This window comes from Argiope bruennichi, chromosome 7 (genome assembly GCF_947563725.1).
Source record: "Argiope bruennichi chromosome 7, qqArgBrue1.1, whole genome shotgun sequence".
NCBI classification, from domain to species: Eukaryota; Metazoa; Arthropoda; class Arachnida; order Araneae; family Araneidae; genus Argiope; species Argiope bruennichi.
In genome coordinates, this window is record NC_079157.1 from 42,034,397 (window position 1) to 42,178,575 (window position 144,179).

The following is a 144,179-nucleotide window of genomic DNA, read 5'->3' on the forward strand; positions in this document are numbered from 1 at the left end:
TTTTATGCTCCGAGTAATTTTAATGGAACTGAGGACTGGCCAGTGAATAAATTACTAAAAATATGTCCTTCTGGGGTGAATTGCTCTGCTTTATGATTACCAGAAGGCTTTAACGCCAAGCAATTGACTGATGGCTTACGGCTGATATTTTTGATCACCAATAGGATCAAGATCATCAGCGGCAAACCCTAGTTTTGACGAAGCAGTTTCCAGCGGTCTTGCATATATTTGACCGCCAATAGGAAACTGATTATCAAGAACATCAGCAGCAAACCCTAGTTTTGGCGATGCAGTTTCCATGGGTCTTGCATATTTTTGACCGCCTATAGGAAACTGATTATCAAAAACATCAGCCGCAAACCTTTGTTTTGGCGACGCGGTTTGCAGGGGCCTTGCATATTTTTGACTGCCAATAGGATACTGATGATCAAGAACATTAGCCGCAAACCTTAGTTTTGGCGACGCAGTTTCCAGGGGTCTTGCAAATTTTTAACCGCCAATAGGAAACTGATGATCAAGAACATCAGCCGCAAACCTTAGTTTTGGCGACGCAGTTTCCATAGGCCTTGAATTGGTGTTCGCATACCTTCGGCTAAAATGGAACAAGACTCTGCATGCTCCAGTTTGGGTATGTTTTCCGAATTCCTTAGAGATATGAAACTAGCTGCAAAAAATTTGTCTCCGATACTATGTATTTCACATACATTATCTTCTCCAAATTCGTAATTCAGAATATTTTCCTTTTAAAATTCATTTTAATAAGAAGAGTAGCGTATGTCTTAATTGAAATTATAGTCAGCGATGTACTTTTGGCATCCATTTATCAAATTAATCAAAATAACACAAAGAAGAAAAATGAAAAATATCCTGTTTTATTTTCAAAACGCTGTAATTAAAAAAAAAAAAAAACAGAGGTCTCAAAACTGTAGCAAGATAGAAGTAGGTTCAGATTTTTGTATTTGAATACATATGTAATTATAGTAAACTTATAAAACTAAAAGAAAATGTTATTAATTATCAATGAAAAGGGACGCCAACTCTGTAAAACACCTAATTAATACTTATAATAATATATACATAAAATCTTCAAAATGAATCTTTGAAACGAGTTTTAAAAATGTACATGTTTTCTTTCTTAATACAATCTATCTTACTTACAAAAACTTACTTAACAAACTTAACTTAACAAACTTACTTAAATTTACTTAACAAAATAAAAATTGATTATAAAACAAAGATAAATGAAAATGATAATGTATTAGGTACCAAAGATGGTAATTTGTATATATAGTAATTTTCTTTTGAAGGAGTCCCCCCCCCTTTTTTTTTGTTATTGACGCCATCTTTATAAGTAGGCCAGAACTTTTAAACATAGCATTGTTTTCGTCTCAGTAATAGAAATGAAAAGTTATTTCTTTTAGTCTCTCATCAGAACGTACTATTAAATTTTAAAAAAATATAAATAAATTGCTTGTATAATAAAAACACTATTACGATAATAGAAAAAAATGGAAAAAAATCCTCTACAAGTAAATATTTACTTACTTTTTTAATACAAAACAAATCTTTATAAACTGTTCTCGACATTTTAGAGGAGGATTTAAAATCAGAAATCTTTATATTATTAATTTTTTTCCAGAGGAAAAAAGTGTCAAAATCACATGTTTCTTTGAATTTCCCTTTAAATAATGACATATTTGGGTTTAAGGTTTTGGTGTTTTCTAAGCCTTTATTGAACCCTTTAATCCTTGATTCTATCAAACTGAATAGGAATTTCGAAGAATTATGATATCTATCTTTATAAAGTCGTTAATTCATGATATTTCTAAATATTTTTGGAAACGATAAAAAAAAAAATTACAAATTATTCGGATGCGGAAATACATATAAATATTTAGAAAAAACTTCCGATATCTTATATTTTTCTATAAAAATTACATTAATGAGAATATTGATTTAATTGTAAACTAAAATAATAAAAGGGAATTTTTAATACTTTTATAGAATATGTTCTGACTGAACTTATTCACTATTCACATGAATAAACAATTCCGACCATTATTGATGTAATAAGAAAAAAATATATATATAGTGAAATAAAAAACAAAAATTATACTTAATCGTGACTGGAATTCAAATTTAAAATAACTGTATTATCTAGAAAAGTCATGCCATTTTTCATTAAAATCTCTGAGATTATAAAAATAAATCTTTTTTCCCATGTTCATTCCAAATACATTCAGTCAGGATAAAAAAAGTGACGTGATTCAGCCAAAAACTTTAACTAAATCCATGAATTCAACTCCTGTTTTTATCTAAAAAATAAATCTAAACATATATGTCATAAATTTTTCTTAATGGCACATAAATCTAAAAGATCTGAAACACAAAATGCTAGATGTTTCTAAAGAAAATATTTTGTTTATCCAGAATTCAGACTTTCTGCCTTAAACTTTTAACAGCATAAAGTTGAGAATGTTTGAGGAAGAGTTGGATTTTTATCGAATAATGCAAAATATTTTATCTGATTTATTGTATGACTCTTTTTTGTAGATGTTAATATGTTTTTCCCTTGAAATAAATGCGATGAATACAGTTATTGTTAAATAACTGTATTCATATTTGTATACGAACAATACAATTATTAGATCAAGTTTATTATATTGCAAAAACTACTTTTCTAATTGAATCGAAAGAATATGTTTCGTGAATATGTTTCTGAATTAAAAATGCAGGATTTGATCATCATTATTCTTTAATATTATTTTAGTGTTGGTACAATGACTATTCCTTCAAGTTTTGCTGCTTAATTGTTCTGTAGTGTTACATAGTTCCGATATTATCACTTGCTTTATTACTATCCGGTGACCCAAGCCACAATTGAAGGCTAAGAAAAACTAGAGCATTTGAAAAATACCTTTCACTTAATAAGAATTTTGATCTGAAATTTGTAATTAAATCCTTACTTATTGAGAAATAAATCATAGTATATATTTTTAAAAATTTTGTTCCATCTTTCTTCCATTTTCTCGTTTTTTATAGATAATTATATATTTTAATATTAGATTGTGGGCATACATTAAGTTGTTAAGATGTTAGGAAAGCATTCCAATATTAATCGAATTTAACCCTTCCACTAACCACCCGACCCAACCCAACCAGACAGTGTAAATTCTATACTGGTGGGCCAATTTCTTTCTAACGAGGGATGCAGTATGTAAAGCAAGTACATCCTTGATATAGTTTTATGTTCTAGACCCATCGTTTGAAACAGGCTTGCCAAGATAGAATTAGCATGACCAGATGGGCCAAATCAGTAATAAAAGCAGTAATGTTTCTATGTTTGATGTTCTTCTAGCTGGAGACTGTACATGATAATAAAACATTTGAGAAGGAATTTTATCTCATTACAGAACAAACATATTTTTATTCTTTCAAAAAAAGTCTGCATTTAATCTGCCATCAATATTATCAGAAAGAAATCTGCATTTATTCTGCCATCGATATGATCAGGAAAAAATCTGCACTTATTCTGCCATCAATACGACCAGAAAAAAAAAACTAGACTGACCAAATAGACAATGTTTTCTCACTCATTAAATACATAATATCGATCATTTTTAACCCTATATGATTATCGAATATTTCGGGTTTGAGTTGAAATTAAAAGATATCTTTTCATAGTTTGTCATAAAATTCGTCAAGTAGAAAGCAAAGAACATTATTTTTGATATTTATTAGTCATATTAAAGATTGATGAGTTTCAGTTGCTATTTTATTGCATAAAATGAGATTCAGTCATTTATCACCCCATTAAATCAGAATTGATTTTGAAAGTATTTTCTCGTTGCCACTCGAAGTTTTCGAAGATTGGTGACTCTATTGTATGAGAAAAACGAAAGAGATTTATAAATTGAGAATCGCAATTCAAGTTACTATAACCCCACCAAGTTCAAATTTCACTCGAATATTTTACTATATACATGAACAGGCGAATTTAAACGTTAATTGCTGTCTATCATGGGAAACATCTTTATATTATTGATCTATTTTATAGTACCAACTTACATATAGATATAATAGAAGTTTGAGTGAATGATCTTGCATATTTGTAAGTTCAAGCACCAAATGATTTATCATACATTTTGAATAAATAAAAATGTATTTCTTCATTATATTTCCTCTATGCTTTGTTTTTTTAAGTTTTATTTTGAATGTGTATGATGGGCTACTAAACCAATAGGTTTCAATTATAGCATGGATTCCTCAATACCTGCTAGCAGTTTGCTTCCTAATAGAATCTAACCGTTTACCTAATTTTACAACCTCATCTCTTCTGCAACTAAAATATAGCAAAGTAGAGGGAATATAATTTGACAGTTAATATGAATCACATGTGTTTTCCTCAGAATTAAAAAAATATATATATTTTCATCACTAAAAAGTGCAGAAAATTCTTTTCATAATGATATTAGATTCATAATGTTTCAACTGGCTTTCTTTTTAAAGTTTGCACTAATTCAAATTACCGATAAAATTAATCTCCCAGCAAAACTAATTAAGAGCTGCTAAAGAAACTAAAGCATTATTTAATCATTTTAAGAAATATTTTAATCCCTTAACATAATATAAATCTTTAATGAATCTACGATAAGCTGTGAATTCTGAATTTTATGATTGTAGCACTGTTTTTTTAACACTTTCTTTCCTAAGATCATTCAAGTTCAGGTGCCTCAGAATACAACATTTTTATTTCTTTTAAAGATAAGAATCCTCTACATTCTATATTTATTCCCCTATATATATCTTCTACATCCTATATTTATTCCCCCTATATATATCTTCTACATCCTATATTTATTCCCCCTATATATATCTTCTACATCCTATATTTATTCCCCCTATATATATCTTCTACATCCTATATTTATTCCCCCTATATATATCTTCTACATCCTATAATGTATATCCCCAGAAATCTCAATGGCAATCATGTTTTTAAGGAGCTGATATGCAAAAGGGGATCCCGATGAATTGATAAGTATTGTAGTAAATGTATGCTGGGACATTGTTTATGAATTTTCTTGGAACATCTCTGCCTCCAAAACCCATCGGGGTGTACATCTCTAAAATTAAATACGCACCCAGGGTATTTAATTAACTACATTTATAGTAAGGGAAAGAAATTTTATAATGACATGAAGGCTATTCCGGGGCTCTCTGTACTTTTGCAGGATTGGTGTTTGGAATCTTTCATTAATGATAGAGTTAATCATGTGTCTACTATTGATTCCGATAATACGGATAAAATTACTTTTCATGTTCTGAACAATTACTTTTTATTTTCTACCATATTTGACTAAAAATTATAAATTATATGCATGAAAATCCTTTCTGTAACGGTATAAGATTGTCATAATTACGTTGTTTACTGTATGCTTTTTTTAAAAATTCTCCTTATATAATTATCTTCTTCCAATTGTTCCATTTGAAAAACACTGAGGTGTAACAGACTATTGATTATATAAAGAAATGTGATAATTTCTTTTAAAATTTTCCACTGAAATATGCTTATTGCTCATAAATATTAACAAAAGTTCAATTAAACAGAATCCCTACTTAGAAGCCATTCGACAAGCCGAATATGCAAAAAGAAGAAATTATTTTATTACATTCGCCTAAAGAATATCAGTGTACTAAAAATAAATTTACAAATGATTCTTAAGAAAAATGTTTTTGGAGATAATTAAATTTCTATTATCTTTTAATCACTAGAAATATTTCATAATTACCAAAAAATATTCTAATTCAAAACCAATTACTTAGAAAAAAATTTTTTAAAATATTCGATTAGCAACGAAATTTTGGAAAATCTGGCAGATCAAAACTTACAGATAATCAATTATTTTAGTGGAGCATAAAAATATTATTATTTCAAAGCATAGTGAAGCTTCCATAATTGATGGAAGTTTATTTTTCTAATAAAAATACACATTTGTTTTTCAAATGTAACAACTTAAATCTTCATTATTGAGCCTTGTTATGCAGGAAATAATATTTTAAAGTAATAATCTTATGTTGCAAATGAAGTTAATTTTTACTCTGAAAGTAATTTTTTTTCTAGAATCTCAACATAATTAGACATAAAGTAAAAGGAAGATATAAATTATATAATAATATTGATTTTGCTTATCTTTTATCATTACACAAGGGGAATCTTACTGTGTTTGCAACACAAACACTGTATCTTAATGCGAAGAAAGTTGATTGTGGCTATGAATTGAAATAAATATCAAAATGCAAACAGGAGCATATTCAACCAGACTTTGCATACTTATAAAAGAATAAAGATTACTGTACTATACTACCTTTTTTTTAATTTTCCCTACTTTAATACATGTTTTGACATTACTTTTATCGCTAACTTAAACAACACGAAAATTTAAAGTGTAAACAAGCAAATGAAATATATATTCATCGAATACAGTTTTAAACTATGAAGGACTGTGCCTACGAAGTAATCAAAAGACTAATGTAAATATGATTGACAATAGATGTGAAATCCTTTTTAATGGAATCTAAATAAGTTATGTGAGATTTTTATTAATACCTCCATTTTTTATAAATAATTAAATAGCAATAGAAAATTTTGGAATAAGAAAATTTATACCTATACTTTTGATGAACAGAAGGGATATTTTGAATAATCTTTTCATTAATTTTTCTATATCTCCGCTTTATTTTTTTAAAAATTATGATTATAATTTTTTATTTAAACCGATTTAAATTAAATTTTTATTTGAATTAGTGAAAATATTTGACAATGCGCAGGCTTGAAAAGTATTTATAAGTTCATTAATTAGAAATGAAAATTATTGCTGCTAAAATCAACTTCAGATTTTAAATTCTTCATAATAAAATAATACATTAAGGGTGTGTCATAAATTCATACAAATTTAAAAAAAAACATTCATTAAAAAAAAGAAGTAAAACTCGGAAAAAAATTTGGTTTGCTCGCATATAGTCAGAGACATTGCTTTTATTTTTTTCACGAATAAAAAAATCATTCCAAAAGTAATCAGAAGAAGGCGCATGTACGTCATACTGAGATATTTTATGTTAATCAGGTAAACACAAAGGGATGTTAAAACACAAATTTCACATTGTCTTCATTCAAATGATAAAAAGTTATGTCTTATTAACTTATGCAAGATGTGCTTCCTTACTTTGCTTATGTAGCTATAAATTAAAAAAAAACTTTAACTATAACTTTATTTAAAATAGTTCATTGTATTAAGTTTTTAATGAAATTATGTTTTAAAGTAATGTGACTTTAAGATATTACTTCAGATACTTGTGCCATCATGAGCTGTCAAATCTTCAAAATACACCTTTTGCAATAGGCTTCCACAATTATGGTTGTTATTTCACATCCTTTTGATTGGTATCTTGTAAATAATTTACGTTCTTGTAAATTGTTAATGTTGAGTGTCACCTTGGATTATTGGTAATATCTATTTTCCCTAAGCAGAGATAATATAGTTTTTGGGATGAATTAGATATTCTCAATTCATTTCAGAAATTCAATACACGCTGTTTTATTATTTTCTACACCTCATAAATTGTCCTCACTAGTTATTTGGGTAACGGAGAAGATTACTTAGCCAACAGATCAAATAACGTTTTCCACTCAAGAAATATGTAATGTCATTGCTTTTCTAATCACAGTTTCTTTTTCAATTTTGCAGTAATTTCAAAAATCCCTTGTTTTCCCTTCTAAACAATTCGTTGCACAACCTCTTCAAGAAACCGTAAACATGATTTACGATGATTCTTAGTTTTATTTTTTATGATTTAATGTGTTGCATTTTATATGATTCTGTATTCAAAAAATTGTACAATTTCATTCACAAGCAGTTTCTCCCTGCTTTCCACTCGAAATTATTTCGCTCCTCGGCCTACAATCTTTGAATATTAGAGTCGGATGTATAATGAAAAAACATAAGAGAGTCCGCTTATTGCCGTGTAGAATCCGTGTGTCCGTTAAAAAATACTCCACTTGGTACAAAACTTTTTTGGGAAATTTTTTAAAAAATGAATAAATTACTACAAAACATTCTCTGCAGAAACAGTCCAGATGTTTCTGGAGAGATCTATTGCTGCAACAAAAGTGCTTCAGGAATTCTGAAAGTTTGCATAGCTGGATGGTACAACTTAGCATAAACGTGCCAATAAGCATGACAAACCAAAGATCTATATCCATAGAAAAATCTGTATAATGCTTTTGAGGGCATTAAAGAACTATAAATTTTATTTATTGTAAATCTAATATTGACTCGTCTGTTACTGTGTAGAAGCCACGATTGAATTTTCAATACATGGATGAAAAGGATGAATATGATATTAAATTTGTTTATCATCTTACGCATCTGAAATTAATAAAAGGATATATTTGAAATTCTTCATTATCTGCATTTAAAAACAACACATTTATTGGAATTAATTCGCTTTCTGTCTAAATTCTTAATAACTGTCACTTCAATTGCTTATGAAAATTTTCAGGAGAAAAAAAACTAAATTGAGAATTTTTTTAATTGATAAATGATCATTTTAATGTTAAAACCTAAATGGCAGAGATAAATTTTAAAATATAAATATCATTTTGAAATCGAAAACATTTATTTCTATTCTGTTTGGTTTGATATAATGTTCATTTCAGTTCATTTTAGTAAATAAAATATGTTTTACGTTAATAAGCAGATAAAATTTAAGGAATCCATTTTAATGACAGAGTTATATGAATTTCATTTGAAAATAACAGGTAATTTCTTTAAGGAGTTTATTAGAAATTAAAACAAATATATAAATTTTTAAACAAACAAAAATTGTGCAATCAAATGAGAACTAAATTTTATTAATGAGGAAAAATTAATAAAAATCTTATATCATTCATATCTCCAAGCATTTTAATAGTGTATCATGATAAATTAATATTAACATTTAAAACATGATAAATTATCTATAAAAATCGTCATTCAATACAATTCAGTGAATAATTCAAATACAATTCTATTGATAATGATGTTATATCTCATTTTCAAATTTTTTTATTAATTTTTTCAGAAATAGTAAATTTTGTTTCTAGAATCTAAACACAATATTTTTATATCATTTATAAAATATTTAGGCACCTCATAAACATTTTGATTATAAAAACTTGAAATCAATTTTCATTAATTGAAAATTAACTTGCTATATGTTCTAATTTAATGATTCCTTGTACCATGGCAATAATGCCATTTTACAATACATTATATTACACAAATTTCTCAGTTAGTAATGTAAACCAAAGGATTAACCACAGGGACAATCTATATTTGCACAAATACAGTAACCCCAGATACCCACATGTTTATCTAATGGGGCATACCGATTGCAGTGTTTAAACAGGATCGGTTTGCCCACCTTCCCACTGAATAAATATAATTACTGCTCTCTATAGTTCCAACAGACTGCATTAGTAATTTCCCCTTTTAATTATTTTAATACAATAATTGTTATTTTAAGACGGTAGTTTAATTTATGGAATATATATTGAAAACTTATATGAATCATATTGAGAAATTGCTTTACCCTCTATTTATAGCATTTTCTAATTGATACAAAATGCATTATGGATATCAATCTATAATTGTTTCAAGAAATAACATGTCGATAATGATTACATAATTTCGATGGCAAATTGCCGGTATCTAATAGATATAATTAGCAAACTAAAATTTTTTTCAAGCAATAACTCTTCGAGTATGATTACATAATTTCGATGGCAAATTGCCGGTATCTAATAGGTATAATTAGCAAACTAAAATTTTTTTCAAGCAATAACTCTTCGAGTATGATTACATAATTTCGATGGCAAATTGCCGGTATCTAATAGGCATGATTAACAAGCTAAAATTTTTTTCAAGCAATAACTCGTCGAGTATGATTACATAATTTCGATGGCAAATTGCCGGTATCTAATAGGTATAATTAGCAAACTAAAATTTTTTTCAAGCAATAACTCGTCGAGTATGATTACATAATTTCGATGGCAAATTACCGATATCTAATAGGTATGATTAGCAAATTAAAATTTTTTTGAAGCAATAATTTGCCAAATGAGATATATTTGCATGATTTCAGTAACAACTTGAAACTATCCAAGATGACTATCGTTTAGTGAACATTATCATGATTGGTATTGACTACCATTACGGTACTACTACCACACTACCGTAAACGAATACTTAGCTACTGATTGAAATTAATGGAGGAATAAAAATTATTATTAGCTAACATTGAATTTAGTTTGAAAATTATGAAACAGTTTTTATAGAGAGTCATCTCAGTATTAAATTTTTGATAATATTTGAATTGAATTGTGTTATTCCTATATTTTATCTTTTATTACATGTGGTACTTTATTTAAAGTAATATTTTTCTATACAATATCGAAAAATGAAATCGAGAAAGAGAAATTGAATCACTAGGAGTTTTTCAAATTATTAATTTCCTTCAATAGGATAAAATAGGATAATTTTTTAGAATTAACCCTGTCTGTGATTAGAAAAATGTCAAGCAAGCTGTCAACTAAAAATTGAAATTTGATTTGCTGTCTTTGCATCAACATTGTAGGTTTCTGTAACATTTCGATGAAATCTTTGAACGTGAAAATTTTAGGTCTCTCCCTGATATTGGGATCAAAATTATTCAAAAATTAAACAAGAGGTATGAATGAGAGTTTACATATGATTCCTTCATAAGCAATAAATATGTATATCACACATTAAAAAAGTCCACCGAAGACTTCAATGTTTGTTCCTTTATCTATTTATTTGCAGATGAATGCGTTAATTGAAAAACGTTATCAGACAAATAAAAATATATTACACTCATGTCCAAAATTAAGGTCACAAACATAAAATCTGCGAAAAATGAAAAACTATTCACTGTGTTGCCACGAAATTTGGTATAGAGGTACACTACAATGGAAGAAAGAACATAGACACATAACTACACGGAACAGTTTTTAATTGGGAATTAAGAAACAGGGTATATCAAAAAGTGTTACATTATGAATCAGAGATAAAGCCTTTATCTCGGGAAAAGCTTGTCTAATATGGAGTGTGACCACCATACACTGCTATACAGGCTTCACAACGAGCTTTCATACTGTTTATGAAGGTTTCAATAAATGTTTGGGGCAACAGAGCCCATTCTTCCAAAAGCGCTGCTTTTACCTCTTGGAGGGTATTAGGAGGGGAGTTACACAGTGCAATAGCCCTTCCGAGACCATCCCATACACATTCAATAGGAATGTGATCCGGAGTCCTAGAGGGCCAGTCCATACTTCGAATATCCTCTTCCTCAAGAAAATCATCAACGATCTGGGCTCTGTGTGGAAGCGCATTTTCATCCATAAACATGAAGTCTGGGACAAAAGCACCCCGGGACAACCTCACATAGACTTGAAGGATCTCATCCCTATAGCGATGTGCATTGAAAGTACCCGCATCGAAGACGTGCAGTGGTGTACGACTGCCCAACATTATGCCACCCCAGATAAGGATTCCTCTGCCACCAAATCTGTCGATTTCTTTTACGTAGGAGGGATTATAGTGAGCTCCTCGCTCTCTCCAGATGAAGATTCGACGAGTGTCACTCTGTGTGGTAACTCTCGACTCATCACTGAAAAGAAAACGCCCCCATTCTTGCTGTGCCCAAGACTGATATGTTAGGCACCACAACAGCCGGTCTTTTCTGTTGGATGCAGTCAAAGGGACGCACTCAACTGTTTGCCAGGCATAAAGAGCACTCTCTGCTAGACGTCTGTATACTTTTTGTCTGGAAATTCTTATTTCATAAGCATCAGCAAGGTCACGAGCAAGTTGAGGAGCCGTTGTCAGTCTATGCCGTCGTGCGCTTAATGCCAAATAGTGATCCTGTGCAGGCCTCGTTGTTCTGTGACGGCCTTGGGTGGCCTTCCTGGTTACAGTACCGATTGTTTGGAATTGATTCCACAACCTGGATACCACTTTAGGTGCCACTTGTAACCATCGAGCCACTTCCGCTTGAGACTGCCCAGCTTCAAGCCTGGCAACGTCTCTCTGTCTCAAGGCAACGTCTAAACGATTATGAGAACTCATTCTCACTGGAAACAGGTTACATTTTTTTTTTTTTTTGTTCTAATGTAATATTCACCAAATTGCAAGCAAAAATCCCAAATGACTAAATGGTCTAATTTCAGTAGTTCCCCCAAAACTAATGCTAAACATTTTTTCCCACAACAAAGGTTAATATCGTGTTAGCGGTCCTTCACAATATATAAAATATAAGTTGTTTAAATTTTACTGGAAGCCATTTAGAATTACTTTGAAAAACATTTTTGTGACCTTAATTTTGGACATGAGTGTACTATTGCTTGACAGCGGATTCTAAAACCCTCCGCGCTTTTACGCATGCGTTAAGATGGGTTTGCTTAGTCAAAATAGGGGAGAGAGAAAGATGAAAGGAGTAGATTTTTACCTGTAACAATAAAATAAACTCGGATTATTCGCGGACAGAATTGAAATAATACGGTCAGAAACAACACGATACTCATATATATGTGAAAAAATTGAACAAAAACGTGTCTAATTGGGCGAAAATAGAGGTCAAAGAATGACGAAGAATTCCGGAAATGAGCTCGTCCTTCCGCATCTCAGCCCTTACTGAGATAGAATCGTCGAAAAGTGGTTGTGTCAGAATACTGAAACGAACGGTATGTACTTTTTGACATATTCATTAGAATTTACTGATTTCGAATAAATTTTTACAAAATTTCATTCAGGAATATATTTCATTTATGTTTATATATTGTCAACGGTCCTTTTTGTCTCACAACTTCTGATTTAAATAAACGGAATTTCACAAGTGGATTTTTAATGAAAATGCAGGATCATTATCAAATAAAGTCAGAAGAAATTGATACAAAATCAACAGAGAATATTCTTTCATATAGACTCGAACTAAATAAAGAAACGCAATAGAATACTTGCAAAGTAAAATATTTTTAAAAATTATCTTTGCTTTATCTTATTATCATGTGAAAACATGATGTTGTTTTGGCATGAGGGTTTTGAAGCGATTTGAAGGCAACAAATTGTTGAAGCCTCAAAATGCGTAGGCAAAAAATTAGCGATTTATCCCTTTTTTATTTTGGAATCGGCTTTCACAGTATAGCTTTTGAAATATCTATCGTCTGCTAATGGAGTTTTATTTTGGAGTCGGCTTCCACAGTATAAATTTTCATTTCCTATCGTCTGATAATAAAGTTTTATTTATTTATTTATTTGATTTGAGTAAAGTTTGAATTTGTAGGATACAAATTTGATTCCATCAAACTATTTATAAATGTACAACAATATTTCATTCAATAAGGCTTAAAAAGTAAATTTATGCTCCTTTATTTAGATAAAGCACAACGTTATATGTTGGAGATGTTCTCAAATATAAAATAAATACCTTTTAAAAAATGAGGCCAAAGATATTCATTTTAAGACTTTATAAATCATTAAATAGCATTATTATAATTATTTGCTGTTTTCTGGCCTTTTTGGAGACCTAAAGTTTTTGTGTTTATTTTTTTTCTTCCCAAATCAATTATTTGAAATTAAAAAAAACAAACTACATAGCGATCATCTGTTATGATTTAAATCTAAACACGGGATTTCAAGGAGCCCCAGATATCCTAAGGGATAAGATAAGAAATTGGGAAATTGAAAGTTGTTTGGAAGTATAGCATTCTGTTCTCGAGTGATAAGCAACATGAAATACCGCTTGAGAATAACTAAGAGTCGACTTAACCTCACCGAACACGAAACATTTTGAAGTAAGAAAACATACTTTTATTTGAAGTACAAATAATATAAATAATAACGGAATAAAAACCCAAAAATCACGATAACTATAAAAAATATTTATTAAATATAAGAAAGACAGTTTTCCTTAATACTAGCAGTAAAACATGTGAAAACAACCACAGTTTACAAAATAAATGGCAGATAAATGCAGTTTGTTTTGCAATGTTTTATGGTACAAAATATTTTCTGTATTTTAGTAATATATAAGATTATAAAAGACAAAGCATTGCTTTTTAAGAGACTTACCTTTCATTTAAAAAAATAAAGGTTGAATTTCGAGTTCAAATTTTGAGGGAGCAATAGGGAATGTTGAAAGAAATAGACCATCCAAATCCTTTCCAATAATTGAGCTAATATTCCACTTATGTATTCGAGGTATGTAATTGAAGTGATTTTATTCTGAGGTGATATAAATTTATATTTCTTTAAAATTAATATATTCTTATTTTTATAATATTATTAATATAGTATTGTTATTAAATTAATCGAAATATATATTTCTCATAGTTGAAAAGCATTTTGTTACAATATATACATGCCAAAGATTAAATGCATTTAGAAAAATTTGTTTCATATATTTTGGCAGTGTGTAATTAGAAAATCAGATTTATAAAAGAATCAAAGATATCGCTTGCAAAACATGAAACATATTAACGGAAGTCTTAATTAATAATAATCAAATGTTGAGTTAAAACAAATTAGTGTATCATGTTTTAATATATAAAAAGTGCTTTAATTAATAACAGTAAATACCTTGATGCTTCTAATTTTAGCTTCAATTAAAACAGGATTATTTTTCAATAAACACAACATTACAATGCAAAAAAAATCATTTCAATGTCTTAAATTTAAAGGGGAATCACGCGAATAAAGATATTAAGATTTATTCTTAACAAAAGCTGTAAGAATACCATGAATAAATCCTTAATAATGTAGTGTTTCCAAATAATGCTCTTTTAATTAAGCCAGATATCTGCCGGAGTAATTCATTCTTATGGTGTAAACTTGATTTAATTAAATTATTTTTGACTTTGCCAAATTAGTTTAAGGAATGAGTCTTGAAATTAGATTTTAATCGCTTCTGTGTAAATAATAGAATACAGATGACTTTTAAAATCAAATTCAAATAAGACAAAGGTTATAAAAAATTGTTTCTTTATTTGTAAATTTAAACCGATTTTAAACATAAATGTACGGTTGTAACCTAATTTTAATTTTTTTAGTTTTTTAATTGTAATTCATTATCATAAATATTATAAAACTTTTAGGGCAGTGGTGGTCTGGTGGTAAGGTCTCGGCTGCGGAGGCGGAAGGGTCCAGGTTCGAGACCCGATTCCACCAAAGAACCGCCGTGTAAGCTGACATGGTGCACGTTAAAATCCGTCCTTGCCAAAAATCTCACACTGGGGTGGCGGGGTGTGGAGCGAGTAAGTTAATAATTATATATATATATATATATATATATATATATAAAACTGGATATAATAGATTGAAATAGTTTTAACTGCTAAAGTAGGCTTAACTTATTAGATTAAATGAATAAGTAACATGAACGAAAACAGCAATCGTGATTAAAAGAATTTCTTACTATGTATATTCATTAGAAAAATAATATATGTGTATACTTATTTCATATTGGAATTTGAAATACGTTTAAATTTTTCTTAAATTCTGCAAAGTTATAAAAGAATTAAAAAGAATTTTTTTTTAAATGTGAAAATGATATCTTGCATGTAGTCACCCTTTTAAAATCATTTATAAATGTGTGCATGCTATCCCCATCTATTCATCAAGTATCTACCATTGATTAATTCATCTAAATATTACGAAAAATATATTCTAAAACCATCCATTCTTCAAATGGATACATTTTACACCTCATTATATGACAAAAATATTAGCTATATCGTCACTGTGGGGCAAACAATAGTGTCTAAATACCACATATTGGTGTAAATTTTAGCATTTTTACTGAATATACCACATGCTCCTTGACGAGAAATTCGGCGATGAATCTTTGGCATACAGGAACTAATTCTAGAACATCTAATTTGCGTTTTAAACGCAATTTTATTGTCCCATTGGAACCAAAATTTGACATAGAACATAACTTGTAGTTACAAAATTACATACCAAATTTAATAGCTTTAAATCTTTCCGTTTTTAGGTATACCATTCATTATTTTAGGTATACCATTCATTTATATGCTTGTGAAACTACTGACCGACAGATGATCCACCCATTGTTCGATTTGGCTCAACTGTGCATCGAAATTTATCCATCTGGCTCTCTTCGTTTCATAGTTATCCAGTTAACGTATATTCGATACAGCAGGAGAGACAGACTTCCTTTGAATGCATTTTGTTCAACCTAAAAGAAATCTACAAATTTGGCGTAAAGATCATATAAAAATTTTATTCGTCTAGCCCAAAACGTTTTGAGGTATCTTTGTCACAGACAGACAGACACTTTCCAAAAGTATGTTTTACGAATTCAGGAATGTCTAAAATGTGAAGATTTGTCAAAATCTCGAGTTTGAATTTTTTGACGAATACAATATTTATTTTATACTTTGCATACAACACGAAAAAGGGAAAAAAAGTTTTATAAAAAGTGCACTCCTGTAGCAATGGAAACAAATGGGAAAAATTCCAAAACAAGAATGTTTGCGTGCTAAAAATAAATTGATTATGCAATTCCCTGTTGAAGCAATTTCAAGTAAATCTTTTTTCGAAATTGAAAGTTAAAGTACATCACATGAATCCTATTCTGAACGAGGTCAATTCATTTCAAGATAAAGGACCTTGATTTTACCGAGCTGTTCCAATAACGAATGGTTGTCTGTCTTGAATACCGCGAAAATATATTTCCTTGATTAAAACTGCATCCATTTCAGATAAAATGGCTACAATTTGTTCAATTTTGATAGTTTCTGTAAAATATTGCGAAGTGTTCTAGATTAGAATAAGAAAATCTCTCTGTCTCTAAGTTTAGAATATAAAGTCTGATATATTCCCTTATATGCCTGTTGCATAGAGTGAAATGTTTGGGAAATCAGGTGCTGTTTTGCTGATACTTTGAATATATACTTTTAGTTGTTCATAGAACTTTATAGTTTTAAAATATATTCTTACAAATCTCTGATACTGTTTTTTTTTGCTACGTTAATATCATAGGTGGATAGAGAAATTACAAAAATAATGATCTTTTGGCAAAAATATTCTTAAAAATTGAGGAGTTTAAGAAATACAGGAGTTACATTGATTCTTTTAGAAAATTCATCTTTAACCCTTAACTGGGGACGTGCGGTCTGTGAAACCGCTAACGATGGATTTTCTGTCACCCCTATTCTATTTTTAGCTTAATTGAATGAATTGGCCCTGTAACTTCCTGTTTTGTGACTTTCAATAGACGTGCACTTTTTCAACCGATTTCAGCAGATGCATTTTAAAATAATTCAGTTATTTCTTCGAGCGCAGTCTCTAAGACCGCATCTCCCTGTTAGTGTCCCAGTGATAAACAAGGCTTAGCAGATGGCGCTAAAACGTGGGCCCGAAATATCATTCAGTTTGCTGATTCTATTATGAAGCAGTGCTCCAGACACTTTTAAATGAAGCAGAAAGTCGTTTAAGTGATAAGGATAATTGTACAGAAGAGTTTTTCGATGAAAGCTCGCATTCAACTGATTTTGGTATTATGTTGAAACTTAATTAATTTTTAAGTGATAATGTATTTTGAAAAATTTATAAAATATATTAATATACCAAGATATATATATATACAGATTTTATAGGTTGATTTTTATAGTAGTTCTTAACCTGTACGTTTAAAATGTCTTAGAAAACCGTGCTATGAAAGTCACACAAGTCAATAAAAAAAGGGCCAATTTTACCCATTGTCATTTTTTTTATTTTTCATATAATTGTTGAATTTTACATTATATTGTCTTCTATATACCTTCATATACTGTAGAAATAAATATGATTTAAAAAGTTAAAAGTAATAAACTTTTCCAAGAATATTATATATTGTAACATGTAATTTGGAAAGAAAATGTATGTTCCAACGCATTTACTTTTTTCAATGGTAATATATTTTTAAAAATTTCTAAAACATATCTATATATCAAGAAAAATATCTGCAAAATATATTGGCAATTTTTCATACTAATACATTCATTAGAAAATTTAATTTGAGTGTAAATGAAATGCGGTCTCGTAGGAGGTCCTAGAATTTGACCTCCCCAGTTAAGGGTTAATACTAAAATCGTGAACTTAGTCATCAGTTTACTAAAGAGCCGCCACGTTTTGTGTTCAAGATCAAGGTCATTGACCTGCTCTATTTCTATCATTCTTCGTCTCACTTTCTTCATCATTTTGTACTTTTCTCTGAGTCTCGCTTCGCAGATTCGATGTATAAAGATGTATATTTGTCTGCATGTCTTTTATGACAATAAATAATTTGTGTATGATCTTAAAGAAATTTACTATATGAGTTCTTCGAAAAGAAAAACGAAAGTCACTATTGACTTTCCGGAGTTCAAAACGAATTTAAAACATATGTCAAATGCAAAATCATGTAGTTGGTGTTTTTGATCTATACCTGTCGAAAATAATGTCTCACAAACATGTTTTTTATATTGGCGTAATATTCAAATTAGTATTTCTACTTCCTCGAAATTCTAATAAATTTCAAAAATTCATTTTAATTTGCATTCTTTAACAAAGCGTTTATTGCTATAGTGCAATAGAAATTATTTTTCAATGTGTTATCAAATCAATCAATCGCGAGCGTTTGCCAGAACTAAAATTATAATAAATGTTTATTTTCTGTGAAAAATATCTCCAATGAAATATTTTCTATCCAAAATCAAACAATATTATGAATAAATTAAAACAAAATGTAATCATATGATGAGCATATATTCAATGAAATTTGGTACCTCTAACAGAAAAAAAAATAACCACTAAATCTGTAATGCAAGTAACTGTTAAAAATATTTGCGTCACTTGTTCTGCAACATTATCGGAAGCCTACAACTCAAAATCCATTCTGGATTAAGTAAATTAAACATTTAGCTACAATTGGCTGACATATCTATTTAGCTAAGAGTATGTCAACGTCTTTCATGTATACATTAAATATATTACATGACAAATACAATAGTAAATTAAATATTGCAAGTTTTAAGACATACACATAAAAAAGTAATGCATGTGTGAAAAAAAGTAATAAATTCGTTACCAAGTCACCAAATGGTCACCATGTTTGTCTCCAATCTCTGGGATCACTGATTCGGCACCCAATCAGCATCCGACAGAGCTGATCGTAAAACAGTCTTTCAAGTGGTTGACGTAACCTTGCTGGGAAGCAACATTATAGATTTGTAACAATGCTATTAATACAATCTGAAAGTGTATAAAGTGATGGCATTATTTTCAAACATTAATTGACACAGTAATGCAGAATCTAATTTGCTATGTTTACTCTTTGCATTAACTTTTGACATTGCATTTTAAGTTAACTGTATTCTGACATCAAAAGAAACTGATAATTACAAATATATGTATTTTTATATAATTTTGTTTACGAATTAGAATGTTACTGGTTAGCAAAAGCTTTAAACACTCGGAGCATTATAATGTGGTCAGATAATAGTTTTTATTTCAACTTACATACCATAATAAAAGTATTAGTAATCGAATTTTGATCAGCTTACATTTTTAAAGTCTGTATGCACTGAGCAGTTTTTAAATGAGTATTTCTAAAGCTTTCAGAAACTATCTAAACCTATTTTTATTACACGATAAGTCTTTTTACATTTTAGAAACTTTGCAATTAATTTGCAGTTCCTTTATGAGTCATTAGAGACTGTTTCACCTTATTTCAAAGCTAAATCCATCTAACTTAGTTTAGGAGAAGGAAAAGAAAAAAAAACTAAAAATAACAATTAGAATTTTAACTGCAAGACATTTGCAGTTAATGTGCCATAAAACTGTAAGTAAAAGGAAAATAAATTTAATTATCTGGCTTTACTTAATACATTTGTTTTTGAAGGAATGAGTTTTAAAGAAGTTTAGTATAGAATTCGTTTATTGCAATTAGAATCTAATCCTAGATTTTATCGAAAAAGCTCAAAAACCATTAGTTCTTAGGCTAGCAGATGAAATCTAATTTCCTTAACTGTCACTGAAATAGTAAGATGGAGTGAAAGAAAGAAATTTGTAATATCCGTTAAAGTAGTGAATTTCTAAGTGTGTTTATCTGTCCGATTCGTTCTGTAATTAAAATAAAAATATGTAAGATTAAGTTGAATTGCATTTTCAATCTCAGGATTAATTCTCATGCCAGGTAATGCTTTAGATTGACATATTTTAATTATTGGAAGATAAAGAGAAGAAGAACGTTTAGTAATAGCTCAATAGTAGCTCCAAGTAGCTCAAACATAATACTTTGACATTTTCTTTTCTCATCTTCACATATGTAAGTATATGTAAAGTATATGTAAGTATATGTATGTATATGTAAAGTATATGTAAGTATATGTATGTATATGTATGTATATGTAAAGTATATGTAAGTATATGTATGTATATGTAAAGTATATGTAAGTATATGTATGTATATGTAAAGTATATGTAAGTATATGTATGTATATGTAAAGCTCATCTTCACCTACGATGTCACATACGACTTCACAAATGAACTTATCAGTACAATTATGCAGGGAATTCCAAAAAATTTGTTTCCTTAAATATTGCTCTTAGATATACATTTCCAATAACTAAGTTTAATTAGTTAAGATGAATAATTATATGAAAACAGTTTCCTTTCAGTGGAAATTAAAAATCAAGATCTTTAAAAAATGAAATTTTTATATAGCCTCTACAGTATCAAGAGGTTTTTTGTCTTCTGCATTTTTCTATGGATAGACAACGTTTTACACTTTTATATGCAGAATTAGAAGATATATATCCATATGTATTCATATTTAGATTATTTAATCATTAAATTCAGTTCATCCATTGTCGAACTAGAAAGATATTCGCTAATCATGTGAGGTTTTATTTACTTTTATCAATCGACACTTAAAATTTAAATTTAAAAAAAACAGATTTAAAGTTTTAAATTCACATATTTTAGAGAAATAGTGGCATTCAGAAGAAACAAAATTAAAATTTTTGGAAATTATGCTTTCAAAAAAACTATATATTTCAGTCATGAGGAATACAAAGTATAGATGATTTAGGGGAAAGAGGCATTAATGCAAATTGAGCAATTTGGCCGGCGACCTATCATAGGGATAGCGCGTTTTCCCCATGATCTGGGCGTCCTGAGTTCGAGTCTCGGTTCGGGCTTAGTTTTTTTTATCAGTTCTATTATCAATATTAGACACATTTTAAAGTTATGAAGATTTGGGAGTATCTATTTTAGGCACATTTTAAAGTTATGAAAATTTGAAAGTATCGATTTTAGACACATTTTACATATAATTTCAGGGATTCTGGAGAAATTTTATGAAAACATTTGCAAATTGAAATTGAATGTTGTGTTTGTTTTCAAATTATTCTTTGCCAATTGTGTTAAATGGCAATTGTGTTAATGGCAATAATTCGTTCAGTTCTAATTACAAAATGATGGCACTTTTTATCCTGTATATCCTGTACTGCAAACAATTCGGAAAAAATCATAAATACAACAGATCGAATGCTTTTTTATGTACTGAACATTTTGGTACTCATTAGTTGAACTGAGAGAGCTTATATATATATATATATATATATATATATATATATATATATATATATATATATAGAGAGAGAGAGAGAGAGAGAGAGAGAGAGAGAGACGGAAATAAAAATCATTAATTTGCAAACTATAATGTATATATCATTAATAATAATTTAGTAATTAAAGTTGTCCCTATGTTCTAATAATCTTTAATCTATTATATTCTCTTGACTTTTACAAATTTTGTTTCATAAATTTTGAATTTTAACATGAAAATAATAAATTTTTAAATTTATGAATTATGTAAACCTTTTTGCAACTTTTAATAAATCTTTCTTCGTTCATTAGATATGAAATAAATCAATGCGCACCACTTAAGGAATAAATACATATATCCTAATTATAATTCATTTATGGGTTAATAAGGTACTAAAACTGAAAAATTTATAAAACATCTTCAGAGTTATTTTACTAACTTTGCAGGTTATAGATGTAAATTTTTAATAATTCGTGCAAAATGTTATAATTCGAAGTCCTTTTCATTTATAATACATTCATATATTTTATACATTTATAATAGATTCAAAAGTTTTTAAAATAAATTATTGAAATATTCAAAATTGTTTGGAGTCATGCCTTTAAACTGTATGTAATAAATAATAGAAAATACATATTTCATTCCTTCCATTAATTATTAACAATAAATTTATGATTTCAAGTAAAGATTATCGACGGAGTAAAGTTTTGAAATTAATCGTATAATTTAATGTTAAAATTGATTCTATAATTCATCTAAATGTCCTATGATTCAATAAAATACTTTGTGCATTTATTATTGTAATTTGGTCGTAAAATGTTTTAAGAAACGTTTCCATTTTACCTTAAATGAATGAAATAAGCGTGGAAAAAATAAAGAACATTTAAAATAACTATTTATTTTATATAACTTTCTTTTGTTTCACTTAGGATATTTCATTTTAAAACTGCCGAAAAACTGAAAATTGAAATCCAGAATTCCATGAAATCGAAAAGAGGAGGAATAATTCTTAGTAGTAGCTATGAATTCATTTATTTATGATTTATCTCAAAGTCGATATAAAGTTATTGCTACGGATCGAAAAAACAAATGTGCTACTCTTTATTAATTGAAGTAGAAAAGGGGAATTTACCCAGGAAGCCTAAGGGGAAAAGAAGGACCTAAACAAAGGGTGACCTCGAACCTTGGCAAAATATTTGGCAATAATTTTCCTACGAAATGAGTGACGAAAGTGAAGATTCTGGTAAACACAAGAATTAATGTCCTGTTTCTGTCAGGAGATGGATTTTTCTATCTGGAGACAATTGTGGAAAATTTTATGTATATTATACTTTATCGAGTGACTATAAAAGGCAAAGTAAATGCATGAGAATTAAATATATCTTTGGAATATTGAATATTTATGAATTTCATTCATCAAATTTATAGAGAAATTTCATCAAATTATATAGATGAAATTTCTCTATCATCTGATGGCAGAGAAATTTCTTTAGTTACTTTTCTCTAAGGTATAAGACTGTTTTTTTTTATTTAGCAATTTGCATGTTGTCTGTATTGCTATAGTCAGTAAATTCTATCATTTGCGCAAATCTAGTATATGTTTTTGTTACTTGCGCTTCGTTTTATTTCCTAGAATATTTTTGGAACAAAGCGCCATTTTCCATCATCCACCTTGATGTGTTTTTCTCACTACACATCCAACAGACAGTTTCCATAAAAAATGTGTGCTCTTCTTTTAAGATCAAGAAGCCGTCCTATACTCATTCTTCTATATTGAGAAGGATAATATTTCTTGATCAAGAGAAGATTTTATAGAAAAGAAAAGCACAAAAAGTCTCTAGATGAATTCAGATTTCGAGAACACTATACGATCAAAGTGACTACCGACATTTTTTGTTGTTCTTCTGTTTAACCAGTCAGGTAATGTTAATATAAAATCAAAAGTAATAGCCTTTTTATTAACACGGATATAATACAATATTTCTAACATAAAAAAAATGGTGTTATTTTAGATATAGTTCTTTATTTCTATTAAAATCCAGTTTATTTATGAGAATAAACTATATGTATTTGAAATAATTGTCAATGCAAATGAAACAATTGCTCAGCACAGCAATTGTTTGGATTTCGCTATTTTTATTCTGAATAAGAAATTATGGTCAATATAAATGTTACATCACTATTGTTCTTTCCAAGGAAATTCTGATAAACTGTATATCACTGTTCATTATTCAAGAGAAAAAAATGACAGAGCCACTTTTCCTCTCCCACAAAGAGACACTTTACTGTTTTAACCAATTTTTATTTCTTATATACGATTATGTGTCTTGGACACTTTTGAACAGTCACGTGCCCTCCAATGTCTTTCTACATTACCTGTTTCGACAGAAACTTCAAAAGGTTTATTACAATCTACACTCATCTAGGAAAAAAACTTGAATAAGTTCTCCGAGCATAACCACTGCTCCAATTTCGCAAATTTCTATTTCACACAAAAGTTCATAACTCCTAGATACATCAAAATGAGTTATCTTTGTTCCACCTCTGCTTCATTTCGATAAATATCAGAAAATAGAATCTTGGCACTGCTCTTGACCTACACAATTGGACCGATCTTGTTAATTTTATTTGTCAAATAATTACGAAATTTTGAAGTCATAGTTAACCAATCAAAATATTCTTTGTTTATGTTGAAAGTGAAGTTTAAATTTATAATTTCATTTGGAAATATACATTTAGCTATAAGATGCAGCTCAGTAAAATAGACTTTCTATGACATAATTCATAATTTATATTAACAATATTATTTATTTATTCATTTAGATATTCGGAAACATGCAAATTGTAGGTAAAAAGAAAGATATATTATAATTGTAATAATCTTATGACACGTAATTACAGAGTTAGTGTAAACAATTTAAAATATTTAAAATTATACTTGTTTCAGATAGTTTTACCATCTTGATATTCAATATAGAAATCATGCCCTTTTTTCAATACTGTAATTAAATTTCACGTAATTTTATTCGAAATTTATTTCTTCTTTGGGAATAGCAACGCAGAATCATAAATATTTATTTTAAGCCAAAGCCGCCAATATGGGTAAAACTTCAACTTTGATTTAAATATATATATATATATATATATATATATATATATATATATATATATATATATATAATCGTATCTAAGCATTTGTATATATTTTATATTCACAAACCAATTTAATTGAAAATAGATATAAATTGGCTTATGACACCTCATAAATCTAGTTTCAAAATTTTTTTTCTATCGATATTCTCAAAAATTGCTTGATGTGAATGGAGATTTTCAAACATAGTATCACTTTATTCTCTGTTGAATGGTTGAAAACGAATTTCTTACCTACCCACATTGCAGAACTTTCTATTGATGTGAAAGACTGCATAGAAGATTCAATCACCTATGGGATACAAGAGGTACCAGATAGGAAACGAACTAAGAAATGCTCCAACGGAATAGTTTTTTTTTCACACGTAGTCAGGAAAGGAAAGACAACATAGCAAAGTCTACTGATATTTTCTTGAAGTATTTACAGTCAGGAACTTCGATCTTTCATTTGCTGCTACAAAACGGAGGATCAGTAATTTTTATTCTTTTCATTCATTCTTTTTTTACTTAATTGTTTTTAAGAAGTTGTTAGTTTCTAAGCTTTTTTCGGAAGTTTTAAGTGCAAATGATGCTAAGGATGTTGAAAATAAGTTTTTAGGAGGATTGTGTTGTCTTTTGTATTTAATGTTGAGAAGCGTAGTGACTGGGGAACAACTATACTCTATATTTCACGGGAACCATGAGGATAAAGCATTAATATGTCATTTCTATAAAGTATAAAATCTCAAAAGGGGACGAAAAAATATTGGCATATATTGATGCTTTGCTAAACTATTAATGATAATTAAGTATAGAAAAGTCTTATAATGCTCAGGTGCCTTATACATTCGCTATACTTTGAAAGTCAACACTCATAGACAACTGTTTATTTTGTATTATGAAAAATAACTGTTTATAAAAGGATATGATACTTTCATGATCGATACGATTTGGGTGATATAGTAGAAAATAATATTTACTTTCATTAAAATGGAATTTATTTATTAGAAAATTTACCATTGCCTTTACACTTTAAATCAGTGTTGACGACTAGAGAGAAGAAAACATATATAAAACCACAAGCGTCGACTCTTACTAAGGTTAGTTGTCATCAAGTCGTCTACAAAGATTTGCTTAATGTCTTGAAGAGCAACTTTTGTAAAGAGAGACAATATGCATAAGAAATATATAGGTTTCAAAGTTTTACATTTAAAAATAATTATTTTTAAATGTAAAACTTTAAATATAATAAAATTTAGCAATAAAAAATAATCAATAAAATCCAGCAATAAAAGAAAATTAAGAAAATATTTATGATGAATTTGAAACTCTTTGAAAAGTTTTGTTATAAATAGTGCCAAAAAATTAATAAATAAAGCTCATCAAAGTTAGAAGAATATTAAGAGAAAATTAAATTAGCATTATTAAAAATAAAATTCTGAATTTTAAAAGAACCTAAAAATAATTTCTATGCTATAACAGATTTTTTGGAAATATGATGAAAAAATTCATAGTCTCTCTAAATTTTTCATTTATTTATACATTACTAATTGAAACTTCAAAGATTTCCGCCAAGGTGGGCACACCCACGATGCTAATTTGTTGTGCTATAATAAATATTCTTGAAATATATGAAGGGAAAATATCATGACTTCTATTAATTAGATTCGATTAATAATTTTAAAATGCTTCAAGGCACAGATGTTTACTAGTTAAGAAGATTTGCGAAAAATTCTGAATTTTAAATAAAACATTCTGGCCTTCTGGCAGAAGAGACATACATACATACACACAACTGCGCACGCGGATATACACAGACAAATATTATTTTTTATTATTAATTGAAAAGAAAAATCTCAACATTTCATTTTTAAAATAGCGCTCTTTTGAGAAAAAAAAAGTTTTCAATATTTACTTTACAGGAAATAGATTAACTTAAGTGCCATTATTTATTGATTTAATATGTATCAAAAGTGTAATTTAGTTGATTTATATGATGCTACAGTTATTTTCTTTTAGCATGTAGTCACACGTCCACTACAGGATAAAAGTTGAAAAAAAAAAGAATAGGAAGAAAAAATAACTTGTTGCACAAAAGATACATTCATACAATCAGAAAATAGATTACAATAAAAATCGCTGGGTTGTGATGATGAAATACATATTTTTCCTGATATGTATGATTAGGTAATTTTCATTTTTTTGCTACAAATGGTTGGAATACTAACAGTGGGGTGGTCACACAGAGTTTCGGTTTGAGAGTCATTTAAAAATAAATATTTTTGAGAACCTTTCATAAGTTTTTAAACCATTTCCCTTATCAAAAAAATAAAGATTATTCACTTATAATTAAGAATAAAACCAAAGAAGTTTCAACCAGTGATAGTTAACAATGTTTAAGTCGAATTATTAAATTTGATGTATTCAGTTTCAACTTCATGTCATACTGTGGGTAAAATAAGTATTGGCAATTGCCTTAATTTATTCATATTGACAAATAAATAAAATGTTATGCAATTTTAACTGTCGTAATTAAATACAAGACATCTTAGATATATAAAAATAGTAAAACTTTTATTTTAATTTGCATTTTCTACGATTTTTTCTTTTAAACTCGAAAATTTGCACGTCAAAAAAATATTGGCAAAGTTTTAATTGCTATGCAAATTTTGTTACATTGAAGTCACGTGTTTCGATTGATAAAAAACTCTACCAGTATAAAGTCTGCAAAACTACTCCAAAAGTGCCTACGCATTATTTTGCTATTACTGCAGTAAAATGGCCTCGAAATAGAAAGAGTTGGTCGTTAGTGTTAAAATCATGATTATTAGGCTCAGAAATGATGGTTTAACATCGTGCTATAGGAGTGCAGTTGAATATAAGTTTATTTACTGTCAGAAGTGTTGTAAAAAAGTTCAAGGAAACAGGATCAACGGAAAATAAGACTAGAAGTGGACGACCTGGAATATTTTCTACAAGAGAAAAACGTGCCATTATTAACAAGGTTAAGAAAAACCCTAAAATAAGTCCACCCCAGATAGCTAGAGATGTTGCTTTCACTTCGCAAAAGACTTTCAGCGTACAGACTGTACGGAATGTTTTACACTAGGTACGTTATTATTGAAGGGCAGTTAGAAAGAAACCATTCATCTCGCAAATAAATAGGAGAAAGAGGTTAGATTTCGCAAAATCCCACGTTGATTTATCCGAAGAGTTTTGGAACACAGTTATTTTTTCCGACAAATCAAAGTTTAACATTTTCGGCAGTGATGGACGACGATATGTGTGGAGGAGGCCAAATACTGAATTGGAAGAGCAACATTTAACTGCTACTGTAAAACATGGTGGAGGCAGTGCCTTAGTTTGGGGCTGTAGGGCAGCTAATGGAGTTAGTAACCTGTATTTTATTGATAGTATTATGACAGCACGTATATACATTGACATTTTGCGCCATAACTTAAAAATCAGTGCCCAAAATCTTGGCTTGGGAACATCATTCGTTTTTCAACAAGACAATGACCCCAAGCATACAGCGAATCTCACCCGTGAATGGCTACTCTACAATGCTCCTCTCCAGTTAAAAACCCCACCTCAATCGCCTGACATCAATCCAATTGAAAATTTATGGCACCTGCTGATCTAGAAATCAGGAAACATAAAATTTCAAGTAAAAACGACCTCAAACATTTACTTTTGCAAGAGTGGCACAAAATTCCCAACAGTACAACAAAGACCTTATTTTCCTCTATGAGAAATATATTACAAGCTGTTATAGATGCAGAAGGTATGCATACAAAGTACTAAACATATACTGATTTTGTTTTCGCTCATAATTTTGTCAATTTCATAATAATTTTGGATTTTCTCGTAGATTTTGACTAAAAATATATATAAATGAAAATTTTGTTATATTTGTTTGTCTTTTCTCCTTCTGTAATCGCTATGTTAAAATAAAATTTGTAAACATACTTTGTTAGCAAATATGATCATTTATAGGCAATTGCCAATACTTTTTTTATCCACTGTACATTTAAAAATAAATGTTTTCAGGACACCTGCTATAAATTTTCAATCCATTTCTATAATCAAAAAATAAAGATTATACATTTGTAAATTAGAATAATATTAAAGAATTTTAAACCACTTACAGTTAAGAGAGCACAGGAGGCGTTCTGGCATAGGGGTAACGCGTCTTCTCCGTGATCTGGGTGTATTGGATTCGAGTCCCGGTTCGGGCATGGTTGTTCTTCATCTTCTAACTGTGAGATGTCTGAATATACCCCCCCCCCCTATAAAAAGGGGTTTGTGCAAGCGAATCAGATGCGTGAGTAGCTAAGTCGTACTCTTCGCCCTAGTTGGCGCTACTAAAAAACAAGAGACGCTCCCCCCCCGCTTAAATCGTTGTCTTCGTAACAGCGGGCTTGCCCATGGCAAATGCCATAAGAAATAACAACAAGAGAGCATAACATATTGAATTTATTTAGTCGTGTTCAACTTCCGACTCATATCTGAGTTTAAATCGGATTATATATATACTTATCTAAAGCTTCTACTGTACATTCTGTAAGCTTCTACTGTACACTTTGTAAAATATTTTTTCACTATATTCAAAACCATTGATACTTTTTAATCATCTGATAAACTCAATATATTTTCAATGAATTATTTCTTTAATTATAACCAAGTCTATTTTTATTACAAAATCTCCAAGATAGTTTAAAATGTAAATAATAATTACAAAATGAAGACTATCTCATTTTGAAAATTCATTGATGCGATATGTACTTTATTTTTGCTTTAGAATCAGAAATTAAATTAAATAATTTCATTTAACGCGGTTAGAGGTTTCGATGAAAATGTAAACTACTGAATTGATAAGTTATATATTTACTTCAATATATCAGTACATGCGGGCCGCGGTGGCCTGGTGGTAAGGTCTCGGCTTCGGAACCGGAGGGTTTCAGGTTCTAGACCCGATTCCGCCGAAGAAACGTCGTGTAAGGGGGTCTGTCGCACATTAAATCCATCCTGACCAAACGCCCTCCCGCTGGTGTTTTGTGGTGTGGAGATTAGGGTGCCAGTTCAGGTGTCGTCTTCGTCATCTGACCGCGGTTCAAAATTACGAGGTCCGTCCCAAAATAGCCCTAGTGTTGCTTCAAACGGAACGTTAATATAACTAAATCTCAGTACATGCATATAACAAAAATTAATTATTTCATGATCATCAAAACTTTAAAATATTTTTTTCTAAGAAAAAATCTCGTCTATTATAGAATTTTATTTTATGTAGTCTGCTGGATTGTAAATCTTATGAGTAAGAAAATATTGTTTTCATGTAAGGTGAAATTTTCGGATGAGCAAGTATCTTAATGCATTCAGACAGAAAACTAATCTTTTCATCAAAAATCATTTTCGAATAACTGTTTTCAAGGAAATATTGCTATTTTTTCAATTCTCGCTCTCTTCCTTTTGCAGAAACTTATTGCAAAATGTTGAAAATAGTTTATCATTGAAAACACCTTTCGATCCATAACAATAGACTGTGAAAATAAGATGAAATATAGGATTCGAAAATAGAAAAAGTGGAAAGAAAATATCATCCTTTTTTCAAATTACATATGGGAATATCCAAAAGATTCTCCAGCAATTTTATAATTTTTGTGAATATTTTATTAAACCTTATTAGAAAAGTTTCATTCATTTATAATTTTATAAAAAATTACCTCCGGCGTCCTGGTACAGGGGTAGCGCGTCTTCCCCGTGACCTGGGTTCGAGTCCCGGTTCGGGCATAGTTGTTCTTCATCTGTTCTATCTGTGAGATGTGTGAATGTTCCCCCCTGTAAAAAGGGGTTATGCAAGCGAATGTGATGCGTGAGTAGCAAAGACGTACTCTTGACACTAATTGGCGCTACTAAAACAAAAGACGCTCCCTTGGCTTAAAGTCGCTGACTTAGTCAGCGATCTTGTCCATGGCAAGTGCCATTATAAACAACAACAACAACATAAAAAGATTACCAGTTTTACTTTAATAATCTGTATAAGATTATAAACTTACACATTTTGCACAAATTTCAAACGAAAGCCTAAAGATTCGTTCACTGCTTTATAATTTAAAGCTGATAAATATGAACCTAAATAATTTAAATAATTTTATAATATGCAATGTTAGAAAATTAATTTATTTCCCATTTTGGAGGCATTTGTGGATAGAATTAATAAAGAAATGAACCCAAATTTCGTAATGAATGTAGAAGGAAAAGGATACATTGTATTTTCTGAAAAATAATTTAAAAATAATAAAGATAAAAATAACTGTACTATGTTACTGTTCGTTTCAGGATTCCGAAACTAAAACACTTTTCGACGCTTGCACTTCGCTAAGGGTTGGTATGCAGCAAGATGGACAATTATTACGTCTCCTTATTCCGCGAATAATCGGAGGTTACCCCTTTTGCTAAATATAAATATCTACTTCTTTCCTCATTTTTTTGATGAAATAAACTCCTTCTGACTAATGCGCGAAAGCACGGAGGGTTTCAGAATCTGAGAACGAACAGAACTAATGTTAACTTATATACCTGGAAGGTCAATTCCAGGTATATAAGGAAGGTCAATTCCACGGAGCCTTCCAGGTTCCTGGAAGGCTCCGTGGCCAGGAAATCCTAAAATTTATTTTTTAAAAATTCACGTTTATGTCATTATGTGCATTTTGTTATTCTAATATGATAAATTCCGCCTTTTGAGGGATCTCATATTAAATTAATTTGTACTTGTAGATTCACTCTTCCTGAAACACAAGTTTCTACGTATATTATAATATTGAAGTTGGCAAAATATGAAATTTATTTTCATATCAAAGGATTTTAATTTAATACGAATTTTGCATTCTTATAAAACAATTAATGAGTTTTTCTCTTCCTGAATAAAAATAATAAAACCTAAAATACAATTTTACTGCGAGCCGATTGTTTGCATGAATGTATAATTAGTTTTTATTCTTTATCAGCGCTTCTTCTTTGCAAGTGAATGAAACAGAAATTTAAAGTAATATATACCATTTCGTGCTATTTAGTAGTTAATTAATCCATTGAGTACCGTGATCACGCATACGTGATCACGCAATTCTCCCTTCAGCCCCTACGGTATCATATATGTGATGAGCCTTTCCCACTACAGGAGCCAATGATCGCATTAATGCGATTTCAACTTGCAACGTTTTATTTAAATTTTTTAAATGGCACTAGATTTCGGTTATAATTTCGAATACTGTTTTACAGAACATTGACCTTCAATATGCTCATTTGTTTCAGAGTTTTTTTATACGAATATTTAAATATATAAGCAATTACACTTTTTCGACTCTCTTGAGAGGATTGGGCATTTAAAGGACCTTGACTGACTGAGTTCTGGGTTTATATTTATATTTTGACTAAGATGGATAAAATATTACTTATTGGTTTATGTGGAAGTATATTTATCGTTTGCATTTGTGGTTTGCTAGATACGGTTTATTTTGTATATTTTGTGTCAGTTTTATTTTAGTCACTATGGCGAAAAGAGCAAAATATTTAAGTGAGGTGAGATTTCAAAATTTATGAATGAATCAGATAGTGAAAGGGAGGAAATTGATTAGAATATAAGCTGTAGTGAATCTGACTTTTTAGATGACACTAAAATAATTGATTATGGGGATAATAGTGCGTATAATTTCAATACGAATGGTTGGCAAAAATACATCAAAGAAATGCTATCCCTGGAGTTTTCTGGAAATAGTCGTATCAATCAATATAAATAGTCCAGAGTCACTTGAAGAAGAACTAGATTTTTTTTAATTAGTTTTTCACAGATGAAATTATAGAAATTATAGTTGATGAAATAAGTTGACAAACCTTTACGATTAACTGGAAGTCATTTTCCGAAATTATATGTAGTATATGTATAGTAAAAAGTCAAGAAGACAATGTGTAGTATGAAAAAAAAAGTTATTTAAGAAAAAAGATATTTTATTGTAAATGCAAAGCTTTTAACGTAGTGCTTTGTCCCGAAAAATGTTTTGAAATGTATCATACATTTCAAACATTTTAGATATATTTAAATAATTTTTTTATATATATTTTTTAATATTTTCCATGGTTTGAATATTAATAAGCAAATGTATGCCATTTTCTGAAAGCACATATTACACATAACTTTATTTATTAAAATGTTACTCTAATAAAAATGTTTCTTTATTTTATTTCATTTTCGTTAAATTTCGCAATTGGTTTTTTAAATATCACCACAATTTTATTACAGTATAATCAGATACTATCAATCATAATAAACTGTAAATATTAGATTATTTAATTGCAGTAATGATTTTATATGAATTTTTAAATAAAATTAGGTTTAGCAGGAAAAATCGCTCTGACCTGTGGGTGCGTACACTTTCGGGCTTGGGGGAATGCTTCTTCTCCTTTTGCCGGTCCTGAAGGGGTTAATACTAAAACAATGAAAGTAATTAGAACTAATCACATATTTACTTTATTTACTCATATTTACTTACTTTAAACTTCGTGTTAAGTGCCATTTCATAAATTTCTTTGATTAGGTAAATGATATTTTCAGAGTATCCGTAAGACGATTCCTTAAGATTTACAAATTATTTTCCTCTTTGCAGATGCGTTTGTGTAAAAACATAATTTTGGGCCTCAAATTTGAAGAATCGTTATAAAATAATGTGTCAAGTTCAATTCTTTTTGTATTTGTTCGTCTTGACTACATAATACATTGCATAATAGAAAAAATGATCATCACTCTGTATTCTTACATTCTTTTACATTATTATTCCAACGTTGTCACAATAAATAGATTTCACATGCCTCATCGCTCAATTCATAGATAGTGCACCTGACAATGAATATTAATATGTTTAAATAGACAGGACTTAAAAGCGGCATGTAGTCTATCGAAAAATTTCAGTTAACTCGCGATTATAAATTCCACAATTTTTTTTGCTTATGATTCCAATGTATGCTTCGTTCTGAATATACAATGGGATATACTTTTTAATTCCCATCTCTTCGATTAATCAAATTTAAAATTCCAGTGAATAAGGTGAATGATCTGTAATTCATTATCTCATTTAGACTAATAGAACAATTTCATCAATTTTCTAAAGTGATAAACTTTGTCCTTGCTAACCGTGTGGATGCTAAGTGGATTTCAACCATCAAAGTGTTGATTAAAACTGGAAACCTAAACGAGGAATTTGGCAACTTCGAAAGAAAAATTGAGGTTCTGGAAAATACAGGAATTAAATCGATACCCACATTAGTATGATTCAGAAAGCATATGGAAAAAAAATAAGAAATAAATTATAAGAAACATAGTTACATATTTTAAAAGAATCTTGAGAGATACGCTAGATACACTAATATAAAGGAAGAATATACTGAAAACCGATTAAAATGAAAAAATGTAATTTTCCTGATATATATACTTAAAGACAATATATTCTCATATTTATTTAAGAACTACCTATAAAAGCACTATATTGCAAAACAAATATTTTTGTCAATGAAAATGCTCAATAACTATCTTCAATATATACACATCATAAAAAACGGTAGAGAAAAAATTGGCATCTAATATTATTATTTTCTAAAGATACAAATTTGTAAAATTTTGATAACCTTGAAACTTTGCTTATTTTACTTACAGGTTTCAAACACATCGCTTTTTTCCCCAATGTGCGGCTAGAAAGTAATTTTTCATGGAGCCTCCATTAAGAACATACAATTGATTTCAAAAGCGCCATGGATGGTTCAAGTACCTGCCGGATACAGGTAATACCGTGAAAGGAGAGGGAAGTGAAAAATGTCTCCTGCAAGTCAATATTTCTTTGCTTTTCAATAGAAAAAAAATGTGTCGCTGCGTGATAAAAAGCTACTGACATTTTCATGGAGAATTTACAGTTGGAATATTGATCTTTTTATGTATTTTCCGAAGGGAAAGGTATCATAGTTAGTTTTCATTCATTTCATCCATTTTTTTTATTATGTCGTAACTACTTTTAAGAAAATGGTAGCAAGGAAAATCTGTTAAAATCTTTAAGCAGCGAATGACATTTGAAAATTAGCATTGGGAAATTTAGGAATATTCGGTTTTGTGTTCTCTGGGAAGAAACATTTTATCGATTTCTTAATAATAATTCAGAAGAAATAAAAAAATTGCTATTCAAATAAATAACATTACTGTGGTAACATATATTTACACGTCATTTTAATAATTAACTACTCACTAATTTTATACTAGCTTTACTTCCTTTCATTTAGATTTACGTCCTTTATTTATTTTTAAGTTTCAGTCTGACTAGAATAGATAATATTCAATACCTGTTTCTACTTTATGATTCACTTTGAACAAGCTGAATGTGAAAGTACCAGAATGAGGCAGATAATGTAAAACGAGAAGAGGAAAGACGGAGCTAACCGTATTAGTGTAGTTACGTTTTGACCTTTCAAATACATGATAGCGTGTATCTGATAGAATCAAGCTATGAGAAAATCTTGTGTATATATGTGTGTTTGTACTAAATTGCGAAACTGTGTGTGCACTTAAAATCATTTAGTTGTTTGGCAATAACAAAACAAAGAATAGCGCAATTTAAAAACAAGCAACTCCTATCGAATATCAAGGAATAAATGAAAAGAATTAGCTTTTTAACTTATGGATCACAAATACAAAAGACCGGATTTTACACACTATACATCAGTCACGTTTTCCATTAATTCAAACTGCGGTCTCGCTTAAAGTCATGACATGATTTGATAGCCTTAGACCCACCCACTTAAGTAGAAACTTCTCTTCATTATAAATCCTTAATTCATTTCGCGCAAGCCCTAATTTCGAATATGTACATTGTCTTTTGTATGAACATTTATTATATTTCAAAAGAAATGTAAACCTTACCACCTTTATTTCATAATAAATACTTTCGACTCTCAAAAGCTACTCTTTTGCATTTAAAATCACTTTCGTATAGAACATGTATTTTTAATCTTTTGAAAATGAGACAAAATGGTGATGAAGTGAATCAGTCGGTTTCATTATTTAAAATTTCGGAAAATCTGATGGAATTAATTCACTTAAAGATAATACTTAATCTCTGAAACTTTTAGGATGTAGCTCTATTTTCTTAAAACTTTTTTGGTCTAAGTTTATGCTTCCCAAATGTAATTTCTTTTCTAATTAAAATATTCCAATAACATTTCAGCTTATTTGGGGAATATAAAATTCCATATCATTGCTTTTCTGATGACAAAATTCATACAGAATTCAAACGCTTTCATTTTTCAAGATTTATTCTTTAACCAAAATGCATTATATAGAGAGAGAAATTTGCAGAATATTCTTTTATATTAAAAAAAAACTAAAAGGTTCAATTACTGATATAACAAATAAAAGTAATTATGCGTCACGATCGAAAAAAAACTATTTTAGTAATACACCATTATTAACTGTCGAAAAAAAAATACTTTCTTTTTTTCTCTTTTAAATTTACGAAAGCAATCCCAAAGGTAGTTTGAATATTTCGATGGATAATTCCAAAATGGAATAGCTCCAAAAATGGCAGATGTTCTAATTTTCTTTTAGATTCATCAATCGATGAAAGAAAAAGCAAACCGAACAAAACTGTTTCTTTTAGAAACAAATCGATTTTCTTTCATCGGTAAATTCTCAAGAGAAACTATCCATCATTTAGTAATACGATTTTTTCCCTGTATCAAATTAATGACTTCGATTAGTGATGAAAACTGGTTTCTTAGTAAGATTATTACGTCATTCGGTAGTTTCTTCAGGAAATATCAAAGTACATCATTGTTCTTCGGAAGTAAAATGATCGATTCCTTGGCACACTTTTATTTCTGGAATTAGTTTATAAAAATGATCTTTGTAGAAATTCAAAGAATATATTGAGTTTTATTAATTTTTAATAATTATAATTCGTGCTATGTATTAAAATTTAATGTTTCGTAGAAAAAGAACAAGGTAAAAGTATTGTTTTATTTTAAATATTAATTTTAATAAAATTATTATTTAATACGTTTATCATAATAGATTTATTTAAAACAGATATGTTGCAAGCTATTGAATATGATGAAATTATATATCATCCAGTTCTTCATAATATCAATATGGATCTGTCATACAGCTTTCTTGCCGTGTTAGTCTTAATAAGATGGATAGATCTAATGAATCTCGTGTTGTATGCTGAATGCATCATAGGGTAATGATTCTAGGCACTGGTCAAGAGCTTGGCGGCTTTGGCGAAAAAGTAGAAGTCCTAGAAAATGTAAAGATTGTACCGGTCTCTGTCAGGCATCGAGAGCCGGAGACACTTCTGTGACGAAAAACCGTCGTCTCTTTTTTATTAAGTTGATCTTTCTATTTTTTATTAATGGTCTCTATTTAAATTTTATTTTAGGTATTTATTGTCTGATTTATAGCAGGTGTCAACAATTGCTATTATTTCTGTACATTTTGAATGAGTTTTTGTTTCTTATGCTATAAGTTTTCTGGAAAATCCATAGCATAACGCGTAATTTTCCCTTACGTATTTTGCTGAGACCCCCGGGGATCACCTCTAAATGAGGATGAGATGCTTTCGGCATGGTGGTTGGATCTCGCCACCCTGGAGGGTACACTAATAGGTGGGGGATTTGACTCCTCCTATCGATGACGGGACGTACTTCCTTCGGGGAGGGTTGTACCGTGGCCGGTGACGGCCCTTAGGACTCCATTACAGTTCCCGCCAATGTTGCTGTTGCAGCGGTCCGGTCATTCAGTTTTATGGTTTAAATCCGAGTGCCTTCGTGGCGGGTCGGAGGGGTAGATGGTATTTTGCTGTAGTTATATTCAGTACACTCATTGGACGATTTCTATATCAATATTATGATTTTAAAATAGATCCATATCTTAACTAGGAACTATATATATATTTCAAAATATTGACTGAATACTATATAGTAAGGCAAGTTGACTTGAATGAAATGTAAATGCTTGATAGTTAAAAATCCAATGGACGAATATGATTATTTCGAATTTAATTATCGTAAAGTAAATTCATTTAACAATATGGGAGCTTTCCAAGATCGTACAGGTACATCGCTACATAATATCAAAAACAATAATTATATTATAAAATTTAGATTCATTCAAAAAAAAGGGGAAAATTAGGTATGTTAGTATGCAATGGTAAGAATTATTTTCTACTTATTTGAAGTTAAATTATAATAACATTGAGAATTAAATTAAGAAAAGGTTTATAGAGATAAAGGTTTATAGAGATTCTTTATAAATATATCTATGAACTGTATACATGTCGGCGTTTTGTGACAAATTTGATTTCAGTTTAGTGATTTTGGACTACAATAATGAAAATAAAAAAAAAAAAATAGTTTTTGTCACTATCAGCTTATGGTTTTTCTAGAAACATCCATAATCTATCGGGAAATTACAGAAGTCGAAGCTCTCATAAACAATTAATTCAGTGACAAACTTGACATCAGTTTAAAGATTTTGGCTACAAGAATAAAAAATGAACAGAAAAATTAGTTTCTATCACTATTTCCTCACGATTTTTCTGGAAACTTCGTAATCTATCGCGAAATTATATAAAGTGAAATGCTCACGGACAATTAATTCTCACTTTGGGATGTTGTACTCAAACAGAGTTATTGATTTATGTGTGATTTTCCTGTTTTCGAATTAACTATTTTCTATTTACTTGAGTTCTCAATCTCTACAAGTGGTGTTTTTTTTAGTGCATACTTTGGTTTTTCATTTGACGTGTTCCCTGACATTGATAGGAAAATGTTAGAGACTACAATGTGCAGAATGTTAGAGACTACAATGAAATACCTTAAGCATAGGAACCAAGCACCAAAGTTTTAATGGGCATATTTATACATTTGCCACAATTAATGTAAATGACTACATGCTAAAGACATTTGTTTGAATAAATACTTATTTCTGCTTCAATATTCTTCATTTCTGAATATTTTTCCTTATAAATCGTTTTAAATTTATTTTGAATCTAATTTCTATGAAAAGTTACATTGCTTTTTATCTTTGCATAGTTTATGTTTAAATGGTATTTTAAATCTTTCAAATACTATCATGAAAATTATAACTTTTGGGAAAGTCATCTTAGGAAAAATCTCATAAATTCAAATATAATTCATATTTTTTGTTCACATAAGCAATCTTTTCAATTGAGAAGGTTTTAGAATTATTTCAATATTTCGTAAAACGAATAGAAAGAAAAATGTCATTTTATTTATTAGTCGAACCCCAGTGTTTGCAGATTGATAAATAATAGAGCTTATTTTTGAATTTAGGATCAGGGTAATATATTTCTGAAATTATCTACAAAATTTTAAACATTTTTTTCATTAAAAGTGTAAATTAGTAAATATTTATTTAATAAGTCATTTCAAATTAGTAAATATTTATTTAATAAGTCATTTCAAATTAGTAAATATTTACTTAATAACAAATTTCTGATTAATGTAATAATATTTCTTCCAATAATAAAAGTCCTTCTAATTTTCATCTGATATATATTATTCTTCATTTTTAGCTATTTTGTGCAAAAATTTAAAAATATGAATATTTTATAATATTTTGTTCCATGAAAGTCATTCAAATTGTAGTCAGGTATCTTCAATCACCATTCTAACAAGTTCAGATATTCGAGAGACCTTACACAAAACAAGATCTTTTGAAAAGTTGAATAGATTTCAAAGAAATTAGTTAGAGAAAACATTTCCTTTTGGTTACATTATTTTTCTCCAAAACATCATTTTTGAAAATGCAATTTCTTCAAATGTAAATTTAAACTCCTTCAAAATTTATTCTTTGAAGTTATTTTTGGTTATATACTATATATTTCTTATAAAATCAGTCGTACAAGAGTTGTTTCCAAATACGAAACAGAAATTACTTAGAAGTTGGCCTGATTAGCATATAAATGCATTGAGGCACACAGTCTAGTATAACAAAGACAGTGCATGCAAATTCAGTATGAGTGCAGAATAAGTAATTTTTTTCAAGAACATTGTATATATAGTTATAAAATACATGTTTATCATTATTTCATATGTGCATACCATTATATAATTCGATAGTGAACCATCATTTCATTCTATAGTATATCATTATTTCATGAGAAAAAAATGAAAAGAAATTTTTATTATATATCACCAAGTCGACTTTGTAGGAGCGAACTCAATTTCAAACTTTTGAAGTTCAGATCACGATTCATGAAAAAGAATACGGTGTAAAAGTTACGAAAAGTCTACATTTGAAATCTAAAATAATAGATTTGGAGTAAGTTACAGATATTTTTCGCAGTGAGATTACTAGAATATTTATTTCCAATCCAGTTCTTTAATTTTGTTTTTCAAACAATATTTTATTTTATTTCTTCAAGATTAGCGATTCTTTCATTCAATGTCTAGTGATATAAATATTTTTCTTCTAAGAATTTAATTGAATCTGAAAAATTTAGTAAATCTTCTTAATAAGACTGGAAGTTAATTGCAAAACTTATTTTTTTGTCCGAACTATTAGGACAAAACTTTGAACCTTTAGTTTAAAAAGAATTCCACTGTTAAATTTATAGATTTGTGCTTTTATGTTTTCAACGATTCATTCGACAAAACAAGGAAAGGTCCGGATTTTTGATTCAATAGAACTATCAAATCAAGTTTATAAATCTTCGAAACTTTAGAACCATCTTCGAGGGTCCCGCTCATCCCTGTTTTCCATTTAACAATCCCGTGTTCAGTTTTAGACTTCAGACTTAAAAATTAAAAAAAAAATAATAAAAAAAAGGCTTTGCATTTTGAAGAAATCGGTTAGTTAAGTTATATTAACGTCTCTTTGGAAAACAACACTAGGACTACTTTTGGGACGGACCTCGCAATTTCGAACCGCTATCAGATGACGAGGACGAAACCTGAGCTGGCACCCCCTCTCCACGCCACACCACACCAGCAGGAGGACGTTCGGCATGGCGGATTTAACGTGCAACAGACCCCCTTACATAACGATTCTTCGATGGAATCGGGGCTCAAACCTGAAGCCCTGCAGCTCACAAGCCGAGACCTTACCACAAGGCCACCGCCGCCTTGAAGAAATCGGAGGGTGCTTCTCTCTTCACGAAATGATTTTGAAGGAAATCTGGGCTGGTTTCGATGATTATAGTGTGATTTTCATTATGATTATAAGGTTACTTTCCACTTTTTTGCACTTTGAAAAAACTGGATGCTTATGGGAGTTTAATGGAAATCTTGATTTTTGACATCCGAAACATCTACGTTTGTTTTTCTTTACTGCTGTGGATGTAAACAAATAAAGTTTAAAGAGTTATTTATTTCTATTAACTTTCCGATATGAGCACAATTTTAATATGTAATTTTCTTTTCAAACTATATTTTGAAGAAATCAGCATCCATTTACTTATTTTGTAACTAAGCATATTCAATTTTAATCGATTTGCTTTATTATATTTTCATTTATTTCTCTTTTTAATTTATTTTTAAATTTTTCTAAAGTATACCACGTTGTAATGAAGAGTTTAAAAGTTCATGTCATTTCATGTTTGAGCCAAACACATTGCCAGACATTATTTTAGCTATCCATATGGCGCTTCTTGACAAGAAAATCAAATATGGAATTGCCAATATTCAAATAATAATTCTTTTTTCATTATCAATGTTCAGAATTTTAATGCACATAATTTCTAAGTAATTTCACACTTAAAAGTGGAAATTATTTTTTAAAAATTCTGTTGGAATTTAAAATATGCCTGTAATTTTTTGTTCATTCAGAGGCAGATTATGCATTAATGACTTAAAATTATTATAGATAAGGAATTATAATAAGATAAATATAGATAATAATATAGATAATATAGATAATAATATAGATAATATAGATAATATAGATAATAATATAGATAATAATATAGATAATATAATATAGATAATATAGATAATAATATAGATAATAATATAGATAATATAGATAAATATAGATAAGAATAAAATTATAGATAAGAAATATTTTGTAAAAAAATAATAATAATAAAATTTACAAAAAAAAACTGTATTAATTATATAAATTAGGAAGCAATTATACAAATGAACAACAAAACGGAATCAGAAATTTCTATTAGCGTCAGTGGAAAATTAACTGAGGTGAAAAATATATTCTGGAAATATCTATAACTTGCATATAGAAACGATTTTCAATATCTGTAGTGGATTTTTTATAGTTCATACTGGGCATCATATGCAAATGTGCCATTTGAAACCTGTTAAGCCGTTACGACCACTTTATAGTCTAATGAATTGACATTTCAAATTAGCATTTTGAGATGATTAAAGAATTTTCTGTATTCTCTATTTTTGATGTGTCAAGAGTTGGAAGAATTGGAGGTTTGGTAAAGGTATGGATATTTCGGTGCAGTTTAAAAATTTAATTAAAGAATTTAGGTTTAAATGGAAATTTCATTTTCCAGCAGGACAACGATCCCAAACAGAATGTACGTAATGTCAAAATATGGTTTATTTTTCATTGTAAACATCAGTTACACACACCACCACAGTATCCCGATATCAATACCATTGAATATATGTGGGACACACTCGAAGCAATGGTCGAAAAACACAAAATTAGAATCAAAACCCATATAAAACGAGTGTTGCATAAAGAATGGGGTAAAATATCTTCAGATACCATCAAAAAGTGGTCGAATCGGTACCACGACGTTTAGAAGCCATTATAAGAGCTAAAAGACATGCAACTTAATAATGACACTTTGTTTCTATGCGCGATATTACAAAAATTTCGTTGGTGTATTCTCAATTTCTTGAGGCAAAATTCTGCGTATGTTTATTTAAAATGCTTCTGAAACTTTTCAATTTAGACGTTTTTCGTCTATTTTTCTTTATTTTTACTCCAAATTAAACCATTTGTTATGTGTAAAAATAAAAACATGTTTGCACTTCCCGGTAATGTATTATTTATATTGAAAGTCAAATTTATCAAGTAAAAGTAAGGTGTACTCTCAATTTTTTGAGTCACTGTATAGGTGGACTGTTATTGAATCAATCAATATACAGAGAGCAGAAACAGTCATGTCGAATCATGAAATTGTTTTTAATCTATGAATGTTATAAAATAAGAGCCATGCAGTAAAGAAATTATATTTTTATTATATAAATTACTCACTTATGTCGCCTTTTAAAAATAAATAATAAAAAAAAGAAAATAATAAATAAATAATAATAATATTGAAGGTGTGTCTGTACTTTGGCAATAGACCTAAACGGAGCAATTTTGTAATTGAATTGCATCAAATTTTTCCGGGAAATATATATGATCGATAATAAAACTTATATAAATAAATAGTTCTACGATTCTCAAAAAGAGAAGAATAAATATAAAAGATTGAATTTTTCTTTTAACAGAAAATTCGTTAGTTAAAAAAAAATATTTTTGAACTCAGAATGTCTTTTAAAAACTCAACAAGTTCTCTAGCCCTTGATATAGAATGAGCTTTTCAGAATTCTAACATTGTTTTAAATTTTAAAAATACTCACCTCAAGTCGCAACACACTTTAACAAGGAACAAGAAAGCCGAGAAAAAATAATATTAACCAAAACAAAATAAAGAGTTTTCTAAATCTTTGTAGCTCTATGCTATATATGAGGTTTTTTTTTTTTTTTGTTTTATTTGTTTAGGCAGTTGAATCAATATTACAGAAAGGAAAATCGGTTATTGCGAAACTGAAAATTAATATATGTATTTGTAAATAATATGTTATTAAATCTCAATTTAAATAATGCGCCATTTCTAAGAGTGCCAAACGATTTTTTTTTTTTATATTGAGAATGAATAAAAAAAGTAATTTTCTTTCCAAATTGGAATTTTTATATGTTGTTTATGATTTCTGATCAGAAATATAATTGTAGCTTTTCATTTATTAGAAATTTCAACAAAAAAGTGCAAATAAACTCATTTTCAAAGTACAATTAAATATTAGAAGAAGCAAATGAGGAGACAGATTGCTTTGCAATTATGTCGCATATATAAAACTTCTGAATCAATGCATATGTTTTTTTTAAACATAAATATTTAGTTTTAAATGAATGAATGATATCCTAATTTGTATAATTTATTATAAAAATAATTTTAACAATGGAATATAAAATGCAATTTTTATATAACCATTTTTATTATCAATCAATGTAATCATTTTTTTATATTTTATATATATCTTATTGTAATAATATAATATTTTATTATATTAATGATATTTTTCAAACAATGTTATTTAATCCTAAATAGTTGAATTACTTTATAATTGATGTAAACAACAGTAGTCTTGTATCTATATATATTTTGCTAATCTCATTTGAATATATAATTTCATAACATTTAATTGATTCAAAAATTATAGCCATTGCTCTTAATTTATTTATTAAAATTTAAATGCGTTTCTTGTTCTTTTTAAAATGTATTTTTATTGCAACAACTGAATTCCTGTTATTGAGTTGTGACCTATAGCACTTTACAAACCCGCTGACAACTGAATTCCTCTCAACATATTAGGTTAAGTCAATAAATAATAAGGTGATTTTAACTTCAATTATATAAACAAAATCAGGAAATTAAGTAATTATTTAGGCATTTATTAAAATATGACACTAGTCAACGTTCGTATCAATGATAATTCAACAGTTCAGATCAATGGACTCATCAACTATCGTCAACGATAACATAGGTAAGAAAAAGTTAGTCCTTATCCTCTGCGATATCTTCTGCCACAAAATTGATTAACGCAAATTATTATCTAAACTAATCAATCACATTTGTCTTAGAATTATACTATAAGAATTTATAGAATAAGAATTTATTGTTCGTATTATATTTAGATAAGAATTATTTGTGACATCTTTCTTGTGTTTAGATTTAGCTCTACAAGCAAATTTAATTTTTGTCATCATGTATTTATTTTTAATGTAAACTAGCTTTTTCAAACAATTTGTATGTCCACATGTTAATAAAATAAATTTTAACAAGAACTACCGCTTATGTCAATAAATAAGACAAAATATTATTTAATTTTTTCTTGCACAGTTACAGTAATGTATATTGAGAATTTATTTTGGCTTGCAAAGCTCTAAATAAACAATATTTGAGAAAGCGGTCCAATTGCCAATACTGTAGACACGATGAAAGAAAAATTTCTGGAGCCTCCTGATAACCGAACGCATATGGGGATGATTGTCGATAAGGTATTTAAATGTCATGCACAAGTATATGCAATAAAAATTGATAAATTGTCCTAGTAGTTCAGACTAACAAATTGTTTTTCCCATAGAAAATGTATAGAAAGACATTGATTTATGATTTCTTTTGAAAATGGATGATGAGGCTGGGGATAATTGTAGCATATCTAGATTTGGCGAGTTTTTGTATATAATTAAAACTGGTTAATTCAAATCTATTTTTGATAAGGCAAACTATTTCTTTTGTTTTACCAACTGTTTTAAATACGTAGGTAAGCTAAATAATTCATTTATAAAATTCTCAATAAAATGATTGAATAATCACTTAAGAAGTTTACAATCTGTTCGGCATTTCATTGAAGTGAGGTCACCTTCAGATGATGCTACTAACTTAACGGTTTAATTCCGACTTTTAATTTAGTACCTTCAAATAGCGCTACTAATTTATAGTTTGGTTTCTTACTTTTAATTAATTAATCTCGTGCCTCCTTAATTTCCTTAATCTTTTGCCTCCATAATTGTCACCAAATAACGAAATAGTCACTAAGTTTTTTTTTTTTTTTGAAAGCCCGATGTAATTGTTTCCGTCATTTCTTCTACATCCGTTAAAAATTATCTATAAGACCTTCTTTCTTATGATGAAAGTAATTGAAAATGTAAAGAATTAAAATTCTTGAAAATTAGCCAAATTCATATGTGATCATTTGGTCGGTAATTACATGATTCGGAATAAAAATAGAATTTTATTATGTGATTAGTTTTTACGTTTAATAGTTTATTGAAATGCTAAGCATTTTTTGGAGCTATGGATTTTTATTATAAGTCACACTAAAATTTATAAAAAAAAATAATTTTTATTTAAGCTTATTGCGATAATGAATTAAAATTTGAACTGCAGTTTTACGTAGTAGCATTTTGTATGATTTTTCATCCCCAAAAGAATGCAAATAATATTCTCATATACAGGCTAATTAAATAGAAAAGTTCTGAAAATACATCTTATAAACAGCTTTTATAAGCGGCATACAGTGGCTCTAAATTTTACTGCAGCATTCAAATTTTCACATACAATAAGCAAAATGTTATCCACATACTCACAAAAAAATTTAAAATCACTAATATCTAATAATATTATTCCTTTCATTTGCAAATGCATAATCAATCGAACGATTTCTACTTACTCTTGTTTGTCTGAAAGCTGCTTTCTCACTAAGTAAGAAAAAAAGAATATTACAAGAATACCGTTTACTCAAGGGGACATTTGGTGAGGGATTCTTAAATGAAGAACAAATAAATTGCATGGAGATGGAAAGAAACATTTTCTAACTTAAAATTCATTTTGTACTTTGATTGAAATTGACTTTTTGTAATTGATTGAAAAGCAAAGGTGATGTGTATTGTAAGCAAAGACGATTGAATGCGTCATTCATTTCAGAACATCCCGTTTTTACTACACAATCCATTCGTAAAATGAAACAGCAGGAGTGGTTTACCCGAATCTTTCCTCGCGTACTCAGTAACAAATATGTTATCATCCACCCCACCACCCCCACAAAAAATCGAAGACAGTGGGAAAGGCATAGAATACATGGCATGGCATTAGAATTTAATAGTTACGAAACACTAACCTTTGGCGTGAAATTGGATTTTTATTGTACTTTTCGTGTAATTCTTGCGAATTTCAAGGCGTTTAATCCTTGGCATGCGGTTAATAGTATCTGGAAATCGAATTTGTGCTTTCGACGCGTTTTTCCTATCTAGTTCAATCTGAAATTTAACTCAGAATTATAAATTCAGTCACACACTTACTTGATATATTTAAGTCATTGCGTTTTTCAGCTAAGGAATTTGCATGCTTCTGAAAGTACATTCGACATTTCGTTTAATCCTTTGTTCGATTTGACACAAAATTTAATAGGTACCTACAATATGGAGGTAAAGTCTGTGCAGTGAATTTAAAATTCCTTTAGCTCCCTTCGTTTTGTAGTTTTCATGTAAACTTAAATTCGACAGGTTTCCTCTGAATAGATTTTGTTCAACAATTGCCATCTTGGTAAAAAAGACTGTATATTAAACTTCATCTGACTAGTCCAAAGCATTTTTCAGGAAGCTTTGTCAATAAGAAAGATACTTTCGAAGATTTTTTTAGATTTCCCTGAGTTTTTTCAAACTCAGGGAAATCTAAAAAAATGATTCGTCAAAATCTCGAATTTGAATTTTTTGATGAATACATTAATTTATCTGTATTTCGTATACGAAAAGTAAAAAATGTCTCTTTTATGGAGAAAACAAAACTCGTATTCATTCATTACTTGAAAGTTTCTGAGAGAAAATAATGTAAATAAACAACTAGATTGCTTCTGAAGAAACAAAATGTCCACTGAAGCAATGCTTCATTTACTTTGGTTGACTACATGCCACTGGCATTAACACTCAGTTACTTACAGATGATCACACCGGCCCCTTTGGTATGTTTTATTCAGTTCGGTTGGTTTCGTTCCTCTCTAACTATCTATATAGGACTATATATATGGCAAGCTATCTATATAGTAAACTATCTATATAGCAAAGATTAATGAAGTTTTTACTTTCCAACTTCAAAACGTTAGAAACCATTACTCCGATTAATCAAGTAGCGGTATCGAAAATTCTTCTACTATTTGCTTTATTATTTTGGGTAGAAATTACATTTTCAAGCTCACTTAAGAAGTTTTATATTAATTAGATTTTATAAATTAAATCAATTCCTATTATAAATTGTTCTTAGTTATGTAAAACAGGTGCCATGATTATTTATAAGCATTTATTTTCTGCATTCAGTCTTTTTGTTGAGAACAGGGTCGCGGTGCCTGGTGGTAATGTCTTGGTTTCGGAGCCATAGGTTTTCAGGTTCGGTACCCGATTCCAAAGAAGGTCTGTCGTGTAAGTGGGTCTGGTGCACGTTAAATTATTCGGGTCCAAACGGTCTCCAGATGGTGTGGTGTGGAAGTTTGCAGATTCGGTGTCAGCTCAGGTCCTCGTCACCTTACAGTGGTTCAAAATTGCGAGCATCGTTCCAAATAGTTCTAGTGTTGCTTTAAAACGGGAAGTTAATATAATTAAACTAAACAAAACTGCTGTTGAGGACAATTTTCGAAGTACCATTTTTAATAAAATAATGCGTGACAAAAGCCATTTTAGACTTAGAGTGAAACTTTTTAACTCTTCGGACAATGTTCCTTAACAATATGTGATCTAAAATAATAGAACTATAATTTGAGGAAAATTCTGGTGTATTAGAGATATATAACAGCCGAAACTAACAAAGAATGAATCCATGGAGAATACTATTATGGTCTTGATATTGTCGACAAATTATTCTTGAACTTATGTTCCAGACCATTTTCATTAACACTCACATTTCTCACACTGTATTACTGTATATGTTGCACATGACAGTAAAATAAATTTAATAATCATATATCACTAGATTAAGAAAAACGTTGACGCAATGACTTTCCGCGCGCGAATTGAAATCCAAACTCAAAATAAAAGTTAATACCTCTAGTTAGATATATAGCAGTAAAATATGTTATTCAAAAATATTTGAAAGTTTATCTGTGTTTTTTAAAATTTTAATTTTGATAAATATTAAGATGGTCTTAAAAGGTGGTGTATTAACAATTAACAATTATCTGCGTGATATGATTCGCAAAATGAAACAACCACTTGTTTTCGATGTAGTTATTGCTACTTTGGGGGTATTGATAGAATAGCTAGATCTGGTCATGTTCCACCAATCATATAATTGGAAACAAGATAAAATGGTAAAATTCAAAATGCTAAAACTATTTGCCAATGTGTATTAAATTATGAACAAAGTGAAATTTAAATAAAAGGTTAAAAACCAATTGACTTCAAGTAACTAAAAAGGTAAGTATGAGGAAAGCAATTCTTCAATAAGAATTATATTTCATAACTGTTACGAGCGCCTTTGGCTAAAAACTAGTTTCAATTTTAATCATAATAGAGCTGTAACTTGCTTTTAGAACTCAAAAGTCAGAATTAATTGTGCGCGAAACCAATTTAAGTTTTTGTAAATGGCAACTATACAAAGCAAGCAACTAACTATATATATAGCATGTAAATAGAATTGTAGAAAAAGAGAGAGAATAAAATGGAATCAGATTAACAACGAGTGAATTATTTCACATCACGAACCCACATCTTTCAATCTTATTAGCGGAGAAACGACTCAATGAAATGAAATTCAGGTAGAGTCTCAATAATAATATTGAGACTTGTGCTACTAGTTTTGCCACACAGATATATGTCGGATAGAAAATGAATATAAGGAAAGATTTTCCAAAGTTTTATTTAAAAATTTAATAACTTTAATGTTAACCCTTAACTGGGGACGTGCGGTCTGTGAGACCGCTAGCAATGGATTTTCTATCACCCATATTCTATTTTTAGCTCAATTGAATGGATTGACCCTGTAGCTTCCTGTTTTGTGACCTTCAATACACATGCACTTTTTCAACTGATTCCAGCAGATGCTTTTTAAAATAATTCAGTTATTTCTTCGAGCGCGGTCTCTAAGACCGCATCTCCCTATAAGTGTCCCAGTGATAAACAAGGCTTAGCTGATGGCGCTAAAACTTGGGGCCCGAAATATCATCCAGTTTACTCATCTTATTCTGAAGCAATGCTCCAGACACTTTTAAATGAAGCAGAAAGCGATTTTAGTGAACATAATTGTACAGAAGAGTTTTTCGACGGAAGTTCACATTGAACTGAATTTGATATGTATGTTCAAACATAATCAATTTTTCTAGTGATAATGTATTTTGAAAAATTTATAAAATATATTAATATACCAAGAGATATATATACAGAATTTATAGGTTGATTTTTATACTAGTTCTTAATCTGTATGTTTAAAATGCCCTAGTAAACCATGCTATGAAAGTCACACAAGCCGATAAAAAAAGGGCCAATTTTACCCATTGTCATTTTTTTTCTTTTTCATATAATTGTTGAATTTTGCATTATATTGTCTTCTATATACCTTTATATACTGTAAAAAAAATATTATTTAAAAAGTAAAAAGTAATATGCTTTTTTAAGAATATTATTTATTGTACCATGTAATTTGAGAAGAAAATGTATGTTCCAACGCATTTACTTTTTTCAATGACAATATATTTTGAAAAATTTCTAAAACATATCTATATATGAAGAAAAATATCTGCAAAATATATTGGCAGTTTTTCATACTAATACATTCATTAGAAAATTTAATTTGAGTCTAAATGAAATGAGGTCTTGTAAACCGCACCTCCCCAGTTAAGTCCTAAAATTTCACCTCCCATTTACGGGTTAAAGTTTTTCCTCAACAACTTTGGACACCATTATGCCAGCCCCTTCATTCTCATTATAAAATTAAAAAAAATAACCCTTTTTATACAAATCAGTTTATATTTACGCATGATATATTTCTTTAATTTTAATATGTTTTGAAAAAAATATCTTAAGACTACATTATATATTAATTAATATTATATATTAATTATATATACTAATTTTAATAATATTATTAATATATACTAATTATATATTAATAATATATTAAGATATATATATATATATATATATATATATATATTAATTTTGCAATATGCAACAAAAATATTCATCACATATAAAATAATACAAATCTTAATAAAACACAATCAAAATAAACTAATTATGCAAATTTTTAAAAAGTTCTAATTGTAAGGTATGCAGTTGTACCTATGAGACAAATTTCCTTGGAATAAAGAACTAATGCCTCAAACATGTTAAATTTTACAATCATTAAACATTTTCTTTCAGAGCCAATAACAAGATATGAGTAAAATAATAAGATATATTTTCTCATTTGTTTCTGTTTCTTTAAGCTAAACATTGTCCCGAACGAATATACAATAATATTCAAAAATGATTTTACTTTGCATACAATTTAAAATATGTTTTATTCCCAATTCACGAAAAATAAATTCTATGAACTGCGAATATTCTTTTTAAAAAGTCTGTAAAATCGTGATAAGGAAACAAAAGTTTTTATCTGCCCGGAATCTTTATTCGTTACCTTACAGTTAAGTTTTCTTAGAATCAAAATCCTTTGTAATGCAACTCACATTTCGAATACCAAAGTAATCTTTTGATCTGCGAATGATTTAAAATATTTTTAGAATGAAAATAGAATTATATCTCTGATATTTCCATCACTTCCATCCTTGGAATGATATCCTAAGAAAAATCGTTTGATAGCAAGCGTAAGTATTATTAATACTTCATTCAATGAAATAAACGATCACTATGATGTTCAATACAATAAATTAATTTAAGGAAATTCTTTTTTGAAGTTGCAGCAATTTACATAAATTAAATAATTTTCAATGGTGTTTAAGAATATCAACAAGATTGACGTTACTTATTTAAAAACTGAAATAAAAATATTTTAATTTTAATAGTTTATAAACATATAAACATATAATCCTAATTATTGAATTTAATTTAAAAGTAAAAGCTTTAAATATTAAATTCGAAAATTATTTCCCCGAAACCGATAAATATTTTTAAATGCAAAAAAGGAGGTACTTTTTTAAAAATTAATTTTGTGAATTCTATCATATAAAATCTACAGAATTCAATTTTATAAGTGATTTATTTAATAATTTAAAATGAAGAATTTCAATACAAATAAAAATAAAATTGGAAGAAGATCAAGAACAACTCATTCGCCCATACTCTGCGTTGTTATCATGTGAGAACATGATGTTATTTCGGTTTGGTGGTTTTGAAACTCAAAATCGAGGAGGCAATCAATGAAGCGTAAATGGTAATTTTTATCATCTTTTAAACGCATATAATTTTTTTACCTGCTTTTATTATTACGTATGCTTCTTTGACATCAGATGCGTTTTTAAAAGGTTGAAGTAGAACTATGACATCATAGATGTTATTTCATCTCAAAGTCGGTCGGGCTACAAAATTTTGTTTGCCAGGTAGAAAAATTGAAAATAAAAGTTTAAAAAAATTACACACACACAAATATATATATATATATATATATATATATATATATATATATATATATATATATATATATATATATATATATATATATATATATATATATATATATATATATATATATATATATATATATATATATATATATACAGAGAGAGAGAGACCGATAGAGAAGTCTCGTGATTGCTTCAAACCGGTTTAAACTGGTTAATGATAAATTTATTAAGACAAATAATGACTTAAAAATAATAATATTCTCATATGATTACTTGAAATTTGCGATCGTAGATTGTTTATCTTGATTTCCGAAATTTTATCATCTGAAACGCGTTTTTCTTTTAAATACCTAAACATAGCAGAAAAATTATTCATCCAAAAACACTTTTTGATATAAATAACTATGTCAGGAATTTTGTACTTTTTTTTTGCTTATTTAATGCTGTAATAATTGTTAAAAAGAGCAATAAAAAATTAAACAATCTTTATTAAATGAAAAGTTTCATTTCCCTTTAAAAGACTTCTGATTCTCTGATAAATAAATAAATAAATAGATTATAGCTTGTTGAATTAGAATTACAAATATCAGCACAATTTTTGAGCAAAATCTTTTAATGAAATTCTTGATTATAAATAATTGACATTGCATTAGAAATATTTAAATACTGTTTCTAATATTCAAACAATACGAACATAAACGAAAGCATTTTAGATTTGTATGAGTTTCAAAATAATTGAATTTGCTCTAGGTACTTCATAGTGCTTTTCTTGAACTTCATAAGTAAAATTTAATAAATTTGACTAAAAAAAATTAAAAAATGCACTTTTTATAATGTACCAAAATTTTTATATACAGTGACTCAAAAAATTGAGAGTACACCTTACTTTTACTTCATAAATCCGACTTTCAATATAAATAACACATAACCGGGAAGTGCAAACAGGATTTTATTTTTACACATAACAACTGGTTTAATTTAGAGTAGAAATGAAGAAAAATGGACGAAAAATTTCTAAATTGAAAATTTTCAGAAGGCTTTCAAATAAACATACACAGAATTTTGCCTCAAAAAATAGAGAATACACCAATGAAGTTTTTGCAATATGACGCATAGAAATAAAGTGCCACTATTAAATTGCATGTCTTTTGGCTCTTATAATGGCCTCTAAACGTCATGGTACCGATTTGACTAATTTTTGGTGGTATTTGAAGATATTTTATCCCATTCTTCTTGCACCACTTGTTTTAAATGAGTTTTGTTTCTAATTTTGTGTCTTTGAACCCCTTTTTTTGGGGGGTATGGCCCACGAATATTCATTGGCATTGATGTCGGGGTACTGTGGTGGTGTGTATAACTGCTATTTACAATGAAAAAGACATCGCATTTTGAAGTTACGTGTATTCTGTTTGGGGTCGTTGTCTTACTGGAAAATGAAATTTCCACCTAAACCCAAATTTTTAGCACTTTCCTTTAGATTGCTGTGAAGTATATTCAAGTAAACCGTATCATTTATAATGCCATCTATAAAAATTAAATTTCCTACCACGAATGAAGCCATGTAACCTCAAATCATCATGGAGTCACCATCATGTTTAACTGTAGGGAGTAAATTTTTTGGATACAAAGCAGTATTAGGCTTTCTCCATACAGTAAGATGATTGTCACTGCCAAAAATGTTGAGGTTTCTTTCTTTACTAAATATAGATTTCTTCCAAAGGTTATTGGTCTTCAGTTGATGAGTTTTTGGAAACTTCAAATGCTTTTTCTGAATTTGCAAGCTGGTGAACGGTTTCTCTCTAACAATGCTACTTTTATATCCAGCTTTTTTAATGGCATTTAGCACAGTTTCAGCACTTACACTTCTGCCTATGATTTGAAAAGTTTCTGCAACAAGTTGGATGAACCATATGGTAGCAGCAATCTAAAGGAAAGTGTTAAAAATTTGGATTTAGATGGAAATTCCGTTTTCCAGCAGGACAACGACCCCAAACAGAATGCACGTAACTTCAAAATATGATGTCTTTTTCATTGTAAATAGCAGTTATACACACCACCACAGTAACCCGACATCAATGCCATTAAATATTCGTGGGCCATACCCAAAAAAAGGGGTTCAAAGACACAAAATTAGAAACAAAACCCATTTAAAACAAGTGGTGCAAGAAGAATGGGGTAAAATGTCTTCAGATACCACCCAAAATTGGTCGAATCGGTACCATGACGTTTAGAGACCATTATAAGAGCCAAAAGACATGCAATTTAATAATTTCTATGCGTGATATTGCAAAAATTTCATTTGTGTATTCTCAATTTTTTTAGGAAAAATTCTGCGTATGTTTATTTAAAATGCTTCTGAAAATTGTCAATTTAGAAATTTTTCGTTGATTTTTCTTTATTTTTACTCTAAATTAAATCATTTTTTATGTGTAAAAATAAAATCAAGTTTGCACTTCCCGTTAATGTGTTATTTATATTGAAAGTCGCATTTTTCAAGTAAACGTAAGGTGTGCTCTCAATATTTTGAGCCACTGTATATATATTTTGTTTAATTATTTTACTACAATTTTCAGAAACGTAATGCATTGCAATAAAGGTTATGAAATCCTGCGGCATTTTCTTTCACAAATTTGCAAGCTTATAATACTACAAGCAAGGCTACAAATTTTAATTTAAATAATTTATAGCTTCATATTAACGTTTTAAAAATTATTAAAGCGAGCAGTCTCAGAGAGATGAAACAAGTGAATAGAATTTCAACAGTCTAGCATATTAAAATTCGAATGAGAAATCGATTAAGAGATTTCGTTTTTAAAAAAACAAGAAACAAGCCAGTCTGAAATTTACATAGATAAGTTAAAAAGTTTCGATAAGAATTAATAATTAAATATATTAATGTTACTTTTGTAGAAAAATAAAAATTACCCAAGGCTCTTTTTATCTATGAATTACATTTTGAAATTGTGAATGATAATTGTCTACAAAGATGTTAAAATTATTATTTCCTTTATAATAAAAACGACTAAAACATGATGAGTAACTGTTTTGATTATATTTTGTAAAGTAAGTTATAAAAAAGGACTATCATTATATAGTCATATAAAATATTTTCTAATTTATTGTAAGCAAAAATGGAAATACTGCGAAAATACTGAAATCATTTCTATGCTTAGAATGCTGATTCCTTCTGTAAAATATAAAACATTTTTTTAAAGTGAAGTTAATAAAAGTAAAATGTTATTTATAAATATTATCATACTTTATCTATACCAACATCCAGATTATTTAATTAAACATTACAATTCTAAAAAAAAATCAGGGAATTCCTTAATATATATTGGCAAGCATTATTTTTGAGGTATACTAGGAAAAAGAAAATAAATAATAAAAAAAAATAACGCATTCTGCCAAAATAAACGAAAATTTATACAAAGAATTGTTTTTATAACTTCTACTATTTTTAAATTTGAGTTATTCTAGTCAACACGATAATACACATGTTTTCTAGTCACACGATAATACATATGTTTTCTAGTCACACGATAATACACATTGATTTTTTTTCTTTGAAAAAAATAAAAATCCAATTTGGAATTTTCTTAAAATGAGTAATGGAATAATTGAAAAAGATCGTGCTGTTTGATTAACATTTTGGAAAAATAAAAATTTTCTACATCGAAAGAGATAAAAAAAAATCAAATCATTTCGTGTTATATCACAGTGTGATAGTTATAAGTTTCCGAATTCCTAGCGTTCCAATTTCATTTATGTAAGAATCGTTTGTCGTTTAAAGTAAATCGTAAATACATATTAATCTCAGAGCCACATTAAAATTGCAATTGGATTGCTTCAAGTATCCTAACCGAGTTTTTCAATGTCATCTTTTTTTTTAATACAATTTTGAAGCAATCCAAATTTTCCCGCTTAATCTGATGATGTTCTTTGAAAGAAGGAAAGCGTTTTCGCCATTTTGTTTCTAGTTTGAAGAAGCAGATTTATCTTTCGTAAATCAGATTTAGTTAATTTTCCTCATCGTCATAAGAATAATAAATCTCCAATTGTGATTTAAAAAACATTCTTTTTAATTATTAAATGTAATATGCAATATAAAATCCTTTAAATAATAATTTTAAGGCATTTCCAATAAGTTGTAATTACGTTGTCATTTTTCATAATTTGATTCTTGCGTCGCACATTGTTGGGTATGCTGCTACATAAAAAGTTGATTTTTGGTGAAAATATCAAATGCTATTTATATATGTAATGTGGAAGCAGTAACTAAGCTACAGTAATGGTAAAAAACATTTATTTCGTCGTAAAAATCTCAGAACTTGCATCCAAGTCGGAAGACAGGTGCGCTTACAAAATTGCATGCTGGGATTATCAGAAGTGATGATGGACAGGTTACGTCATTTCAAGTGATGAGTTAGGGTGTGACCAATTATTCTGATTCGATCAGCACAACTAGACAAAGAACGAATTAAGACCAACGAGAAAAAAATAATTCATTAAATAAACTTTAGAACTCAAATAAATTTAGTATGGAAATTATTTTTAAATAACATATATAAATGTACATTTTAAGCTTTATGTTCTTACTATGTTCTATCAAAGAGAAAATTTCTTATTAGTCTGAATTGATTTTTGCATCTCTATGCAACTTCGCAACATATCTTTCTTCATCTTGTACCATTTTAAAGACAGAAACGCTAACTCAAGTTTATCGTCAACTACCTCAGTATTTTTTCGGTAGCTCATAGTCAATTTTCTATTCATAGACACCACTTTCATGTATTTACCTGTCGTCGTTCTGAAGTTAAGATGAATGAAGAATAATTTCAATTCATGTGATTGAAATTTATAACAAAACAAGTAATGAACGTATTCATTATATGTTGCAAGAAATTTTAAACAGTCAATAACAGACGTGAAATTTCGAAAGTCAATGATTTCTTTTTTGTGATCAGTATTAAAAAAATTGTGTTAATTTTATCATTCAAAAAGAATTTATTTTTAATATATGAAAATAAATTACATAACTTAACATTGTTCAATTTATTGTATAAAACTTCTGAAATATTTATTACATTGATTTATACGCTATATTAAAAAGCAAATGGTTATCTTTTCAAATATATTTACAATTTTTCTTTGATTTTTTTTTAGTCCTTTCATTTCAAATTACAACATTTTTCTATTTCTGCAATCAAATTCAAACAGATTTTATTATTTCAAGAAATCCATCACTCTCTCATTCTTCTCAATATAAAATTATGAAAGAAAAATAATATTTTCTTAGAGCATAAAAGAAAACGCGATTTTTATAAAATTCTTCTTCTAATTCATAGCATGCGCACAATTTAATCTATAAAGAGAACTATCGAAATTTAGCCTTGCTATCAACAAGAATATGATTTTAATTCTTATAAATTTTTAAATGATAACGTGTTTAGAAAGCCGTTGGAATTTATTTAGTCATTTTCCTTCTATAAAGTGCTGATATAGGGAGAAAAAAGAAGGAGTACTATGATTATAATTTTTACTTTCAGACTTGCTTTGCCTTCAGGCGTGACGCTTTACTTTCAAGCGAACAAAGGTTACGAGATGGAACTAATAGTTATTATATTGAGATAATTAAATCAAAAGCAGTGACATGAAACTTTTTCAGTTTTCATCTAAACAATGAAAGGTGTGAAAAAAGTTAATTCAAAATGTTGCTACAAATACATGTTAGATTAATCAAAATAAGGAGACAAAAAAAAGGATTTAACTAACAGTATGCTGAAAAATTACACGGAAGAAATATCATGAAAAGCATATAAAGAATTTGCAGGTGAAAACTTTTATTAAATTTAAGGGGGTCCGGGACACATTTTTAAAAATTTTTTATTAATTAATTTAAAATTTTGAAATTTTTTGTACTGATCAACCATCTTATTAATAAGCAAAATCACAACACAAGAGTTTTCAAAAATTTTTTTTAAACTTAAAATTTAATTTTTTTTTTAAAAGTGACCTTGTTTTAAATCGATATAACTCAAAATATTTTTGATCAATTTTCAAAATTTTTTTATTAAATCAAACACAAATATATATTCTTTCATTTTGATTCGGCAATTTAAAAATTATTAATTTTTAAAAAAATTTAAAAAATTTGAATGAAAATTTTGAAAAAATCTTGGGTACTTTTTTAAAAAAAATTCATATCTTGAAAAGTAATTTTTTTTTTTAATTTGCTGAATCAAAATTAAGGAAAACAGTTTGAAAAGTATGTGTTTCAAATTTCAGACCTCTATCTTTATATGATCTGGACTTATATCAATTAGATCACAACAAATAATGAAAAAACGCAACATGGTTAAAAATGCGTTTAAAGTTTAAAAATAAAACTTATAAGAATTAAAACTATTTAAATACATTTAAAAGCTTCCAGGAGCATAAGAGACGCCTCCCTTCCTCACAAGTGTTTATTTTAATTTAATTTTATATTTACAATTAAGAAAACAAACTTTAGAGCAGAAAATTAAAAAGCACGCTGTCTCATGAAATGTAAACACAGTTCTAATAAACACTGAATCTCTTCGTTTCACTTCATTATTGAAAGAGTTAAGTTGCATACAAACTAAATCTAGGATTTAAAATAAATTCTTTAAAAAATTATTTCAAAAAAAAAATCAAAAATTAAGCTAAAACAGTGCCGGGAAATGTATGTTTACATTTAAAGAAATGAAGTTGCCATGGCAACGCCTTTTTGACAGTTGGAATTTCAAAGCAGTGGTCAACAAAAATTATGATATACCTCGTTCTAATTAAGACAGAAACATGATTTAAATGTTATTTTAAGCAGAAAACCATGCAAAATGTTTTCAGCTAAAAAAAAAAAAAAATTCGAAAATTTGACGATTTTTGTGTCCAGACCCCCTTAATTTTTTATAGTATCGTAGACCTCAAAATATGTTTATCCTCAGCAAAATAGTTTATAATAGTTAGTTAAATAAAAGTAATGAATTTGGCATTAGAATATTTATTTTCAGAATCCATCGTATCAATCAAAATTATCAGTAAAGTATAATACTCTAGTAATTCTCAAATAAAGAATCATCTAACAATAAGTCGTATAAGGATTAAGTTTCACAGCATTACTGAAATCATTAAACGATAAAGTTGCATCCATAAATTCTGCTTTCAAAAACTGTCTATTCTGGTATATTTTATTCAATCACGTACGCAATGGATTCTACGAAGTGATGAGAAAAGTGATCATATTCTATATATTTACACATCTAGAAATAGGAAACTACCAAAGAAAGATAGGAAAGTGTCTATTAAATACGAAGATAAATATTCTTTATATCAAAGAATATATTCTTGACTTACACGAAGTAGAAGGAAAAGATGAAGGGAGATAGTAACTGATGAAACACCTTGGCAGCTGATACATTCTTCATCCATAGAATTGGAATGTTGGTTGTTATGTCTCTCAGAAGTTGCTGGCGGCATCTTTTTGGTTGCCATTCCAATGGAAGAAATAATTTGGACGAATGAGAATGTAAAGTGTTTGAACACCAAAGTAAACAGAAAAGGCTTAATAACAAGAAATATAAATTTATTGCCTCTTTACTCATGTTTGCTATAAATCATTGCCTTAATCTATATGATTTTATCGGTTAATGTCTTCTTATTTTTATAAATTGCAAAAAATGTTATTTCATTATTTTAATTTTTTGTGTGGAGAATAATTTATTAGAACAAAATCACTTTTAAGTGAATCATGCACTTAAAATTGAGTGTATGCTGAATGCATTAGATGATGAAATATTCATTGATCATTTGTATATAGGTTACAATCTGTACCATTTCAGATTTTAATATTGTAATGTAAAAGAATCAAATAAAAGAAAAATACTATTTAACTATCTATACCTGGATTGTTTGAATAATTAATTGCTAAATTTCTATATAGATATGGAATTACAAATGGTTAAAATGTTTTAAATGAAGGGAATAATTGTATTCTTTCTTTTTTGAATCAATAAATATTTTTTTTAAAATTTTGCGATCCCTAACTGTGTCAGTCAGATTTTGTAAAAAATGCTAACCCCTAAAAATTACATACACTAAAAATTATTGTTTTATGATTACACCTGACTAAATTACAGATATTTGACTGAAAAGGGCTATTTGACTATTAATATTTGTTAAGATTTGATGGAATCATTTTTTGATTAAAATTAGAAATCTTACAATTACGAATAGGTATTTATATTCAAAAGAAAAATAGAAAATATATATTCATTTCGAACATAAATAATAGTGAAATAGAATACAATTTTTTCGACAAAAAAAGAACATAATAGAAAATTTCAATTTTATTTCAAAGTAAAAGTTTGTTTAAAAGGCAAGTATAATAAATAATTCTAAAGTTCTGAAATGAAAATCTCTTTACCGTAATGTTTGCTTAGAATTATTTCTCTCTTGGACAAATTCTTGCTATGCATTATGCAAAATATTCGGTGTACCGGATTTTCAAGTCGTAATATGGTGGTTACTTCCTTCGTCGATCCTCTTTTATATAAACTATTTTTAAGTAATTCTAAATGAAGTAGTTTAAGAACTTAGATTACTTAGATCTGAGATTTATAGGTTGTGAGAGTAATTCATATTGACCCCAATCAAATAATATTATTCCCAAAGTATGGGTGAGAAAATTACTTTTCTCAAAGAATTTTTGAACAAAACCCATTATGATTAAACCACAATCTTGGCAAATTCTGAAGGAAACAGATTGTCCTAATTATTTTTGGAAGTAATTTTCCATTTTATTCGTATATTTATTTCTTACCTAAAACTTTCAGTTTTTATCATAGAGCCTTCTTTTTCAGAAGCATAAATCCTCCTTCATCTTATGACTTTGAGAAAATATAATTTAATTTGCTATTTACTTTTAAGGGAATAAACTTTTATTAAGTATTTTGTCACAGCATGGCTAACTCTGGTTCTTGCAATATAAAAATCCAATCCAAATAATCAGTTAAAGGTTCAGATAAAATAGCTATATATTTTGTATATGTCCTTCATCAGAGAATGATCGAATAAAAGACCACTTCTATATTCCTCATCAAACATTCACAGACAAAAACACTTGATATAAAATAACGCAATTTCGTAATATTATGAAATGAATATACGATGATTGTCCGTAAACCACTAATTGGTAAAATAATATAATCAAGCGAATTTATGTTCCGTAATTAATTCCTGATTGCGTATGCAATCATAAAGACAAAATACAGATAATCTAGTGACAAAAATGCAAGTACATAGATGCCGTTTACGCGCATCGTTAGTACATAGATGTCTGAAACATAACTGAAATGAAAAATAAGTTTTTCCTATAAATTAACATATAAAATAATTACGGGCAGTATACAATCAACTGAAACTATCAAATTACTTTTTCTGCGTTTCCATCATAAAGAAAGAGTTACATTTTCATTGCTTTTTGACAGCTAGATTATGTTATATTAGATATAATTATCGTTTGCTTTTTCAGAAATCTATGGGTTTTTTTCCTCATTTTCTTTTACCCTCTATGTAATATAATTGTCTACTTTCCAATTTGATGTCGATTGTTTCTCTTAAAAGAATGTTACATGCCAAACTTCCTTTCCGCTTCGTATTCTTATAATTGTTCTCGAGGGATTGTGATATGAAATCAGATGTATCAATGAAATAAAATCGTCTACAGAAGCAATTAAATTATTTAAACAAATACATAATAAAGAATGACAAATGGCTACGGAAATTTTAAAGAATAAGGTATTAAAGAGAATATTTAAGATTTCTATATTTAACTCAGAAAGCGTATTTTCATTTTGGTGACTATGTTCTTTAACAATTACAAGAACAATAACGTTAATTAATGTTAACGTTTTTTAACAATAACGTTATTGAACAATAAGAACAGTTTTGTGTTTAATATATAAAAGTCAAGCATACGACTGAGTCACCTCGACGTAGATTTCTCAGGGTTTTGAAATTTGACAAATACTTACTTTGGGGTAATAACAGCTCTTTTAAACAATATAAAAACACGTTGTGAAGCTTGTATAACAATGTATAGAAGTCATACTACATATTGGAATGGAATCAATGCATATCAATGGAAATTTTTTTAAATCTCTGATTCATGATTTAACACTTTTGGATATGCTCTGTTTTTTAATTCACATTAAATATTTTCCATATCGTTATGTTTCTATATTCTTTCCGCATACAACATACTTTCTATATTCTTTCCACTTTCTTGGCAACATGGGCAACAGAGTGAATAGTTAATCAATTTTCATAAATTCTATGCTCGTGACCTTTATTTTGGACATGAGTGTAAATATATTGTTACGAAATTTCCGGGGTTCGTTTGGATAGTGGGAGTTATATGGTGTAGAGAACGCTCAATTAGCAGGCGGTAGTAGAAAATAAAAAACACGAAGAAACACAGGACAGCACAAGGACGGCAACTATATACAGCACAAAAAACGGCTATCTTCAGCCGAGACGTGCAGCATACAACAGCATACACATCAGCATAAACAGCCGCATACAACAAATCTCTACTGTAGACAGTAGCGCACTGCTTAGTTCAGCACTAGCTTCACTCCGTCGCTGCTCCGCTATTACTGGAAGGCCAGTTCTTTACTGTCGATCCCGACAACGCGACTCCAATGGTCCACGACTGCCCGGCAGCTGCGGCTGCTTCCTTTTATAGGTTTCAGGGGGCGGGGCTAGAAGCATCTCAAACAATCAGGAACGTTCGAGGCGTAACTCGGTTCCTACTGGACGGATCGGGAAAATTCTCGATGTTTCGGGTATAATCTATTTTAGCGCCAAAGTCGCCAAATGGTTGCCAAGTTCTGGCACCTCCTATGGAACCCACTATGCTGGGAAGCCGCATCGCAGATTCGAAACAATATATTATTTGCTGCTCATTTTGTCATAAAAGTATCCAAACACTGCTGTAATTCCAAAATCAGTTATCTAACAACACAATTATATATATATATATATATATATATATATATATATATATATATATATATATATATATATATATATATATATATATATATATATATATATATATATATATATATATATATATATATATATATATATATATATATATATATATATATATATATATATATATATATATATATATATATATATATATATATATATATATATATATGTGTGTGTGTGTGTGTGTGTGTGTGTGTGTGTGTGTAGTGATATCTCTAAAAATAAATCGTAATTAATTTCCTACTTTTGATCTTAATTTAACCCATATTACCTTAAATCTAAATTGTTCTTTTATTTCCGGATCCAATTCCATAAATTTCATTTGAAAAAATGGTACATGAGCTTTGTAAAACTGCCTTCAAACTCTCGAAGAGAAGGGATAAAAATCTGTCAGTCTAAACAAATTCCTTTAACATTTTAAAGGGCCATTTTTTCTAGCCATATTATGTTAAAATATTTTTAGGCTTGAAATTAGAATAAGAAAAATGATTCATTCAGCTTATTAGATAAATTTAATTTGATTAATTAATTAATAATTAAGTAACAAATCAAGACACATCATTTTGTCTGGGATAAAGAACTGAAGCATCTAAATTTCTGACTTACTAAAAAAATTTGCCGGAACTTATGCCAACCTACATAATTTCATACAAAGATTGATAAATTTGGTGGGAAGCATACTTCCTACAGCTCTAGAAAGGGTTAAATGATACCTACAATTCCCCTACCTAAATCGATAACGTCTAAAGAAATCGCTATCAGAATCTCATGGTATTTCGCATGCTCAGTTTTATGATGGATGCTCATGAGTTGGACAGACAAGAAATTTATTTGTTTTTCCTCTAGACGGAAAACTAAAACAAAAACAAATATTATCTACACTAAAGCACTTGAATAATAAAGTAAAAAACGGAATAAAAACTATTAATACTTCTCCTTTTTATATCATCCAATTTCAATTAATGTATTCATTGTCTACAAGAAAATAAATTTCATTCTTCCATTCCATTTTGTTTCATTCCCAATTAAACAAAATGGATATTTCAAATTTCAAACATTATTTTTTCTGCAGCATCAATGTGTCCTGTACCAGCTAGTCTTAAATAAAATTTTGCTTCACTTAAGGATTAATTATAAACAATATTTCTTCTCTTGTTCTGAAACCGAAATTAATCTGGTTAACCGGTCTTCACCAGTTAACCAGATTTAACTGACCTTTAAGTTCTTCTGGTCTTAAGTTCTAACTAGTCTTTACGCCATCAGTTAACTGCTCTTAGCCAGTTAACCGAATTGGTTAAGACTGAATAAAGAAAAAAATCTTTCAAAAAAATTGATATGATTTATTAAATTTAATTTGATAAATGATTTATTAAATTCGGAAGTATACAATGCAATACGTTTTGAAAGCAAGAAAAAAGTCAACATTAAATATATATATATGTAGTGACGAACGCCTGATGACGAGCGCCATCTGCTGGCCAACAGATGTTCAGACGGGTCTGAACGAAAGTAAAGACGTGTGAGACGAGACGGGTCTCTGAACGAAAGACGCGACGTAACATGTGAATTAATCCTGCGACGTATTCGACGAAATCTGTTTAATATTTTAATGTTCATTTCCTTTATGTTAATGTAATTGTCCGTCCTAAATGTAATTAAATGTGCGTGATTCTAAAATAGTAGTGATTCCTGAGTCCTATATAATTCAGAAGATAAAACACAAATATTCTTCTAGTAGTTTTCGAGATTATATCCAAAATGTATTAATAAAAATAAAATACAAAACTAAATATATAGAGGTTTTTTTGTGATCTTAATGGAAATCAGACCATGGTTTCTACAAAACAAGAGACAATTTGCATTTAAATTTTCAAGCATTTAAATTCTGCATTTAATTTTTTTCAATGTTTTTTTAAAATTATTATCAAAATAAGCTTTGACAATGATTAGAAATTGAAATTATTTTTTCCTTCTGTCAATAAATTTTTAATGGATATTTGAATCATACAAAAAAAATTGGTATTATAAACATCCCTAATCATCTTTTAAATCGTATGGGGGAAAATGTATTCTCGACTTTAATATTAATTTTTCATTGAAATGTAATAATTTCTTCCTGGACATCTCAAAAGGAAAATTAATAAAAAATTATACTTATCTATGAAATAAAAATGGTTCTTTAGAAGGAAATTAATTATAAGAATAAATAATGAAAGGAATAAATTTAGAAACAGGAACTAATTTATTAATTCAACTAACTTTGAGACTCTTGCATTATAATTCGTTTTTTATGTCTTCGCGTATATTGATATTTCTTCTGAAATGTCTTCTACAAGTTATTCTACCAAGTTTTTAACCAAAAATAAAATTTTTAATAAACAAAATCTTTTAAAATTTATCCGCCTTGATTCCATCTAATTTGCATTTCTCATCTGGATTAGATGATTAATTCCCTAGACATTTCATCAAAAATAAAAATAAACTTTCAATAAAATGAAAAAAATTCATGAGAAGAAAATGAATTATGCGTATAAATATTAGAAAATGTAAATTTAGCAGCTTGGCCTAGTTTGTTTACTCAACTAGCTTTCAGAATTTTGTGTCATAATTAATTGTTTATTTCTTCTTCTATTTAAATTTCCCTGTCGGAAATTTTTTCTAGGGAGGTTATTTTAATATTTACTCAAAATAAAAATAAACATATTTAATAAATATATATTTTCTTAGCCATCTTTGTCTTTCTCACCAATAATATTGACTCTTCCTGAGTGTTAAACTAATAATTTGAATTTAAATATTTAAAATGGAATATTTAATATTGAAATATTATGAATATTTAATATTGAAATATTATGACTTATTTAATATTGAAATATTATGACTTATTTAATATTGAAATATTATGAATTATTTAATATTGAATTTTTTATTAATATTTAAAATTTCATATAATAATTCGCATTCAGAATATTCAAAGTTCTTTTATTCAGCGTTAAATGAATCTCACTTTACTCATACATTTTCATGTAGACTCAATATTGTAATAAAAGTAAAATAAGAAATATAATTTTGTATCGGATACCTCATTAACAGTTTAAAAATTAATTAATTTCAGTTTGTCTATTTTTTCTTTCGCCCACTGTAATCAATACTTCAATGTTTATCGATTTTAAGAAGTTTGATTTAAATTTTGAACTCATTACCTATTTGTTTCAAATATTAAATAAATTTATTACCAAAAGCAAGTTCTCTAGACACATTCTAATTTTTGTCAATATAAATTGAAATGCTCTTGGCATTGTTAAATGACTTTAATGCCCTATTTTTTCAATATTACAATAAAATTTCAAAAACAAATTAATAATAACTTCTAATTATTCTAGATAAATAATAAATGTGATAATGAAATTCAACAAATTCTTCAAAATATGTTCTGTGATAGTAAAATATTACATTTGTAATTACTGATATATTTCATAATTTTATTTAGACAGAAATATAAATGCATTTACCGGATACTTTAGAAATGAATGTTTTTTACAATAATATCACGGGGAAAAAAGAAAAATTGTTGTTAGATGCCGAGTTAATACATTTCATCTAATTATAGAAATATCATTTTGCCTTATATTATGTACCAAAAAAAAGCATTCATAAAATCAGCAAATATGGTATCGATAGATAATTTGAACAACAATATAGATAATTTGAACAACAATAGAAACGAAATACCAGTTTCAATGATAAAACACATGCGGAAGGTAGGGTCTTTTCCGGTTTCCATTGGTCGGAAGGAATAAAACAATATCTTATTTCCGGTTATTTACAGAAAATAATAAGAATAGAAAGAAAAAGAAACAATTGCAGAAGGAACAACAATGTAATAACTTATTTCATTCGCCAATGTGGTCATTTCAGTTAAGGCTCAAAAAAGACACCACTTATTCTTGTAAAGATTGTCAAAAGAAAATGTTTTTTTTTTCTTACATTTACTTTATTGTATGCAAAAAAAAATGAATAGATTTCAGAAGTTCTTAATGGAATGCAATCAAAGTGATAAGTCTGATAATGTTTTGTATTGTTATATTTTGAGAGCATGAAATAAATATTAACAGATCACATTTAATTTCTTGTTTGACGACAAACACTGTATATGTGTCCAATTAATTTAGATATCTTACTAAATTAATGTCGATTAATTTAGGCAACATGTACTATGGTAAATTTTAAATGAGAGTAATAATGAGAGTAACAAAGACTGCATGTGAGTCCGATAAATTTAGATATCTGACTAAATTAATGTCGATTAATTTAGGCAACATGTACTATGGTAAATTTTAAATGGGAGTAATAATGAGAGTAACAAAGACTGCATGTGTGTCCGATAAATTTAGATATCTGACTAAATTAATGTCGATTAATTTAGGCAACATGTACCTTGGTAAATTTTAAATGAGAGTAACAAAGACTGCATGTTTGTCCGATTAATTTAGATATCTTACTAAATTAATGTCGATTAATTTAAGCAACATGTACCTTGGTAAATTTTAAATGTGATTAATGATTATATTAATAAACCAAATTCAATTCCTGTAAGGAACACATAGGAATTACTTTCCCAATTGAAAATGATTTATTTAATATTTATATGCATGTTGTAAGAAACTATCTCATTGAGCTTGCGAAGATTATTTTGGGATCTAAATATGCAATTAGTGTTATATATGAAAAATGCAAGGGTGCTGAGGACTCATGAAGGCCATGATCTTCAACAAAACTTAGACGATAATTTGTAATATGGTAAGAAGCTACCATATATGTTTCTCCTGCTATATATAATTGCTTGATATTAAAAGAATAAAAAAAATATTAAATATTCTTTTCAATTTTTCCTATTCTATCTTTATGTGTCTTCACATACATTTTTATTTAAATACCCCCATCAATGAATAGCCAATTCGCCATCAGAGACTCTCTTAGAAATTCGCTGTTATAAACACTAGGCTTAATACATTCTAGAAAGTCAAGTCAAGACGGCATATCTATAAAAAATTATGTGTTATGCATATTATCATATAATACACTCTATCTAATAAACGTGTACTTTATGCAAATAATTTATAGTATATAACAAAGTAATAAAGTAATAAATGATATATATTAACAAAGAAATCATAATATACTTCATACATATACTTCAAAAGTATACAATTTATACTTTTTATTATATATATATATATATATATATATATATATATATATATATATATATATATATATATATATATATATATATATATATATATATATATATATATATATATATATATATATATATATATATATATATATATATATTATATACTACTATATTCTGATAGATATTTCTTATACCTTTCGAATTAAAGGGACTTATAGGTAATCTTTTAAAGAATTGGTAAATTAAGAATTTGACAAATTTTTATCCTTTACTCGGAGCGTATGAAAGGGCAGATTTAAGCAATTTTACAAAGCTCGTTAATTAACTAAATAAAAAAGGTGAAATTGGATTAGAGAATATTTTAGAATTAAGTAAATAAGAGTTACATTGTTGTCGCATCCTCGAAAGGTTCAAAACTAAACTAAAATGAATTGACTAAAGTTTGAGAATATCAGCTCTAATTTCTATTTAAAATATAAATCATATTACGAACAATGACACAGTTTGGCACCAAATGATTTAGTTATTGTCTTTTATAGACCGCCAAACTTCTACAGAAAATTTTATACATAAATCAGCTCTAAAATATCAGTCTGTATCCACTATTGCACCTAAAATGTTATTCTTAGAATTTTGTTCTATGTTAATAACAAATAAAATGTGAATAAATATTTAATTATGGAAAAATAGGATGCAATTTTGTTTTATCACACATTATCATTTTATGCTTTATTTCTGTCTTCAAGGCATTTCTTGTTCCATAAGTTTCATATCTTTGAGCTATTTAAAGATATTTATAAAAATCTGGCACTTGAAGGCTTTTGTCCCCGTACAAGAAGCGCTTTATCTATTTGATACTTCACGAAAGTGCAAAAAATATTTTCCCTTTGCACTTTGAAAATTCTTTTAGCGAATTGTTCCTTTAAAATAATGAAATTTTTTGTGTATATGCATTAATATAAAATGTTTCAAATATCTTTTTAAAACTTTTTTTAAAAACAATATATTATTTTAAAAAAATTAATGCATAATTTTTGAAAATTTGAAAATATTCCAGGGGACTTAATTTTTAATTATTCCTAATATTTATATCTTTATTTTCCTATATAAATTTATTTAAAACTAAATTGAGTATAATTTTGTAATTCCGATCAAACGCTACTTTTAGAAAGACTTTTACGCGTACGAATTAAATTGTCGCAGGGATTTAGGGATTTACTGAGTTAAAATTTCTTAGCCATTTAAAAAATTCGAAACAGAAAGTGCGTACCTGATTTCTTATTTAATGTTTAACCAAAATATTCATCATCAATTTATGTTATTTCCTGATAAATTAAGGCACCTGTAATACATTTAAATCAAATAAATTAAATCATCATTTTGAGAAAATGTCATTAAAAATATATTGTTACGAAACTTCCGGGGTTCGTTTGGATAGTGGAAGTTATATGGTGTGAAGAACGCTCAATCACCAGGCGGCAGTAGAAAATAAAACCACGACGTTTATTTACACGAAGACACACAGGACTGCAAAAGACGACAACTATATACAGCACAAAAGACGATTATCTTCAGCCGAGACGTGCAGCATACAACAGCATACACAGCAGCAAACAACAGATTCTACTGCAGACAAAAAGCACACAGCTTAGTTCAGCTCGAGCTTCACTCCGTCGCTGCTCCGCTTATCTCTGGAAGGCCAGTTCTTTATCGTTGATTCCGACTACGACGACCCTGGCAGCCGCGGCCGCCTCCTTTTATAGGTCTCGGGAGGCGGGGCTAGAGGCATCTCAACCAATCAGGAACGATCGAGGCGTAACTCGGTTCCTACTGGACGGATCGGGAAAATTCTCGATGTTTCGGGTATAATCTATTTTGGCGCTAAAGTCGCCAAATTCGTCGCCAGGTCGTCAAATGGTCACCAAGTTTGTCGCCAAGCTCCGGGACCTCCTACGCGACACCGGACTCCGTCCAATACAGATAACTGTAAAACATTCTTTCCGATGGTATAACCAATTATGCTGGGAAGCAGCATTACAGATTCGTAACAATATGTATTTCTTTAAGCCTCATGAGATATTCATTTTATCGAACAATACATTTTATAATGCAATTTTACTTGAATATAAGTGTATATTTTGGTGGTAAAACAATAAGAACATTTTATATTTTCGTAATTTGTTGTTTGTATTAATTGCATTATCGTCTTAACATAAACTGTTTACGTGATTTATAAAACTTACACTTTTTTTCAAATGAGATATATTCATTATAACTTTAATTATGTTTCGAAAAAAATGCATATCAACCCACAGCAGAAAAGTTTAAAATATATATATATATTATTGATTATTAATTTTTTTTAGTTTTACTAATAAGTTTTTTTGGATACTTATCAAAATATCTAAAAGAATTTAGAACCAAGTTCATTCAAATTATTGTCACGGACACTAAATTTCAACAATAAAAATTTTTGAAATGGAGTACAAACTGTTTAAATTAGAATCGCATGCATTGTTATGAAAACTGATTTTGAAAATAATCTCTGATCTGTAAATTTCTTTAATATTTTAGCAATTAATTAAATATAGTTTTATTCTTTTCTTTTTTATTCCTTTCAATCCCCCCCCCCCATTTAATGCTGCTACTTTTCTCAGCAGTCAGAAATGCAACAAAAACAACCATTTATTGAATTATTTATAAATTTTGAAAAGGTATGGACATTATAAAAATAATTGACTGGTTTTATATTTCTTATTATTTTAGAAATCAAACATATTACTGAGGCACTGTGCTTTTAGCAACAAGGTGAATCACAAAATTTTGCTAAAACGAGATTTGACGATTTCTTTCCAAACTTTGTTTATTAATCTGAAAGATAAAATAATGATCAATTTCTGAGGGCTTCATTCTTTCATTACTTTCTATGTTATTTAATATTTAGGAAAGAGAAATTCCGAAAACTTTTCATAGTTCTGAAACGTTTATTCGAAAAAACGAGAGAACAAAATAAACTATGTCGATTTTATTTTATATTTTCATTGAAATTCATGGAAGTAGCAAAATCATGACACTAAAAGAGAAATCCAAATTATCCAAATGGTGTTTTATCACATCTGACTTTATTTTCTCGTGTACGAAAAATTGAACAATTACTGTAAATGTCAAAAATTATAATCGAGCGTTTGACGAATTTCCATGTTTCAGATCCACATAAGTTCCAAAACAACGTGTTTGGTATAACGCCTATTTGCTTTTCTTCTTGTCTGTGAATACGATAGCTCAAAAAACATTTCAACTAGACATATGAAATTAGATATATTGATTTTAGACCGCACTATGTCATTTTGTATCTTCACAGATTACTAAAACCAATCAAATTAGATATGCTATTTCTGATTAAAATTGTAGTTCATTGTGAAATTGTGTTTACAATCGGTCGGCAATAAAGGCATCCAGATTACATATTTACACGATAGATTCAGACAGAAATTTTAATCCGAACAAAAGTTCTATATTTAGAAAATAATGCTGGCTTGTGCCTTTTAAAGCATTCAGGACCCTTATCCATAGTACATAATTTTATACATGTGGAGAGGGAAAGAATATTTTTGTTGGGGGGTGGCATGCAAAAACATTTTGGGGAGTCCTTCCCACTGGTTAGAATTCCCATCTAAATGTCAATATAATTAAAAAGAGCCAAATTTATTTATTCATTTAGAATAATTCGTTTCAAATCTTTCCTTTTGAATTTTATCCATAATTTCACATTTATGCCATAAAACATGAATTTATTTACATGTTTTTAATAATTTTTCCAAATTGTATGAGACAGAGATAAAAAAAAGGAAAGTTAAAGAATCAGATGCTGAAAGAGAATGATCAGAATGCTAAAAAAATAATGTTGATAACTTCTCATAATACATAATAATAAGCAAAGGAGGTTTAATTCCGTAGACTGAAGCTAGCTATAAGCATATTTTTTTTTGTCCCCAATTCTAACTTATGACCTGACTAAGAAAGACAATTTTGTGATTCCATTCCTAACTTATGATCAATGATGCTTTTTTAATTAAAATAAATATGCTTGTTTCTCACAATTTCAATGAGTAATTTCACACAAATTTCATATTCATTAAACCATGAGTTCAAAATGGATAATTCATAACATTATTTGATTTAAATAAAAAAAATGAATTTATAGCATCCTTCCAAAGAATAAAATGTGTTTGGAATAAACGCCAAATCAAAATCAAGTTTTCCAAGGGAAAAAAATAAATAGAAAAATCCAAAAATATAAATGTATGATTATACAGATTTGAAAATATTTCAGCGAATTTCTTATCAAAAAGAAAGCATATCACCTCATCAAAACGATATCAGCTGCCGGATTATTCAATCATAATATCGGAATATCGGTTGCCATGACAACAAACCGAAGTTGGGAGCTGCTTTTCCTGTTGCCATTCCATTGGAAGAAATAATCATTTTTCCTGCAAGATAAAGAGAATTTTTTAATTCTTGTTAAATACAACCAAAAGAAAAAAAATGCAGTTTCAGAATGAATATTAATGCCATAATTTATTTCTTTACCAAGTGCTCACTCCGGTTAATTCTGAAGGAAGACACCATTTTTCGTCGTTTTGATCGTCTGCATCAAATATTTTTAGTCACATGAGAAAAATGAATGGATTTCCAGAAGAACTTAATGGAGTGAAAATGAAATGAAAAATTCTAATGAAGTTTTCCTATCTTTTGTTTTGTTTTAATATCTACAAAAAATAAATGATTCGTGCTAGTTGATGAATTAATTTAGGTGATAGCTTTCAAATATATATATATATATATATATGTGTGTGTGTGTTTGTGTGTGTGTGTGTGTCCATGCCATAATAAATGTTTGCTCCGATAAACACCTTCACATAATGGAATAATTATTTGTGTCAATTTCAAATGTAATATTAAGTGGTGCAAAAATTTGGAAAACTAACTTATACTTTTTCATTAAAACTTTTGCTTCATACTTTTAAATTTTGGTTTGAATATTATTTATATGTAAGAATTAATTATAGTTACATAGAGAATCAGAGAGGTTATATATAGAATTAGAATCATAGAGGTTATATATAGAATTAGAATCATAGAGGTTATAAATAGAATATCACAATTAATCATAGAAATATATTATTTTGTGGCATTTTCCCAAATCTTTTCTTAGTTAAAAACTCTTATGCAGAAAATGTTTAAAAAAAATCTATTCATAAAGAAAATTATAATATAATACTTAGAAACTTTTATACAATGGAAATATTTATTAATACCTATTTAATAAATAATTCAATTTGTAGAAAGAAAAATTTCCCTAAAAAAATGAAAAATGGTTCTTAAAAAATTCTGGAATATGTATTTAAAGCCTAATCGAAATAATGCCTAATGAGAATCAATATTTTAAAAAAAAGATCAGTTCTCTTAAGAAAGAGGATAAAAAAAAATGGAAGTTTTTCGAGAATCTTTCTTTGATTGCATGAAATATATTATTTTAATATTTAAAAAAATATTTTTAAACAAACAAATTTTTGGCGTGAATTTCATTCTTGTAGGTCGATAAAAAAAATAGAAATGTACATTTTCTTTTAAAAATCACATGTATACCAAAAAAAAAAAAAAGCAGGTGAAATTGTTATTTTACAAGGCAAGAAATGGGGAGTGTTTAAAAATTTAAAAATTGGAAATATAACAACTGCTGCTTTTAGACAAAATATTCATTGTTGATTTAGTTTATTTATTTATTTAGTACTTAGAACCAGTATCATCAAACAAAATGGACCCATTTGAGAATTAAAACAATATTCTGTATCTGTCAATGACTTACCATGATTCCAGTTCAAATGCCCATGATGATGTTTATTATTTTATACTTTATAGAAGTGAACTTGAAGCAAGAGAGAATAAATAATGTAATCTGAAAAAAATTCGAACTCAAGATTTAGAAGGATATCTCCAATTTCAAACCTCTATGAGTCAGAAAAACATTTTTTTTTTTTTTTTTTGAAATGATAGCAATGATTTTTTCGCGTCTGAAATATAAAATGAAGAAAAATACTTGACATCAAATTTCAATTTATCTTCGCGTTCTTGTAATTACTTCCTCGAAAATACGAAATAAGAAGAAAAAAAAATACTTCTGTAAAATGAGAAGTTACGCGAAAGCAATTATGTTATGCAAATAGAGCAGACGTTAAAATTACAAACTACATGCAAACTGTTTCATTAAAGGAATTTTAAAACGCATGTGACTATGGAAGTTAATAAATTTTGTAATAAACTTTCTTTCAAAACATGTTTAGCAAAATTACATTTTTTATTTCCTAGGATTGTAAGAATATTTCGCACTAATACGCAATATTTGCACTTTTATATTTTAATTATTAATTTTAGAGATTACTTTTTCCTATTACCAAACTTGTAAGAATATTTTTTTCTTCTTTTATTTCAGTATTAATATCCATCCTTAAGAAACCTTTTGAATTATTACAAATTCAACATAATTTAACTTACCGGATAAGTCACAAGAAATATTTATTTTATTATAATTAAATTGTAATGTATTTTGTATGACATACTATTTTTTTTTATTTGCATTACCTTTTAATTTAAAATGTTGCTTAGTATGTCTGCATATTTCTATCTATTCATTTTAAAGTCAGCTTCTAATGAAAGGACAATAAAAATGTTGGCAAATTGGCCATAGTTCTAAAAAAAAGTTTTTGTAACAAAAAAATCTTTTAAAATCTATTGTACCAAGTTAGATATTTCTATAACTTTGCAAATCCCAGAAACAGCAAAAATATTAAAAACTAAAAATGGTAAATATTTTTTATGTTATCAGTTACAACTTTTCATGTCATAGATCATTTACGATTTACGATTTAAAGTGTTCGAAAATATTTTAGTTGCTTTTATTCAGATAGTTCTGAAGCAATCCCACATCTTTGTCAGCAATTAAAGATAATTCTTAAGGATTAATAATTAAATCAAATTCTTTTTTATAAATTTTACAAGGAAATATTTCTATTATTGTTACCAACTTAGAATTCCTTATAATATAAAATCTATATTCCTTATATTATGATCTTTCTTCAGTCATACATAGTTTTTTGGTTTTCCTGCTATTTTCCGGTTTTGCTTTTAGTATTATCTCCTTTTCAATGCGAAAATGATTTCATTTCTTTGGTGATTATTTGCAATAGTAAAACTTGTTCCAAATTTGAAATTTATATTTCAAGAACTTCATTAAGGTTGTGAGGTATTTGTACTAATTAAGACTGTTCTTGCTGCTTTGTGATGTTCGATTATCTACCAAAATCCTTAAAGTTTTATAATTATATTAAATTCTTATTATTTAAAAACAAACATTTTTTTAAATCATATTTTATTGACAAATTGTCATAATTTATTAAAAATTAATTATCTATTAATTATATATATATATTGTTACTAATCTGTAATGCTGCTTCTCAGCATAGTTGGTTCCATCATCAGAAAGATCGTTTTACAGTCATCTGTATTGGACGGAGTCCGGATGTCGCTTCGGAGGTCCATGAACTTGACGACAAACTTGGCGGACATTTGGCGACTTGGCTACGAATTTGGCGACTTTCGCGCTAAAATAGATTATACCCGAAACATCGGGAATTTTCCCGATCCGACCATTAGGAACCGAGATACGCCTCGAACGTTCCTGATTGTTTTAGAGGTTTCTAGCCCCGCCTCCTGAGACCTATAAAAGGAGGCAGCCGCATCTGCCAGAGTAGAGTAGTAGGGATCCACGGTGAAGAGTGGTCGGAATCGGCGGTGGAGAGTTGTCGGAACCAACGGTAAACAACTGGCCTTCCAGAGATAAGCGGAGCAGCGACGGAGTCAAGCTAGTGCTGAACTAAGCTGTGCGCTACTGTCTGCAGTAGAGTCTTGCTGTATGCTGCTGTGTATGCTGCACATCTCGGCTGAAGATAATCGTCTTCTAAGCTGTCTATAGTTGTCGTCTTTGTGCTGTCCTGTGTGTCTTCGTGTAAATAAACGCCGTTGCTTTATTTTCTACTGCCTCTTACTGATTGAGCGTTCTCCACACCATATCACTTCCACTATCCAAACGAACCCCGGAAATTTCGTAACAATATATATATATATATATATATATATATATATATATATATATATATATATATACATAGATAGATAGATATAGATATTGATATATAATTAGAACACTATTAATTTAGAGCACTATTTATGTTAATTTCATGTCTTATGGATTATTCTATTTATCAATTCATCATTATTTTAACTTTGCAATTAAAATAATAATGGTTAAAAATATCTACATTAGTATAATTAATGAATATAATAGATAGTTTAATAATATTAGTTTGCGCATGCTTAAAAAGGAAAGAGAACACATCTTTAATTTTGCAAATATCATTTTTTGGGGGGGAAAAATTACATTGAAAAAAACCTGCAACAACATTTGACAATATAGTGCTATAATGAAGCATTCAAAAAGGTAATGCTGTTCTGCAAGATTTAAGTCAGTAGGTTAAATATTTAAGATTTTTTTAAAACTAAAACAGATTCCAGTTGTTATTTTAGACGAAAAACATGTTTTCCTTTAGGATTCAGTAATGTCTTTAAAACGACAACATATTTTATAATTTTAATATGAAACCAATTGCTGCAGGATTCTTATAATGTTACATACTTTGAAAGAAAATGTGTTTCAACTTCAGAATCCCCTTTAGCAAGAAACAGAAATGGCAACAGAAAAAATAATTTGACAAAAAAAAAACTTTATAGGCGTTATAGGTTTTATAGGCTTTCATGTCAGCTAAAAGCAGAGTTAAAAATACATTTTATTTTAAAAAAAATAGTTTATTCCAAATCCTGTTCAAATTTAGAAGTAATAATATATAAAAATTGAGTTTAATGTCAATAATACATTAAATACACTTATTTTCGGGCACGTTGAACTATCCCATTGCCAAGATTACATGAAAAAATGTTATGGTTTCTTAGTATTCCACTAGATGTAATAATTATTTCTTTATCATACCAACAGAAAAATCGCCTGTACCTATAATAATTAATTAGAGGAAATCATTTTTTCGAATAAATATTGAAATTTATAATGTTCGGAACTAAAATAAGTTTATTTAATCATCTTGTTTGAGAATTTTACATTATATTTTGCTGTTTTATTTCTTTGAGTGCATAAAATTTCAATTTAAACTTGTTTTATGTAGACTGTTCTATTTTGAATATAAGTGTAAGTATATTTTAACTATCTGGAAGATTATAGTCTGATATTTATTTTGCATTCCTAAACTAAATTTAATAATTAATTTCCTAGACATCGTACCAAGAAAATGAAAACAAAAATATTATTCTTGCATTAAAAATGTGATTAATTAACTATGCAAACTAAAACTAAAATTAACTAAACTTAACTAAAATTAACTATACAAATGAAAACTGGTAGACAAAAGGCCAGAAACAAGAACTAGATGGTTTATTCAACAAGCTTTGAGAATATGTTGATATAATTTGCTATGTATTTCTTGACCCATATCAAAGTGTTTTAGAAATTTCTTCTGAATTACTTATTTCAATTTGTTGCTGTAAGCAAAAATAATAATTTTTAATAAATATTACCTACTCGCAATCCTTACTTATTCGTTGCGAATATAAGGTTTCCTGGCTGCTAAATTAGAGATGGCAGTCTTTTAATTAGTGTTTATTTAAAATTAGTACATCAGGGACTGAAGACTGTAAGACAGAAAAATACTAGCAGTAATTAACATGTAGAAAAATAGAAATAGTACCATATGACTGAAAAATATGAAGGTAAAGAATCAGTCTGGAATTAATTACCGCCCGTGAGTATAAAGTGCATTAAGTACAAAATAAAAGCAGATTTAGAAAATGTTTTTTGGAATTAATGTTAAAATGTTTTAGCTTATTTTTATTTTTTTAACATTATCAAAAACATACGACTGGTTATTTTAATGGGCAAATGAAATAATACAAAATTTCATCACAATAACAAAAACATTGTTACATATTGATTAGTAAAATAATTATTGAAACAAATGATAATGATTATTTCAATCATTGCCTTATTTTGTTTAGGGATTTTTTTAACATGATATCTAATATGAAAATTCTTAAGCTTGAGCAATTTTTATTTTATATTTGAGAAGCAAAAATTCTTTAAGGATGTTTTAATAAATATTTCAATTTTTTATTATTTTATTAATTATGCAACGAATGCGTAAATATTTACAAAAATAGTTTTTATTTATATTGACACATTCTTTTAATCAAATGCATTATATATAATGACAATTACTACTATTATTTAGTTTTCGCTACATTACTAATATTTGCTCGTTTTATAGATGACAGTTTTCTACATTTTTTGTTGTTGTTGTTGTTGTTCATTTTAAAAGCTTAACCAGCTGAATAATCCAGAAATAACCCAGTATATTTTATTTCGGCCACTCTTTTTTTTATATTACTAATTTTGGAAGCCTATTTATCCTCTTTATGTGAATAAAAGTTCAACAACTGACATAAAAATAAATTTTAAAAATTGACTGTTGTAAATTTCATTAACTCATGAATAGTTTCTTTATAAATGATAAATATGATCAAAAATAATCAAATAAAAGATCTAATTCAACAAATAAAATTTAAAACATTATATTTGTTAACAATAATAAATTCAAACATTATACTTGTTAACAATAATAAATTCAAACATTATATTTGTTAACAATAATAAATTCAAACATTATATTTGTTAACAATAATAAATTCAAACATTATATTTGTTAACAATAATAAATTCAAACATTATATTTGTTAACAATAATAAATTCAAACATTATATTTGTTAACAATAATAAATTCAAACCTTTTATTTGAAATTATTAAGTCATGTTTCCGAATAAAATGTGAAATAAAATTTTTACATTGCAAACATTTGCTAATTTGATACACACAGAAAAGTAACACATTTATTATTATATTATCTTTCAAGATAATGTAAGAGAATATCTCTTGCAAATATACAGAAAAAGAAAGCGACGCATGTGAAAGACAAAATATCTAAGGATAGTTCTTTTTCACTTAGAATATAAAAATGTATGATTACATAGATATGAAAATATGAATTCCGTGGATTCTAAATCACAAAGAAATCATGCATCAGCTCATCAAGTATGATATTAGCTGCTAATTTATTCAACCACAATATCGGGATATCGGTTGCTATGGCAACGATTCCTAGCTAGGGGGTCCATTTTTCCGGTTTCTATTTCCTCAGAAGAAATAATCCTCACAGCTGTGAGATCGAAACAATGTCTTACTTCCGGCCAAATACGTGACGATAAGAATGATAAAAACAATTTCAGGAGGCACATCAATGCCATAACTTTTTTCTACACCCGTGTGGTCATTTCGATTAAGGCTGAAGCAAGACATCACTTATTGTTCTGCAGATAGCCAACAACAAATACATTTTTATTTATCTTTGTTTTATTGAAAGCGAAAAATGGACGGAATCCAGAGCTGCTTAAATGAGTGTAAGCGAATCACAAAATCTAAATAGATTGCTTTCTATCTCTATTTTAGTATCTAGAAAAATATTTGCAGCTTAAATTTCAAAGCATGATATTTAATTTAAACAGAATATAGATAGTTCGGCTGTTTTAAAATATAAAAGAATTTAATAAATCGTACATTTACCAATCGTACAGATTAACCAAGATTCTTTTTCAGAATAATATATATATATATATATATATATATATATATATATATATATATATATATATATATATATATATATATATATATATATATATATATATTTCAAGTAATCTAAAATCATTGTAGAAGGAAATGAATTTATAGATTAGATGAATACCAATAAAGAATATTGTTACGAACCTGTGATGCGGCTTCGTTCCATAGGGGATCCCAGAGCTTGGCGACAAACTTGGAGACCATTTGGTGACTTGGCGACGAATTTGGCGACTTTGGCGCCAAAATAGATTATACCCAAAACATCGATAATTTTCCCGATCCGTCCACTAGGAACGGAGATACGCCTCGAACGTTCCTGATTGGTTGAGAGGCGTCTAGCCTCGCCTCCTGAGACCTATAAAAGGAAGCAGCCGCAGCTGCCGGGCAGTCGTGAACCGGGACGGTGAATTGAGAAGAAGTCGGAAGCGGCAGAACAGAGTAGTGGTGAGTCGAATGGTGAACCAGTGGTGAATTGAGGAGAAGTCAGAAGCGACAGAGCAGAGCAGAGAAGAGTGAACCAGAGTCGTCGTGGTGAATTGAGTAGTCGGAAGCGACAGAGAAGAGTGGTCGTGGACCAGTGGAGTCGTCGTAGTCGGAACCGACGGGAAAGAACTCGTCTTCCAGGGACTAGCGGAGCAGTGACTGAGTAGAGCTGCTGTGTTTACTGTTGTACGCTGCTGTGTGCTGCACGTCTCGGCTGAAGAAAATTCTGTGCTATATATAGTTGTCGTCTGTATGTCCTGTGTGTCTGCGTGTAAATAAACGTCGTTGTTCATTTTCTACTGCCGACTGCTGATTGAGTGTTCTCCACACCATATAACTCCTACTATCCAAACGAACCCCGGAAATTTCGTAACAATATTAATCTTTACATGTACATGAATGAATGAATATAGTATAGGGTGCTCATTAATTATTGTCGGGGTTTCCGTACATCATAACTTTCGAATAAAAAATATTACGCAAAAACCGATTACGTATTCGTAAATTACAACTCAAAGAATTTTATTAATGGCATTAAAGTGTAAAGCTTGCACAATTTGCACTTTGTAGGCATTCAGTTGAAGGCGATTATGTAATCGTAAATTACAACTCAAAGAATTATGAATACGTAAATTACAACTCAAAGAATTATGAATACGTAAATTACAACTAAAAGAATTATGAATACATAAATTACAACTCAAAGAATTATATATTCGTAAAGTACAACTCCAAGAATCGCTTTCAGCTGAATACCTACAAAGTGCAAATTGTGCAAGCTTTACACTTTAATGTCATTAATAAAATTCTTTGAGTTGTACTTTACGAATATGTAATCGGTTTTTGCGTAATATTTTTTATTCGAAAGTTGTGAGGTACGGAAACCCCGACAATAATTAATGAACACTCTGTACATGTAATGAAGATTCATAATTTACATCTCCAACTACAAAATGAGCGTTATTTTATGAAAAAAAATCCCTTGATATTGTTTTATAATTATGTCATGCATAAATGAAAATCTATAATAGCCGTCAACATTTTTCATTAATTTTTGATAAAGTCTGGTAATAAAGTTTTTTTGATAAAGCTTCAATTTCTGGAATAAATAAATGCTAAAAATATAAAATAATACGTATTATAATTACAATTTACACACATCCTATTTAAACTCATGAATTATCTTAAATGTCTGAATACCTTGGCTCTTCGAAATACAGAATTTTTTAAATCCAAAATGGCCGAAAGTAAAGATGATTCGGAGATAAATATTTCCTCTCTCTATCTTTCAAACAAGAGCTCGTTTACGTCATGGGATTTCTTGTATCGCCATGTTTCTAACATCCACACTATAGTTGATTAAGTTAGTTTCATGAAAAATTTTCATAACACTTTATAATTTCTAAAAGATTCCTTTTTTTTACTACTTTATAAGACTAAAAGTTGTTAATTAATTAAAAACATCTTTGATTTCGAAATATAACTTTAAAAATGCAAATTGCATGTTTATTAAAATTAAAAACCATTGTTGCATTATAAAATTTAAACATTCAAAAGTTCTCATTTTATTCATTAAATGAATTTCTTGGTGCAAACGTTAAATGTATTTTTAAAATTTGAGAGAATTTTTAATTTATGTAAACTTAAATAAATCTATTTCCAATCCAATGGCTTAGATTTATTTATTAGTATTTAAAAAGAATAAAGTTACAAAATTGAAAATTCATTATATTGTAGATATATTGCAAAATGTCACTACATCAAAATGGCATTTTCCCCTTTAAAATGCCTTTTGCAAGCCCAGAATTGTTCCTAAACGCAAAATGTGAATACCATGAAAAAAATATCTAATTTTATTATGTTCAAGCATTTTAGCAATAGATCTTAATAATTAGCAAGGATACTTTAATGTTAAACTAAACATCTGCCCTCAAACATTCTCTGGAGGCATAAATCAACAGTGACATTGGGACAGAAACTATCTATTGTCAAAAAGATAAGGTCACTCTGAACCGTTTAATAACACCGTTTAATGCTTTAAAAGGGGGAAGGAAATTATCATGTGGCATTTCAATCGCCCAGCCGTTCAATGGTAGTATGATTGACCTGCCTTCTCGGTTCGAACTGGAAATCAGAAGCTTAATCCGAAGTGTGGAACTTATACAGTGTTCGTTTTCATGAATTCACCACTTTTCATCTTATTGAACCTATCCGAACTTTTATCTATACTTATAATAAAGCTCAATGTGTGTGTGTGTGTTGGCGCTTTACAGGCCAGGTCATTTGACATATAGCTATCAAATTTGGGGCATGTATACCTTAGATGTCGGGAATGTGCACCTGGGGTCACTTTTTTTTGAAATTTTAATTAGAATTTTAATTATTAATTAAAAACTAACTTTCCCGCCAAAAAAAATATTCCATTTTCCCCCCCGCCAACTTTTCCGCCAAAAAAATCTTCCATTTTCCCCACCGCCAAATGAGTAAGGCTTCAGTTTTCTTTTTCTCCCAACAGTAATGAGGCTAGGGTTAACATTTTTCGGCTGATTATTTTAAATGATTCTGTTTATTTTCTAAAAGTTTTATGCATTTAAAATTAAACATTGTTAATTAATCCATGTTTCAGATTCATTCTGAAGTACTTTTGAATTAAAATAACACAGAATAAAGGAAATTAAAAATGTATAATCTGCATAAAGTTACCCCAACTGGCGTAGAAAAATTCACGCATTTGCGTTAACGTAACTGGCGAAGAAAATTCACGCATGCGCATTGTTTTCTGATTGTTGACATGACAACCAACGGATGATTTAAATTATTTTTAGGTTAGTTGCATGCTTTTGTAAGTAAATTGTATTTATGTTAGTTATATATTTTTTGTATATGCTTATAGTTTTAAGTACATCGTTTTTTAAGTAGTTTTTTTAACCTGTTTTCGATGATTTAAATTATTTTTAGGTTAATTGCATGCTTTTGTAATTAAATTGTATTTATGTTAGTTATATATTTTTTTGTATACGCTTATGTTTTTAAGTACTTCGTTTTTTAAGTAGTTTTTTTAAACCTGTTTTCTACCGATTATTTTAAACGATTCATTTTATTTTCTTAGTGTTTGATGTATTTAAAATGAAACATTGTTAATTAATCTATCTGTTCATGATGAATCTGAGAAATTTTTGTTGACAAATTCTTGAGATATTACATAAATGAAGAACGATATTCTTTAGTGACCATAAAGTTTAAATACTCAGTGACTCTATTATCAGTAATCATATTATTAAAAAAAATGCTTTGTTTCAGTAAAAAATATTATTATATTAATTGAAAATTAATCATTTACACTTTAATTTAAAGCATAAATTATACGAGTTGTAACAGAAAATGAGAGAGATACATATCACGTTATGACTGAAGGCCTTTATAATATTATGAGTGAATTATATGACTATCAAAATTTGAAGTTTTAAAATATTTTGCTGAAGAATCTATTGAAGTTGGAATTGCGTAAAACATTTAATGGTACGGCCGGAGTATTCTGGTTCAACCTATTTGATTATTAAAATTTAAACGAGCATTAAGATTGGCGAACCGGATATTCGCCAAAGGCGGCTAGTATAAAATAAATCACTCTCGAGGAGGTTATCTTAACATATTTGTATCCAGCTGAAGTTCTTCTGTTGTAAGTCCCATTATATGTAATTGCTTGAACAAAATTCTTACTTTACGATCTGACTAACTACCAATTTCAATACCATAGGGAGCCATTCCTATGTATATAAATCATATAAAAATCCCATTGAATTCTTGTTTAGCAGTTGTTGATACTCAGATGACTGATACTCATAATATATATGTTAGATGCTCAGATGACTTCCAAATTTTACTATCCTCTCTTTTGTACTCTAATGTAGAGTTTTGAAACGCGTAATACGTGTTGAAAGCTTTTCTGGATGAGGAACAATTCAAACCAGTGCATGTTAAAATTGTAAGAATGCCTGTCAGAGGGTTAAGATTGTATTACTAACGTGTTGGTTTTATGATATCAAATTTAGATGCAATATTACTGAAGAAATTACAAAAGTGTGTTTCAGATGTCAAGTTCTATTAATAAATAAGATACAACAGGAAATATTTCTACTGATTTGAAAAGAGAAAGCATTCAAGACAAATCAGGGATTGCGTTTAGTTTAGTTTAGTTATATTAACGTCCCGTTGTAAAGCAACAGTTTAGGGGCAGTTTGGGACCGACCTCGTCATTTTCATCCGTGGCCCGATGATTATTCCGACACCTGAGCTGACACATCCCTCTTCACACCACATCAGAGGGAGGACGAATGGTCTGACGAATTTAACGTGCAACAAACCCCTTTACATGACGGCTCTTCGGTGGAATCGAGTCTTGAACCCGATTCCCTACGGCTCACAAGCCGAGACCTTACCACCAGGCCACCACGGCCATTAGGGATTGACGATCTTTTATTATCAATGACACCATACAAAAGGAGGCTAATTAGAGGAATATTCATGAAATATTCAAGGCGGTTAAATAAGAGCTTGGAATATCAGATATAACCATTAAATTGCATTTGTAGCCGGTTTAGCATTTAGAAACTAGTTTTTTTTGTCGTTGCACCGGCTTAGAAGCTCACTTGCAGAATGGTTACAAAATCCATTGCTTACTCTTTGAATTTTTTGCCGTTAAGCAATAAGAAATCTTTGTTTTTGGAGCAAGTGACGAGAAATTGAATATTGCTGACTAAAAATTTGCAAATTATTCAGTTTGAACATCTAAAAAGTAGTGAAGCTATCATAATTGACATATTTTCGTCTCACTTATAAGGAGAAGTAGCTGCACTGTGTCAGAAGTTTCATAATCATTGATGAACTAGAAAGGTATAATTCTATTTCAAAATTTCTCAATTTCCGAACTGAGAAAGTGACAAAGAAAGCAAAGAAGGCAATTTTAAGAATCGTAGCGGAACAAGCATTCACTTTTTAAACGACGTTTACTGGAAATAGTAGTGTGTTACAACATATAAAATATGAACCCTGTTTTGAAAAATTAAAGATTTACCTTGGGGGAGATTTAAAACCTTGAAGTTTTTCTTTAAGATGATCACAAAAATACATAGACATGTATGCAAAACCCCACTCTCAATTCTTATGCATATCCTTTACGATTATTAAAACATGTTTTTGGATATGCTCGTATTTTTGCTAAATTTATTTTATAAACAAAAAAAAAATGGATAAATTTAGGGAAAACGAGAAAATTCACCTTCCCGTCCTATGAATATAAACATTTATAGGAGCGATATTCTGCTAGGAAATCTCTGGTGAATAAAAATACATACAAAACAAAATCAGATAAATGAGAATGAAATTTACAAAAAATACAAAATAAAATACTTCGTGTGTACTGCCTGGCACCCCGCCATCACTGAATTACAAAATAATATACAATGGGGAAAACATGTATGTAAAGTTTGCGTCACTGAGCAGCATAAATAAAATTCAAAAGATCAATTTACATGAAAAATTGCAGAACTTTTACTAGATTCTATTATTTTTTTGCTTTCTGTTGCACATCTTATGCCTTGGGAAGAACATAAATATGCTTTAAATAACTAAATACACAAGAAATTGGAAACTATTTTAAAAATAAATATGTATTTAATGCAATACAAATTACATGCAGAAATAACTAAACATCCCAAATAGCATAGATTGTTGCATGCATTAAACATTATTGTGTAATATTATAGTCAATGTTTCAACATTAATATTATATAGTGTTAAATATCATACAATATTCTGAAATATGCATGTGTTACTTGAGATGTATTGAAGAAATAAGACATTATTATTTGCAGTATAAAAGAAAATAGTTTTATACTTAAGTGGATTGGATTGGTTATGTCTAAAATATGTACTAACTAGTAGAAAGTTGGAATAATTGAATTTAAATGACTGGAAGAAATAAATTAAGGCATTGAATTAGTACAATAAATTTCACATAAATAAAAAATTGAATACAATAGCTAACGGAAATTTTGAAAAAGAGAGTAAAAAAATAGACTATTCATTCTGAACCGATAGAATGTTCATATTAGCTATCTATGAACTTCTTAAATGACTATAGGCAGTTTTAGATTTTATTACGGTAAGAAATGCTGTTCATAACTAACTTTTTTATGGGAACACATATCACTGACTCTCCGACACCCCTGAAGGCACACGGATAAAGTAAACTGAATGACCTGGCCGCCGCAACAGCGACACTGGCGTGAACTGAGGTAAAGTCCTATGGACCATCACCGGCCATGGTACAACCCTTCCCGAAGGAAGTACGTTCCGTCATCGATGGGAAGAGACAGATGCCTCACCTTATTGTGTACACTCTAGGGTGGCGAGATCCAACCACAATACCGGAAGCATCTCATCCTCTTTTCGAGGTGCCACCCCCGGGGGTCACTTTTGTATGAGAAGCATCATTTGAAATTTTTGACACTTACCTAATTTACCACTTTTTTATCTTCATTTTTTAGAACACTCCACACATTTTTGAACTATTGGAAACAACAAGGGATGAAGTGGTTATAGGCAAAAGTAGTAATCGGTTTTTTAGAACAGAAACATCAAATCACTAGAAATACGTGAGGAAAACCTTATTGATAGGTGACACAACAGGAACAAAGATAAGTTTTCTTTCTAATTTTCAGTCTCAGGCCTTCTTTATTGGTATGTATATATGTCCAATGATTATATACCATGAGATTCTGACAAGGATTTCGTGTCGATTTAGGTAAGGAAATTGTAGGTATCTTTAAAAGAATTAGTTTGGGTTCAGAAATTGTTATTCCTTTACTTGGAGCTTGGGAACTTGCCGATTTCAGCAATTTTACAGAGCTGTGCAGCATTAATTAAATCAAAAAAGGTAAAACTTGGTCAGAGAAAAAGCAAACATTTAAGTATTAATATGGATTAAATTAAAATGAAACTTCGGAAATTAAGTAGGACTTACTTAATTTAGATTTAGTGGTACAATTATTTATATATATATATATATATATATATATATATATATATATATATATATATATATATATATATATATATATATATATATATATATATATATATATATATATATATATATATATATATATATATATATATATATATATATATATATATATATATATATATATATATATATATATATATTGTTTTATTACCCGCCGTTTAAAAAAATATTTTTATGAATCTCATTCAGAGAAACACAAAAGTATTTTTATAAAGAGAAACACAATACAATTCTTGTACGCTTCATATATATATATATATATATATATATGTATATATATATATATATATATATATATATATATATATATATATATATATATATATATATATATATATATATATATATATATATATATATATATATATATATATATATATATATATATATATATATATATATATATATATATATATGACATTTGGAAAATCGATACTAACAAAAAATAAAACATTTTTAGAAATTATCCTAGTTTATGTATTTGAAAATTAATCAAAATAAATGGATAGCAGAAATTATACTTAAAGAATTTTTAAATTCTTAGAAATGAATATTAAAACTATAATTTCTTTAAATCTTCTTAATTCACTCTGATTGAAAAAAAAGTCTTCATAAATAAATTTTTTTGAATAAAAATTTTTAAGAAACCTTCACCACATATGATTTTTGACATAATGTTTAATTTTTACAACTGTAAAGATAATAAATTGGCGCATTTCAGCTTTAAGATTAAGTTACAAAGCGATGAAAATATGCAGAAAAAAATGTGAAAGAAAAAGAATGTAAAACTGCTTTCAAATTACACGCGCAGAAATCTTTGCTCTTAAAAAAATATTTTTTTTTTTTCGGAATAAGCTTTTTTTTTCCTTTCCTGAGAATCAATTTCAAGGAGAAAGAAGAGCACGTATGAGAGTTAAAACCAATTTCAGTATCTGTCAATGATATAAAATGATTTTTCCACTTCTAAGGAACTGGACATTATTAATTTATTTCTCTTTTTTCAAATTTACACAACGATTTTCATCGCTTGAACTACAAAAAAATACTCGACGTCAAATTTCATTTATTTCCACATTCTTATAATTACTTCCTAAAAGATACAGGACTCTGTAAAATAAGAGTTTCGCAAAAGCTACTAATGTATGCAAATAGAGAAACAGCCACATTTTGAAACTAGATGTATTCTATTTGATAGAATGGTTTTTAGAATATGTTTTATTATGGAGGTTATTAAATTGTGATGAAAAAGGCATTTTATATTTTGTGTAAATTGCATATTTTGTTGATCATGTTTTTACGAATATTCCATGTCAGAAAGATAATGTTTTGGTTTTGTATTTAAATGATTAAAGAATAATTACACTATTATTTTTCACTGTTATTCTTTTTTCACTATTATTTTTTTTCAAAACTTTGAATGAATTTATGAATTAATAAGAAATGTTAGAAAGTTTTTGAATCAATATTCAATCAATTTTCTTTTCATAAGTACTAACCTCATCTTCACGTGATGTTGTGTCGTCTTGATTGTCAGCAAAAAAAAAGAAGAAAAAAGAGAAAAAGAAATCAAATTAAAGTTATAAATGAGAGCAAAATCAAAGCAATAAATAATTAAGAATTTTCATGTTTTATTTTCTTAGTGTCAGTTATATTTGGGGGGACAAAGGAATGTTACTACGCAAGTCGATATTCGTTACTCATTTACCAGCTAATTCTGTATTTCAAAATCATTTCAAAGACATTTTAAAGTTAGAGTGACTTGTTTACTTGTAAATAATATATATATATATATATATATATATATATATATATAACATTTCCATGGGCCATCATATCAATCAGACATCATTTCCAACAATCATATCCAGGCAGACAAGGCATTTGCAATATTTATCCAAATGCATTAGACATTAGATGTAAGGGTGGAAGTGGAATCATATCCATATCAGACAACATTTTCAACAATCATATCCATGTCAGACCAGACATTTTCAATGTTTATCAAATGCAGTAAACGTTCATAAATGCTAAAGGTAGTTTTCTAAGTACTATTCCAGTAATTTCGATCTTCCTGAGTAGTACCGATCAGAAAAACCATCAGCTTTAGACAACGACATGTTAAGGGTGGAAGTGGAATCATATCCATGTCAGACAACATTTTCATGTCCATCATATCCATCAGAAAATTGGTAAAGTACATTTCAAGCAGATTGGCAAAGTAAGCAGAGCAGATGCTTGGGTGCTGCTTAATCTGCCAGAAGAAAACAAAACTAACCGATCCACCATATGCAATTTATTGCTTCAGCGGCACAAATCAGAAGCATTTTTCTTCTATAGTTCGATCACACGAGATGAAAAAGGAGTTCTTTACAATAATCCAAAATGCAAAAGACAGTATATTATACATTATTTTAAAACAGTATATTGTAAATATTTTCAATAATTCTTGACCATGAATCTGGTTAGTATAATTGTAGATAAAATGGATGCATTTTTAAATTAACATGACTCGTAATTAATTATGCAATGATATATTTTGGAAGTAGAATAATATTATCCTTTAATCCATGAAGATAATTTCAGTTTTAAATATTATCGAAATGAATTAAAAAAAATTTATATGACTTTTGGTAAATTGAATATAATGAAAATTCAATGAATTCCCACAATAACAGTGAAATGAATTACATGTTATTTTATAATTCAAATTAAATGCCGATAATTCTTATCACTCTCATTTTTGTTAGGATATTTGAGCTAAACAAAATCCAAGTTTAATCAGTTTAAACAACTATAATGTGCACTTCAAAGAATCGGGATATATTGCCCATATTTTATTAAGAGTTTCTTTTATCGATTTGTTCTAATCAGATAACTATCTAAAGGAAATCTTTCATTGATATCAGTGTGTTTAAAAAAAAATGTAGACACATGCATAATTCAACAGTATTGTAGAACAAACACTTCAGGAAAAAATATGGTTATAAATATTTCTTCTTAATCTGTCTATAATAATTTCCCAAATTCTTCGTTAAATAAATGTAATAGAAACGAATCAAAATTCTTGCTATAAAAAAACTTGCTTCTAAAAAACATGAAATACTTTTTTGTTGAAATTAAAACGTTAACAGATTATTAAACCTCTCTTTTAGAAAAGATACTAAACAGACTCTCAGAAATTACTTTTTATTCTGTTAAGAAAAATAAAATATTTTGCTCCTGAAGAAATTAAAAAAAATTGTTTTGACAAAATTAAATTTAAAATTCGCAGATAAATGTTGAAAACATGTTTTTTTTTTGTAATGCAGAAAAATTCTGAATGAAATAAATCTTCTATGAAAAAGCAGCACTGGAATATTTTTTATTGTGTGGCAGCAAAAATAAAATTAAATAAATGGAATAAAAAGAATTTAAATAAATTAAAAAGAAACTAAATAAATATATTCAAAAGAATACTTAATAAATGTGTGAACTTCAGAGACCATTAAGATTCCTGTATTTCTGTTAGAAGAAACGACATGAATTTTTCTTGGAATTAATTTAATTTCCAACTGATAAAATTATCATGACGATCAGGTATAAGTTAATATGTAAAATGTAAATAAACATCAATGAATGTGTTACTTATTTATAAAGTAATTGTTTACACTTCTGACTCTTTTCAGGATGTAATTCTGTTTCATATCAGAATTTTTTCAAAATATTAGCTCTCACTTTCACGTTTGTTTTAATATTTTCGTAAAATGCATTTTCATGTTATATAGGCAGAGACTGAGAAATTTTCTTGAATTTTTTAATGTAATACTAATTATATTTGCATATAAACGTGTTCGTAAAAGATATAAAAATTAATAAACTTGAAAAATAGGTAAGTAATTTATTTCTAAATTAATCCTACTGCCATATGAGAATATGTTTCCTTTTGTGCAATTGCTTAGAATATTATGAGATATATAGTATATAAAAATTAAGAAAGACACCTTCACGTTTAACAAAAAATAAATAAACATTTTTTTTCCATCCAACTTTTTTATAACAGATTTGCATCATTTGCAAATCTTTAAAAGTATTAAAATATAGAATTCCAAATAAAATTATTCCTACAAAGTATTAGTATCAGCTGTTTCAAACTTTTTAAATTGGTTTTATTAACTTTGAAACTTTTCTGACAGTGAATCATTAAAGATCAGATTTTCAGTTTGGGCATATATTTTTCCAGTATCATATTCAATATTTTCCAAAGGTAAAAGAAAATTAAGTTTCTTTAAATCACTTATATATGATGAAAAATTATGTAGTAAAATCATGATTATAATCTTACCTTCGCAATCCGAACCGTATTTTCTGTATTATGTACAAGTTTAACCTCTATTCTCACTTAACAGTGTAAAAAGATGTTAAAATGTACATAATTGACTCTTCTTCATCTAATTATGATATCAATATGTATGAAAATCACATTTCAGTATTTTAATATAATTTGTATGTATGTACTTGCTACAAAAGAAAGTCCAAATTCGCCGTTTTACTTTAGAAAACTGCTAAATAGACCAAGAAATTTCATCCTACCATTTTTGTCGTTAAAATTTTTTCTTGCATTCCTTAGACAATATCAGAAAATTTGGAAACATCGAAGAACTCAAAATTAAACCTTTTTCCTCATTAGAAACTACAACAGAGGAACCTTTAATTGTGTATGAAATGTGCTTTTTTCGTTCAAAATAAACAGTACCAGTGTGTTTTCGACTATTCTTTTACGTTTTGGAAACCTAATGCGTTTGACAATTTGCAATTATAAAGAGTTTGTTAGAACAAACCACGATATGACACATGACTAAATCCTATTTATAATAAGGGCTTTGAAAAATTATTTGGCATTTTTAAAATAAAGAGACATTTTTCTTTCAGAAGAAGGCTTTAATCCCTTCATATATATTTTCTTACATTTTTTTTTTTTGTCACACATTGCAAACTGAGAAAGTTCAAATTTTTCATTAGAACTGATACTGAGTATACTATCAATCTTAGTTACAAAGTTAGTTTCCCCCATATAAAATAAAATATTTCTAAACCAAATATGTCATTTTTGTTTTCTTAGAATCAATGACAATTTTTCACAGTTTCCCATCACTTATGCTATTAAGAAAATAATTGATTGCAAAATCAGTTTTATGCTCTGGTAAGGTCTGCTTTCGGAATCCGACGGTTCCAGGTTCAATACCCGATTCTACCGTATTAGAGGGTCTGGTGCACGTTAAACCTTTGGCATGGTGTTGAATTTTCGAGAGGGGGTGCTAGCTCAGGTGTCGTCCTCGTCATCTTGACAGAGTATTAAATTTATGAGGTCTATCCGAAAGTAGCCCTAGTGTTGCTTTAAAGTGGGATTGAATATAATTAAACTAAACTAAACAGTTTTATACTCAGCACACTATTTCAAAAAATTAGTATGTAACTGCCTTTATAGTGCGAGTGGATATCCTATCTTTGAGAAACAGTTTTTCTCTGTCGAATTCTGAGTCCGTTATTAAGAAAATCATATTCAAGAATTTTAATATAAAGTTGAAAATCGTTATATCAAAGAAGATTACTAACTATACCACCAATCATTATCTTCCTCCCATTTGTCGCAAATATTTTTTTTATTCCTTAGATTATGACAGAAGTATGGGAACCATTCTGAACCGTCTAATTTAAAAGTTTCTCTCATCAGGGAATGCGGGAGAAGCTCATTTAGTTGTTCATGACATACGTTCTTTCACACAAAATAAACAGTAACAACGTTTGTTTTTGACACTTTGGAAGATTTCTTTTGCTTTTCGAAAACGGATGTTTCTGACTTCTTTATGCAATCCTAAAAAGCGTGTTTTGGCAAAAGACCAAGACAAAAAAGGCTTTGAATTGTTTTGGATATTTTTAAATCTGAATGATATTTTTCTCTCTTTACAAAGTTTTCATTTCTTCAACTTTGTGGTTATTCGCTTATTTTTTCCTATTATGATAAGATGGGTTTTTCAAAACAAAAGTAAATTTAGTGCAGATATTGAATTTAAGAGCAACTATAATTGCAATATTTAATTTTTGCCTCATAGCAAGGGCAATTTTTTAAAAATTAAATCTGTATAAACTGCTTTATCTGGAATAAAATGTTATTGAAAGCCTGAAAAAAAATTATTAACTGCTTTTATCCACAGAGTGTATAAAGAGAATGTTACAGATTTCCTATCATTAGGTCAATTATCATGAGGTGAATGAAATACCATTCATATAATTTTTTATGAATAAGATCTACATATTCAAGAATTAAGAATTATTTATAAAATATTTTTGTTTTAGAAGAAATATACTATATTTATTTCACTTATCTTACTGTATTTATTTATTGAAATGCACTACATTCATTTTTTAAACGAAGTATATTTTTGAGTTCATAATTTATTGAAAAATTAGATTTGTATTCATTAATTTTAAAAAAAAGGATAATTCAAAACTGTAATTTTAAACCATCAAGAGCATGTAAAAAATCGCTAATGAAAACAAAAGAAGCATGATTTCTTTTCATATTTTTCCCATTGCTGACAATACTGAAAGAAATAATACAGAACATTCCTAAAAATACTATCTAAAACGCCGTGAAAATTTTGTGAACGGCATGAAAAAATTTTCTATCTATCGTAAGTGTATTGATTGTTGGTGCCAAGATAGCCTTATTCCAAAGTTTCGTTTCTAATCTATGAGGAGAGGTATCTAATGTATGTTTTTCATAAAAAAATGATATATATATTTATATATATATAAATATATATATATATATATATATATATATATATATATATATATATATATATAAGCCCATTTTTGCATTAGAGACCAGGGTTAAATCATTCTATTACATTACACTTACAAAAACAATGAAATGCATGCACATGAATACAAGTTTATTAATTCTATTTTAAAATACAGACATTTCGTATTTTCAGAAACTTATTCAAAGAATCGCCTAATTAACAGTTTCGGCAAGAGCGCAAAAACGTAAAAAGAGAAAAAATATTGCTGGAATTTAAAACAGCAGACAATTATGGAGATATAAAAAATAATAACTAAATCTACATCCATCAGAAAAAAAAAATTGTGAAAACATCGTTCATTTTTTTTCTTAATACTACTTAGAAAATAGAAATTAATCAATTTGCCTCAAGGAAAATAAAGGGAATCATGTTAAACATCAAAAGAAAACATCCAGACTTGTACTTTGATTTTCATTGTTGGATCCATAACAGCTTCTTTTTATTCATAGTCTTTTTAAATTAATTACATCTAAATCTTATTTTCGTCGAAGATAAGAAAATATTTCGTTTTAATTCAGACACTTGTAATTTTCTTTAAAATTTTAATATATATGTATAACTTTTTTTTCGAACATTGTTATTTTATCATTATTTTTTGCAGAGACAATGTTGTTTTCATACAGAAATGCAAAGAAAGCAATGAAAAACCCAAACTTTTCATTAATTTTGCTTTGCAGTTCTTTCTTTTTCAATTTTTATTTCTTATAATTGAATATTATTGACGAATTAATTTAAGGATAAAACATATTTCAGAGTTTATGCCTTTTAGGGCAGTTAGAACTATATTTTTAAACAAGAAACAAAGTTATTTTATTCCTTCGTGGAATTCAATATTACAAATACTCTTTAGTATGTATTGATATAAATTACTCACTATATATTTAATCAGAAGATTCTATTTTCTTTTCTCGAAGATGCTCAAAATAACTGAATATTTTTATAGAATGTGTCAAAATTCCTTCAATCCCGTTTTATTTGAAAACAACAGCTGTTTAAGCAATGGAAGTAGTGCTTAGATATAATTAAATGGCTATATACTCTATTTGATAAAATCGCTCAAAAAGGTATTAAGTTTTCACTTTATAGAATTGCGATTCCTATTCGGAAAACGATTTTGAACGATATAGAGGAAAAAAAACTCTAATATATGTGCTGTAAAAAGTAATATATGTACTGTAGCATTCTTGAATGCCATTGTTTTAGTTTAAAATATACAAATATTCATGCCATAATATCAAGCTTTCTGCAGTAATATATATACTGTAGCATTCTTGAATGTCATTGTTTTAGTTTAAAATATACAAATATTCATGCCATAATATCAAGCTTTTTGCAGTAATATATATACTGTAGCATTCTTGAATGTCATTGTTTTAGTTTAAAATATACAAATATTCATGCCATAATATCAAGCTTTTTGCAGTAATATATATACTGTAGCATTCTTGAATGTCATTGTTTTAGTTTAAAATATACAAATATTCATGCCATAATATCAAGCTTTTTGCAGTAATATATATACTGTAGCATTCTTGAATGTCATTGTTTTAGTTTAAAATATACAAATATTTATGCCATAATATCAAGCTTTTTGTAGTAATATATATACTGTAGCATTCTTGAATGTCATTGTTTTAGTTTAAAATATACAAATATTCATGCCATAATATCAAGCTTTTTGCAGTAATATATATACTGTAGCATTCTTGAATGTCATTGTTTTAGTTTAAAATATACAAATATTTATGCCATAATATCAAGCTTTTTTCAGTAATATATATACTGTAGCATTCTTGAATAAACTCTCTAATGATACTAAGTAATAAACACATCATCAGATATCTCGCGTAATATTTTGAATGTGCTTTGAACGCAGGGCAAAACACCGAATAGAGTGAAATGCAACTGCATGAATTTATTTTAACTTTTTCAAGTAGTAGTTTCAGCGTTACAATTGTTTTTGGAATATTTCAAGTTGCTTTTATGACAATGAAGACATTAAGTCAAGAAATTTATATTTTATAAGGAGATATCTAATAATATATACTAAACCAGATAATATATATTCCAACAAAAGAACTATTTCCAGATCGTTTTGACTGGTGAATTCAGTTTCAAGGTTAAAATGTGTTTATATACTTACTTATAAAACATTAAAGTTGATTTTTAGAGAACGGATATTCTTATCGTTTAAAAGCATGGTACAATTACGAAATGATCTGTTTGAGTCAGATTCATACAGAGTGTGTCAATGATGTGCGCCAGTGAGTCTGGGCAAGAACTTTCCAGTTTCCAAAACGTGAAAATGCCGGGGACTTGGAGCTCATAATGAAGAGATGAAAGGAATAAGAACAAGAGAAAAATTTATTCTATATTCAGAATTTTATTATTTATTATTTATATATTTACCAATTTGTTATGAAAATAAATCTTTTTTGAAAAATTTCTTCTTTTTTACAAAATATTAGAGCTGAGTTATAAAACATAAAATATATTCTTTAGATTCTGATTTTTTATACTATTTTATGCTACAGAATGAAATAGAAAAGTACTCCATAAATATTTCAAAAGTTAATTTTTAAAGAACTCTTTATAATGTAATCTTATGTTACAGGTAACTATTTTTCTTAACACTCACTTAAGGTAGTACAATTTCGAACTTTCACCTATTATTTTCCTTCGTCGAAGACACCTTTCGAGGATTCTGCAGGCTGTCCTAACCCCTGATACACAGATGCTTTCATCGATGAAAACTCCAGTCCTCAGGAATATTTTTTGTATGTCCAACAGGATGAACATAATGTTGTAATGTTGGAGATGGAATTATCTTATACATATCTTAATAAATCAAGCAAAAGTTTGATTCCAAAGAGCCGGTTCTAGATGGTAGATTTTACTACTCATGGAGAAAGTTCTATTGGATGGTCGAAGTTAATTAAAAAGCATTTTAAAATGAATTTTCTAGTTATTTTGTCTAATAGGCATGTCATTGCTATCAAAAGGATATAGATACCTAATACAAATGGCATTTATTGATTTTTTTTTTTACTTTTCTTTATTTCATAATAAATTTTTGAATACAAATATTTAAAAGAATGCCTCACAGTTTCGTTTGTAGGGAATATAAAATGTTCACTTATAATAATAAATTCTTTATCAATTTTGATTACTTTGAGTGAACAAAAAAAATTCAATAAGCATTTTTGAAAATTTCAATAATCGTGAGAAAAAACAGAAATACACAGAAACTTTTTTTTCACATATACCTTTGAAAAAACACAGTAATTTCGTTTGTTGTAGTTCCATAAATCTTTATGATTCTTTCCTCGAAAAATTTTAGTTTTTTCACTCTTGTGTCTTATATTTAAAGAATAGTTCAAATCCTGATTTTTTTTCCCTTGTTCTCATTCTCTACGATGAAACAGCGTTCTTTTAAAATTCCGGAAGAATCGGGAAAACATACTTAGTTACATTTTCGGAAACTGTTTGCTTTAGCAGAGTGCTCTTCTACTTTTTTCTTCTTGTTTTTTTTTCTGGTTTCTTTTCTTTTAAACGAACAAAAATCTACAAACGGTTTTTCGAGAAAAGATTCTGTTTAAAATAGCAGTGAACTTTGGGTGAATGGAGGAGAATTGAGAGAAGTTTTAATGAAATATTTATATTATGTAACTGTTTTGCAAAGAATATCCTTATCCATGATTGTAAAGAAGAAAGTAATATAATCGTCAAAGTGTTCATACTTTTTGACGATTATATTACGGACGATTAATTGACGTGACATTTAAATCTATCTGTCTACGAACACGATAACTTAAAAAGGCTTTAAACTGAAAGAATGAAATTTAGTATTTACTCATTACACCAAATTCGTCATACCATATTTTGAGCGAAATATTTGAAAGAGAATCTGTCTGTCTGACTGTTCAAATACAAGTGATCTCGATAACTTCAAATAACAAAGAGCTAGACAGATGAAACTTGGTGTACCGCTTTAGAATCTATAATGTAGATTCTAATGATATTTTGAACCGATCTGTCAAATGTATGACAGTCTATCTGTTCAAACGTTTGCAGCAACGCATGAAAAACATCACAATGTAACAAAATTGACATAAATCAAAAAATTTGATATGTTGAACTTATGACTACAATTGCAGTTATAATAATTTTGGTGTCCAAAAAAGATGTCCAAAATATATATTTGCATGATAGTTTCTGTAAGCATATCAGATTCACATCAAAGTAGTAATTTCGTTTCGTAACTATTGCCCACCATTATGACTCAAGCTATTCGTGTTCTCACAAAGACCTACAATTATACATGTTAGAATATAGAGAAGAAATGACGTCCAGAACATAAGAGAACATAAACATCAAGAACATGGAGAATAAAACAATTTTTGGACAGTATTCAAGAACGTTTCAGTGATATCACTTCCATTGATTATGTTTCATTTCAAAATGGGCAATTATGCAATTTGCTTATGAATTTTAAATTACAGAGCTACATCCACACACACACACACACACACACACACACACACACACACACACACACACACACACACACACACACACACACACACATATATATATATATATATATATATATATATATATATATTGATAAAAGCTAAACATCTAAACTTCATTTCTTTTCGCTGATGCAGAAAAATAATTAGGAAAAGAAAAAGTAGTTATATTAGATGAATTTGTTAAACAAGAATTCTTATTGCATGTATTTGATTGCTGAGAAAGATATTTAAAGGCAGAAAATTCTGTTTCACAATAATGGAAATGATTTAAAACAAAGTAAAAGGTAAATATTTTTTTATAAGGAATCTGCAATTCTTAAGAATGGAAAGACATTCTGAGTGTATGATTCACCTAACAATATTTGTTAAAGCTTTTCATTCCTCTAAAATCGAAGATTTGGGTAGAAATAAATTTTTGTATTCGTAGCACAGTTTCAATCGATAAAAATATCTCTTAAATAAGGATCTGTCAATTAATCTCACATTACAAAAATCTGAAATTATTAAGAATGCATTTCCAACTCATATTTGAAGTAAATATACATTTTTTTTGTAAATTTAGGAAATTTTTGATTTACGTTTTATTCTAATATTACTTGTTGAGAGTCTACAGACTACCGGAATTGTTTTCACAACAATTATCTTTGAGAGAAAATAAAATAATATAATATTTTTAAATGTAACTTTTTAATAAAATATATTTGAATACTTTCTGATTTTTAATTCAGTTATTCAGAAATAAACGACTTAGCAGTAACTTTCCTATCTCTTTTTAAATAAATTATAATTTCAGTATTCGCTTCATTTAGATCTTTTTACTAAAAGCCTGATCGATCCTTTTACTCTCAATGTTTGCCCCAGGAGTCTCATCGCAAATTTGCGATAGAACTGTAGACGGTGACGGTCTTTGAAACGTTGCTGATATTCTTTCTGTCAATGCATTGATCATTCAGAATAATCCGGTTGCCGATGCAAGGAAAAGGTAGTTTCTATTACGGTTAGCCTAGTGTGCTAAGGAAATACAAGCCGGTGTTGCATTTGTTGATAAAATAATAAAAGATTGTATTATAATTTCAATTTCACATTATGAGTGATAAAACAACAATTTATCCAATATTTTTCAATGGATAAATATATTGAAATCAAAGAATTAAGGGGAGGGATAGCCTGGTTGGTAGAGCGTTGGATTCGCGTCCCCACCGGCCGAAAATTCCCTGTGTGCTTGTCCTCCATGTCAAGAGTAATACCACTGGGGGTACTGGATCAGGGGTGATCGTTCTCTGATTCAGGTCTAAATTTGATTTATGGATGAGTGAATGAAATGCGTGAATAAAGTCCACCCCGCAAAAAGGGTTGTGATTGTGTAGCTAAGTAGTTCTCTTGGCCCTAGATGGTGCTACTATAAAAAGCAAGAGACGCTCCCCCATCGGCTTAAAATCGCTGTCTTCGTAACAGCGGGTTTGTCCATGGCAAGTGCAATAAGGAACAACAACATCAAACAAATCAAAGAATGCAAGCATGAAAGAGAAAAAGGGGAAACTGTAATATCAAAACTGTTATGATACAATGGAAAAAAAATGTTAAAAAATGCTAATTACGAAGAAACATTAAAAACACAAACACGAAAAAGAGGGGCAAAATGAAAAAAAAAAAAAACTAGAAAATAAAGGAATTGAAAAACTTAACAATAATAATAATTTCGGTATTAAAATATGATATTAATACAACTTTAATCCAAATTCCTAAAAAGCAGAAAATTCATAACCATTATCTGCAAAAAAAATTTATATATTAGTATATACGCTCTTCAAAATAAAATACTATTTATACCGAATCATGATAAGAGAAAAAAATTTCCAAAACTAAGCCAGTAACTATTATAAGACGTGGAAAAATGCAATAGAAAGCATTCATGCGATAAACAAATTATGTAATCCAAAGTTTAACTCTATAAAGATAACTGTTTTGGATGATCAGATGTTTTTCATTTAAACACGACCGGAGTATTTTGTTGTAAAAGCATTAAAAAAATTCATAAATCGCTAGCATGCGTCACAAATGCAAAATATAATATGTGTAATGTAACATGACTTTGCTTTATTCTAAATATTTTTGCTTACTTTGATATCATTTAAAAAAATTATCTATTGTACATCTGAAAAAAATATTTTCATGCCCTACAGTTATAGCTATTTATTTTCTGACATTTCTATTCAAGCTTTATTCAAAAAATAGTTTTAAATATATCAAATATTCTTTTATTTCAGTTTATTTTTATAAGGAATTATTAGTCTTTAAATCCAGCTTTATATCAGATCATTATTTAGTCTGTATTATATGCTGCTAGTCATAAAGTAAAATGTATAAATCTATAAATTCCGCTTCCTTCCATTTATTCTACTGAATCTTTTGTGAAACTAAGTTAAAGGAAAAGGCTTTCACTCTGACAGCTTTTTTGAAAGGAAGATGTTTTAAAATAACGAAGAATAAAGAAATTACAAGATGTTTTTTCGCTTCAAATAATTTTCAGAGCAAAAACTGTTATTTTCTAACTAATGTTGAATGCATTTAGAAATAAGAGGATTCCTATTTTTTTGCTTCAATATATAAATCAAATGAATAAAAATATGTTTTGATGCAACTAGAGCATTAAAATATAGAATATTATTATGAGTTTCCATTTATAAGTGTTAATTTTTAACTCTTATTATAAATGTTATTCATTTTGAATTCCATTTTTTTTTCAAATTAATTGCTTTTAGTTGAAGATCTTTTATAATGAAGGAAATGTTAAATGTAGCAAACGATTATTTAATATTTAATTTAAATTTCTCTAAGAATATGCATGTGAATATATTTTACAATTCTAGCACAACAAGAAGTGAACTGAAAATCGATTATAAAGTAGTTACATCGAAATGCAAAATGAGTTTAATATAAAAATTAAATTCAAGCTTTTACTAAAGTTAAAATCATCCATTGTATTTTAAATCCAAATTCTACTTAATTTAAATTTATATTTTGCCAGATCGATAACTTTACATTTTTTGGTTCTCCTTTATGTTATGTCTCCTTTACTTCATACTTTACATGGGGATAATCTAAAATAATCGAAAAATAATCATTTATATATATTCTATATCAGATATTGTATTCATAGGAAAAAAAAACTACTTATAAATACAGTTACACAAATATTTTATGGAGCTCTATGGAATATCGTGCATTTTCTACCCAAAATTATCGAAAAATCGTTTGAGAGTTTAATTAAAACAAAATTGTAATTGATCATTTGAGAATCATTTAAAATATCGAGAAAATATGGTTTAGATACACATTTTATTAATTATTTTATATTTCTTAGGCAGTTAACGAGATGTAGCAATAATTCTGACGCTATGTTATAAATTTTTTTAAAGTTATGAATAGGCTAAATATTAAACACATAGAAAGTTTTATTTGTAATTATATGTAATTGTATTGATATTATTTAAAATTTTAATAAATTATTGAATTTAAAAAATGGTATTATTGGTAAAATAAAATTTCCTCTTTTATTCAAACAAATAAACCAGAAAAACTGCTTTTTGAAACGTTATAAATATATTCGTTATAGCAACAAGCTTTGTTATTCTTTATTTTGCGCCTCAGGCAAAAAAAAAATAGTTCTATTTAGCAATTAAACTGCTAAAAAATAAGGAACAAGCACATAAATGATAATTTTCGCTTGTTAGTTGTAACTATTGTAATAAATAATTCCACACAAAATATATTTATTTTTTTTAATATCTGTCTTTGTCAGATTATCTCTATAATTTTTACGATAAATAATGAATATAAATTAATAAAAAAATGAAATTATTATTTACATTTTAATCCTTTGATAAAGAAATCACTTAATATGTTTATTTATTTTGTTTAAAAAAATCAATGTATCATTGAACTACAATTAATAAATGTTTAATTCATTTGTAGACCATAGTCATTAGGATTTCATATATTATGTAGATATAGTCTTATCATATCATCTTTTTTGCTGATAACGAAGAATGTATTTTATTCTAGTAGTCTTTTACTATGAATTTAATCTTTCTAAATTATTATTATATTTTAATGTATTGTATAGTATAGACTTTTCTATTAACTCGAGTGCAACTGATAGGCGTACAAAGATTGAACAATCGAAACTCTAATACTTTTCGTGTTCTTATCATGCTAATAAAAAATAAACAAGAGTTTTCTCTTTGTTTCCGTCCCATTAAATACTTCCTGCAGCCATTTTATTTTTCGCTTTCCATGTAAAGGAACAAAATAAGATTTGCTGCCACCCATCAAAACAACAAGGCGTGGTGTTTTGGTTCAGTGTTTTCCAATGATCCGTTTGTTGAAAGAAAATGGTTATCAGATTTGTGGATCAAAAAATAATGCATCTATTGTTGTTACCATCTAGGGATGGATTAAACTTGTAAGTATACTCTTAAGATCTACAAATAACGGCAATAAGTTTTCAGAATATCTTTGATCTTTTAAATCTCTGAAGAGGATAATAAAAGTTCTTTTAAATATTTTTTATATTTAAATATCCTTTAAGTTAATAAAGAAGTTAAGGTCTTGTGCTTGCTATCTTATCAAATCTGGCAATATACATAAGCTAGTTAACTATTAAACACATACTTGAATGAACAGCAATTATAGTTTAAGTCTTGTAACAGAAATAGTCTGGAGTTTTGAAACAAATTTAAAATAAACCTTTTCCAAGTAAAATGATATAAAAATTAAATTTGGGAATGAATTTTAATATCAAATTTTGTATCATATTTAAAGAATGAATGTTTTCCACTCATTTAACTTAAATTAGTTATTATTAATTTTATTTACAAATTTAATAAATGCAGTGAGCGAAAGAAAATGAAGTTTTCTTTTAACTAATAATATATATAATTCCTATAAAAATATTATATATATAAATTTGTAGCAGCTACCTTAATACCTTTTATTCAAATTATAAATTTAATAATTATTACTTATTAATAAAATACAAATCATATAAATGCAACAAGTACACATAGTACATAATAAATGCAATAAGTCTTGGAATAGCAAACAAGGCGCAATTTATAAAGTATACTTACACAAATATTCCGATTATTTCCTTTCATCATAATTATGATAATTTTTCATCTTTAAATAGATTCAAAGTGCATTAAGTGAGCCAGATTCAAATCAAATTTATATTTCAATATAAGAAATGTAAAAAGCATAACAATAATTGTTAAACATTCTTCATTATTTCCAAGTATATGACGAAGAATTTTAATCATTTAATTTATAAAAACCTTTATTAACTGCACAATCACAAAAATATGATCATTCTAATATCTAATCTGTATGATGGTTTATCTGTAGATTTTGATTTTGCTCTACCCAATGACGACCCACCTATCCCAGAGGGTGTAAGACCTTGAAGGTGATTTGACTAAAATAAAATATTTAAATTAAATAGTTAGCAAACCAATGCTGGATTCTTCCAGTTATCATGAAGTCCATTTTCATATCTCAATATCAATTTCGACGCGAATTAATATGGATATAACTTTTGAAGAGTGTCCATGTTTACATAAATATACAATGAGAAATACCTTCGAAAAATAAAAGATGAATGTCCGGATAAAATAGGAGATGAAAATTATCAAGGCCAAATGAATAATTTTTTAACTAGAACTGAATCTAAACTATGTGATTCGTTTTCTTAAAAGGCGAAATTAAGCAAACTAGGTCAAACCGGGAATTAAATGATACCACAGAAATTTATACAAATTATAGAAAATTATAGAATACATTATTGTATTCTATTCTAATTCCTCTTTACACAAATAAAGAAAAAAATCAGTACTGAGAGAAGCACTCGTAACTGGATGCATGAATTTCCTTTCAAGGCCAGAGACATAAAATCAAAATGGCACCATTGTTATTTTTATTTTTTTTTTGTCTTTTGTAAACAACACTGGAAACACAATAAAATATGGAAATAATGTAGTTACCAAAAATATTAAAAACATTAATATTAAGAATATTAAATGCTATAATATTAAATGTTGGACAGATGTTATAAGAAAAACCTAAACAATCTTTTGAAGCATTTACTTCGTTTAGTTGTTACGAAATTACACTAATGTTAATAAATGTTAAAATTTAACAAACAAAAATGAAGAATACAATATTTTAAAATATTATTTTAAAAATAATTCTCCATTATTTTTGCATTATTCAAATTAAAAGCAGTTTCAGAGATATGGAGTCAATGACTCCCTAAATAACAACAAAAATTTGAAAAAGAACAACTCGGTTCTACTCACGTGTTAATACTTAGACTTTTGTCAATGTACTGCTGAAAGAGTAAGTTGAAGGTACAGAGGAAATGATTGTAATCCAGGACAAAATACTGAGCAATAATCAGAGCTAATGAACAATTAATAAACTAATCAGAGCTAATGAACAGAGCATTTTGAATCCTTAATCTCTTATTTACCAGCAATACTTAAAAGACCGATAAAATCAGGCTGATATCATCATAATATCACTGCTTGACTGTTTTGACAAATTAATAATATTCAAAATTAAAAGACTACAATAATTAAAATAATTAAATGACTAATAATATTCAAAAGAGCATAGAGATTATAACTTTTATAATTCGTAGTAAATATCATTTAAAAGCATAAATGAAGAGAGAAAATATTTCATAATTAATTAAATGAATTGATATCTTTTAATTCATTAAAAAAGTTTCTTTCTCTTTCCTTAGTATATACTGCACTAAAACTTAACTAATGATGAAAAAAGGAAATTAGAAAATTAAGTTTTAACAATGTCAAAAACGGACGAAAGACACATAAAGGAGAAATTCTTGCTCTGAACAATTTCTAGGCAACAACAGTATGTATAATGAATATCGTTTTTGCATGCCATCCAACTGTGCCTGCAAAATATTCGAAATCAAAGTTTAAACTAATTTAAAATAATTAAATCAAGGTTTCAAATAATAAAACATGCTTATCAGTTTTCATTATTCCAATAATTTGAAATGTATAAACATTAAAATTAAATCCTTATAATCTAATTTCATCCCATAGGAAACTTAATTTGTACTTCTCTGGTAATGTAAGTTTTAAAAATAATTATATCTTTTGGAGATTACACTATAGAACTCAATGTTTAATAAATTCTTCATTAACTTGCATAGAGCATTTTAATGCAATCTTTGATTTCTAAACTAACGTGGCTTCACAATTAAATACAGCATTAAGACTTTATTAATGAATTGGATATGATTATAACTTAAATATAATTATATACCCAACATGATTCCTTATATAATTTTCGTCAATGCTCGGACTGTGCAAGCAGATATATATATAAATATTGTTTTAACAAAAACTGAATTAAAAGAAACTTGTTAAATGAAAACAAATTTTAAAATATTATTTTAATCCTCTTTATTCATTACACGATTTTTTATGAGTATTTCAGTTAATCAGAATATTAATTCAGTTAATCGGAATTTAAAGCTGAAAAATTAATTAAATTAAATATGATTGTATTTTATTCACTTCTTTAAAATCTGAAGAAAAAATTTCTCGGTTTTTTACTGAATTTATGATGAGAAAAGTTCAAAAGAATATACTTTTTGATAAAAGATATTTATGAAAATTTAAATAAAGCATTCATTATTTTATCTATAATGAATGAATTTGCTTGCGCTAAGTAATTTAGTGAGACATAAAAATTTTCATTTGAAATGCCATAATGTTTTGATGCAACATATGTTAATTCATATTTACTTTCTTAATCTAAAGTTGTTCGTCATCGATTTTTAATGTCAGCCGGATATTTTTTCATCTATTTTGCCGCTTTATTCAATTTTATATTACAAACATATTAATATATTTTAGTATGGTAAGAAATTTAAGAAATAAAGTTCAAACCGTTATGCAATGCCCTAGGGTGCTCTTCGAATTTTCCTGTTTAGATAAGGACTGCGGTTGCCTGTTGGTGATTTCTAGGCTTCAGAAAAGGAGGGTTTCAGGTTTGAGACCCAGTTCCACCGAAAAACTGCCGTTTAAGCATCGGGGCCAAACGTCCTCACGCAAGTGTGGTGTGGAAATTTGGAGAGGGGCAGGCCAGCTCATGTATTTTCTTCGCCATCTGACCACAGTTTAAAATATCCCTAGTTTTGCTTCCGAACAGGACGGTCATATAACTAAACAAAAACAACAATTTAATTTTTATCGATTTGATATTATATAAAAGAATAGGTATTATATTTGTCGTAGTTATTTTTTTCGTCCTTAATTTTCTCCTAGTTAGTTTATAACAATCCTTTATAAATACATGGAGAGAAGTAACGATTTTATATATTTGAAACATACTTTATGAAATTTCTATGTTCTCAAATTTCGATTTAAACAATATTTGGTGGTGTGGTGTGGACGTTTTCGGAATAGTGCCAGCTCAGGTGTCGGCCTCGTCATCTGACCGCAAAATCACGATGTCCGTCCCAAAATAGCCCTACTGTTGCTTGAAAATAGGACGTTAATATTACTAAAGTAAACTTCATTAGATAATAAAGTATAAGATTGCCAATAATAATCATATAATATTTCTGGTATCTTTATAATAAAAGTAAAAAAAAAAAAAATAGCTTGAATGTTCAACCCGCATTTCCATTCCATGAAACAACCTGCAATCCGTCAACTTTTGCTATTTTCTGAGCAAACATAAAATAAATATAGCTGCAGACCAGGAAAATAACATCTATTTTGTCTAAATGATAGCTTTATTTAAATTTATATTAAAAAAGTATGTATATATTTTATATCAATAATGGTATGAGATATAGTATATAATATAATACAGTATATAAATTGTATAGAATGTAATATATAAAGTCCAAACCTTTACATAATTCGCTAGCGTGCTCTTCTAATCTTCTTCTTTAGATAATAAAATATAACTTTGCCAGTAACAGTCATATAATATTTCTAATATCTCTATAATAAAAATAAAAAAAGCTCGAATGTTCAACCCATATTTCCATTCTATGAAACAATTCTGGAATCCATCAACTTTTGCTATTTACTGAGCGAACATAAAATAAATATTGGTACAGACCATGAAAATAACAAGTTGAGGTGTTTTTGCTTATGTGTTTCCAATAATCCATTCGATGGATGAAATAAGTTACCAAGCTTATGTATCCCCAGGGAAACCTTTCATTGTTTATCCAGGTATAATTCCTGGTTTTACTCTCATATCGAATTGGATTATTTCTTCCAAATGAAATGGCAATCGGAAGAAATGTCTCATTCATCTGCACCTCGTTGTCATAACAACCAATATTCCCATTCAAAATAAAATAGATTAACAGATTATTAAACTTGATGAGTTGATATAAGCTTTGACAGTGATGTTAAATAAATAGAAATCATATGGTTCGACGAATAAGAATTTTTAAATATTTTAATATTTGTACAATGCATATTTACTGTCTATCATTTTAGGATTTACAGGTGAAAGACATTTGTCTAACAGCTTCTGAATTTGGACCATAGTTAAATCTTTAGTAGAATGTACTCATGTGAAAGGCAAGGATTTCGAAATGACAGCAAAATAAAAATTATTAAAGAGCAGACGATAAAATACATAAAGGTTTTAATCTAGTACATTTTCTGTAAATTATGTTCATGAAAATATTGTTTGAAAATTGCCACAATAGGTGTGGTCAAACCAGATCAAAGCAAACCACACGAATCAGGATTAAAATCATATCATGCCGAAATATATTGAGCTAGAGAGTGCATTGTTTTTAATCATATACTTATAATAGGGGGTACATTTTTTCTTTCTTTTTTGGCGAGTTACTTCGTTCTTATTTTTCAATTAATACAGAAAGAAAATGTCACAAAATTGAATTTATACTGAAAGAAATTATTATATTGATTGGTTCTTCATAATACCAAATCAATGTGAAAATCCAAGTGCCGATCATTAGTAATAATAATCAACTGATCTCTTTGATAGGGATATAATTTTATTCTTTTGTTTAATGCATTTAATACTTTGTATAAATTATATCTCATACATGGGATGCGGTTTTTTTGTATTAAGAATGATGTGTTATTAATATCAATGTAGATTTACATCATAAGAAATATTTTATATTCTTTGTCTTATTTGATAGATTACTAGATGCCGATAGATTGTCTTATTATTAGACAATTATTACTAGATGCCGATAGATAGTCTTATTATTAGACAATTATTACTAGATGCCGATAGATTGTCTTATTATTAGACAATTATTACTAGATGCCGATAGATTGTCTTATTATTAGACAATTATTACTAGATGCCGATAGATTGTCTTATTATTAGACAAATATTACTAGATGCCGATAGATTGTCTTATTATTAGACAAATATTACTAGATGCCGATAGTCTTATTATTAGACAATTATTACTAGATGCCGATAGATTGTCTTATTATTAGACAAATATTACTAGATGCCAATAGATTGTCTTATTATTATACAATTATTACTAGATGCCGATAGATTGTCTTATTATTATACAATTATTACTAGATGTCGATAGTCTTATTATTATACAATTATTACTAGATGCCGATTGATTGTCTTATTATTAGACAATTATTACTAGATGCCGATAGATTTATCTATTCCCTTATCAAGAATTCGAAAACATAGATTAAGATAAGAAATGTGTTAATATAAATTGCATTTATTTAATTTTGGTGGATTATTTAACACAATGCATTATATATCAGATATTAGATAGAGTAAGTACATCAAGTAGATACAGTAAATGTACAAACTTAATTAACATTCTTTGATTAAAATATTATAAACATGCATTATGGAATTTTTAATTGCAATTACTTTTAAATACGTCATAGTAACTGAACTCTGCTTTAAATATATTATTTATTTCTAGCAGACAAATACTCAAATGTATTTAAATTAAATATATTAAGCATTTTATGTAAAAGAACCAAATCCCAGCAATATTAGAAAAAAAATGCAATATCAGTTTTGAAATTTTATAATTCAATAAAAAGTTTAAAGTATGATTTTAATACATTATTTAAGACCTGGTTCTCATATATTAATTTATCAAATATTCTCATAGAAATATATTATTTGATTCTATTCTAATTATATAAATAACCAAAAAAATTTGTATTTATTCATGTAATAGGCTTATTTATTTAATAAAAACGAATCCGAACAGAAGCAGTCAGAGAAATTCCATCAAAATATTACTCAACATTATTTTTGAATATTAATATATTATTATAACCAATCTATAGTAAGAAATAGTTTGAAAACGAAACTAAAATGAAAACGAAACAAAACAGTTTCGAAATCGCAACTAAAAATTATTACCTATTCAAACTAAAACCAAAAAAGAACTTCATTGTCGCAACTGCAGCTACTTCTAAAACACAGATGAATTGATACAAAAGTATTAAAATCAAGTTAATAGGAAAATCAAAAAAACCAAATAAAAATTGAACCAAAAAAAATTTTTAAAAAGAATCGGGCCTGAAGAATTTTTCAAGGGTCACCCTCAGGCAGGGATTCAAAGAAAGGGATTTTTTTCTGTGAGGAAATGCAGACATTAGTCTAATAATGATTCCTCGTGACCCGAAAATCCCCTGAAATTAGGCCAAGAGACATACCATTTTAATAGAAGGGAAAATACAAAACAACAAATTAGAAGAAAATAACCACTATAAAGTAAAAATACAATAACAAAAATAACAATAAAAATAAAGTAGCACTAAAGGAAAAAAAAAACGAAAAGGCCAGAACATACAATTAGCAGTCAAGGAATTTTGAAGCTATCGATTGTGATTCCCGCTTTTTAAAAACACTAAAAGTAAAAATGCTAACGCTAAACTAGGTAAAATATTCTTTGAATCCCTACTTGAGGGTGACCCTTGAAAAAGTCTTCAGGCCGGATTCTTTTAAAAAAATTTTTTGGTTCATTTTTTTTTCTATTAACTTGATTTTAATACTAATGTATTATTATATATATATATATTTATTATTATATATATATTATATTATATTATTATATAATAATAATATATTTATTAAGTGAATATTATTATAATTTAGTGAATATTTAATCCAAAAAATAGACTGATGCTCCAAGACTGTAATAACAAATTAAACTCTATTCTATGTTTTGACTGTAAAATGTTCATACTAAGTTGTTATTATCAAATGTGATTATACTATATCACATAATATTATTTATAAATATGAAATGCATCTCCATGTTCACAAGCATGCATAGTTTTACTTTTAGAAAATATAGTTTTCTTTTTTTAAGGAAGTAGGAATTAATCAAGATTTCAGCAAATTAACTACAACCCCAAAAATGGGAAAATGTATCTTTTAATATCGCAGAGCATTCTGGAGATACAAATAAAAATTAATAACTTGTATTTAATACGTCAGAAAAACAAATCAAAAATAATTCTTCTATTTTCATGATATTTTCTTTTAAAACAGAAACAAATCAATTTGCCTGAAGGAAAAAATGAATTATGTTAGAAATCAAATGAAAACATTCAGATTTATATTTTGATCATTGTAAACTTACAATTGTTTCTTGATCAGGTGAAATCAAAACATATCTTTAACGTTGTCAATTTAATTATACTTGAATTTTCTTTTTATCGATTGAAAGAAAATATTTCATTTTTTAAGAAAATTATCACTGCTTTGTGTTGTTTCCTTTATAAGAGTATTATTTTTATTTTCGAATAATATTATTTTACATTTAAATTTTTATTTACAATGCATTTTTTATAATAAAATGCTGAAATATCCGTTTTCTCTTGAACTTTGCTTTTTAGTTGTTTTTTTTTGTATCTTTTATTTTGCTCAATATCATACATGAATTGATTTGACAAAATTTGAAAGATTTAATATATTTCAGCAGCTATGTTTTAAAGAAAAAATTGAAAGTTTATTTTTACATAAACAACAAATTTGTTTATTTGATTAAAATTAATGTTACAAAGCTTTATCTTAAATTTGATATATTCATGTCTATCATTGAATGCTCCTTTATTTTTCTTTAATCCTATAAATATCTGCAATATAATAGAATACTACCTATTTGATACTTTTTTATAAATTTTTCAGTTCTTCTTAAATTGAGAAGACCTGAACAGTAGCAGTAAATGTAATACCAAAGTATTATCAAATGGCTTTACTTTGTAAGATTGGAAAACTTACCAATATTGCCTAGTAAAAAACAATGGAATTAGGATTACTATATCGAAAACAGTATGAAATAAGGAAGAAAAAGGTAAAATTAAGACTTTAATAAAGCAATACAACATCACTGATTTACTCTGAGCGTTTTATGGATATTTTGATACGAACAGAACTCTTAAATTCCACAATAATTTATTGGCTATTTTAAGAAGTTTGACCTTCCAGAGGTGAACGAAAGAAGTAAATACTGTCGTTCATTCGTTCATTCAAAGGAATTGCTCCATATTATGAATCTAGGTTATTGCATGCGATTTCGAATCGAATAATATGTTATTCGGTCACCTTGAGGTACTTGTTTATACTGATTACTTTTAAAAGAAAGGAAATCAATAGACATATATTCGAAATAATATATAAAGACATATCACCTGAATTATTACATATTATGTTATTCGGTTATACGTTACTTTGAGCAATTTAAAACTATACACGCACGCACACACCATGTATAACACACACACACACACACACCGTGTATACATCGTGTGTGTGTGTGTGTGTGTAGTGCTAGAAAAATAATTTCTGTTTCTAGTATACATTCAAAAAAGTCTTTGGATTTTTTTCAATTAAAAATGATTAAAAAATGACCGAAAGATGGCGCTCTCACGTAAAACCGAGACGGTTTATGCAGATCAAGATATCTAGAAAACACGAGGCTGGAGATGAATCCAACATTCGATGCCAGGAACATGTTATCGTTAACGAGCATGTATTAGTGGTAAAGCATTTCTATAAAAACGGTGAATCCGCGACTAAAGCATTGCGAAATTTCAGCACAGTGAAAAGAATCAACGCGAATAGGATTCTTAATTTAGTACACCCTTTTTAGGAAATGGGGAGTTTGGAGGATCGTCTACGAAGTGGCCGACTATCCGTCATTCTGACAGCATCCCTGTTGTGCAAAGTATCATGAAAAATAGTAATGCGTAGGAAATAAACGGGGAGTAACAGTCATTTGAAGCTGATAAATTAACAAGGCTTCCGGAAATGTCGATCCGACGCATTCTGCACGGAATCTTGAAACTGCATTCCCTCAAGATACAGACACTTCACCAATTATAGCTAGCAGATATCGATGAAAGACAAGCCATTGTAATGCTAGAAAAAAAATTTATGTTCGCTGGTATACGTTCAGAAAGTCGCACAAATGAAATGTGACCCGTAATGATTGCTGAACATAAAGTGCCCAAATGAAAGTCACTTCTCATTGCATGATGCCGACAATATGCAAAATAATCTTATCTCGGAGACATCAAACCCTCGGGAGTAAACGACCAAACCATTTCATTTTCCGGTTGCGATTGTTCAATGTGGTTTTCCTCTCTTCCTTTCTTCATTCTGAGCCTTTTCTTTTTGTGAAGAGCTTTGACCTGTATTAGGTTGAAAAATCTATAACGTCACTGCAGAACGGTATTTTATACTTTATATCATGTTGCACCTGCATTTCAACAAAAGCTTGTATCTCTTGCAGTCACCATCTTAAAGTATGATGCCCCATCTTGCTCGTTTCATCAAGACGCTCCTCTTAGATACATTTACTTGTGACCTAGATATATGCTTTGGATGTAATATTAATTGGTCTTCACGATCGACAGACCTTACTCTAGTGGACTTTTAGTTGTGGAGATAACTATAATCTTGTGTCTATCGAGGCTTCCCAGCCAATTTTGTGGAACTGAAAAATGCGATTCATTGGTGGTTTGTGGTATGGGTGCCGACATGTTACAGTCAGCTGTAATAGGCGTAATTACGGGCCTCACTTGTTTATTATCATGTGGTGCCGGTCAAGTTCAACATCTTTCGCTTTAAAAATAAATAACCCAATGTCAACTGAAATGTGAAACCACCTTGTGGACTGGTGAGTCACAATGGATTTTCTCGATGATAAATATTCTATTAATTGCCAAAACGGGTATCCTAATTATGACTAAATTGATTCATTATCTAGTTTTATCACTTGATAGCCTTATAGTTCGTTCGGTGTTCTTGTTTCTGGAGAGATTGCTTTGTAGTACCTCATTAATCGTTCCTGTTTGATTTCGCCTTATTTTGAATATATTTTGCATCATTAATGGCAGATCAGAATGCGGTAAAAAAATTTAACGAAGAAGGATAACAGGACAATCCGATCTTTATCTCATAGATCAAGGTAAATTAAGACAATAAGTGCTGCCCAAATATCTGATAAAATGCCTTCATTCTTCTAAACTTTACGGCAATAGACAACATTGGAAACGATGATAGTTAAAACATCGGAATTATCAGTACGAATTAGGAGATCATTTGTATAGGTCAACACTTCTTGAGATATAATTGGCTGGAATGCTGTTTTCATGGTGAATATTTAGTACAAACTAGGGATTGCAATACCGGTATTCCGAGATACCGAATACCGGTATTTTGAGCCATTTGTACAATTTTGTAATACCGGTATTCACAAGTTTAAATACCGGTTTTTCAGTATTTACTAGAAATTTTTTAAATTGTGTCCATTATATTTTCAAGGATCGCCAACATAGCAAAATAGCATACGTTTTTGTTTTTATGTCTCCCTAACGGGCGAAATTAATTAGCTAATTAATGGCTCAATTAATTGTTTAAATCTAAATGAGCAAAACATGGATTATCCCAGAAAGATATTGTATCCATAACGACTGATGGAGCAACAGTTATGAAAAAAGTTGGAAAGTTGATTAGTGCAAATCAGAAACTGTGCTATGCTCATGGAATTCAATTAGGAGTAATTATACCAAAAAAAAAATAAAGAACAGAAGAATCCAAATACTGTGGATATAGAAACTTCGGATTCCAACTTTGAAGACAATAAGAGTGTGAGTGATGTTGACAATGTAATTGTTGAAGAAGATATTGCTAATGAGGATGAAATATTAACCCTTCAAGAATTGTTTTCTATAATTTATAAAATTCGAAAAATTGTTAAGATATTTCAATGTTCCTCTATAAAAAATGGCATATTACTAAAATATATACTAACTGAAAGTAAAACAGAATACATGTTAATATTAGGTTCTAAAACACGTTGGAACAGTTTACTCCTAATGTTGGAACGATTTTTGAAACTGAGAAATCCAATCCAAAAAGCAATAATCGACTTAAACTTTAGATAGTGAATTCGACTTACTATCGAGAACTGTATGAGCTCTATTTCCAATAAAACTGACTATTGAGGCATTATGTAGGTGAGATTCTAATTTATTAACAGCTAATGCAACAATAAATTTCATATTGCGGTCACTGCAAGAACAGCACACATCACTATCTAAAGAATTATATATTACAATGAAAAATCGCACAGAAGAAAGGCATACCGAAATAGAAAATGTATTATGGTATTTACATATTTATAATGATTTTAAAAATTAAAATGAAAAAGAAGAAAAGAAAATAACCAATTCAAATCTGATTAAGTTTATAGGAAATTTTCTTACAATTTTTTACCCATAAACCAATCTACATTCAGAGGGATTCGGTTCAGTTATCAAAGATTATGATGATACTTATGCCGATAGTGAAAAGGAATTGTCTCTTGAACAAAAATTAGAATTAGCGATAAATAAGAAAATTTCAACGAACCAAAATACAATACAGAAATCAGCTATATCCAAAACCATCCGACGAGAAATTGATTTATTTGAAGATACGGGATTTAGAGGTAAATACTTGGAAAAAGCATATCGCGCATTGCTAACAGTACCACCAACTAGCGTTGATGCCGAAAGAGAGTTTTCGATAGCTGGTCATTTGTGCACAAAATTACTTTTCCGGCTTAATGACAGTACAATTGATGCCTTATGTTTTTTAAGATCACTTTTCAAAAATTTGTTATAGTACCACAGAATGAATATTTGTACTTTTTTGGGATTTAAATAAATAAGATATTCCTTTACTTTTTTGTGATTCTTTATATAATGTTATAATTTATAGGTTACAAATTATGTTTGTAATATTTACACTCTCTAATAAAACTGGCAAATAAAGCAAAGCAACTCCCGTGTTGTCTTTCTTTTTCTAAAATTTCTAATACCGGTATCCCGGTATTAAGATCTAAAAAATACCGAATACGGGTATTGAAATTTTGGTCCGATATTGCAATCCCTAGTACAAACCAATTAGAGATCCAACCAACTGTCAGATACCATAAGACATATTTTCTAGGCGGGAAATGAATAAAATAAAATGATATTGTGACTCTATTGTATTATTCCGCATGCTCTGTCGAAACTCGACATCAGATACACATATTGGATAATAAATTTACAATTGAAAACTGATAATTTTTTAGCACATTGCATTGACTGGAAAATTCAGAGTTTCTGCAGGATATAATGCATAGACTTATTGAGGACCTATCGAATTGTATGAATCCAATTTGCTGGGATTCCTCTATTCAAGACATGAAATGGTAGCTATATATGGTATATATGGCTATATATGATAGAGTTATCTCAGAAAGAAGTGAACTTTATGGTTTGCTAAACCGCATGTGCCTACAATCACTCTGTAAGCATTTTTGGACTTTCAAAGACACGTTATTAATATTTTTTTTTCTTGCATGTTAAATGTTTGTAACATAAAATTCATGTTTTGATCGAATTGCACATTGCAAATGATTGAGGGCAAATTTCATACCAAAAATACAAAAAAAAAAAAAAAAAAACTTTGCAATCTATGCAATTTTGTAACTTATGTATTTCTCAAATCATTTTGGAGAAAGTAATGGTTAGATTTAGAATTTGCTATCAGATAGCAATGTAAGTAGCTCTCATCATGTACAACATATATTTTTTATTATACTTATACAGTGTTGTTACGTCTGTAGTTTGAGTCTTTTGGAAATTAAAGAAGAGTTGAAAACTTTAATGGTACTTTATAATTTATTGATGCCGGCGTCCTGGCATAGGGGTAGCGCGTCTTCCCCGTGATCTGGGCGTCCCGGGTTCGAGTCCCGGTTTGGGCATGGTTGTTCTTCTGTTGTTCTATCTGTGAGATGTGTGAATGTGCCATCCTGTAAAAAGGGGTTGTGCAAGCGAATGAATGATGCGTGAGTGGCAAAGTCGTACTCTTGGCCCTAGTTGGCGCTGCTATAAAAAAATAAGAGACGTTCCCCATCAGGCTTAAATCGCTGTATTCGTAACAGCGGGCTTGTCAGTGGCAAGTGCCATAAGAAACAAGAAACAAACAATAATTTATTGATACAAGTTTTTCCAGAAGCTGTTCACAAATTTTAAAGTTAGGTCACGCCCAGAGAAGTCAAGTCATTTATGTAACAGTAAAGCCAGTAAGGTCGACTGAGCATGGAATTATCTGCCAGGGAATTGAATAGTAGGAAAAAAGTTAATAGTTGAAGTATACAACTTAAGTTTAATGGAATAAAAGTTTCCAACAACATAACAACGCAATTTTTTGAGTAACAACGCATGAAACGTGATTAGTTGTAGCCGTAAAGTTAAAAGGACATTTACAACAAATTTCGCTGTCTCGATTGTGTCCTACTCGGAGTTTTATTTTACTTCTGCAACAGTTTTGCTTCAAGTCTCGTTAACTTTTATTCCTTAAACATGTATTGTAAGCTTCATCTAACGCATTGAAGGGTTTTGCTTGATTATCTGATTAATGGTAGGTGTCGTTGTATCTGATTACGATCCCATGTTCTAATGTAGAAATAACTTGTTTCTTTTCTTTTCAATTGCCCTAAGTATTTAAAAAAACATTTTTGGCTTCTCGGTTATTTTCCATTATTTTCCCTTATCTAAAGAATAATAGAGTAAGATTTTCAAAAAGAAAAATTGTCGGTGGCATCTATTTGGAAATTTTAATATTTTTCCGTGCTCCTTTGATCGTAATGAACTACCATGAAGATAATTTTAAAGTAATAAGCATTTAAGAAAATGCAGATTCAAATGTAAGAGTGCTTTATTGTAGATATCTTAATAAGTTTTACACCAATATTTTAAGTTAGGTTCCAAAAAACGTGTTTAAAATACTTCTTTTGAATTCCATTGTAAATTTATTTATAAAGAAAAAAATTATCACCACATAATTAACACTTCTAATTAATTGAAATTATCAGCTAGCTTTATTTGAAATTATTATTATTAAATATTTGATGTAGATATATTGCACAAACTTTTCAATCATATTAACATGACTGTGTTTAACATGTGAAACTAATCAATCATCGGATATTTCTCTCAATTTTTCGGTATCGGTTGATTTGAGCATAAGATTGAAACTACAACCAATTGTATTTTCTTAAAATAATCCATACCTTTCTACGGTAATGGTTCCAAGAAACAATTATTTTAGGAAATATTTAAAATCGATTATATGAAATTAAATATACTAAAACAAAAGAACTAGGCTTATAAATAACTAGCTGATAATAAATAGTGTACTAGATGCTCTATTTTTCCAACAGAAAAGAAAATTGAAAAATGAATGACGTTTTCAATAGTCAATGTTAATAGTCATCGGATATGTAATCTCTATGCATTGACAAAGGAAAATGGTGTTCATATCTTTCTAAACTGTTATCTTACAAAAACTATTATTGCATTTACCTTAAACAATTATCTCTGCAACCCTTTCATTACCATCCTGGCCCGTGCAGGTTCTATATTGATAGGTCATATTTGTTGCCAGTTTGTTTTTCGAAAGTGGAATTCAGAATTTAAAGCAGGACCATACTTAGCAGTGGCATGCTTCACCTACTTCTTCTCTCATATAAAACAGAAAACGGACCACAGAACTTTCACGGACGCTTAAAAGTAACTATGTCAACGATATCATTCCATTTCTAAATGATTCCTTTCTTCTCTTTAAATATATATATATATATATATATATATATATATATATATATATATATATATATATATATATATATATATATATATATATATATATATATATATATATATATATATATATATATATATATATATATATATATATATATATATATATATATATATATAAATTTGATTTGATACACAGTCTATAAAATTCTTTTTAATGGTATGACAAAATTAAACGCAACCAATGAAACATTAGATCCCATGATTTTGTCAGTGTTGAAATTATAATAAGAAAATTAATTCTTCTCTTCGATCATTAACTCAACATAAGTAGGATTTTCATTTCTGCGTTTATTTTGTAACATGTGCGTTTATTTTGTAACGTTTTAAAATTACAAGTACAACAATTTGTAGTTCAGCAATTTCAATTAAATTCATGTTTTCAGTCCTATTTTCCGTCGTACGAGATAGCACTTTGAAATTTGAAAGAAAAAATACATTTCATACCCGCAATGAATAATATGTTGAACAGGCTGATTACCAAATATGGCTAGTATTATTATTATGCTTGGATACGATCTTCTTGCTCAGAACTGCGAATAGTTCCAAGCCATGTCAAGATCAAGCGTTCTTGATCCTGATGAATCGTAGGAATCAGATAATTAAATCACAGGGTTTGTGCTTGCCAGATGAACACACATCAAATGGTCTGAAAAAACAAATGTAAATGATTTTCAGATAGATTTACTTGTTTGCATTGCTATTGGGGCAGATATTGGAAAATTGGTAAAATTTATCTCAAATTCAATATTATTAATTTATATCCAGTGATCGAGAAAATAAATGAATGATAATTTTTTTTCTTCAAATAAATTGTCCTTTTTATCAAATACTATCCTTATTATTCAAATAAATTATCCTTGCTCTTCATATAATTTATCCTTTTTTATATAAATCTGAAAAAATCTCAGCTGAGATGAAATGAGAATGCGAAATATTTTTCGAAACAAATTAAAATGAATGTCACAGATGGAACGCATTAAATTTTGTCACATTTTATACATAAGGGTTTTGCAAGCACTGCAAAAATACATAATAGCAAAGAAAGGAAGCAATTATTCATTCAGACCAGAACCGATTAAGAATTATTCGTTTTCCACACTTTTTTGACAAAATTCAATTTAAAAGGCTTATATTCTTAAAAATTTAAAAAAGCCATGCGTTTTCATTCGTTTATGTAATCACTGAATGAGGAATTCAACAGCAAAAAAGAAAGAATCTATTATCTATTTCCTTTTGCAAACCGAAAAAAATTAATTTCATTTCAAGTGATTTAGTTGCTCTATTTCAATTTACAACCTTATATTCATCAAAAAAAAAATAATAATAAGGCCTCCGTTTCCTAGGTCCATTACTGCGAAATGAAGTGCTTTTGAAAATATAATCTGAGAAGTGATCCATCCTTCACTTATGCTAATATTTATCTATATAATGAAAAGCGTAGCCATAATAATTATTTTTATTTTATATTATTTTTTTTTATCTTCTGCTCCAATATACTGTAAAACCAGTTATTGTAAATTTCATATAAGAACCTTTTTATAAAAATGAAACTGTACTTTTTTTTCAGTTCAATATAAGAAAAACTTCAGAAATTGGGGGTGGGGGAATTAGATATATTAAATTAGGAATGCTTATTACTTATCATTAATTTACCACAATCATCGATTCTTATTGAATCAGATATAAGTAAGAAATTGTCAGAAATAAGTATTTCTTTACTCAAAATATCTTTTTTTTTTTGTGTATGTATGTGTGTTCAAAGGCTTGGAGAGACATCCTAATTTTATTTTTCAATAAAGAATTTAAATTTCTTTTATTTCATATTAAAACGGCAACCACTGTCGCCACATAGCAAATATAGAGAACATACAATGTGAACATCATCACAGTGGAATTGTATGATCTTTTCCGACAAGTCCAGGCTTAGCTTGCAATGTAATTTACGTCGAAAGCAGGAATCCGTTATCACCGAGATAATATCATTGTACGACACCATTATGGTGGTGCATGATTGCTCGTTTGGGGTGGAATTATCCAGGGCTCCAGAACAGATCTGCATGTTAAAATGAGAAACATGGCAGGTCAAATTTAGCTAGACATCATTCTGGAACAACATGTAATTTAGTTTATGGTAGCCAAAGTTTTATTTATGGATGACAACACTCATCTTCATCATGTAAAGATCATAAATGAATGCATTCAGTTTCTGGTTAGCACCAGTATGGAATGACCAGCATTCTCACCTGACTTGAATCCGACTGAACATGTGTGGGAAACGAATTGCAGCCCATGAACCACCTCTTACATGTGTACCAGATCTTCAGAAAGCACTGTTTGCTAAATGGAGTAATCTTTTCCAATATCAGCTCGATAATTTGATGCCCAATAGCCCTTAAACTGACTGTATTTCATCGTCTGGGAGATATGCAATATATTAACCATCACACCAACCATGTAAAGTTAAGTTTTTGTCAGGAAGATATATTTTGTAATTGTTCCCTGGAGCAAAAAAATTGTAATTTTTATTAATGATATCATACACATACGCTATCTTTTTTGTTCTTTTTTTGTTTAGTAAATGGCCTTAATGAATAAATTACGTTTGTTTTGCATCTAAACCTTTATCTGCAGGAAGTGGCGTTATCCTTAATTTATGGACATGAGTGTATATAAAGATTTTAGTCAGATACCTTTTCATAAAACAACATCCATGTAAATTTTACATGAACAATGCAACAGCGTATGTAATTCAAATTACCAGAAAATCATAGAGCATTAACGATTTCTCTTAAAATTAACCCATGCTAGTGGGTCTATTTTTGTTGGTTTTTGTTTCCAACGAAGAGTGTAAGATCTAAAGTGAGGCCATTCTTGGTAATATTGCATTCCTTGGTTTAAAACATCAAACCAATATTAAAACCATTGTTCAACGTTTTACTTCTGAACTTTTTCTCCATTCAGGATAAGAAAATCGTTAGAAATGTAAGAAAAAAATAGATAGATTAAATTAGGATTGCTTATTGCATATCCTTAATTAACCGCAATCATTGAATTAGATTCACTTTATTGAATCAGGTGTAAGTAAGAAATTTCGACAAATTAATATTTCCTTTCTCAAAATATCCTTTTTGTGCACAAAGGCTTGATAAAAGGATAAAAAGGCATTCTAATTTTTTTTAAATAATAAAATGTCAACTTCTTATTCCTATTGAAATGGATATTCGTTATATATCGGACAGAAAATACATCATTCTGTATGTAGACAGGTATACAGGGAGATCATTCATTTATCCAGTATGAACTGGTAGGAAGATGCATTGGTATGTATATTGGAAAAGCTTATGTTGATATGAGAGAGGCGTTAACTTAAAGGATTAGATTGCCACTAGGAGATGATGTACTGCGAATGTCGAGACAAATTGGATCGAATAATAACTGGAATGGCATTTTTACAGCCACTTTTCCCTTCATATGGCATAGATCAATCATGGCGAATAGAACATAATAAATCCGGCATGTGTACTGTTGATTCTTACAGTACTGATGAAATAATTTAACTTGTTCAAATTATGACAGCGATAACCTTTTTCTCATCCATTATTATTGAAAGGAAATCAATTCATTTAATCGTATGCAAATCAAAATTATTATTAATTGTTGTAATAGCAAACTTCTTGAACATTTCCTCGAATTTAATTATGCAGTACTGAAAATAGACGATCAAGTTATAACTTTGTATTAAAAAAAAATCATTTGTCTCATTCTTAGGTCGCCCACCTTCTCTAAAGGCTCACGCCAGAGAAGAGCCAGAAAATGTCTTCATATAAATAAGCAGATTTCGGTTTGTCTTGGAAATATACTAATGATTTGGAATCGAGTAACTGCATTTCGATGATGGTTTTGTCTTCTACTATAGGAGTCGGACTGAAGGCTGTGATGATCTTTAAAATTCAGAACAGAGTTTCCATTTTCATGTGATGACAACTGTCACTGAAATTGATAGCAGCTCTTTCGTAGTTTCCCAAAAGTGTTATGAAAACATAAGCCGGCGGAGCGGCATTTACAGTTAAAATAATAGAAGATAGCACAATAATACTTCATCCCTAATTTGAATAAATGCACAAATGTTATCTAGAGTATTCAATAGATAAAAGAATTCAAATGATACGTTAAATGAACGCACATATGAAAGAAAAGAAAAAGAATGATACACCGTAACTTAAAATTCAGTAAAAGAAAATAAACGAAGGAAAATAAAAGTAAAACTGATTATGAAGAGCCCGCCAAAGTAGAAAATAGCAAACAAAGATGAAAGAAAAGGAATAGCAAATCTCAGCACTTAGAATAAATCTTGATATTAGTTAAATGACTTATAATATTGCAAAATACCTTCCAATATGAAAAGTCACACAAAGCAAAATACAAGTTTTAAGAACTAACAAATATGCTTATTAAAATAAATTATCATTAACATATATCAAAACTGTTATATAGAAAAAATTAAAACACAAAACATTAAATATTTCAGAGAGTATATAAATGTCAACAATAAGTATTCAAACGAAGAAACAAAATATTTAATTCTGTGTTTATCCTATAATAATGGCTCACACTATTCGAGGAATAAGATGTTTATCATTTGAAACCGTTACTTAAAATCGTTATTGTTATGAAATCTTCAAACAACCTATAAATCGTTAGTATAAATTACATATTGTTATGAAAAATTCCGTAAATTCAGCGAGTTTGGTACAGTGGATATGTGGTGAAATAGATCCAATAACAAGTATCGTCGATTTGTTGAACATGAAAGCAAGGAATTACAAGAAAAAGGCGATGCATACATAATAGCAGCACTTGCAGAAAGCAGCAAATCGCAAACGGTAAAACAATGATAAACGACACTAAGTGCTAAGAAAGAGAACTGACTCACTCGTTCAACAAATTTTCAGTTGAACTAATAAATTGAGCTCGACTCAAATGACTCAACGCTTTCTCTTCTCTCAACTATTCTAGATTAGTGTCTCTAAACATTTTATACCTTCCGAGACAAGCATAGAATGTTTTGAAATGATCGACATAATTCGCTTTTTAATGGTTCTACCGCTAAAATTCCTGTCACCAAGGGTCATTGATCTGTCATTCGTTTAACTTCCCTCAAAGATGTCTTTAAAACTGCCTTTCTTACTATGGACAAACTATTCCCTCAAACTGACTCATTCTTTCAACAAATTATCAGTTGAACTAATAAATTGAGCTCGATTCAAATGACTCAACGCTTTCTCTTCTCTCAACTATTCCAGCTTAGTGTCTCTAAACTTTTTATACCTTCCGAGACAGGCACAGAAATATTTGAAATGATCGACATAATTCGCTTTTTAATGGTCCCATTGCTAAAATTCCTGTCGCCAAGGGTCATTGATCTGCGATTCGTTTAACTTCCCTCAAAGATGTCTTTAAAACTGTCTTCCTTACTGTGGGATTGCAAGCTGTGGTAGAAATAGATAAAATAAAATATGTTAAGTAATATAATTGGCTTTACCCATTAAATAAACTAAATTTATAAACACATTACAAGAAGAAAACACAACAATTATAGTTTTGGCAATGCATGTAAAAACATAATATACTGATCTAAATTATTTAACTACCAGTTGAAGGTATATAAGATTCAGAAATAAAAAAAGATAAATTATTGATGCCATTTTCATGGTTAATAAATTGTTGTCATTTTGATTTTTATTTACCTGAATGAATAAAATGTCTCAAAAATTTGAAACATTTTCAAATCTTACAATAATTAATTCTCGAGATTTAAATGCAGGATTTCAACAAGAACTTACACTTGCAAATTTAATTGAAAAATGGGTAAAGCGGTCTTCATAAAAGATAAGAAAATTTTCAACATATGCTGATATTCGGTCTCAGAAATTACAACGTATAACTAGTTTGTTATCTTATTTTGTATAGATAAAATTTATATAGTAATATATTTATTTGCTTTCAAATTTTTGTATATTGTTTATGTTATTGTGGAAAATATTTCTACAAGAAATAATGTATCATTACAAACGGATCAATAATTTTATTAAATACAATTAAATCTCTTGTACTTCCTGCGGTTATTTTAAATTTTGACTAGACCGGGGTTTTCAGTAAATTTATTTTTTCTATAAAATACAATGTTACTTTATTGAAAAAGATTCTCTTTCTAATTTATTTTGTAATATATGAATGAACAAATGCGGGGAAAATATATGACGTGTAATTCAAAATACTTTTCATTCCTCATGATGTATTTCAAAAAGTTGGAACGATAGAGAGATTGCGAAGGTAATATTATTGCCTTAAAATAATTGGAAGAAAAGAATATTCATTGGGCGAATAAATAATATTTTTATACACCACATACATATGTATTTATTTCCTTGCCTCGGTAGTTGAAATTTAATCGAAAACAATTTTCCTAAATTATTTGTACATTTTTTTTTCACTCAACTTATAAATAAGTGAGTGTATCAAACGTTAAATTCAGCCTAATTTTAGAGCATTATTTAATTCACATTATTTTTTCATAAGGTAATGGAAAATATATAAGCAGAAATTTTGCTTACTTTTTATTAATTTTTCAGATTTTTATATGTAATTAAAGTGAGCTAAATAGTTTTAACGAGATTCCTATTTTTAAAACAAAGGTTAACTTTTTTAACGTTGCTTAACTAAATTTAACTAATTAGAGTTTAATTGCCAGTGCTTTGTAAGTTTTGTAAATTTTTTTCCTCTCTCTGCCAAAATTTTCTTTTTAATATATATTTTATGCAACAATTATTAAAATCAATTCTTTTATTACTGTATTAAAACTTTTTATTATTTATCACTCGCTTTCATTTATTTTTGATTCATAATTATAAATATTATTGAATCATAGAAACTAATTAATCGTTTTCACTATTCAGATGGTGCCACTGGTATAGATTGGAACTTTAATTATATTAATCTCATAACAGGATATTTTGAAGTTAGTTTCTTCTTTTTTTTTACTTAGAAACACAAAATACAGCAAATTTTCTATTTAAATTCTTCAAAAAGTTAATTAAAAACCGATGACAATTAGAATTTTCTTCCTAAAAAAAAAAAATAATGTACAAAATCAATTTCATATAGAGTTTTTTCAAATCAATTCATTTTATTAATGTACTAAAATATTTTTAATATTTTCTTTGTATTATACTTTTCAATTTTTTTAAAAAAACTCATTATGAAAAAAAAATATAAATTTTTGAAATCTATTTCTTATATATATTAAAAGGACATCATTGCATGGAAAAAATATAAATAATTCTCTAATAATTATTATCTGAAAATATCACATAATCATGAAGATAAAAAAAAAAGTTACACTATTTTAAAACTACAGCTGACTGAGAATGAATGAAATATTGATCGTAATTGAGTAAAAGTCCTAGATACAATACTTAAATAAGTTGCGTTATTTTTTATTATGAGTTGGTGACATTTATTATGAGTTGCTTATTTAATATTTCTACCGATCGCCAACTTTACTTCTTTTGTGGTCAGGTCAATATCTGACCTCAGATTATTATCTTATGGAATAGAAAATAAATATATCCATAAATATTGTAAAATGCATAAAAAATTATTAGATACTAAAATGAATTGAATTTTACAATGTATATATTCTGGTAGTATGTGTTAGCTAGCTTTATTGAAATTCTGTAATTCTTAGATTTTTTTTCAAAAGCGTAAAATGTCGGATCTCTCAGATTTTCAAAGAGGTCGAATTGTAGGAGTCCGTCGAGTGTAACCGAAACATCCCAACACTTAAACGGTTCTAGAAGTACGGTGTTTAAATTCATGACAGTATACACACAGCGTGGCGAGACAAGCTTGGCAAAGAAAAATAGTGAGCGGAAAGAGAAGCTCAGTGAAAGAGACCGACGGGTATTGAAGTGGATTATAATGTCTAAAAAGCGAACTGCAGCAAAAGTGACCTCAGAGCTCAATCCCCATCTGGATTCTCCAGTGCCAGTGATTATAGTTAGGAGGCACCTTCATAAACAGAACCTTTATGGCAAAGCAGAAATTCCCAAGCCACTTGTCACAGACGTTAATGGTAAACGTCGTCTACAGTGGTGTCACACTCACAAAACTTGATCGATTGATAAGTAGAAGAAAACAATATAATCTGACAAATTTTGTGTTTAATACTTTTCCCTATTACAGGACGGGTATACGTTTGGAGGTCATTTGCACAAGCATATGATCGTGATTGTCTCTTTCCAGCTGTCAAGCATGGATGTGGATCTGTCCTAATATGGATAGCCATATAGTGGTTCTCTGCTGGACCAACCATAACCCTGAAAGGAAAGATCAATGGGGAGAAGTATAAAGAACGTTTAGCTGATCAGGGCCATCCTATGATGCAAAATCTGTTTCCTATAAGATATGGAATTTTCCAGGATGATAATGCACCAGGCCATGCGGTGAGACTTGTCCATTCATGGTTTGATGAACACGAGGATGAAGTTAAACATCTGCCTTCGCCCGCACAATCACTCGAGCTCAATATAACTGAAAAGTTATGGTCTATTTTAGAGCGTTCGGTACGGAATCGATATCCTAAACCAGCATATCTCTCATAACTTTCACAGTATCTCCAGGAAGAATGGCACAATATTCCTCTAAACCCTATTCAACACTTGTATGAATCGATTTCTAGGCGAATCCATGCTGTATTACATGCCAAAAGTGGTCCTACAACATACTAATAAAGGATTCCTTATAAAATAAGGTGTTTAAATCATTTTGATAACCACCTGTATATGTATATGAAATGCGAGCATACGTGACGTAGAAACAGCTCCTATGTCTTATTATCAAATAGCAAAATTCAAACAAGAACAAACCATCGTTCGAATTCCAAGCTATTTTATTCAACGAATTTACAGCTGCATGGAATTCAAAGATTGAAAAAGAGCTGCAAAATATTTTTTTAAATGTTCTCAAAAGGGATATTCAATCAGAGAAATAAACGATATAGAAGAAATCAAGAAATTGGCTTGAAACAGAATAAAATGAAAGAGAAATAAATAATATATGTAGTTAAATATTTTTTCTTTCTAAATTTTACATTTTATCTTCATCTTTTGACAAGAAAAAAAATCTGACTATTGCTTCAAAGATCGCACTTGTAAGAAAATAACCTATTGTCATTATAAAACTGTCATAAATAAATATAGTTGTTAATCAAGGCATTAATAGTTCAGATAAAGGATACATATACAAAAAATTGTCTTAAGCACTTTTCTTACGACAAATAAACTTTCATATTTAAATTATCTTCTTTTTGTGAAATTAATTACTAGGCATTCTAAATACTAATTGGATTCTCATTTATGCTATGGAAATTCTTGCTTGCATTAAGGCTTAAAAATCACAATTTACAAATTCACATTCAAACACAAATTACATTCACACACAAATTCAAATTCACATTTACAAAGTTTACACACTTCAGTATAACACACTGTTTAAGGAGTATCATTAATGTTTCTCGTGTTCCTACAATGAATGAAAACAATAAAAATACATTTCCTTTGTTTTCCTTTGTTTCCGGTCCATTAAGAACTTCTGGTGTTCATGTTATTTCTTCCATTCAAGGAAAAGATATAAAATAAGATTTGTTGCAGACCATCAAAATAACAAGGCGTAGAGTTTTGATTCTGTATTTTCCAATGAATGAAAACAGTTATTACATCGATGGATGTCAATACAATACTTCTGTTGATGATGCCATTCAGAGATAGCTAAAACATATTTCTAGCCGAGATACAGAAATTCTTTGCTGGGCGTGTTCCAGAAATTCGTCTTGCAAAGTATCAAACAAATACGGTTCCCTTTCAGAAAGATGGGCATATATTTTAAGAATTCTATTTACGAATACGAATTCTGTTTGTAATTATGATATTAGATTGAAATGTTATACTTCAAGAATTCTATTTACGAATACGAATTCTATTATGAGTACGAATTCTGTTTGTCTGTAATTATGATATTAGATTGAAATGTTTATGACAAAGCGGAAAATTTTTTTAAATCATAAAAATAATAAATCTTCTGATTCTCTAGTAATTGCTTTACCTCAAAACGTAAAATATTTTTAACAGCTTATATCTTGAATTTGAATTTTTATAAGTGTGAAGTTTATAAAGAGAATTGTTTATTACTTCATTTATTAGGTGATTATAGAATCTTTAGATAAATTATGAATATTGCAAAAGTAGTAACATTTAAGAAGATTTTTGATTTTACAATATTTAAAAAAGAGCAAAAATTTAAAAGCTTTTGAAAAAAATACAAACATAATTTTTCTAATCATTAAATACTAAGTGTTTTACAAAAAAGCAAATATATATATATATATATTAGTATTGTGTTATAAAATAAAATTTTAGGAACTGAAGGAAAGGAAATATGCTTAAGTAACATAATATATTAAGCATAATTTAATTAAACCTTATAGATCATTTATAAATTTATGAGATTTCAAAACGGAATCGCAAAAAGATTTTTTTTTAAAATCAAGTCCCATCAAGAAGTAAAGTTTTGTATTTTGTTTAGTAATATGAAATGGTGAAAATGAAAAAAAAAATATATATCCAGAAATATATAGTTCGTTTTGCAATATTAAATGTTATATAGAATTTTAGATTTTTTTTTTTTTTTGAAATCCAAATTATCATTACACAGGGCATGTAAGTGCCATACTCTTTAAATTAATGAGATGAAACTAAAAAGCGATGGTATTCTTATAAAACCTTTGAAACTGTGTGAGCTCTTTTAAACAAGTTAAACTGTGTGGAAGTTAATTATTATGGGTTTTCCTGTGTCTCATGAATTACGAATTAAAACATGGACACAGCATATTTTAATTTTTTCCGCTAATAGTTTCTTAAAATGCAAAACAAAACGGTTTAAAAATTGTATGCACAAATTTTAAACTGTTAAATCAAAATGATTTCAGCGTAGTTTTATTTCGTATAAATACGACGAGACAGAGCTCCATTTTTCTCCATGGATCCTCGAAAATTTCCAGTGTAATATTCTGCACTGCTGTAGCAATTCTGAATTTCAATTCAGAATTCCCATCGCAATGCAGAAATATTATACTCTAAAGATGCTAGAGAATTCCTAGAGAAACATTCTGAATTTCAGTAATATTTCTGAATTTCAGTTTCTAAATTGCATACATTAACATCTTTTACATATTGGTATTGATTTTAATATTTTCTGCGTCGTCGAAATTTTATTGGATGAACTGCAAAAGGTGTACAGTTTGTATATCGTAATCATACACACGAAGGCACTTTTGCTCAGCACTCTCATATCCACCCCTTCCTGCCCTTTCTTTTTAAAACAATGCTGTTGTTCCTATCTGCTTTGTTGTAAATTGCAATCAAATTAATTAACCTTATTTAATAGGCATATATAAGATAAGCGTATCATTCTATGTAATGATACGCTCAATATGTAATAACACTCTCACCCCCCCCCCCTCCCAAAATTCCCTCACATATTCCCTATTAAAGGTGTAATTTCCAGAGCATAAAACTTTGGATATCGGGCGAGTGTTCAAATTTTTGTTTTCAGATATTTGCACAAAAAGGGGTCATTGCATCGCCTTATAGTGACGAAACTGAGAAAGCATTTTAAATGCAATTTTTCCAAACAAATGTATTCCGTATTTGAGAAACAAATACAATTTTAAGAGCAAGATTATATAAATTACCTTATTTATCTAAAGCATTGACTTTTTGAGATATCTAGTTTATATGCAATCGAAAATATGCACCGAAAGACGGTCAGCCATTTCACATATTTCATTACAGATCTACGCATTAACACAAATACAGATTAATACATATATATATATATACATTAGATGCTAAATATGAATATTTTTTCGGGACCGTGGTGACCAGGTAGTAAGGTCTCGGCTCGTGAGGCATAGGGTGTCAGGTTCGAGACCCGATTCCTCCAAAGAACCGTCGTATAAGGGGGTCTGGCCGAATCCGTCAAGGGCGAACGCCCTCCCACTCGCGCGGTGTGGTGAAGGGGGTGCCAGCTCATGTGTTGTCTTCGTCATCTGATCGCGGATCAAAATTACGAGGATCGTCCCAAAATAGCCCTAGTGTTGCTTTACAACAGGACGTTAATAAAACTAAACTGAGTATTTTTTTTCCATGTAGTTATTACGTTTCATAGTTACCTCGCTCATGTGTTCCCAAATATTAAAAAGAAACTGTCTGTAAATACGATACGTTTAATGTTTGATAAAAGCTTACCAACATAGAAAAATAGTATTATACCAAATTTTATCCTTCTAGTTCAATGCGTGTTTCAGCTATCGTATTTACAGATTAAAAAAAACAGATTTATTAAAAAATTATGCTTATAGAGAGAAGGCGGAAGATTTGAAATGTGGCTAGAAAAATTCAAAATCACGATTTCTATTTTCTTTCTATCACAACAGCTTCTCTTTGCATGATTCGTATCACAGAAAAAGGAAAAATAGGGGGGTTTTTTTGGGGGGGGAGAGAAAAGGGTTTAGCAAGAAATTTTTTGGCATCAAAAATTTTTGAATATCAAAGATATTTATTTTCAAAGATGGGAAATACCTAATCCAATAAGCAGGAGTGATCTGCCTGAAATTATTTCGTATAAACTCTAATAAATGCGTTATTCAGCTGTTTGCAGCTGCGTAAAATTTGCGACCTTGAATTAGCTATGAAAGTCACGCGTCTTCACCACATACCGCCGAATAGTTTTATGCACTGTACGGAAGAAAAGCGATAATGAATTTTGGTCGTCTGTTTATAAACTGATTGAAATCAAAATCTGACGCCAAAGCAGAAATTTTAGTAACACGATTAAAAATTAAATCTCGATTATGTAAACTAATCAGTTTTTGAGCTATCGCCTTTATATGCATCCATATATTCTAAATGATAGACGCTGATCCTTATGATAGATTCCGCACAAAATCTGGTATGGATCTATGTTTACATATATTATAGTTGCTTATCAATTTTTTTTCGTATTTTTACGGATATTACATGCTGTTGTGACTTGGGGCACTTTACAAGCCCGCTAATAGTTATCTGTCAGCAATTTATGTCGAGTGAGCGTCTCTTGTTTTTTCAGTAGCGCCATCTAGAGCTAAGAGTACGACTTAGCTACTTCATGCTTCACATTCGCTTGTACAACCCCTTTTTACAAGAGGGGGAGGGGCACATTCACACACCTCACAGATAGAATACAGAAGAGAAAAAATCATGCCCGAACCGAGACTCGAATCCGGGACGCCCAGATCACAGGGATGTTTCGTCACCCCTATGCCAGGACGCCTGTGGGTAACACATGTGTTTACTCTTAGGCAAACTAAGTAATTTCTTTCTTTCGAATGCATTTCATTCAAAAGTTTGCAGAAATCTAATTACTTAGCGTAAAGATCATATGCTTCTTTTCAGCCAATTATCTCAGCAAACATATGAGATATAACTTTTAGAGAGATAAAGACATAACTCTAAAAATTAATTTTCCCCATTCAAGGAAATCTGAAATCAGATTTCGAACATCTTGTCGATTATAATACATTCTATTAGTATACAAAATGTAAAAAAAAGCAAGAAACGAAAATAAATAAACTTACAAAGCAATCATACGTAGCAAACAGAAATTTAACAAAATAACTAATAATCAAAATAAAAGCAGCAAATAAGATTTATTAGTTAGCACAAGTCGTCTATATGCAAGTCAAGGACCTGTCTGTGCTTCATTTAAAAAAAATCATGCCTTAGAAGTAGTTATTTTATTTGCATATTAAGAATTCTTTAATTTGTCCTCCTGTTGAATATTATCCTTGACAGGATTTAAAAGAGCGAATCCAGGGATTTTACCATCTTTGATGCAGCGACCACCAGCCGCCAAAACATTGACAGTGCACATTTGTATTATACTAAACATATCTATTCGAAATACGAAAAAAATTATATTGTAAAATTACTTTATGATTATGGGTGATTATCAATGTTTAAACAGCTCACCATCTAAAATTGTAATCAATTTTACAAATTCATGTTTTGTAAAATTAATTATTGAGCGTTTTTGAGATTTGAATATTCTTAATAATTATCTTTTCTGCTAGTAATAAAGATAATAATGCATATGTCTGTGCGCATATGTTTTATCACTATACCGATAAGAGAGTTTTAGTCATAAATTCCAAGTGTAATTTTGAATGTAGGAATGGGCCCCTAAGATTTACTTTTAATTTTCAGTTAATTAAAATAAAAGCGAAATTTTGGTGCTTTTTTTCGTGATAAATTCTAAAAATAACGCAGTATAGAATTAAGTTTAAACTTATTTTAAATTAAGAAAAGTTAGCATTTCATGATACAAAATTTAGCATAGTTGTTTTTGTTTTTTTTTCATTTATTTAAAAAAAAATATTGTAAGTTTGTTTTACAATAATATATTTCATTATTGAAGTGAAACTCAAATCATTTTCATTATTGCTTATAATATTTCAACCTATTTTTTTTCCAATGTTGATAATGAAATTTCGGATTATTTGTGTATGTTAAATATGTTTCATCATAAGGTATGCTTTCAATAAATATCGAAATGTCCTTATACCAAAAATTAAGGCTAAATTTCAATATTAATCAGAGATAACAAGTTTTTACTGCGATGTATTCGTATGTATAAAGATATAGTTATACATTTTTAGAAATCGGTATGAGTTATGCATTTATTAAGCAGAAATTAAATAAAATATCCGGTTAAAATCTTTTGAAATCCAATTAATTTCCATGAACCAAAGGGTCTCCAAATCCGGATAATTAAGACTATAATTATATTTGAAGAATACATTGAGTGAAATGTAAATATTCAATTTTAGACAGGTATGGCATAATTCTATTTTCATTTGTAAAATATATATGTATCAAAATATGCAATTGCGTTTGTATCTTTATTCTGAATTTTTATTGTATTTTTATAATATATATTTACAAATATATATTAGGATAACTCTTCCCCTACCGCTAAAATGCTATACACTCTAGAGGTAAATGTCTGAACTTCGATGATTTAAGGACCATCTTTTGTTATTAAGAATTTGCATAAGAAGTAATTTGCCTTCGTTTGCTTGAGAATTCGTTTGGTAGCTTAGAGTGACTGATATACTTTATTTTTGTAATATCGCCTTTTTTAAAGAAATATGCCTCCCAAGTGAAATGCCTCAAAATTCTAAACGCATTTTGAAGTTTACAATCTTGAACAAATGAGACATTTTTTGACCTTTTTAAAAGCTTCCTTTCTTTGGGGATTTTATCAATAATATTAAATGTGAAATACAAAAAATAATTTAAAGGCGTAATCGAACGTCATATTTGAAGCTTAATTATTTTTTTTAAGTTTTGAAGTCAATGATGCTGGGTAATTAAAATGTATACTATATTTTGAATGATAAAATCATGATTTATGATATTATCTATCTCCGATGTAAAGCCGTGGAAGAAAAAAATTGCGTATCCTTCAAAGAAAAAAATAAGAACGGAATCATTAAAATAAAATATATATATATATATACTGTATTAATCTTTGCCATTAATTAATTCTGATTCTAAATTTATTACATGGAGCTCAATTAATCAAACTATCCGCAACGTTTTAAAATAGGAAATTAATCAAATTAGGTAACATTTTACCCTAAGTCACATTTTTAATTTTTTACGATAGCATTCCATATTTTTTTCTGAATTTTGATAATCCATTATTGAAATCTTTTTACTAAAGAAACATTACTAAACTTAAATCATGCCTTAATATCTTGGTGAATGCAGTATTTGATTAAATATTTTGTGATTATTAGGATTTAAATTTATTACGAATTTGCAAAACCTTTTGTATTTAATGATAAAGGTCTTTTAGATTTAATGAAATCTTATCGCTGAAAAATATAATTGCATGCGTGCTTAGTAGATTTAGAATCGATACAAGATCAATGATCCAACCTTTTTAGACAAAAATGAAGGTTCTATAAAATACACGCATTATGGACTTACCTGTATTAAAAACTAAAACTTGACTATTTTAGGTATTATCCGTAGCATCACGTCATGTCGTCAAACTATATAAAATGTGACTGATAATAAATCTGTCTTTGGTACGTTGATGATAGAAATAATTCTCTGATTCTTCACACCGATTTTCGACGGGGCCGCGGTAGCCTGGTGGTAAGGTCTTGTCTTCGGAACTAAAGGGTTTCAAGTGCAAGCCCCTATTCCACCGAAGAATCGTCATGTGAACGGGTTTGGTGAACGTTAAATCCGTCGGGGCCAAACGTCCTCTCGCTGGTGTGGTTCAGAAGTTGAGAAAGGGGGTGCCAGCTCAGATGTCCTCCTCGTCATCTGACCGTGGTTTAAAATTAGGATGTCCTTCCCGAAATAGCCATGGCGCTGCTTTAAAACGGGATGTGAATCTAATATAACCAAATAACTAACTTGCTTTGTTTTGATATTTTGTTTCTTTGCTATATATATTTATGTTTTCAATGTCTTCAAGTGCGTTCGGTATACACATATACTGTGTATTTACACATATCGTTCATGCTTCCTTGAGGAATAAAATATCAGTTTCCATTATGCAAATTTGCACGGTACACCTAACATATGATTTTCGCAATAGTGCAGATATCTAACTTAGTGTCTCCTGATTTCATTACATTCAATAGTTTTTAATTCAGATTTGTTTTATTAAACTATAATTTTTGATTTATGTGTTCCAAATGTTTTTTCATACATTTATTTATTTGTTTTGAAATGTGTGATGTAACAAAATATTTTTAATTAAGAAACACACACGTCCAGATAAAGTTATGGCGTATATTCTTTAAATAGTAGCTATCTACAACGGCCAAAAAATACGTTTTATTATTTAATTCTGTTGTTGTTGTTGTTGCTAATCTCCGTGGTCTGACGTAGTCAGACCAAATCCAAAAATCCGTTGACAAGAAGAAAGTCAAAAACGAGGAAGGGAGAAGAATAAATTTCTCCCCAATGAAATCCTAGACAGTCCAGAATATGTTCAGCAGAGGCCTGATGTTGGCAGCATTTCGGGCAAAGAGGGTAAAATTTTTCACCCTGAGAAAAGAAAAGACATTTAAGGTGGCCACTGGCAAGGCGCGACAGGCAAGTGTTGGTTTTTCTATCACAAGGAAGATTTAAGGACTGCCCCGGCTTATTGGCTCTATACCAATCATGAGTAGGGGGAACCATCCAATTCTTCTTATTTAGGAATTTCGCCTGAGAGAATAGTTCTAAGTGTGTGAGCTCAGCAGAAGAGGAAGTCGCTAGGCTGCTTCCTTTCTTTGCAAGCCTGTCTGCTATTTCGTTACCAAGTAGATCCACATGAGATGGGATCCACTGGAAATGAATATCATGTTGAAGTGAAATCAGCTTCAACTTCTGAAGAATAGACAAACTTGCCTTATCTCCAACATAGGTCCAGTTGTTAAGGTGTTCCATTGAGCTGCGGCTATCAGTAAGAATCCAAAGGTTCTTATAATTACTTTCGTGTAAAATTTTCTTGAGTCCCTCATCGATTGCTAAAAGTTCGCTTCTAAAAACGGAACAGAAGTCTGGATTTCGCTGACATAGAGAAAAACTAGACTGAGGAGTTACAATATAGATGCCACTACCTGCAGAATTGTCGATTTTGCTGCCGTCAGTATACAATTTAATGTCACATTTAGGGATTTTATTAATGACTTCCAAGGCCAATTGTCTGAGGTATTCTGACTCATTTTCCCCCATGAATTATTTAATTCTGATTTCCATTATATTAGGCACTTCCGGAATTTATTTATTCTTCTCGTTTATTGAACGAATATAAAATAAAGAATGGTTTCAAACTATCAATACAAAAAGGAGAGTTGTTTTTGCACAGTGTTCCCAATAATCCATTCGTTAGATGAAATAAGTTCCTACGTAGGTGGACCTCAAGGGAATGTGTTTCTTGCTTAGGCTCATGTAAGTTTTGAATTCAATCTCAAAGCGAATTCGATTATTTCCTCCAAATGAGACGCTGACCTGAAGGAAGGACCTTGTTCATATGAACCTCTTTATCATTATAGTTGATTATTCACTACGATAATAGAGTAAACTTTCATGCTTTAGATAATGATTTATGACTTTCCTGTGTTAAAAAATCTAAAGAACGCATACATTTTGATAAATATGATTCTTTAAAAAAATATGATAAGATTTTCAATCTGGTATAATTTCTGAAAACAGTGGAATCTGAATTTTAAAAATTATGCAAAACTTTCTCCGTGGCAGATTATTTAAGATAAAGCTATCAAAGTTAGCTCGTGGTTAATTTTATATAATATGCATTCTCAAAGAAAAAGATTTGGAAAACTGTTAGTAGAACTGTGATTAAAAATTAATGGGATTAATCTTTTCCAGTAAATGCGAATTATATTATTGCACAAAAATCAGTTTTAAACCACTTAAAAATTCTTACTGTATTTACAAATTTGAGTAAATTTACATTTCATGTAAATAAATTTATAGAATTATTTGAGTATTTTTGCTTGAAATTAAATAAAAGTTCATCGTTTAAATGAAATTTTATAAATGTTTGGAATTAATTTCGAAACAATTATGAAATAATAATCTTGCAATCGTAGATGATCAAAACTTACATCAAAATATTCTGCGACTTACAAAGAATTAAGAGATTAATACGAATACAAATATAAATACTAAGCACATTAAAACAGAAAATATAGAGTAAATATATGTAAACAATATATGCAAATATGTAGCATAAATATCACAATATATCCGGGCAATAAAATATCCATAGTTTTGCCAAAGAATAATTGATTACAATAGCACTAAAAACAAACCTTTACATGGCCAGTAAGGTATAAGATATATAATAAAATAGATTTAGAAGTTATTTATATAACGTCAGAAAACGGTCCTTTTGAAAGCTATTTTTCTTCAAATGAAAATTCCAGCTGTTCCTCAACCATAATAATTAGTCCTTGTCCTGGCAACAATATGTCAATAGATCCATAATCCCGGGAGGCCATAATATGTCTGAAAATATTTTTCTCTTATATATTTGAGCATTCTACATCCATACACATATTGGGTAATGTACTCTTATCAACAACATAACGGCAATTATCCTTTTTATTTTTGGAGAAAAAAAAATATTTTTAATAGACATGAAAGCTTTCCCATGGCTGGCATGCAGTCGTTTTAAGTAAAAAGTTTTTAAGTCAGGCTGCCGCTCAAAATCGACTTTCACGCATTGTTTTAAATTAACTTTGGGCAGAGACAAGGCAGTATATCTTGCTTCCATAAAGGCTTTCTAAAGCTCTGCCATATTTCCAAAATAGATGCTTTAAGCCTAAGTGTAATCCTGGATCTTGGTATTCCAGCATTATTTTTTTTTTTTGCTTGTTTGTTTAAGAGTCGCCAGTTTAGCCGAAAAATCACCAATCAATTGGCAAATATACCGATAAAGGCTTTCAACCATTATTGTCTATAATTTGGCTTATTGCGAATCCATTTTTTTTTTAAATTTCATATAAAATTTTCAGATAGAGATTCAAAAGCCGATGAAAGGTATCTTGAATCCTCATATACATGTATTTTTTTCCATTTAAACTTATTGTTTCTGGTATTTTATTTCTAACAGCCAGAAATTAGAAATTCGAAAGAAAAACTGAGATTTCATCATTCAATTTTCGAAAACACCTCTCTTTAGAATGCTTATCCTAAATAACCCTACAACACCATTCTCAATTATACCTTCATATTTAGAATCATCGATATGGACATTATAAAAGTAGGTATCGATACAAATCTTAAAATCCCATGCTATTCTGCTATTCCCCCAGATGAAAATTACGGCAGATAAAATTATTTTTCTCGTTTGCTTCAATTGCGCATCTATTAACAATAATATTTTATTTTTAATATATTAAAGTTAGTTACCTCGCCTATTGCAATGATGTCAATATTAAACAATGTAACACTTTTCTTTATATGACCATTAATATTCTCATATATATATATGCCAAACTAAATTCCATAAAGAATAAGTTTCTCGGTGCCTTTGAGATATACTTTCTTTAAAACCTTTAAGTGCTTTTACCCAATGTATCCCGCACATTGTATATCTCTCCAAGTTACACGGTTTTATCTGTATACCTACAAAATTATTTCATCTTATGTACTTTAACAAAAGCTAGATATTACGCTCAAAGTTTTAATCTATAACCAGGTAGAGTTATTTTATCTCTGTAATATATTTTATGTTCTTAGACTTCATAAGAATTGGTGATTTTCTGGAAAACTTTTTCGAAAAAGTTATAAATACCAATTAAGTCTAGATAATTTGAAGGCCATATCTCATTCATTGGATTACTGATATTCTTAGTGGATTTATTAATTCTTTAAACCGCAATTCAACCTTTAATATCGCAATTTCATAATCAGTTTTTAATTGGTTTCTTTCATGAGTCAGTCGGCGAGCAATAATTAAAAGACGGATTTCAAATATAATGACAAAAGATGAAATGATTAATAATGTGTTATAACATGACAATGTCTTAGATCAGTTTTCTTTCTGTAAACTATATCTAGAAAATTGTTTCTCGGAAAATGACATAGCCGACATAACCAAAGGAAATGTGACAAATGAACTAAATTTAATAACCATTTTGTACAACAATATTTTGGATTTGGAACTTTAATTTTCCTTTCATTTTCCTGATTATATTTTTTCTTTCTTGGTTTTTTATTTCTTTCATTTTTTTTCTTTTCTTTCTTTCATTAGCTAAATTCTTTTTTAGTCCATTATAAACCTCAATTCATGTTTATGGAATATGTATAATATATGCCACATTTATATCTTTAATGGAGGCTGTATCATCTAAAACTTGGATTACTGATCTTGAATTATTCACAAATAAATTGGAACTTCAATTTTGAAAAATATTGATCTAATCTGAGAATCCAATTTATGCACAGATATTGAAGTACCATATCTAAACAATACTGGCGTAAAATGGGGAAACAATTTTAGGACATTATACTTCTATTTTTACTTACATTCCATAAAAAAATTAAAGGCATAATGTAATTAAAAATAAATTGTATAAGAAGCATACTAAAATTTCTTTATTAAAACTTCCAGGGGCGATGACACAACACTTCACCACTTCTTTGAGATTTTTTAAAAATAATTAAATTTTTTTCACACTATCAAAATTGTTTTAACTCTATTTGAGTAATTTTATAAGGTTTTTAAAAATTCAAAATGAATTGTAATATTATAAAAATACTTAAATTCATATCTTTTTAGACCATGAGATTCTTTATTATTTTTTTTTTTTTGTTCGACAGAAAACGACTGTTTAAATAAATATTCACTCCAAAAGAAATATTTAGTATTTATTGAAGGTATAAAAACAAAGACATTCTCCAAAATGCAATTTCCTTCTGAATTATTGAAATTGGAAATGGTTGGATAAATTTACTCCATCAATTCTCTAGAAACTATCGTTCAATAGAAATCAGGCTTCAAATTTGTTCGTAAGCTACATTTAGTTTTCATTGAAAGCTATAATTTATTTAGATTATTTGTTCTTATAATTCTTTACATAATTTTTCTATAAATTGAGCTTAACTAGTAATTTAAAAAGACGCAGAAACAATGAAATCAATATAATATGATCCTTCTATTATAACGCAATAAAATAAAATTATTTCACAAGCATAAATTCTACAAAAGTGTAATTACATTTGTAAAAATATCTCAAATCTGAATTTATTTCAAAAGAATCGCTAAAATAAAGTTATTCATATTTTTTGCAACTTCCCAGCGTATGTAAAACTATGTTATCGAATTTTCATTCTTTATTTTTCTAAGCAGAATTTATTTCGCTTTCTTGAAATATCCGAATGTGTATTTCAGTTCGCCATTTCTTGCAGTTTTTGAAAACATACGTACATAATTAAATACATACACTCTATTGTATATAGAGTTCGTGACCTGCATAATACATTTGGGTTAAAATCCATTTTTTTCCTTTGGAAATAATTTACAACTGGAGGGTGATATTTCAAATACAGTACACTTCCGACTATCCGGCATAGTTTTCTTTTATCGCTTTTAAATGAGGAAAGTAAGGCGTTGTATTGGCAATATTGCTAAGGCATTGGAAACGGGCATCTGCTATGATCCTTCTACGTGTTGTGTGCAAAATATAAGTTGTGAGTGGCAAAGAGTAGTGTTAGTGTTCATATCTGTATAATCACTCATCAATGAAAAATAAAATCAGTTCGAGTCATTTTTTTTAAAGATTTAGACGTGCTATTTACGTTAATGTTTTGTTTAAGTTTTTTGCATTCAATTTAGGTGTTGCAGAATTTATGTTAAAATGTGAATAGTTTATATCTTTTGATTTACTTTTCACTAATAAGTTCTTGAAACCTCCAGTGCAATATATAAACATTTACAAACAACCAGTACAGAGCATTCTATTTTAAATCGACACTTTACCGGCAACTGCTTCCAGGATTCACCGGACCGTAGCTGTATTCATACTCTACGTGTCTTGAGATGAACGGAGGACTTAGTACTCAATAAGAATTGAGAAAATACGTATTATATCAGTTTTGGTACAAAAACTTTGTCTCCTGATATTGTTGGGCAAAGAAAAGGAGTTCATAAAATTCTGGTCTATCATGCATTTTTGTTATTCAGCCTGCACTTCCGTCACATTAGGCCGGGCACTCGGGAGTGTACTCTAATACTTTACACTGAATCAAGTTACTACTTAGGATTTTCGAAATTGTTTTCTTAGGGAAACTCAATAGTTGCAAAAACATGTACTAACAATGAAAGAATCATTGGTGGATGGCAGGAATTTGTTAATGAAATGCAAGTGATCCATTTTTTTTTAAACTTTCAAAGAAGATGATATCTATGAAAATTCCATAGACCAAAGTGACATATTTAAGAATTATTTCGAAGAATCTTTCGGTTACTATCAAGGTTACATTTAATTTCTAAATATTTATAGAAAATGGGCCAGTAAACAGTTTTATGTTCAAAATGTAAACGTAACGTAACAAACGACAGTGCGATTATTATAGAGGTTTTGGGAAACGCTGAAGTCCCTTGAGGAAATAGTGAAACATATTTGTTCTATCCCATGTTTAGAAAATTAACAACAGATTTTTTCTTCAAATGCAAAATATTTTATTTTCAAGATATGGAACTTCATCTATGCATTTCACAAGGAAACAATTTCTTTTATTTAGTCCCCTTCAAAGGTTTAAAATTTTGTAAAAAAATATAGATGAGGGAGATTCTACAATTTTCTCTAATCATTTTAGTACAACTATTTCAATGAATTGCATAAAATTATATAAAATGTAATATACCAACAAATTAAAATAATTAGTTGATTTTGTTCAAACGCCTTAAATATTTTATGTTTGTACAGAAACGAAATCTCATTCTTTAAACGTAATCTTAGTTGTCACGAATATCTCGTTACATTTCACAGAGCCGTTGAAAAGCGTTAATAAACTAGCTGTGCAAATTTCTTTAAGTTACACAATCGTGATATGAAATGGAATATCTCGATGAAAATTTTAGTTTATTAATATTCTTGATACATAAAATACCGGATTCACTGAAAGATAATTATCGAATTCACTGAAAGATAATCATCGGACAGATAATCATCGAAGTAACATCCCAGGATTATTCATTTAAATTAACAAATAATTCACCTTGAAGCAGGGAAGTAAAAAATATTTATAAAGTTTTAATAATTTTCCAGTTTATTAAAGGACATTAAAATTTAAAGGATGAAAATTAATCAAATGTAAAATAATTTTCTTGACGGCTTTCTCCATAGTATTTGCATAGATTGTAACAGAACGGTATTCAGATCACGGTGCAATGCATGATATGGAACAAACTAGAAAAGAGAAATCTTAAGTAGAAGAGAAATCTTAAGTAGAAATGAGCCAACATTTGCATAATTATAAGTCCCAAAAGATAAATCGGCGAAATTTGAAAAACATTTATCATTTCAAAAGCAGTTTATGCCAGTTAGTGCAAAGTATATACGTTCTTAGAATACATCATTATTTAGATTCTAAATTATGTGGAACATCATACCACGTGATAATCATTAGAATGGCGATGCATAATAATTACATAATTTTGATGGCATGTAAACTTTAAAATTCCCACTTGGAATACTGAAAATGAAATTAATTTGATTTCACCAGAAATAATGCAAATATAAGTATTTTTTTCATTCAATTCCTTTAAATGTAATTATTGATACAAGATCAGTTGAAAATTGATATTAATATAAGACTCATATTTACTAATTTAATTTATTGATTTATATACTGCATGTAAAAATTCTTATATTTTTATGAAAG